The sequence below is a fragment of the Melozone crissalis genome, unplaced genomic scaffold, assembly GCF_028551555.1.
Source record: "Melozone crissalis strain CALT ecotype California unplaced genomic scaffold, PUWL_Pcris_2 ptg000023l_1, whole genome shotgun sequence".
NCBI classification, from domain to species: domain Eukaryota; kingdom Metazoa; phylum Chordata; class Aves; order Passeriformes; family Passerellidae; genus Melozone; species Melozone crissalis.
The window spans coordinates 30,088,125-30,192,919 of NW_026535801.1; the positions used below are offsets into that span (position 1 = coordinate 30,088,125).

General features: G+C 44.9%; 5 protein-coding genes across 8 annotated transcripts; 2 read left to right on the forward strand and 3 right to left on the reverse strand.

The window, feature by feature from the left end:
• Positions 1-251: 251 nt before the first annotated feature.
• Positions 252-5,123, reverse strand: NIFK (nucleolar protein interacting with the FHA domain of MKI67). The gene is given in 7 exon segments (XM_054278136.1): positions 252-660; positions 663-807; positions 2,019-2,099; positions 2,764-2,975; positions 3,992-4,100; positions 4,768-4,893; positions 4,975-5,123. Coding segments are annotated over 7 exon segments (870 nt in total). The 5' UTR covers positions 5,119-5,123; the 3' UTR covers positions 252-607.
• Positions 5,124-5,462: 339 nt separating this feature from the next.
• TSN (translin) lies at positions 5,463-12,258 on the forward strand. Its single transcript, XM_054277894.1, has 6 exons — positions 5,463-5,555; positions 5,658-5,751; positions 8,611-8,707; positions 9,514-9,629; positions 10,289-10,368; positions 10,714-12,258. The coding sequence occupies exons 1-6, from the start codon at positions 5,490-5,492 to the stop codon at positions 10,948-10,950; spliced, it is 690 nt and encodes a 229-aa protein (XP_054133869.1). The 5' UTR covers positions 5,463-5,489; the 3' UTR covers positions 10,951-12,258.
• Positions 12,259-19,133: 6,875 nt separating this feature from the next.
• LOC128938218 (rho guanine nucleotide exchange factor 17-like) lies at positions 19,134-64,117 on the reverse strand. Of its 4 annotated transcripts, none has more exons than XM_054278355.1 (7): positions 64,099-64,117; positions 33,903-34,021; positions 24,711-24,885; positions 23,789-23,993; positions 22,733-23,355; positions 21,696-21,841; positions 19,134-20,875 (listed from the first exon to the last, which is right to left on the reverse strand). In XM_054278355.1, the coding sequence occupies exons 2-7, from the start codon at positions 34,004-34,006 to the stop codon at positions 20,080-20,082; spliced, it is 2,049 nt and encodes a 682-aa protein (XP_054134330.1). In that variant the 5' UTR covers positions 34,007-34,021; positions 64,099-64,117; the 3' UTR covers positions 19,134-20,079. The 4 variants fall into 4 exon arrangements, with proteins under 4 accessions (XP_054134330.1, XP_054134328.1, XP_054134329.1 ...); XM_054278353.1 differs by lacking the exons at positions 33,903-34,021; positions 64,099-64,117 and adding exons at positions 30,518-32,253; positions 63,611-63,699; XM_054278354.1 differs by lacking the exon at positions 64,099-64,117 and adding an exon at positions 63,611-63,699.
• Positions 64,118-67,985: 3,868 nt separating this feature from the next.
• IQCB1 (IQ motif containing B1) lies at positions 67,986-86,761 on the reverse strand. The gene is made up of 14 exons (XM_054277974.1): positions 86,685-86,761; positions 86,309-86,537; positions 85,321-85,483; positions 83,523-83,652; positions 80,866-80,959; positions 79,704-79,803; positions 79,152-79,324; positions 76,554-76,666; positions 75,401-75,510; positions 71,315-71,457; positions 70,738-70,886; positions 70,157-70,285; positions 69,622-69,778; positions 67,986-68,542 (listed from the first exon to the last, which is right to left on the reverse strand). Exons 2-14 carry the CDS (start codon positions 86,400-86,402, stop codon positions 68,313-68,315), a joined length of 1,785 nt encoding a protein of 594 aa, XP_054133949.1. The 5' UTR covers positions 86,403-86,537; positions 86,685-86,761; the 3' UTR covers positions 67,986-68,312.
• A 393-nt stretch (positions 86,762-87,154) lies between these two features.
• EAF2 (ELL associated factor 2) lies at positions 87,155-99,906 on the forward strand. Its single transcript, XM_054277875.1, has 6 exons — positions 87,155-87,316; positions 89,590-89,684; positions 90,364-90,500; positions 91,270-91,415; positions 94,419-94,685; positions 99,071-99,906. The coding sequence occupies exons 1-6, from the start codon at positions 87,214-87,216 to the stop codon at positions 99,115-99,117; spliced, it is 795 nt and encodes a 264-aa protein (XP_054133850.1). The 5' UTR covers positions 87,155-87,213; the 3' UTR covers positions 99,118-99,906.
• Positions 99,907-104,795: the final 4,889 nt, after the last annotated feature.

The window sequence follows — 104,795 nt, forward strand, 5'->3', positions numbered from 1 at the left end:
CTGCCTTTGCACTCCTGGTTATTACAATATTTCAATGTGCTTATCACCCCCTGGAACAGAAGACACTCTTGGTTTCATGCAAGCTGTGAAACTAAAATGCAGTGATGAAGGACAACAGAACTGCCAGTAGAACTCAGACTGCTCTGATTATTGGTGCATCTTGTCGAGAGCCTCCATCGGTGCAAATATGTGAGAACTTTCACAAAACACATTCAGTTAAACAGAAGAACCATTACCAAGAGCAAAGAAAGTTGAAAAATGGTAATTTCTTTAATAACCTGTCATTAATTATAAATTTAAGACACAGTTGTTTGCATAAGCAAACTCTGAATGGACAGCCTCACATTTTCTTTCCAAACAGTGAGCTCTAGACACAAGTTATAAAATTAACTGAAGATTGTGGACTATTGTAGCTGTGTCACAGCACGGGCACTTGTGAGCACAAAGTCAAGGATATCTTCCTATGTCCCTTGATGGCTAAACCACAGGGACAGGATTTGTGAACAGAGTCCTTGCCTAGGAAAGCCTGAAACAGTCTAGGATGGACCAAGTCAGGGCAGCAGACCCAGCAGAAGCTCCACCTCAAAAGTTTTTGAGAAAAATATGGCTACAGGCATAACAATTTTAAGTCTGTTTCTGTTTCTTCAGGCTTGGCCTTTGCCTTGGCTGCTTCTTTGGTCCCTGCACAGCGTTCTTACCGCTGGCAGAGGGAAGCCTGAGTGTTACTTCATCGTCCTCTGTGTCATCATCCATCCGAGCAGCTTTCCGGCGCTCGAGCACTGCTGGAGTACACACTGGAGTAGGATCCTGAAGAGATCAGAAAAACAGGATTCACAGCAAAGCCATCTGCCAGAAAAAGCTGCCCCTGTGGTACCACAAGACACCTCAGTTCAGCTCTTCTTGAAAAAATTGCTTACATTTTATAACTAGCTACTTTTGTAGACATTATTTCTTTGGACAGAAGCGTCACCTTCAAAGAAGTGTATGTGAAAGGCAAATGGAAATTAATTCACATTTTTTAACGTGTTGTTATGCACATTTGCTTTCTAAACCTTGTATTTCCTGACTCAAAGCACCATGAAAGTCAAGTGGAACATAATAAGGGCAACGAGGTGGGGGATGAGGGAGTGAGACTGGCGTACAGAAATGCCTCATTCCATTTTACAACAGAGCTGAAACATCCCAGCTTTGTTACCTCAGTAAGCCCTCAGAACTCAGTTGACAGAATGTATAAGTTATCCTGTCTGCCTCACAACCAGCCATGCCCCAATTATCACAAGTAAACCCCAAATAAATCCCCCAATTATCACAAGTAAACCCAGCAATAATAAAAATTCCCAAACACTCAACACCGCAACTCACAACAATGATGGAACAGAAGAGGAATATTCATGTCTTAGACTTTTTAGACTGCCAATATCCCAAATCTCAGTCCTGATGACCTGAACTTCCTTTTCATCCTACTGCTACTTTTACCTGGTATTAAACACCAAATTCTGTGCCTGGAGAGCACGGGGTAGGAGGGACAATACAGATGGAAATGGGGACAGACAGTTGTGGATTGTATCAACAATTCAACTCCCTTTCTAGCAAAACAGGATGGCACTGAAACATGGTCCAACAGAAGGACTCCATCAAGGAGACCATGTCATCCCACGGTAAAGCACAGGTGCAGGGGTGTACAGGTGCCCCAGCACCCTGCAGTACCAAGGGAGTGCTGGACAGCAGAGGCAGACAGCACTGAGGGACAGGCACTGCTGGTTACAGCGTGCTGAGCAGAAGCCTCTGCTACTGAATACTCTCACAGGAGAAGGAACCACGAGGATTCTATCACCCTCCCCAGTTCAAGAGTGTAAATACATCTCAAAGGAGCTACTTCCGGCACAAACATCTCTCAGGCAAACAATGTTAAGGCTTTTGTGTGTTGAAATCAGCATTAAGGTGCCAGCTGAAGACTTCAAACACCTGCCCCCATGTGAATGGTGGTACTGGACACCACCAGGACTGGTCTGTCTTACCTGGCTGCTCAAAGAAATGTTCAGATTTGCTTTCTTGGATGTTTTAACTTTTTTCCTCTTTTTGGAAAGCGCCTGTGCAGCCTAGGAAGAAAGACAGATCAGGTGGATCACTACACACTTGTGTGAAGATGCAGTCACTGAACACTTCATAGATTTGTTTCGTAACTACAAAGTCTTTGTTACAGCAAATAGGTTTAAAGAAACAAACTGAATGACACAGAGGTGATCTGGTTTGAACAGAAACACCAAAAGCAACACAAGAAAATGTGCTACTCTGCATTTATAGAACATTCCATGTTAAACAGCATTAACTGCTCACAACTCAAGTACCTGACCCAAGCACTCTGCAGAGGAACATGCACAGGCTGTGGACAGAAGTTCTGGTCTTGGGACCTGCCTCCAAACCCCCACTCTGCCAAAGCCCCTCTGCTCTTTGGTCATCTGCACTCCAGTATTAAACCACAGAATATGCAACTGTTTGTACCAACAGAACAAAAGGAACATCTGCCCTTTGCTGTTACCTACTATTTCTCTACAAGTAAACACGCAGGCACATGGAGTGCAGCCCAGCAACAGCACCACACCGAATTCCTGGGGCTTCCATACAATTCCTAACACAGGTGAGCCTCCCTGGGGCTCCAGCTCTTTTGCCAGTCCCACACAAAACACATTATTTCCATGCATTCAGCACAACTCTAGACACACATCTTGCTTAAAACACTCACTGAAACAATGCCAAACTTACAAATCCTGGGAAGTCATAGTCCAGCCCCTTCTCAGCCAGCTTCTTCCGTAAGAGCCTCTCCTTCCTCAGCAGGCGCTGCGTCATCCTGGCCTTCTCCAGCAGGGAGCGCACGCGGTTGTAGCGCCGCACGGCCGGCTGCGAGGGCTGCCGAAACATCCTGTCACAGCCTTGGAACAGGCTCTCGTGGACCTTCTCGGGAGGCACGAACTGACCTGCAGCAAGCACAGCACAGGGGTTACAGCACGGCTCCCCTTCCTGCCAAGGGCACTCACACAGCACAGCTCACAGCCACAACACTGTGCTGCCCAGCGAGTCAGGAACAAAGAAACCAACACTGCACCCTCAGCCGGCCAGGGAAATGGGGGGGTGGGTGTGTAGGGGCATAGAATACAAGAAAACAGTGTGAAAAATATTACTTTCTACCCTAAAGATAGTGTAGAAAGTAATCTTACCCCTAAGGAGTTGCAGCTGGGCCAATTATCAAAGATTAGGAGCAGGCCTGACTTTACCAGGCCACAGCTGTAAGCAATGAGAAGAAGATGCTATAAAAGAGTGGGGTGGCTGGGTGAGAGGGGAGCTGCAGTCAGTGGCTGCTTTGTGAAGGAGAAAGAGGCAGTGCTCTGAGGAGCTGCCCATAAGAAACACCAAGAAGGTATGGAACTTTTGTGATAGGAGACAGCAATGTGGAACTCTTGCAATGACAACGTGGGTGGATGGATAAAACACTTTAACAGTTTCATCCAGAAAGATCAGGCAAAATTGTTTTACAGCAACACATCAACTGATAATCCTTTACAAAGAAAGTGTTACTGCTACCATGACTGAGAAACTCAGTGATTTCATCAATCTTTTACTCAAAGCCTCTTTTTGTCCATCCTCACAGACAACTGCAGCAGCTGCAAATGCCAAGGATTGTCCATGTGAAAGGAATTATCTCTACAGCAAACTCAACTTTGTCCTGAGATTTCGTGTTACACAGTCACTAGGAGCAACATCAGCCCAGAGGAAAAACCAGCACTAGTGACCAAAAGCCTGCTGAGCATGTTCTTTACACATGATTAAAAATTTTACACATGATGAAAAGCTCAGCCCCACAGAAAATACTTCTGGGACAAAGCTTCATTAAAAAACCCCTAAAATTCTATGCACAGTTGAAAAAGATAAATGAAATGAAATAACCACAAGTTTCCTTTGCATGCTAGAGAACTTAAACTCAGCTTATACTTACACTTCAGCAGTCTCTCAGAGAACAGGTAGTTGTTCATTGTGTCTGCAACAATCTTGGCCACATCATCAGACTCAAACTCCATAAATGCATAGCCTTTGCTGGCTCCAGTCTGTGAGTGACAAGGGAGAAACATCAAACAGTGCTTTGGTACCTGAAGGCCTCTATTAAAATTATTTTATTCTTCTAAAGTCATAGCCCATTCTCAGCTAATAACAGCTAAATTCACAAAGGTCACTGAAACTGTGAGAAATGCAATTTAGTCCTGAAAGACAGATTTAGTCCTAAATTGGTATCATGTTATTTGTAAAATATATATTTGCACACAAAAACTGCTCACAGGTACCTACTTGCCAAAAAAACCCCAAAGCTGCCCTGCGTTGCTGCTGTTCCACTGTTCCATGCTTATACAGTAATCTTAAAATGTGACACCAAACCCAGAAATGAGAAAATATTAGCTTTATCCAACACGGCAAGTAAGTTAATATAGAATCGTGGCACTTCAGTTGTACCCTGAACTGGTGCACTCTGGCACTTCCCACTGGAGTGAATTTACTCACGGAAAAAAGGACAAGAGCCGTGCCCCAGCCGCCGCCTGGCAGTCGGGGACAGTCCCGGGCCCTGCCGCTCCCACGAGGGGCTCCCGAGAGCCTCAGGGCGCAGCGGCCCCTGCGCGTTCCGAGGGCCCTCGCTGGGCACGGGGGAGCCCCGGCGGTCACGGAGCCGGCCCGGCCTGGGGCGCTCGGCCCCATCACGGCCCCGCACAGTCCGCTCCTCACCTTCTTGCTCCGGGAGAGCCGCAGCCGCGTCACCGTGCCGAACTGCCCGAAGTACTCGCGGAGCTGCGGCTCGCAGAGACCCCGCGGGAGATGCCCCACGAACACCACGCCGGGCGTCAGCTCCTCCTGCGGGCACAGAGACCGCGTCAGCCCGGGCCGGGACTCGCCAGGCCCTCGCCCCCGCCCCCGCCGGGCCGCCCCGCTCACCTTGGTCGTCCGCTTGGTGCGGGCGCGCTGCACCTTCTGCTGGAACTGGCGCTGCAGCCGCGGCTCCAGCGCCAGGAGCGGCGCCGCCCTCACGGCCGCGGCCGACGCGGGCACCTCCGCCGCCATGGCCTCCCCCGCCGCCATGCTGCCTCCGCGCGGCCGCCGGAAGTGCGTCACTGCCCTCGCGCCGGCGCCGCGCGGCCAGACGCCGTCTCCTGGCAACGGGGCGGACGGGCCCTCGCGCGGCCACACCGGGCCCGGCCCCGCCGCACCGGGAGGGCGGCCTGGGACACGGACACCGCCGGGGCGGCAAACTCCCGCCCTGGGAGCGGCCAGCTGCATCCCCGGGGCGAGCAGCACTCTCTGGGTACCCTCCCAGCCGCCCCCAAGTCCATTGCTGGCTGCTCCGGCCGCTCAGGCGGTGCTCCGGGCAGCCCGGCGCGGCGCTGCAGGCGGGGCGGAGCAGGCGCGCGCCGGCGGCGCGGAAGGCCCCGTGGGCGGGAAGCGGCGGCACCATGTCGGTGAGCGAGATGTTCGCGGCGCTGCAGGGAGCGCTCGGCCAGGACCAGGACATCCGAGAGGTGCCGGGGCGGGCGGGACGGGAACGGGACCGGGGCGGTGCCGGGGCGGTGCCGGGGCCGTGCCGGGGCCGTGGCTCGGCTGACGGCGCGCTGTGCCCGCAGGAGATCCGGAAGGTGGTGCAGGCGCTGGAGCAGACGGCGCGGGAGATCCTGACGCTGCTGCAGGGCGTGCACCAGGGGCCCGGCTTCCAGCACAGTGAGTCCCGCGGAGAACAGCTGGGGGCGGGAGCACGCAGGTGCCCTGCCCCGGGGCCCCTTCTCCAGGCTCCAGTCTCTCCCGGGGCCTTCAGCGTGGGTTTCCCGGAGGCATCTGGGGAGAGGAGAGCGCAGCTGGGAGGTTTCAAGCCGGACAAGCAGTAAAGCTGCCGTTCAGCGTTATGGACACCGTTCTGTCCCTTTCTCCCTCCCTAGCGTGGTGCTTTTCTGTCTTGGTATAGAGCAGTGTGTTCTTTTCCAGGTGTTCACGTCCTGGGCCGCTGAGTTGGCTCTTAGGTCTCCCTGTAAGTGATTGGTGCAGAAATTGTGTTATCATGTCTTGTTGGGCCTTTGATCAGTCTCATCTCTTCGCCCCACGCCCCAAAAAGCTGTGTTCCTGAGCGCTGAGGGGGTATTCAGGATGGGCTGGGATGAGGGGAACACACTTCAATCTTGTTTGTACAAACACATTCTCTCTGTATGTATAAAATCCGCTTAATGCGGCAAAATGTAAAAAGAATTTGCAAGGGCTGAAACAGCAGGACCTGCCCTTGATGTCTGCTTGAGTGACAGCAGGAATTGTTCTGCTGCTTTGGAGGTTTGGGCTGTCATCAACCTGGTTCCAGGTTTCTCAGGTGTTGGACAGAATGTTTCTGGGCCAGCCCATTTCCTCCAGGCCACGAGAGCAGCTCTGCAGGCCCAGGTGTCAGATCTGCTCTTTCTGCCCCTTCCTTTCTCAGTTTACTGGTGACACTACTGGAATAAACTCAAATATGTCCCTTAAGAGCTGGATTTTTGCCAGTCAATTAATATCTTGTAAGAAGAAGTAACCATTCTGACTTTGCTCTTGAGAGGAATTTGTGCAGGCCATGCTGTGAAGGGAAACAGGAGCAGCCTCCCCGGGTGCTGAGTTACTCCCTTGCAGAGCTGATGGATTGTTTTCAGCCTGATGAGGCTCCCCAGCACACTGGGGCTGGGCTGGAGGCCTGGCCTTCCTCTGGCCTCAGAGAGGGTCTGTGCTCAGCAATGAGCAGCACCTGAGCTTTGCGCTGTGCAGGCAAGTACAAGTTCCATCTGCTGGGAAACCTGGCAGTGCTGGAAATCAGAACTGCTGAGTGGTTATTTGCACAGACTCAGTTCTCTAAGCTGGGAACATCCATGGTCATTGTGTGGGGAACAACTTCAGGTATGTAGTTGTAGAGGCCCATCTTCAACTCAGTGTATTTTCACTTGATTTTTCATTCCTGGAGAGAGCTGGTCCTGGAACTTGAGGAGTCTGAGAAGAGATTTGGAATAATTAAAGAAAAAAAAGGACAAAACCAACGAAAAAATGGAAAACAAACAAACAAAAAAAAAATCAAACCAAAAAACCACAAACAAATAAACAATCAGGCAAAAACCCCAAAGCCTCATCTTATAATTTTTGCAAAAATAATGCCTTATAGGTCAAGAGTTAACTTGTGATAGCAGACCTGTGAATTTGTCATCAAATTCAGCTCTGCTAGTAAAACCTTGGGATAGTTGGGAGTTTGATGGAGGACAGCTTCCTGTACCAGCCAGTGGCTTTTAAAATGTCATCTCCCAGAGGCGTTCTTGGTGCTTGTCCCAGCTGGAGCTGGAGAGCTGCTGGGAGGGCTGGGCAGGGCAGCGTGTGCTGCATCTGCTGTGGCCTGGTGGCAGGCAGGGTGACAGGCAGGGCCACCACAGCCCCAGAGACAACTCTGTCCTTGCTCTTGAGGCTGCAGAACATCACAGGTGGCACCTGTGCAAGGGTAGTTTGAATCTGGGGTTGTGTGTTTGTGTCACTGGGCATTGTCTGAGCCTTTACAGTAAGGATTATTTCTCTTTGTCACAGGTGCCTCTGCAAAACCCAAACCTGAATGTGTTCCTTACTCTGTTCCTCCAGCCACACAATGCTCACCTGACAGAGCTGTAGCTCTCAGTGAGCTTCACACAGCTCTTTCATCCTGACTGCCACATGGAGCACTCCCACATGCTGCTTCCTGAAGCTTTCCTTTTTTGCATGTCATTCTCCTCTCTTTTATTTTTTAAACAGAAACTATGTGTTATTAACAGAAGTTTTATAATCACACTTGAGTGACTCCTCGTGGGTGTTGTTTGCTAAAAACCAGCACAGCTTTCAGATGTAGCTTTTGTGAATAGTCCTGGCCTCTGCACATGGAGATGCAGGAGGGCTGCCAGGTTGATTTTGTGCTGTGTGAGGGCTGCAGGGACGCTGTGGCCGCCGGCACTGCAGGCACATCGGGGCTGTAACTCTGTCAGCGAACGGGAGGTGGCAGTGGCTGCTGCAGGAACAGGAGATCATTCCTCTGCAGAGCTGCAACCCAGGCTCTGCAAATACATCGTAAAAAGCAGGAAATACAGTTTCCTGAAGGGATGTTGCACCTCATGTAGCCAAATTCTGATGGATTAGAAAAAAAAATAGGATAAGATTTTAATACAGAGAAAGCAAAGTTTCTTTTCCTTTGACTGTGAGAGTTGCCTGGCAGCAGTGCTTGGTGTGTGCTTCCTTTGGAGCCAGCTGCTGTGTGCAGTGCTGTTCCATGGCTTGGGATCTGGCTGTTGCTGGGACATCTTGGCTCAAGTTCCAAACCAAGGCCCAGAGCAGATCAGACTGCCTGGAATTCCAGAGTCTTTCTGCTTTACCTCTGTGGCTCATGGTGCCACCAGGAATACTTCTCAGGTTGATTCCAAGTGTCAGTAGCCTATCTTGAGCAAGAAAGAAGTGTAAATAGCACTGTTCACACTGGGAAACTCTGTTTACAAACCTCTGCTGCCTGTCAAATACCCATTTCCTGAGTGTATTCATTCCCCAAATGCTGTGCTGTTTCTTTTTCAGTTCCAAAGAAGTGTCAGAAGGCTCGTGAGCACTTTGGTACAGTGAGGACACAGATGGAGTCCCTGAAGACCAAGTTTCCTGCTGATCAGTATTACAGGTGTGCAGGATCACACACAGCCAGACACAGATATGTATGGGAATTGCTTGGCATTGCAATAATTGCTTCCAATTACTGCTTTGGAATAATGATGTAAAGGTTGATGGGCTGAGTGCTTCTTTCTCTTTGAAAAGTAAATCATGGTAGACAAGTGTGAGGTTTTTATCAGCATAGATAAAAAACGCTTTTGCTCTAACACTTTAACTTTTCACCAAAAATACTCAGTATTGAACTATTTTTTCTAGAAATTTTCTTTAAAAAGCAAAAGGGGAGCTTAAGAAGTTGGAGCTGCCCTTGTATCTGGGAGCAGGGCATTTGCTGCTCCATTAATTTCAGTTAAGTTGTTCAGTTTGGGGCGTTCCTGGAAGCAGAGCTCTAAATCTGTCATGAAATGGCTGTTTGGTTCTGCAGACACTAAATGAAGTTGTCACCTTTGTGTTCTGTTGCTGCCAGAAGGGGACAGTGCCTGGCAAGAACATTTCAAAGAACAAGAATCTTGTCAGTTCAGATCTGCTGAGGGAAAGCTCTGGCTGTCTGTGGGCAACACAGCCTGGAAAAGTGTGGGAGCTGAGGAGGTGTGTGAGAGGGGTGAGCAAATGTCAGTGTCTGGTGTGGTAACCTGGGTGAGGAGTTCTGGAGTACCAAGGAGATGTCTTTTAGCTGGTGTCATTGTGATAAACCAAAAATACTGCAAAGTGCACGTGTTAAGGCAGAAAACACAACACACACAGAATGTGTGCGTGTTGCCTAACGCTCCAGTAATAAACATTCATTATTTATACCTGGCCCTGGTGTTTCTCCTGCAGGTTTCATGAGCACTGGAGGTTTGTGCTGCAGCGGCTGGTGTTCCTGGCAGCATTTGTAGTCTACTTGGAGTCAGAAACATTAGTGACCCGAGAAGCTGTTGCAGAAATACTTGGGAGTAAGTTAATGTTATAGGAAGAAAACAATAACAAAAAGCTTGTGGCCTTAGACATTGTAGTTTTCAGAGGTACAGGGAAATAGCAGAACTTAATTTCTTCCTGAGAAACCAGTTCCAGAGTTTATCTGGTATTTGATTTCATTATATAAACAACAAATTCTCAGAAGTTGACGGAAATTGGCAAACCTAATGTTAACTGAAGTACTTAGTCATTAATAAGTTCTTCATCAATGAAGGTCATTCATTCAAAGTGTGTAAATGCACCAAAAGCATAAAACATAAGCATAAGATGAGAGCTTGTTTCTCTAACTTCTTGCTATTGGTATTTAAAAAGTGTGTAAAACAGACTAAATTCTTTGCCATAAAAGAATTGTATCTTCACAGAGCAAAAGATTTGGAAAAAATAAGGAAAATACATCCTGTATTTTGATGTAAATCCAGTTACTCTGTTCGATGTACAGTTGAGGATGTACAAGATGCTGAATCAAGAACAGAGTGGCTCTAATTACATCACATACAGGAAAAGGCTGACTTTTATTTTGTAATAGTATTTCATAAATTTGATATTTCAAATTAGCACCAGTAAACAAATGCAATTTAAGGTGGCTGGGTTTGCTCATGCTCAGCACCACCTCATCACTGCTCTGTTTTTGTCTCAGTTGAAGCTGATCGAGAACGGGGCTTTCACCTGGACATTGAAGATTATCTTTCTGGTGTATTAACTCTGGCCAGTGAGCTGGTAAGAAAGATATGCATGCATGTGTTTGGTTTGAAACTGACCTTGAAAACAGAAGTAATGTGTTTTTTAGCTTTATCAAGTTGTTCCTGGCAGTTATGATACACAATACCTTGATCTGAACTTGTTCAGAGGCAAGATGCTTCTCTGCATGGTCCTCAGTGATACTTCTAAGATTTAAACTTCAATTTTGATTTGACTGAAAATCCAGAACTATGCTCAACAAAAAGGTAGATCTAAGTACAAATAATCTGACTGCCAGGACCACAAGTGCTTCGTTTGGTACAGTGACTGGTGGGGACTGTGATGTGATGTGGGTGCTGTGCTCTCTGCTGTCTCCTCTGGCAGGCCAGGCTGGCAGTGAACAGTGTCACAGCTGGGGACTATTCTCGCCCTCTGCGCATCTCGACCTTTATCAACGAGCTGGATTCTGGCTTCCGCCTCCTCAACCTGAAGAACGACTCCCTGAGGAAGCGCTACGATGGCCTGAAATACGATGTCAAGAAAATCGAGGAGGTGGTTTATGACTTGTCCATCAGAGGACTCAACAAGGAGGCGACAGTTGGTGCAGGCGGGGAGAAGTGAAGGATGCTCCTGGCACAGCATCATCGATTACCTCAGATGGTTGCCAATTTAGGAAGTACCTAGAGAAACCTTCCTACAGTAGTTTAGAAGAACTGCAGCTCAAAGCTGCTCTCTATTTTCTTACAAAAGGTGTAGTACAGGTGTTAGATGTTTTGTAAAATCATGTCTAGATTAGGACAGGAGACTGTTTCCAGTGGAATTCCTCTGTCAAACACACGGTGCTGTTCTCTGCACAGCAGCAATAGTAGTCAGTAACTCCCATTAGTTCTGTAGTGTTGCTTCCCTGCTGTCAGGGAAGTGCTGTGGCTCTCTGCTCACACACCCTCAGAGGTGTGTGCACAGCACTGAGCTCAGTGCAGACATGTGGGATCTTTAAAGAAACACAGTGTGTAAATAATGACTTTTTTTTAAAGACACTTTTTTTTTCTTTTTGTTTCTTAAATTTTCACCTATGTAAGTTGAACAAATTTGCATAACTGTTTATGAACCAGATCTCTTTTTTTAACGGTTTCTCATAATGTACACCCTGTAATTGAGAAATTAGTGAAAATACTCCTGAGAATTCCTCTATTGGAACTGGTGTCTTGCACCCCAGTGTCTCTGTCTCTCTCTCTCTCTCTGTCTCGTATTTTTTTCTTTCCACCATCATTTCAGTTACCAGGGAGAGCAAGGTTTTCTTAGGTACCTGCTTTCTCTGTCTGGTATTTGTTTTAGTGGCATGAGTTAATGCAGAGTTTAAAATTATGATTTGCCTTGAGAACTCTGTAACCAATTTTTATGTTTTTTTAGCTTCCAAGTTTTCTGAATAGAGAAGTGTAAACTGACAAACCGCAGGTGGTGTCTGAGTTGTAACAACCTGTCCAGGCCACAACTGTACCTGTATCCTGGGATTAAAAACCAAAAAACACCACAAAACTATAGTTTGTGTAGTAAAATGTTTGTATCTCCAGAAATGAGGAGGTTACTGCTTTCAGGTAAGTGTGTAAGATGTTTGCAAACACCAACAGCCTCTTTCATGCGTGTAAACGGACAGACTCATGCCTCCCCATGTGTTTGTTCTCTTGTCCTAAATGACTTTGAGTTTTGCCATTCTCCTACTTCTGGTGATGCAGGAGGGTGAAGGAGAACAGCTGACTTAGGAGGAGGAGGAATACTTCAGAGGATGAATGGGAACGGTCAAGTTTATGCAGAGTTTGTTTGCGTTTCAGTTTCTTAGTGAAGATTTACCACTGAGTTAGGGGGTTTTGTTTTTTGGAAGAAAATGGTTTCTTGGTTATTTTGGCCAATAAAAGCTGTTCTTTGATTATGGCCACTTGGTACCTCTGCCTGTTGTCTGATCATCTGCTGTTACTTGCTGCCCTTGCTGGGAACCTGTTCTGGAATACCAGCATTTCAGTTCATCCTTCAGCTGTCCTTGGGCAATAATGGAGTTCCTCCCCTTGGTGTAGTTGTTCAGTGGCACACTTCTAAACGCTGCCAAGTGCAAGGTCAAGCTGCAAACAGATTTCATAGCTTTTTTTAATTTATTTTTTTTAACTTCGGGCAATTTCACCAAGTAAAACAAGAGAGCTATGCAGCTTGTCCTTACTGAGCCAAGAAGTGGCAAGACTATTTTAAGTGCATCTCATAATCTTTCATGTTTGTCCTCATCCTTTGTATCTTATGTCACTTTAACACGGGGAGATGGCACTATTCCCCTTTCACAGCTGAAGAAAATGAGGGTGTAACTTCCTGAGCCCTGTGGCAATGTAACAGCTTTCACAGTATTTGTTCTTGCCCTGTGCCAGTGTTTGCTCATTTCCTGACTTAATGCTGTGGCAGTGAGAGGAAGGAAGGAGCTTAAGCCAGTTTTACTGCCCAAACCAGAGATGGGGGGTGAACCAACACCCTAAGGCTGTGCAGACACAGCTGTGCACTTCAAGGTCACACAGGAAATTTGTGGGAGCAGGAGGCTAGAGGAGGGTTACCTGAGCATCAGTTTGGTGTGCCTTAGCTTAGAGGACTCCTGGCTTGTGGGACTGGAATGTGAGGCCATGTGGCAGGGCAGCTGCTGGTTAAGGCTTTGCACTGACTTGCATCCCAGGTGCTCCAGTTGCCTCTGGTCGTGCAGCAGGTCTGCTTCCTGACAGGGGATGCTGTGTGCCTGACACAGCTGTTCACTAGATCCCACATCTGCCAGCTCTTGCTGCTGGGTTCTGAGAGCTGCTGGAGATGCAGCAGTGCTGTGCCACACATACAGGTGCCATGGGAGGGACAACTGGAAGAGCAAGGTAATTACTTGGGGCTTACAGAGGTGCAAGGTCCTTCTGTCTAAGGCTCTGTGAAGAGCAAGTGCCCAAGAAAGAAACACTCAGTGATGTCTTCTTGGAGGGTGTTTAGCAAACATCTCCTTTTTTCCCGTTTTTAAGTCTTGGGGAGAGCCTGGCATCACCCTCTGGAAAAGCACTGTTTGCAAGAGCCAGGCTGCACAGCTCATTCCCAGCATGGGTCTGAAGAAGGGAGAAGAAAACGACTCCCTAGGCAGCAGCAGGGGAAGATGGGGATGCTTTTGTAGCTTCCTCTGCACTGCAGTAGCCTGTAGGACCTTGTGACCTTAAAAGGAATCTGCACATTTCTCTGATCCTAAATGGCAAGTTGTGTTCCTGTCCCAGAGCTGGGAGTAGAGGGAAGAAGGGAAAACCCAGAAGGACTTGAGTAGGGAAGGGGGAGCAGAGAATGGCCACGGACTGCAGAAGCTTGATGGCTCATGGTGAATCAGATGCACTTGAACACTGAACCAGTGACTCCTGTTGGTGCTGAATGGACGGTGCAGAGTGTGCTGGCAGCTGGGAGGGGAGTGAGTCAGTGCAGGAGCACTGGAGAGGCTGACTCAACACCCAGCACGGCTGTTCACCGAGCCACTTCAGCCTCGAGTGTGTCCCTGGGAGTGCTCTCTTGGATCGTCTTTGTATTCGCTAACTTGTTTGTTTGGATTTTTCACATCTTGATGTCATTTCTGTGGGATTGCTTTATTTCAGTAAAAAGGGTACTTAAATAGTTGATTAATGACTCTTTATTTATAGCCCTGCCTGTTGAAGCCCAGCAGATCAATGAAAGTGCTGACCTGAAACAGTTTGGGAAGCAGGGGTGAGCAGGATGCACAATAGACCTTGGGGCTGGCTCTTGAACTGGGCTCTGCCTGCTGGAATTGATTAAGTGCAGCCAGCCCAGCCACCACTTTAAACTGGTGCTTGTCAGAGGTCACCTTATCACCTCCAGGCTGCCCCTTCCTGGTGCCAGCAAACCAGGTGTCTGTGCAGTGAGCTGGATCAAGGAACTGATTTAGCTGAAGCAATCTTTATTTTTCAGCAGTGTTTGCTCCTGACCTGGTGCATCACACAGTTCCCCTCCATGCTGTGCCAGTGTGCTGGAAGGAGGCTTCTTCCTCTCCCTGCAGTGCCAGCTTTCAGTATTCTCTGAGCTGTAACACTGTGTGGTAAATTGTTAGATTTTTCTTAACTGCTTCTCGTTTTGAGAGGATTGCTAAGGATTTTCTCTCTGAACTAATAATTTGCCTTCATTTCACTGCAAAGTGAATGAGCTGCAGAGCTTCACCCAGGTTTTTCAGCCAGCAAGCTCATTACACACCAAGGCAATTAAGGGGAGCAGAAAGTGAGCATGGATGATGCTGGGGGTTTGTGTGTGGATCCTGACCTGTCATCTGCAGTCCATCTTCTCTTGTTCAAGTACTGTCACAGGATGCAGCTCTACTAAGGAGATCTGCACTGGATGTAGGGTACAGCTCTACAAAAGAGTCTAGGGGTTGTTCAGAGTCTCCTCTCTGCTGAATTCATGGAGTGCTGTGAATTGAGTGTTTGGATTTCAAAAGGAAGACTCCTATCTGTTTTGTATCTCCTGTCTGTGTGTTGTGGGTCAGGCATGAATTAGGTAAGATGGATATGTCCTTGCAGGTTTCACTGCCTGTTTATTGTCACTTCAAACTGGCACTTCTGGTTTGCATTGGTTGGTCAGCACTGGAGGCTTGCCCTGCCCAAGGAGAACATGGCTGTTTGAAAACCAGCCCTTTCTTGAAAGGAGGAATACACTCCTTGTCTGAGTGCTTGTTCACCTGCACATTCACACTGTGGGTGTACAAACACCTAACCTGGGGAAAATGTAGGACCTTGAGCTCTGCAAGGTGCTCTGCTCCCCTGGAAGTCCTCCCAGGGATGTGGCTCTGGCACTGCAAGGGAAGTTCCTGTCCTAGGAGGGAAGGGTTCAAGCCACCTGGGCCTCCACTGCAAACAAATGCTTTGCCTGATTCCATGCAGAGGACCTTCCCTGAGAGGGCTGTGAGCAGGCTGGGTCTTCTCAGTTGCAGCTGAGAAGATCTGAGGGATGCAAAGGCTGCACTGGTGGAGATCATACTGGGGCAGGATTTGAGCTGGAAATTATTATCATGTTAATCCTTGCTAATGGATCTAGAGCCTAATGCCATCTTCTCTTCCAATCATCTTCTAATGCCATCAACTCTATCCAGCTGTGTAACTGCTCCCAGTCAACCTGGGCAGAGACCAGTGCTGGAGGATGCTCTGCCTGTGTTCTGATTGCCCCAAAGTGTTCCATCTCTGCTGAAGAACAGGAACTCTGTTCCTATCACTCAACCTTTCCCTCATGTTGTAGAAAGGTTTCCCTCAGGGGACCACCTTCAACTTCCCAGGGGAGGTGTATTCTTTTCTAATGACTGCCCTTAGGGCTTGCCTGGAGTATTTAGACTGTACAGTGTTACTGTCAAAACTTCCTTTTTTCTTCTTTGCTTGTACCTATGTCTGGTCAGATTACTCCTCTGCAGCAGCATGTGAGAAATACAGCAGTTCCTTCATCTGCCTGATCAGTAAGACATTTTGCTCCTTCATACTCCACTGTAGTGACAGGTCACTCTATGACAGTGAGAGCTTTGAATATTTATCTGATCTCTGGGAGGAGTTTCCTCTCTTGCTTTCAGTTCCAGGTTTTCCAGTTTCAAGTCAGAGAATGTCAGCCTAGTTCCAGCTAAATCTTACCCAATTCCCCAGCACCCACATAAGAGGAGACATCACAAAATGGGAGTTACTACAGCTGCCTCATCCATGAGCCCTGAAGATCTCTGACATGGTGCTAGAAGATTTAAACTTTTATCCCTTTGAACATGTCAGGGACAAGCAAGACAGTGCAAGATTCACCAAAATCTCCTGTTGGGAGAAAAAAAAATATTTCTGGGACTTCTGTTGCATTATAAATTCACATGCAGCAAGTCAGGAGATCCGAGATGATCTCAGAGCTTTTTTTCAGGATTTGGTGTATGCTGAGGTCAATCTCAGTATCCAATGACAACTGCTTGCTGCCAGACCAAAGCTGGTCTCAGATGTATCTCACATCCCTCTCAGATGTGTTCTTGATCAAACAGTGAGACCCACACTGAGCACCCCTTCCCCCTCTGCACTTCCTTTAATGACAACCAGGAAAGTGTGAGGACACCTAAAGGAGAGGATCTCTATTCACTAAAGCAGAGGTGTCTGGTCTCTGAAGTATTTGCTCTTCATCTCCACATGTCTTCTTCAGGCTTTCCCACCCAGCCTCGTGACTCATAAAGGAGCTTTTCTTTCTTTCCTTGGGACCTGAGCTCACAGAGGACTCTCAGTCCAGTGTTTTGTCATCTTCTGTGTCTGCCTTCAGAACTCAAAACTGCACGGACTCCAAAAATAAAGACTGGCTTTTGTTGTTTTCCTGGTAAATGACCAGTAAGGCTTATACAAAATGATTTCTAAAGGTCATGTATGAGTTCTGGTAAATCAAGGGAGTAACCAACTTTTTCTTTTTCCCCCTGACAAGGGGTACTTCCAGAAAGGTCTGCTTGTACTTCTTGTGTAAGTTTGGTGGGCAGGAGTCTTGAAAAGTAATCTTAGTATTGTCAGTCATGACAATGAAAGGCATAAAAATATTACAGAGACCTAGGAGGACGGCCAGCTTGGAACAAATAATTGCTTTCTTGGCTTGCAGACAACCCCTGTTCCAAGTACCCGGGGTTATAATAGCATTTTGTCAGTTTGATAATCAGAAATGGAAAAATACAGCACAACTAATCTCCAAGGCTGCCAAGTAAGATGTGTACATGTGATACTGAAAGACCTGGAACTTCCCAGGAGAGGGATCATCTAGTTCAGAAGGTGCCTGAGGATTATGGAAATCTACTGCCTTGTCAGTGTACTGACACTCTTGCCCTTCCTGTGCTGCCTCACCCCACACCCCAGGCACTCACAGGGCCACAGGGATTGTTCCCTGCTCATGTCCCCTTTCAACACCTGCCATTTACAGGCAGGTCAGCAGCTGCACACACCAGGTACATAAAAGTAGCCTGTGTTGGAAGCACAACCTCTGTCCAGTCTGACAGGTTCAGCAATCCCACTGCTGCTTCCCAAAGCTGTCCCAGATCAAAGGGCTTGTGCTCACTGTTCCTTGGCCACAGCTCTTTAGAACAGGGCTACAGCACCACGTACACGTCCTGCTCATAACTCAATACCCGGTGATTATTCATGGACCTTCTTCTGGGGAGAGTTTGATTCAGAGGAAATAGGCCATGATTACAGGAGCCTGGCAGGCAGGTGCTTCCTGTGATACCTAGAAAAACCTTGAATCTGACAAATTGAACAATCAGCCAAACATAAGATTGATGCTAAATATCAGACCCTTTATGTACTTATTGTTCTCTAACCTTTTTGAACAGCCAGGCTGGCTGAAGGTATCTTGATTTAAAGATATGACTGCACAAACAGTCCACTAGTGGTTTCGAGCATGAATTGAGGTGGAGAAAATCACTGTGCTGGAAAGTAATTGAAAACTTTCCAGCAAGCAAAGCTTTGTGGCTGTGAAAGCCACTCACTGTTTGGATAAACTGGGCTGTTACTGTACTTATGCCTTCTCTTGTCACAGGTGCCCAGAGAAATGAAGAGAAAGTGGCTGTGCCATTGTGGTCTTGGGAGAGAAGACAAAGGTGCTACAAGCTGTTGCTTTTTGCATGTGAGGTGAATGGGGCTTGAAGGCTCATAAATGAGATCTGTCACAACAGCATAAGAGAAATCTTCCTCCAGCAGCTGCTCTGCTCAGGCATCTGTCTCTGTGAAAAACAAACGGCAAACTAAAAGCAATGCCTTGTGCTCTTCACTGGCTGCTCAGTGCATATTTTGGGGAAACAGTTTATTGTCTGGTGATTAGAAAGAGCTGGAGGGAATTTCAGCTCACTGAGGGAGCCAGGCTACTGCCCTGACAATCACTTTGACAGCTATTGCTCGCTACAGAGCTTGGCTGTGTGCAGCCCTGCTCATGTCTTGGGTACCCTCCAGATGATGCAAATATTCCCATTTCCTCAAGGACAAGACGAAGCACTAAAGTGCTGGACGGTGCAGAATGAGAGAAAATACAGCCAGTAGGCACACACCAGTGGTGTCTGCTGCAGTGCCCAGAGCAGTGCAACAAGCCCTGGCAGCTGTGGCCAGAGGACAAAGCACTGGGCACAGTCTGAGGCTTGCTCAGATGCTGGGTCAGTGGTGACTTTACAAGACCAGGGATACCTTTGTGAAGATGTCTTCTGTCTGCCTTCAGTGGTGATCTTTGATACTGGTTGATCTCTGGAGAAATACATAAATGTGCTTGTGTGAATCCTCCTGTGAAATAAATGCCTGTAACAAAAATGTTTTGTTGATAGTGAATAATACTGACTGGCTTTGTCTTTACCCTGTGGGCCTAAAAGAGCATTTACAGGCTGTCCTCCCAGATCCATGGACCAAAATCTAGGCTCCTTTAGTTTAGCCTCCAGGCTGAAATCTGGCCTTTGCTGTGTAAGTCACAGCGTGACATTTTGCAAAGCAGCGGTCAGTGTTAATGTCAGGCTGAAAAGGTTAAACCCTGTTTGCTTTTTTACCATTGTTCAGCTTCGAGCCATTTCCCTGCTGAGCAACTGAGAGAGGCTGGACCTTATGGGGCAGTTATTTGTGGCCTCAGTTTTGGCTCCAGAGCAAAAGGGTTTGTGCCAATCTGTTGTTGTCTAGTGAGAATTTGAGTAGCAGGTTTGTACCATTCACCCAGTTTCATTTGGAGTAGCCCTGAGTTCTGTTCAGGGGATCCACAGAGCAGATGCAGGCACATTGCTCATCTGAATGCCACCCATATGAAGTGAAACACATACTCTGTAATAGAAATATTTAAAAATATCCACCTAAAGTAATTGAAACATAATTATTAAAACATTTTATGTTACTCTACAGTACAATGTAAATTGTTCCTTTCAATTAAATTTTGAAATACACTAGATTACATAATTTAAATAATTGCAAACTCTTAAATTCACTATCAGTAGTAGCAGAGCTGTATTTACATATACTTCTGAGATATATCAGATGCAGCATTATGTTCCAGTCCCTAAGTCAGTAAAATAACAGACTCTCACTGGGAGTGTGCTGCTTTTCCACAGGTTCTACACATATGTGGGGTTTATGTGTTTGCTCTTTTTTTTTCCTCTTTTTTTTTTTTTTGGCTGTGTGCATGCAGCTGAATCTGAACAAATTGATACCTACTTGATTTGGATTAAAGATGAAAGGCCTTTCTTTTTAAACAAGTTTTTTGACTGAATATACAGAGGTGAATAATGAAACACAGACACAGTCCTTAGGAGTAGTGGTGGAAAACAATTTTTTCCAGCTTTCATCCTCTGTTGCATAATACTGCACCTAATTTTGCTGAATACCTGGACTTTACCTAATGCTGATGAAATAAAGTCAGTAGTGGAAACCTCTCTCATTGTCAAGACTGGCTTTCAACACGATCCATGCAATGGCAAGCATCATACATCATTCTCCTGCAGTGCAACATTAACAAGTTAAATTATTATCCTTCAGTGATCTCCTCGAGTGGAGCCCATCTCTGTATGTACATGAGCCACAAACTATTGTGAGTCCAGAGGGTGGAGCTCAGCACCAGGCTGTGGCGTTTGCTTCCAGTGCCAGTCAGAGTCTTTGGGGACCAGGCTCCTCCCTGTGTTGTCCATGGAGCACGTTCAGGCCACTGGGGCTCTCGATGGTCTTTGCATGCGGCACTGCCAAGCCAAGCCTGCAGGACTCAGGGCCTGGTGTGAGGAGTGCTGATCATGATGTTGGGCAGCGCGTTCCGCCGCTTCTTCCAGGAGCCCAGCTCCCTGGAGTAGCGCCGGATCTGCCTGAACCAGTGATGAGTCCGTGCCCGGTCGCTGTCCCGGAACACAAACGCCTCCCGCCTGATCTCAATGAGTTCGAAGGTGTCGTCACAGTCGGGATCAGTGGAGACGATGCAATTACTCAGTCTCAAGGGCTCCCTGAGCAAATGGAACTTCCCGTTATTTTTGTCCCTGATGAGAACCAGCACTGCATCCTTCACAGGCCCTGGCTCAGCCGATTCTAGGCTGGACTCGGACACACGCTTCATGTTCACCAGGAGGAGGACCTGCATGTTCTGGAACTTCAGGGTCTTGCTGCCTTTCTTCACCCACTGGCCGTCGGGGGGCTGGGCCAGCTGCAGAGACCCCTCCATCACAAACCGCGTTTCCTCCCGCAGCCACCCGACAGTTTTGAGGGCGGTTTCTCTCATCTCGATGTTGATGACTTCCCTCTTCTTCTTGCTGTCCTGGCGAAAGGATCGGAGGGTCCACGTGTTCCCCTCCTGCTTGGTTTTCATGTTGATGTGCTCCAGGTGGGACTCGATGCGGCTCTTGGCCTCCCGCAGGCTGCCGTGGTCCGGGTGGTACTCAGTGGTGGCCTTGATGATTCTGCTGAGCAGCAGGGGGTACTTGGTGACCCTCTGCAAAGGGGCCATCAGGAAGGACCTCAGGTTCATCCGCCGCAGCGCTGTGTTGTCATTCTGGGAGACGTTGAGGAATATTCTGCAGGGATTTAAGAAGACAGGATGAAATGGTGGTTGTTCTGCCAGCAGATGCTGCAATCCTAAATGCAAATGAACAGCATGGTGCTGACAGCTGCTGGGCACTGCAGCCCCCCCATTTTTAGCAGCCTTCTGAATTCTGTTGTATTAAAGACTAACAACCATTTCTGCAGCTGTACTCAGTTGCAGAATCCCGATGAGGTGCCTGGGACACTTTCACATAACATTCTAACAGTCTTCTATTAAATAATAAAATAGCAAGGGTGTGATCTTTCTCTGGTACCTACTGACGTAAACATGAGGCAGATACATCAGTTTATATCAGATTGCATTAACTTGTAATGCCTTTCATCATTAGATTACAAAACATATTAAACAAGAATTTGGCTGAGCTGTGGAAAGAGAAATTACTTGCCTGACATTGCCCAATAGACCATAGGAATGGGAACCAAATTCCAGTCATGTGTGCCACAAAGTGGCCTTCTGCAGTGGAAATCCAACCTGGGCTCCAGCACAGGGACTGAGAGCTGATCTCAGCTGAGTATTATTTGGTGACAGTTCAGTGCAGTGGTCACTGGGCGGATACTGCTAGCACAAAACACAGAGTATAGCTGGGGACCAACTGGTTGATATCAGTGGAGATACCCAGGATTGAATATTTTTTGAGAATAAATGACTGTCCTCACCCTAAGAGGGAGCAGCGATAACTGAAGAACGCTAGCATCAAACTTTGATCTAGATGGGCTGGCAAAGGCTTCACCCTCAGCCTGCTGCCTTTCTGTCCCCAAAGCCTGCATGAATATGCCCATCCCCCTTCTCACCTGAGCAACTCCTTCTCCTTCTCCAGAGCATTGAGCATATTCACAGAGGAGGACTGCTGAAGACAGTACGTCTGAAAGGCTGGCAGCATGTTCACAAACTCCAGGAATATTTCTCCGATGCACACGGTCATCAGGTCATCGTCCCCCTGCAAGCACGCAACAGGGCCCTGCTCAGTTAGCTCAGGAGAGGCAGAGCCAAGGCCCTGCCTTCAGTCCCATCAGCATGAACTGCTGCAGGATCTGCTGAGTGCCAGACCAAAGGTGGAGCTGGGCTCACCCTTCCCAGTGGAAAGGCAGTTCCTGCAGGTCTGGGGGGAGTCAGTGCCTGGGGAGGGGAAAGAAAGCTGGTCTAACTGCTTGCTTTTCCACATGCAAAGAGCTGTCTGCTCTCCTCCTGTGGTCTCAGTCTGCTCATCGGAGCAAGGGCTTGAAGGCCAGAGTGAGCTTCTTAGTCAAGAGGGTGTATTGTGCCCATGCTGGTGGGGCAGGAAAGCTCCTTATGCAAGGCAGGGTGCATCACAGAAGCGGCCATACACAGCTGTAGAGCAGGGAGCAGCCTGCACTGCCTGGCCCCACAGACAGTCTAGAGCCAAGCTGCAGCAAACTGCAAGCCAAGGCAAACACAGCTAAGCCAGCATGAAGCCAGCCAGCTCAGGGATGCAAGAGCACAGCCTGAGAGACAGAGCAAACTGAGCTCTGTGCCCCCATTGTCACATTCTTACCAGCATCGAGCCCAACTGGCCTAAAACTAACTTTGATAATGGACCATTAATACTTGTTAATGGGATAAATGAGCAAGACTGCTGATGTCAGTGGCATTACCACAGCACAGTGAGTCCAACACCTGCGACCTGGCACAGAGCTCCTGAAATCTGCAGGAATAGCCGAGAGAGTAAGGAACTAGATAACTGACAGCTGACCATAACCCAGGAGTCCTACCTCCTGTTCCTCTGCACCAGCTATGCTGCCCCCCTAATACAAAACCTATTCCAATCTGCCCAGTCCAGCCCCTTTAGAGGGCAGAGGCAGCATCATACCTGATCAAAGGCCTGATCAATCTCTTCTTGAAGTATCTCCAGGAAGTTCTCATTGAGGTCAATGAGCTCCTGGATGTTGCTGAAGATGCCTTGGAGCTGCTCCTGGCTGAGCAGGCCAGCTGCCTGCATGGGGAGGTAGAACTCCTCTTTGATGATGCGCAGGTCCTCTCCATAGCTGGCCTCCGTGTTGACAAACTCCAGCACGGACTCCTTGCGCTCCGTCCTGCGCTTGCGGCACTTCTCGCAGAGGTCAGCGCGCCTCTGGTTGCAGTTCTGGACATCTGTCTCCACCGGGAGGTCCCTTTCTCCACAGTCGGTGCAGGGACGGTGGGCTTCCCAGGCCTGCAGGGAGCTCAGCGTTTCAGAGGCCCTGTTCCTCCACTTCCTGGCTGGCATCTGGCCAATGCCACTATCTGCCCTCTCCACATCCGCTGACTTGGTCCGGGTGGCCGCAGTGGGATCCAGGTCATCCCGGGCATCGTTCACGCCGACAATCCCGCTGTCCGTGCTCAGGCTGCTGACGTTGCTCCAGTGACGTCTGGAGCGGAGGGAGCCCCGTGGGGTGCGTCGGGTCTCATCAAAGCTGCCACCATGGCCAAGGTTGGCCTTTGCTACCACTGGACCTGAGAACAGACACAAATCGTTACAGGCACTGCCAGCTGCACAGAGCTCACCCAAGGAACTCGAGGAACTCGTGCTGGCACAGCCATGAATGGCAGGAACCCTGAGGGCAAAGGCTGCTTCTGGGGAAGCAGGGCTGTGAGCTGCCTCCCCTGTTTTGCTGCTGAGACTGGTGGGACTCAGAAGTAAACAGCTCCCAGGTGAAGTCTGGGATTTCTCAACTCTGCACTGCCCATACCTGTGAACTCATTTGGGATGCCTCTTCCCCTGCCATCTACCAGCCAGGGACATAGCAAAGCAGATCCTGATTTCCTGCACACCTGGGTACAACCAGGATGCTTCCCTCCCCTTCTTTTACAGAGTTATTCCACATTCACAGCAGCACAGCAGGGCGCAGCCTCTGGCCCCGAAGCCCCCAGTGTGCAGTGTGAGTACCACAGTCCCGCTCCTGCCGGCGCTTCTGCGCGTGCTGCCGCGCTGCAGCCGCGATCTTCAGCTCCAGCTGCTTCCTCTTCACCGAGTCTGTCGGCATCGGGTCACTGAAGTGCGGCCGCAGCCGGCACTCCCGCTGGGCCTTGGCACCATCCGTGCTCTCGTGGACAATGTCGGAGCTGGATCGGCGACAGGCAGGACTGGGGCTCTGCAAGAAAGGCAGGAAAGGCTTTGGAGCAAGGCTGAGCTCAAAGCAGCACCTCGTGTTGCAGACACTGGACTCCAGTTGCCAAAGGAGGGAAAAGGAAACTCATCCGTAATGGGATGGCAAATGTAGCTCTGCTACCTGATGATTAAGAAATCTGTCCCCCTGAGTCCCTCTGTCTTGCTCAGCCGTAACAAGTAAGGACCCCTCTCCCTTTGCTGTCGTATAGCTCTGAGTACAGCAGCTCCGAGGCGGTTGGATCACGGCTGTCAAATAACCATGGAAAAGTCAACAGCACAGCCCTGGCTATGGGTGTGTGCTCAGGGACCTGAGCTCGCTCACAGCTGCTCTGTGAAGGTTTCAGCACTGCAGAGTCAGGAAGTTCAGCCTCTGTGCCCCATCTGCACCAGCAGCTTGCCCAAGGGGGCACTAGGATGGAATCTGTCTGAACCCCCAGACACACTGGAAGCCATGAAGGGGTTATTGCTGAACTCCCTGCATGAAATGCAGTGACACAGGCAGAGGCAAAAAACTCACTCCTGTTTTACTGAGTGTAATAAAAAAGCTTCTAATGCTTCTAACAGCATTTAATCACTCATGGGAGTCGTCCAGATTGCCATCTCCCAGCCAGCTCAGTTCCTACACTGAAAGGGTCCTTCAGAGCTTCTAACAAGGAAAAGTCCTGAACACATGCATGAGAGGGGAATTCCTCTCTCTTACATTCCCTGCAGGTGGAGTGTCACTGGATGTCTCATTGCTTGGCTTGTCCTCCCAGGTCTCTGTTGCCATGGACATCGCTGTGGGCTGCTGGCTGTCCTCCAGAGGTGGGAGATCAGCTTCCCTCAGATCACACTGCCCCTTGGAGGGGGATTTGGCAGCAGTCTCGGCATTGCAGCTGCAAGGGAAGAAGACTCCATTGAATATCACGGATGAAGTTCTCCTGCTGTTCCTGACACAGATGGGACTGAGCAGAGAGCCCAGGTTCAAACAATGATCTGCAACAGTTCAGGAAAAGTGCAGGCAGGGTTCATGACTGGTCAGCACAGACAGCTGTGCTTGTGTTTCAGGGGCTCTAAGACTGCTCAGTTAAGAACTGCAGACTGGATAACTGCACTCATGCCAACATCAGCCTGGGTTATCATGTCTCGGCTGTTCACAGGGCATTTTTGTGTCCATAAAACATGAGGTGCTCCACAGGGACCAGAAACACTCCTTTCTAAGTAGGCCACATCCATATTTGCTGCTATTTAAGGAGATGCTGCCAACACAGAAACCATATTGCTCATCTGGAAGAAAATCACCTGCTATAAACCATAATACTTTGAAGGGATTAGAGGATTAAAAGAGTATTCCCTCTGTTTTTCATCTCACATGATCCTAAGCCCACTGAAGTCACTGGAAAGATACTATCTGTTTTCAGTGAACTCATGATCAGGCCTTTTGGAGAGCTTGAGACCTGAAAAGCCTGGCAGTGTCTGTGGCTCTCACTTGGCAGCTCTGGGATGCCCTCACTCACAGCTGCCCAGGGCTAACAAGGGCCAGGCCTGGCTGGTACAGGCAGCCTGTCCAACCCCACGTCCCCCCTCTGTAGACAGCATCGCTCTCCAGACAGACTCAGTCTGGTGCAAAGTCACTGATTTGACAGAGCAGTTGACAGGCTGTTGTTTGTGATACTATTTGTGATATATTTTTTTAACAGGTTTTCTAAGACAGCTTATTTCCATGCATAATGAAGCCTGTTGGGAAGAATTTTTTTTTTTTTTTGGTTTACTTAATTTTTATGGACTTGGATTCCTTTAAAAAGGAAGGTTGTGAGGACTGAATATGGATGCTTGTATATACAGGAAGCCAGTGTCTGGAACATATTTCAGGTTCTGCATGTATTTTATGCTTAACAATAATCTCCTATGAGAAAAATCTGCTTCTTCTTAAAGGCTTCACTTGTGAACTTATGCTGGTAGGTCACACTGCTAATGTGCAATTCCAACAGTGTCAACTACAAGCAAACACATGAGACAGATGGGCATTCTCCTTGCAGTGAATGACACTTGGCTCCAATAACAAACCATCAGCCAATACTAAAATGACTGAAGAGGGAACAAATCTCCCAAAACACAAACTGGCTCTGTTGTCAGGCCAGAAAAGTTGGTTTGCATCTCTCCAGCTGATGCTTTTTCATCTTTCTCCATTTATGTTTCCAGGTCCCTGCTGACACAACCAGTTAAAAAGAGTTTAGCTATGGCTACGTGACGATGGCAGCAGTGCCAACAGCAGGCTCCTGGCATTTGCTTTTTTGCTGTCCCTCTCCAGGTCTCTACTCCCCAGCCTGCAGAAAGGGAATACCAACACCTCTGCTGGCACAGAGCAGTCTGTGGCACCTACAAGGCAGCAGTAAGAGCAGCACAGGCTCACAGCAAGGCTGCAGCCCCCCGTGGTACTGGTCTGGCTTGAGAGGCTCCTGTCTCCTTTCTCCCTCCTGCCCCCAACCACGCTTGGGGTACCACTCCTTAAGTGTGTGTAACTGTGTGTGTGGCCATGATCTACAATCAGTCTTGAAATTATATGGGTTTAAAACCTCTCCCTCAAGTATTCTCAGACATAATTTCATCTGTGTTTCACTGAGTTGTGTAAAGTATGAACAGGTCAGCTGGGCAAACCCATGGGAGGGTGGGCACAAGTTAAGAAGCAAAAAACTCTTGAAGAGGATGTGCCACTGCTGAAAACCACCCTTTCCAAAAGCTGCTCGTGCTCCAACAGCTCCTGGTTAAATAACACAGAAAAGGGACCATGCTGGGGCACAGAGAGGCAATGGGATGCACCCAAGGTTAGTAGCAGAGCTCATAATTGGAATATCATCTTCTTGATCACACCAGCTCCCACTGTACAGAACATACTGTCATGAGAGATGCTGAGCTTTCATTTGTCATTTTCACAGTGCTTCAAGATCATCCACTTAAATATGGGAAGCACTCCAGAGTATTGCTGCTCCTCTAAGTGAAGCTGACAGCAGCTCTCTGCTGATAGGGTCTACAGACCAGATGCCACCACTTATTGCAGTTTCCATAGCCCAAAAGGGATATTTAAAAAAAATCTCCAGACATGATCTTCAGTGGGAATAAGAGCCAATATTACCCAGAGAGCTGAGCTAAGGAAACATGACTGAAGATTGAGAAATTCAACCCACCCATGGCTGATCAGCTGGAGGTAAGAAAGGCAGATATGCAGAGCCCACACTGTGTGAAAGGAGGTTTCTTCATCCCTGGTTTGACTGCCCTACTTCTTGTCATGATAAGATCCCTCCTGCTTGATGAACTGGCCATGTGGTCTTGGGGCAAGTGCTGCTCCACACACCACCAGATCAGTGTGTGATCAGAGGGATGTGGGCAAAACAGGGAGGATAGATAGAAGCAGTTTTGTGGAACAACATCCTAGGGCTGTTCCTTCAACATTTGCGTCTGGCTTAGGAGGAAGAGGGAACATTGCCAAGAAAACAGGATATTGCCCCTTTCTCTAGTCCCCTCCTCCTGGCAGAGAGCTGTGCGGCCAACAGGTTCACACCATCACCTGCTCAAGCAAGTCAAGTCCCTCTGGCCTCACAGAGGGGTGTAGAAGGCGGGACTACAGCATTCCTTCTGTTGGACTAAATCACTTATTGGGACAGGAGTTTGTGCCTGGGGTTGGTGTCAGTTTTTCCTGTTCTCCCCAAGAAAGGTGATGCACTTGGGCCAACATAGAGAGGACCAGTTATTTTTGAATGTGTTTTTAAACCTCTGGCCATCAACTCTGAATTTCATGGAAGTGGAGGTACTGGGGATGGCATACAACTGGAAATGCACCTGCTTTCCTTCACTGTCTCTATGGGCCTCTTCATGGTTTTATCATTGTCCATGCCAGCAGTTCTCAGCCCTTTCCAAACGTTCCTGACTCTTTCTGACTAATGGAAACATTTTTGTGCATGCCTTCCCTGCTGTCAGCTGCCTTCGTGAGCTGGTGTCAGTCCTCTGCTAGGGAAGCTGGTATTGTACCCACTGTCCTGTTGTCACCCCACATACAGCCCATCACTCTTTTCAGGAAGCCTTTTCTTAGTCATGTCCTTGGCTAAATAGTGCAGCCTTCTGTTGTTACCATGTCCCTCATTTCATAGACACAAACCTGAGGTATTTGCATGTCATTATCCCAAAAAATTCCCCACTTAAGCAATTTCAGAAAGTGGACTGTGTACTGAAAAGCTTACAGGATTTCCACCTAGAGAGCAACACCCCTTCCCAGCCAGGACTACAACCTAAGTTAAGGGTATCCAGTGACCCATGAGGGTCTAAAGCCACCATCATTATGAGATTGACAATCCTCACTGGCAAAATATTAAGTCAACTGACTGAATCTAAAGTAATTAACAATTAATTACTATGGAGACCGCTAACTTACAGACAAAACTGCTTTGTAAAACTGACACACAGAAGCACTAGAAAGAGAAGACAGTTTTAGCTATTTTACTCTGTGATGCTCCATCACAACATCTCTATCAGAGACATGCTGAGCTGGTATCTGTGGAAACAGGACCAAATCAGCAAATTAGCTTTCAGCTAATTTCATTTGAGACTTAGAAAGAATATGGTCTGGATGGCAGTGATCATAATTAAGCACCCAAGATGCAGACAAAAATCTCCCATCTCTGCAGTGAAAATCAGCTGAAGTAGTGAATATTCACGGTCATTATGGTTCAGGTGAAAATGATAGAAAACTGATACATTTCAAAACAAAGGAAATCAGAGTTTCCCAATAACCCAATAATTGTTAGTGCTTTGGCAATAACAATTACCAGTATTTGTTATTACCCTGAAAAAAATAAGGCCAGGGTGGTTCCTTCACATATAAAACTACCTCTCTAATACTGGAACCATTGTCATTCACACTTTTAGATCAACTGTCATTTTGGTGTTAATAAAAATTGCTTCACAGATTTTAACAAATCCAACTGGGGAGACTGAACCCATTCACAGAAACAGAAACCACTGTGGATATTAAATGCACAGAAACCACACATAAAGGCCCTGGGCAGGAAGTGTTTGGAGGCTGGGAGAGTAGTGGGAAGGAAGATCATTTGCACTCCTCATTTCCTGTACTTTGCTCTGCATGCAGCTTGGGCTCCAGATACCAGTGCAATCATTGATCTGCAAAGAGACAGCTGTTCTTACACCCTTACTGCTTGTGCCATTCTGCGTATTTCATTTCACATTCATGACAAAAATAGCCTAATCTATTAAAATGGCTGCATCCCATAACTCTCATCTATCTCTTTATTGGGTTTTCATACTGTAGAAGAAAAGCACTAAGGCTGGGCTGGACAGCTGAGAGCAGCACTGAGGGCTCTGACACCATCTACTTCCCTTTGGATGAAAGTTGCAGAATTATTTCTGCTGTCACTCTGGCTTCAGCCCCACTTAAGTTCTTTCAGATGACTCTCACTCCTGTGCAGAAGTCACTATCATCTCCCCCAAAACCAGAGTGCAGTCTCAGACCAGCCAATCCAGAAATAAAAGGACAGCATCCAAGGTTGATGCCCTGGCATTTCACACACCCATCTGTGGATTGCAGAAGCAGCCAGGAACCAAGTCTAATGCAATTCTTGGCAAATCCAACCATGAAAGCCAAATGCATGGAAACAAACCACTCCACCAACACTTACTCCTGCTTTTCCCATCAGCCTCATCTCATGATAAGACAGTGATAACTGCTCCAAATTCATAGCTTCTAGAACTTGGCTGATTCCTACTGTGCCACCCTGCATAGAAAGGGATTCCCATTTCTTAGGCAGGAGGGGGTAACAGGACTGCAGTGTTTAAAACCAGGACAGAGAACGCAGTTGTGAACATCTTACCCACTGAATGGGGAAAACCCTGGATGGAGAAGGAGGAAGGCTCTACAGAAGTATCTTCTCTGGCTACACAGAGATGGCAAAAGGACAGTATTTACAAGTACTTTCACTCACTGCCTGTGCAGGTCTCCAAGCAGGGGTTAAAGCCATCTTACCCTTGTGTGCCTGCTCACTAGATTCAAGCAGCAAGTGAAAGCACTTGCTGCTGCATGTCACACTATCTAAATTCATGTCCTGCAGTGGTGGGACAGACTCTACATCTTTATTCAAAGGAATCATATCAGTACTTTGTCTTCTTTGGTTGTCTTCTACTTTCAACAGATGCTAAAAAAAAAAGACATTCTGAAAATTCAGAAATAAAATGGGTGGGGAAACTGGGTGTCAGAACTACTAATGGCTGTTGTCTTTACAGGATTAAGGTGCACAAAAAGGCAAAGTCTAGATGAAAATGCTTTTTGATGTTTAATCCCCCACAAGGTGGAATTTAAGCTGAACAGCTTTAAAGACACGTCCAGGTGGCTATCAGAGACTCCAAGATGAAAGGCTCTGCCAACAGCACATTTATGCTACAGGAATTAAATACACCTATCAGGAAAAAGACCAGATCATTAACAAGGGGACTGCTTTCAGGTGACCCCATGGAGCATGTTACCTTTTCTTAATAAGTTCCAAGGCCGAACCTATGAATTCATCCTTCATTTTTTGTAGCTTAGCTCCATAGCTGGATAAGTCTGTGGCTTCTAACAGCAGCGATGAACAGCAAGAGGACTGGGCTTCAGAAGCCAGTGACTGCCCTGCCACATGGGGAACATCATTTAATTGTCTTGTGTCTCCTTTCTGCTGCTCAGCACTGAAGATCTCCTGCCCAGCACTGTGTATTACTCCTCCCTGTAGAGGTGATCGTGGAATAGGACTGGAGCAAATAGGGACTGGTGATGTATCTGGGATGGAGGTCTGGAAGGTTCTGTCCTTCACCTCAGGACTGCTCATCTTGAAACCATCCCACGTGGCTGGGTTTTGGGAAAAGCCAGCAGAGGTCTGGTTTTCATGAAATACATCATCATCTTCCTCTGCAGTGACAGCAGGTTCATTCACAGCTTTGGTCACTAAAGTTTCTGGACAGACATTCTTACTTTTTTCCTCCTCCTGTGTCTGGTTTGCAGGCAGACCCTTTTTCAAGCAATCTGCTGGCCCACTGCTGCTATCAGATGAATTTCCCTCCTTACTTCTCATTTGCTTGAACTCCTCAAAGGTGGGTATGTAGAGCCTCCCTTTGCAGCTGCCTTTCTTGCTCTGTCCCAACAAGACTTTGCCATCTGTTTCCCCACTGCACTGCTCTACAGTCTCTGCTGTTCTGGATTTGCTCATCTCATGGCTTTCCCCAGCATGCTGAAGGGGCAAATTCGGGGAGCTATTCTGCCTTCGGAGCTGAAGCCTCCTCTGAGCTTCCTGCTTGATGTCTTCTGGGCTGATGATCCTGTGTGCCAAGCACAGTCCCTGTCCTGCTGTGAGGCTGTGCCTGAGAGCAGTGTGCTCCACCAGAACCGTGCAGCACTTCACAGCACAGCCGTTCCTGCGCTGCTGGCACACCTGGCACCCAAAGCACTCCTGGGCCAGCAGCTCAGGCAGGGCCACCTGTGGGCGCAGTGGCTTGCAGGGCTCTGCCACCTTACTGCTGTGCAGCCTCAGCTTCTCCTTCAGCTCCTTTCTGGCATCCCCGTGCAGGGCTCTTTCCTGTGCGGAAGGGAAGAGCCACTGAGGCACTTTGGCAAAGGGAGGGAGGAGCACATCCTGTGCGGATCGAGATGTCTGTTTAGCACGGAGAGAAAGGCTCCTCAGAGAGTCTGCTGCACTCTGTACTGGGGCCACATCCACACAGCCTTCTGTCCACTGACTGGTGCCTCTGTAGTGGAAGATGATCTCGTTATCCAGGCTCCGGCAGTGAGAATACAGCCCACAGTCAGCAACTGCTGCCCAGTGCAGGTTTTCCACACTCCGATACATCCGGTTTTCCACAGGACTGGCCAAACGTGCCTTGCCTGTGTGGCAGGCAAGAGTGTGGAAGTCCCCAGAAAAAATATGAGTGTCTAGGTTCTTTAGTGGATGCATGCTGCTAACTGAAAAATCCTTTAAGCCATGTTGTGCACAGAGCTGATTGTTTTGGCAGCTCGAGATCACCCGGCAGTGTTCCTGTCTCTCATCAACACTGATGTATGTCATAGCAAATGCACATGGAGGCTCTAGGACAGTGGCGTCTAGGGGGACAGGAGGGAGCTGGGATGTCCTTAGATGCCAGTCAATGTCCACAGCCCTCAGACAGCAAAGTGTGCTGCTGGGCACTCACATAAGAGAGCTCTCACATGGGTGGAGTCGCCATGCGCAGAAGACCTGTGAATGGAAGGAAAGATGAGTTACTGAAGCAGCCGGGTGCTGGCTCGCAGGATGCAGCAGTGGGTCTGCTTCCAGGCTACGCAGAATCCAACACCACAGCTTGGGCAGGAGCAGAGGGGAATAACTGGGTGATGAGCCATGGGGCTTGGGGCAGGGAAGCTTCTTCTCCAGCCAAGCCAACAGTGGCCTTTCACTACCTGTCTGAATTTGGAGACGTTTATCCTACCTACCCTCAGCAACTTTCTCACAATAACACTGCTCAGCTCTAGAGACAAACACTCAGAAGTGCTTGCTGCAGGCTCAGCTTACTCACACAGCAGCACTACGGAGACTGCAGGTTTACAAGAGATATTGAGGTTCCTTCCCTAAAATGGGGCTCAGACAAGAGTGTATGAGTTAAAGGGGATGCTGGGGCCGGGAAAGAATGACATAACTGTGGTCTCCTCGAAGACTCAAGTAGCAAGGAGGAAGAAGAAGGCTGACAGGTGGTGGTTTTGTGCCTGACAGTCACATTACAGCCCCTTATTCTTCTGATTCACCCTTCACAAGGAAGATACATATGGTTTATTGACGGCGTATGGAAGCCAAGCATTGCCAAGGCCTTTCCAGTGCAGAGTCAAAGGTATCTTACAGACTTTCACAAACTCACCCTCCTGACTCCTTAGCCACAGGCTCAAATGACCATCCTCCCACGACAGCTCAGTGGAGGCCTCCAAAGAGAAAGCTGTGCTTTTCAAGGCACCTCCTATGAGCTGTGCTCAGCACTGTAAGGCCCATGGAATCTAAGTGACTAAATCACATGTTCAGAGTGGAGAATTAAATTCCTAAACTCCAGTTTGGGCCAGCAGGTGAAGGCTGAGTGGGTAAGTCCTTGCTGGAAGTGGACAGAGCCTCCTTACACTGAATGGAGAGACTCTGGATTTCTTTTAGGGATTTAGGCCTCATGGACTTTTCCAGCAGTCACGCAAGACATCAGTGTCTGCTACAGTCTAGTCCACTTCCTTCCTTGGCAATCAGAGGCAAAGAGAATGAGTGAGTGCTATATGTAAAGGAGAGTAAGATTGGGCAGGGAATGTGGGGTTAGCCTGAGATTTGTAAGGGCAAGATAGAGCTGAGATGGTGGGGCATGAGTCTTTAATAATAGGCCAGGCAAGAACCAACCACGTTGAACACACAGGAAGAGGTCTTGGCAAAGCAAGACAGAACCAGTTATAGCCCAGACTGTTCTGTAGTGCAGCTGGATTCCCCACGTGTGGCCAACTATTCAGGCAGCACAGCCACCTTGATCAGGAGGGCAATGAAGAGGTTTGTTACTCCCTGAAGGCACCACAGGCACCTAGCCATATGATACACTAACAGACATCTATCTGAGGGGAACTCTGAGGTACTGTATTGCCTGGAAGATAATCTTGCTAACAAGCCATGAAGTTGATTCATCCCTTGCCTAAAGTGGCTCAAATTAGCATATTTTCCCTGCATTAATGAAATTATGTCTAATCTCATCCCAGAGAGGGAAGGCAGAACTGCTCCTGTAGTTCACCACTGAATGAAGAACATAATTTACATCCTTCATAACTGCTAAAAATAAAAATTAAAACTAGCTCTCAAAGTGTGCTGTTCCCCAAAACATCACAGGCACTTCTCACCCGGTCTTCTCATGGTGGGGCTGGAGCTCCCCCTTCTTCACGGCTCTGGAGGAGCCCACAGGTGACAGCAGAGAAACGTGAGGATCAGGACTTTCTGTGCTCATAGGTTATAACATAATCTGTCAAGAAAGAAAGAATGACATGATGTGAAAGCCAGTCATTGAGCAGAGAGCATGGCTCCTGGCAGTGCCAGAGGGCTCCTGTGAGGAAGTGCTGTTAATAAAGGATGCCATGCCCTGTCAGGTTGGTCTGTGATCAGGTCACAGCCACAGGACTAAAAGCCATCACATGCTTTTGGCACTATGCTTTCAGAACAAGAAGAAAGAGAAAATAAAGAATAAAGCTGCCCTTGGCCAAGGCAGGGAGCTACACAGAGTGAGGCCTGAAGAGAAAGCAAGGCCCGTGTGAGGCAGGATCCTGGGCTGGACACCGGCTCAGCAGGCTCTGCATGTGTGCATGTGACAGCAAGGGGGCCAGAGGAGAAAGGGCACAGGCAGGGGCAGAAGCAGTCAGGAGAGGAGCAAGGAAGCAGAGGCACAGAAAAAACAGGATGGGGTCTGTCTGTGGGTGCTCCATTTACCCAGAGATGGGCAGCATTGGGAAGACAATTTATTTTTGCCCTCATGAATTTCTTCAGGTGGAAGCTCACTGTCTGGGCTCATAGAGCTGACCCCTCTGTGGGCTGCAGGTCAGCTACAGAGACACCAGGCATGGGAGGTCAGGGCCCACTCTGTCCCTGCCTGCTCAAGTGCACAGCACAGGCCATGCAGGGGGGTTTATACCCCTCCATTTCTCAGGGGAATGCCTCAAACCCTCCAGCAGGTGAGGGCACCCCTCTGCACTGCTGAACAGCACAGGCCAATTCCCCAGCAGACATGGAAGGCAGCAGGGACCTGCTGCTGCTTTGTCAGGGCAGGATTTTCCAGAAAATGTGCATGAGATGGCAAAAGTCACTTTCAGGGAAGGAGCAACTGGAAGAAACCTCCTGTGGGCACAGTGGGGCAGGCAGAGTGAGGGACAGAGAGTGGGAGCCAGAGGAAGGTTTGCAGAGCAGAAGAGCCAGAGAAGGCAGAGAACAGACAGAGCTGGCTGTGAGACAGCAGGGGACAGAGACTTTCCAGAGGCGGCTGCACAAAGTTTGCTGACATGTAGACAAGAACCAAAATTTACTGGATTAGGTGCAGAAAGACGGGAATTTTGTTCCCAAATAATTAATTTTAATATTTGTCACCCATCAGGGGTGAATTTTCTTTCTCTGAACAGTGATTTTTTGGTTTAAACACCTCTGACACAGGAAGTCCCTCTGATACTTCCAGGAGAGCTCAGAGCAAAGATGCACATGGATGTAGCTCACAGGTGGACAGGAAAGGGGGTCTGGTGCCCTGTCTGGAGTGAGAGGGAGTCTCAGAAATCAGTGAGTTCTGTTCCCCCAGACACCTGCAGGGCAGCTGTGGAGATCTAACAGCCTGCTCAGGCAGCAGCACCTTTGCTCCCTGCCACTCCACTCATGGAAGGACCATCTCTTTCCAGCTGAACTCCTGTGATCTTGCCTGTTCCTCCATGTCACTGCCCTGAGGGCTGTGCACAGCATGTCAGGCAGCTGAGCTTAATTTCACTGAGCACCCAAGGCAGCTGCTGCCCGAGTCATGACCTGGACAGGGGACTGCTGAGGCACAACCTCCTTCCCCCACTCCTCAGGGATGCTTGGAGCAGGAGAAAAACAGTGGTCTCTCTAAAACACCAGGTAATTTGTCCCTGGCTTGTAACCAGGAAACACTGAGTGCTTCTCCCTCCTTCCCCTGTTCTTGTGCTCCATGGCACACAGCAACTGCATCATAGTTTCAGCTCAGATGCCTGCATTTGCCAGGTCATTGACCCCCCATGATATAAAACATGTGCCTACACACTCAGCTCCCAAGTACCGTGGCCACAAGCCTGTTGTAGGCAGTCTGCTGAAGGAGAACACAAGATGAAGACAGAAAAAAAATCCAAAACAAGTTTTGGTTCTGGTTGATAAGCTAGAGATGACCTCTGAGCACATACTTGCAGGCCCATGGCACATACAGAGTATTTAGCTGCAGTCTTATATGGCCACCAACAAAGAAACATTGGGAGCCACAGCAATTTCAAAGTTTCTCCTCCCACCACCTAGAGCTGTAAGTACATGCTATAGCTACAACAGGTGATTCCAGGCATTAACAAACGTCAATGAAGTGTGAGGCAATGGAGGAAAGGAAGAAAGTGCAGATTTCTTACATGGTGACCCAACTCTGGGTCCTAATTTACCCTCTCCTAAAGGTACAGCAGCCCTAATGTATCCTCTGCTCTCCTCCAGTTAGACCAAGCACTGAGTTGCCCATCCTTTGTCACTCTCCAGTGTGTGTGAGCACTATGGATTGAGTTCCTTTGTTTACCCCCTGGGTACTTCCAGGCAGTCCTGTCCACACTTACCCAAAGCTCAGGCTTTATTCTAGACCAGCAATCCTCCAGGCCAATGGTCACTTATTCCCAGCCAAAGAGCAGAGTTTAGTGTTGGCTGCTGCTGCAGCACATCATTGCTCCTCAATCACACTGTCTGTGAAACATTTTCCTGTTCCCTGGCTCAAGGACTGAAAAGTTTCTAGTGGTTATGAGCCTCATGCCTTAAGTGAGCATAAGACTAAGGGCAATGTGTGCTCAGCTTATTTTCTACCATGTGATTCTGTTTAATCAACTTCTTCACTACTCTGATAAGTGCCTGCTTGGAGACTTGCCATTAACCTTAATTTTCCTGTAAAATCCCCCCCAAGAACTTATTTGTCAAGGATTAAAGCTTGAAGGATAAATTATTTCTTCCCAAACACATCAGAACTGTTCTGCCTGGCTGACCTTCCCAGCAAAGCACGAGACAAAGTGTCAGGAGGATGAAGCAGGCACGCACAGGGTAAGTAGCTCATTGCTGATGAAAAACACTGTGGAGAATACCAGATATGTCAAGGACTCCAGGAATATCAGGACAAGGGATCACACAGCCTCACAAGGCCTCAGGAAGAGGCCACCAAATCTGGCAGGGATGAGGAGGTTCACTGGTGCTGCTTTGCAGAGTTCACTGCAGCAAGACTTACTCTATAGACTTCTCAGACATGGACATTTGTTCCATGAAATGGTGGATCTGCCAGATCTGTCTGGCATCTCCTGATTGATCAGAGACATCAAGTGAGTCTGGTACATTTTCCACTTTCCACATTTACAACATTTCAGTCACAAGCAAATGAGCTTCTGAGTCATGGCCATCACACCAAACTCCTGCTTCCAAGGCAGGGGAATAGCTGCAGATCCTTACTCCATCTTGAAATAAGAGATTACACTAACCTTCAGGTTTTATTCTAATGTCTCTGCATTAGGTTTTGCAAATTGCAGCGCTGAACAGAGGTTGGTTTATTCTGGACTACAATCTCCCTTTTATTTCAGAGATCCAGCCAGCTAAAGGGATGTGAACAGCACATTTCAAAGAGCTGGCTAAAGGATTTTAGCAAGCTATTTTACTGCTGTGAGCTTTGTGCTATCTGATACGGCAAACCTCATGGTCACAGCATGATCTGTTTACTGACACGTCATGCACATCACTTCAGCTGCCTAGCAGAGCACCAGCAGTCTCAAGGGAAAGAATGCCAGATGTTTTATTTTTTTAATATTAAAGGTTAACAAGAAAAAGAAAGGTGCTTTGGCTGTATTTGCTTTCTTAGCTGTTCTGTTCTGCAGTGCTGTGCTACAGAAATTGGTTGATGAAGATAGGGTGACTGTAGTTAAATTTTCTGGGTTTTTTTTTTTTGTCTGCTGTAGAAGCTGAAACAGGAACACAGCTTATATAGTGTCTATTAATTGCAGCAGGAGAGGTACAGCCACAGTACAATTTCCTGGGTTTCTTTCTCCTTCCTAGGGTACACATAACTTTCCCTGAGTTTACAGTATTATCAATGCTTTCATTGTCCTGAGCATGGCATAAATCAGGATTGCTAACAAGAGGAACAACTGCCAGACTGATTTCAAAACCAGGTAATAATGAGAAAACAACAACCTTTACAGTCTGCTCACTGATTTATAGTCCCTCTCACCTTAAGCATAAGCAATAACCACAAAGTCTCAGAGACACCCTGGCATGGGGAACCCCTGAAGACAGAGTACAGCCCAAGGTCAAGAGGGTGCTGAGAGCACAGGCAATGGCATTAAATTCTGCTGTGTTATGAGCTGCTTGCTTCACCATGTGATACTGTCTAGCCATTTGCCTCCTTCCACATCTCTTTTCCTAATCCTTTTATGGATTTTTTTCCTGCTTCTCCAAGTCTTCCTCCATCCCACTGCATTCAACACAACACAACAACTTGTTGTTAACAACTTGTCCAGAGAAACTGGTGCTGGCCACAGTGAGGGCTGGCTGGTCAGAGCAGCCCAAAGGGCACACGTGTGCCAGGCAAACGTGTCACAGGAGAATCTGGCCACAGTATCTGTTGATCACCATAGGAACATCCTGCTATGGATCAGCTCAGTTCCAACAGGGAGAGTGTAGGAATCACCATAACTTCATGTGAGTTTCTGTTTGGGCCAGATTGGCTCCAAAACAGTCTCAAGGCAGTGCAAAAGCTACTCCCAAAATTTTATCAACTCACTTAAGTATTCTTGGCTCCTTTTCTGTAGGATTTTTAAGCTGTTTGGGAACTATTTTTATTGACATAAAAGGTTTTACCTGAGAAGCCCTACTGCTCCACACACCTGTGCACTTGGCAGCAGTGCCTTTGATGAATTTTTCTGGCCGCTCCCTTAGTCTGAGCAGCTTTTCCTTCTTGATACTCATCATGGTTTTCCCCTTGTTCCTCTTTCAAAAAGGCTATAATGAGATGATGCTTCCAGCCTACCTCCAATGGCAGGCATTCCAGCACACTGATTTCAGGTAGAATACTTGCAAGGTGACTTGTGTTCCCTCTTGATTCCCTGCTTTGGGAAAGGACACCTTCTTTTGTCTCAGCAATGCACCACTCAATCTCTTGGATAACATTGCTCCAACAGTCCTGCTGATGATGCAGCAGAGGGATTGGAGCTTCAGAGGACTGACATTCATCTTGCAGCAAAGGAAGGCTGAGTAGGTTGATTCTGTAGCAAACGCTCCAGGAGACATCAGTGTGACACCCCCATCAAGTGTCCCAGCTGGAGCTGCTTGTCATCACCAGCTGTGAAGCATCCCAAGAGATGGCAGCATCCACCATCTGCCAGGCTTTCAGTGACTCAACACCCCGGCTGACCACACAGCTCCTTTGGATGACTCCCTCTCAGGATAAGCAAGTTCCATTTGCAATGAAGTCCTCTCGTGGGAAGATCACCCACAGCACCTCTGAACCTGCAGGGTACATCTGACTGACAGATGCTGCCCTTGTCTGTAACACTGTGAGCCACTCTGCTCCCCTCTTGCACTGGAGAGGGAGCCCACAGGGTTATAACCTGCAGAGACAATGCTCACCTTGAGTTAGCTGATGTTCAGCACCCAGGTGGTTTCCCCTGACCTGTGCAGACACCATGATCAAGCATTCCCAGGCCTTTGGGTCAGGCAGAGCAGATCTTGCCCACCACCCCCCTTGGTCTTGGCACACACATCACTCACTACTGGCCTTACGAGGAACAGACATGATCTGAGCACAGGCTCTGACCTTGCTCCATACCCGGCAAAGACACTGGCAGTTCTCAGAGGCAAACCTGAGCCAGGAAAACCTACCCATCCCCCTGTGAGATCTGGGAATTACAGAGCCATATGTCAGCTCACTTTACAAGCTGGCACCTCCACTTCTCCTTCAAATTCCCACTCTGCACAGGTGTAACATCAGCACCAACTGCAGAAAATGCTTCCAATATGGATACAAGTGAATTTGTTATTTCTTGGGAAGTGGGGAGAAGAAAATGTTAAGGCTGTGACTTGAAGCTCAGTCCCAGCACAGGGTCCAACATCAGTTGTGAGTTCCCAGTGCCAGCTCCAGACCATTCTCCTCTGGCTCCCTGCCTGAGGCGTGCCCCAGCCCAGCCCTGATATGCTCAGTCAGTGACTCAGATGCCTTTGTGAGGCAGCCCAGTGCTGCCAGCCCAGTGCTCTGCCTCCAGCTGTGGTCAGCAGCACATCCTTTTGGAAAGAGCCACACAGATGGAGCACGTCTGCAGCTGAAAAATGATGAGGTGGGGAACTACACTTCACATCATCTAAAACTGTCTTGATCCTCTCTGCATGTGTTTGAGGAAGGCAGAAGGGACAGTGCAAAAAAAACAGCACAATGGGTCAGCTGAGAACTGACAGGGAGAAGTAAAACAAGCCAGTAGCAGGAAAGGGCTGGCTGCTCCCTTCCACTTGCAGCATGTGAGGAGGATCAACAGAGCCTTCACCTAAGCTGAATGTTGTCATCTCCTGTGCACTGAAAACTGGCATTTCAACTCACCATTTTCATTCACTTTCTGGCAAGAAGTAAAAAGCCAAGTTACATTACTGGGAAAAATAAAATCAAGTCCTTTTTTAATATTGTCATTTAACTAATGATTTAATCTCATGATTTGCAGGGCCTGAGTAATGATGCTGGATTTCTTTCAGGGTGGAAATACCCCTGGCTGAACTAGCAATACAAGACCATCATGGCACACAGAAACAGCACTTACCATGCCCTATTACATTGCTTCCACCAGTCCAAGGACAACACAAAACCAGTCCTATGCAATTGGCTCCCTCAGGGTAGCTGAAGGTATTCCTCCTTCCTTGTTCTACAATTATCCCAAGAGTCTCAGCGTAATCCTTAAAATGAATAGGGCACAGGAAAGAAATCACACCCTAATTCTAAGAATAAGCTGTACATTCAAAGTTCCTACTCCCTTCCTTGTACAAGGAAATGTTTTTTGCAGCACAGCCACAAATGTTAAACATTGAATGCACCAGTGCCTTACTGCATCAGTCTTTCCAACCAGACAATATGAATCTTGGCTCCCATCTCACTAGTGGGGAAAGAAGCCCCACAATTTAATTCTGTTGATCCCAGTTTGTTAACTTTGCACTGGAAGCCACTCCAGCAGTCCCCAAAGCTTTGGGTAGGTGGATGGGCAGAGCTCTTCCATGCCAGCACATGTGAGATCAGAAAGAGATCTCAGGGGAGGAAGGGGGTGTTGAGGATGGTGAGGGACATGTATGATCTCATCCTACACCCTGCTTGGTTACATCCCAAAGCTGTCAGGCACTGTGTCATACTGCTGGCAGGCAGGTTTGCCATGAGGAATGTGGATGACAGCAGTGCCAGTAATCCTGGCCGGGCCTGGATGGCCACGGGCAGTAACACTTCCAGCTCCTTGGCTCTGGAGGCACTCGGCAGTGCCTCTACAGAACACCAGGCAGGACTGTGCCCTCCACCTGTCTCAGCTGGGAGACGGATCCTCAGAAGGCCCAGCACTGCATGTTGCCCACTATGAGGCAGTGGGAGTCCTGACAGGGAGCTGGTGCAGCTGGCCAGGCCCTACCTCTGCATCAGTCCCAAGGAACATCACAAGCTCTTCCTTACCTACCAAAAAGAATTTATTTTCTTCTTTTTCACAGATTTTCAACTCCTCCCACGGGCCTCCCTAAACAACTCCCTCCCTTTCAGATGCTGATGCTTTTCAGCTGATTAAACTGTGGACCAGACCATGAGCTGGGTGTAAATCAGTATTGCTTGTCAATGCTAATTTACACCTGCTGAGAATGTCCCTTCCTTCACCATTTAGCAGAATTATATGACATGTCTTTTATCTCCTCTCACAGTTTAGCCTGCCATTCCCCTTTCCTGGCCCCCAAGCCTCCCGCTTTGCTCTGAACTCCCTGGAGGTTTACAGGATAAGTTGCTTATTTGCAATGTAAAGCGTCTCTCAGAACCACAGCCCCGTGCAAACAAACCCAAGAGAGGCACATTTATCCCTACTTGTGCAACAAATCCAGCCCCATCTTTTCCTGGCAGCAGTTCCCTAAGCACACACTGCACAGAACTTGCTAAGGGAAGAAATATGTCCCTTATTGCCATTCCACAATGCAGGATTTCTCTGGGGAGATGCAGAGGATGGAGAATGAAAGGATTGATTCCACAGAGACCCTGAGCTCTTTCCTTTCTCATTGATGCTGATGGTGATGGCTTACCACCCAGATCAGCACCCTGTAGATGCTGACTGTCAATAGGCAGGATACCATTAATGACTTCTCGTTGCTATGGTGATATTGATGGATACTCTGTGGTGTTGGTGGGAATCCTGTGAAAGCTAGCACAAAATAAAAAAAAGTGGGTCAACAAAAATGTGAGTTTGCCTACAAATGGGCAGTTATGTGACATAATTGATGAATTCAGTGGCACTTCACACCTCTTGCCTCCTCCTGCCTCCTACAAGAACAGCACAGTGTTCCCCAGAGTCAGTGCAAACCCTCCTGCTCGCAGCAGGGCTCTGGTGCAGAGGTGCAGTGCTGCAAGTGGATTTCATTACTAGGCATTACTTTTGCAGCTTCACCCTGGCAATTCATTTCACATACAGAATAAAAATCATGGCTCCAGTGAAATCACTTGGACCTGTGCCAGAGGGCACAGAGCCAGGATTTCCCCCAGCTCTCAGGATGCCTTATCACAAGTGACAATTTCATTCAGCTGCCTGGATAGCCACTGGGAACACCCTGCCTCTCCAGAGCTGTTTCAAGCGTGGAAAAGCCACTGTTGCAGATTTTTGCTCTATTTTGCTGAGGCTCAGTGCTGTGCTCTCTTTGAAGATGGTGCCATGGGCTCTTTCTTGGCTTCCTGCTTTGCAATGTGCAGTTTAGAGCAACCTTTCATCTTTCATCCCAACCACTGGAAATGACAGGCTGGGCTCCAGTCACAATCGTGTCTTTTCACTTTGCACAAGTGTTCTTGGGATTTGGGGCACAGGAGCCATCTTGCTAAAATAACACTTCTCTCTGACCTTGCTTTCTCTGGGAAAATCACTCCTCATTCATGCTTGTCACTTCTTCATTAATGAAAGAAAGAAATCACACCCTAATTCTTCATTAATGAAGAAGTGATAAAGCTCCAGTGGAACTCCTTATTTCTCTACAGATGCTATTTATCTAAGCCCATCAAGGAGTGCACAAACTGCAAGATGCCTTGTTTTGGGGGAGATTTTAGTATGATTAGCAAATTTTAGACTATGCTGTTTGTCTTAGCAAAGACTCTTATCTTTTCTGCTTTATGTCTAGGAGTACATACAAATTTACTAAAGAACCTTTTATTCCTAACAGTAGTACCACTTCAGGCATGTATCACTCCATCACCTGACAGGCATTCTTAATCCAGAAAGTTTTTATTCATTTGGTTCTGTTATTACAGAAGAATTATATCCACAGGGGAGCATTATCTCTAGCAATACCATTACATGGATAGTTTTGCCAGCACTGCCCCAGGGCAGATCAGATTCAATGGATGTGTCAGTATGTTCAGATCCTTTGCCTCCATATGAACTCAGGAACTGGAATCAAAATTACCCTGCCCCTCTCCTTTGCATTTTTTGATATTCCTAGTTCTAATGGCCTAGAGAGTCTGACAGCACTTTACATCAGGAACAGATCCCAAGAGGAAAATTCAGTTCCTTTCTCTACATTACATGTAGCTGATCATCAAATTTACCAGGCAAGGTTCCTGAGCACACAGAGGCTGGACCAGCACTGACAGAGGGTCTCTCTTGTATATAGCAACCCTTTGATCAGACTGACAGCATCATTTATTTACTTTTGTTTCATATTCTTCAATGCTCCAGTAAGTTATTTTTCCCAGTTGATTATCAAAGGCTAAAGCTGCCCTTTCAAGTTGGATTTGCACCTCTTCCCTTCCCCTCCATTTCAATTAGCTATGGAAATTACTTGGATTTTCTTTTTCTATCTCCTCTTGTCTGCCTGGCTATACAAGAGGCTTTAGGAACAGTGATGGCTGGAGAAAACCCCAGCTGATGTGTTCCCTGTAGGAAATGTTGTGACTTGCAATTAGCACATCTAAGTGCTCTGTTTGACCTACTGCTGGCAGGGTGGAGAGCACAGACCCAGCTGCAGTGTCCTGCCCTTTCCCCAGCTAAGAGCAAGGGGATGGAGGGCTGTGAGTGCTGTGGATGGAAGAAAGAGTATCACCACAAACCAGCAGGGACAGACAAGGACAGGAACTGGTTTACTACACTGGAAGACAGAAGGTGATAGGAACGTAAAAGCTTCTTGAAATGGGATCTCTGCCTCTGGGGAGTTGCTGTTCTGCTGCGTTTGCAGCTATTACTTTTCTGCAAGCAGTTCTGTGACTGCAGAGAAACAACAGCAGTGAACTGCCCAGAGCAGCGTAGGGCTGAGCAGAAATGGCATTTGGACTGGCTGGAGCTCTGGGTTCCTCCACATGGAGGTGCAGGGATAAATGGCTTTAGGCACAAATCCCAGCATGCTGCGAGGAGCACATGTTCCACAGGGCAGCTTTCCAAGTGTCATTTGCCCTAAACAGCTGGTCACCAAAGGTTTCTGAGATCACAATATCAAGACTTAAAACCACATCAGATATGTTCAGGATAGGAGAATCACTCTAGGCTGTATTTGACACCAGCTGGGCATTAACACCCAGGTGACCCCACAGGAACAGCATTTGGAGAGATCAGACTGGAGGCAGTACAGATCCATGGGATTTCTCACCACACACATCTCCCCTAGACACATCATGTCATGGTTTACTGGAGATGTTTTAAAGTCATCATTAAGAAACAAATTTTAAGACTGATTAATACCAACACATATACTCCTGGGATGTTCCTAACCACATCTGTATATTCTAACTTATCAATATTGCCATGGGACTCTTCCTTTTTGGTTTGCCAGACCCTACACTATAGTGAAAGGTGATGGAAGAGGGGCAGAACATGCCCCTCGTTTAAAGCCAGCTGTAAGAAAATGTTTTTATTTGCTCAGATTTATTAGACACTTTGTGCAAGCTACATCTTCATGCAGTGCAGGTTTGCAACTGTAACATGGTGAAGAAAAGAATAAATGCAGCAATTTTGCAGCTCTTCCTAAGAGAGTGAGGGAGAAGGATAGTGAATCAGATTCCTTCTCCATGTGCTGCTGGTGTTAAATATTTGCTACATCATACAGACCACATGACATTAAGTGTGATGAAGACCTACCCTGGAACCAGAATCACAAGACACTCCATGTCACTTCTCATGCCAGTAACTTGCTGCAGGGTCTGAAGCTGGCAGTTCCCAACCAGCTCTGGGTTCTCACAGCCTGAGTTAGGTACCATTACTTCCATGCCATTTTGCAAAATATTCCAAGAGCCTAATGAAGGTCACTACATTCTTGTTAACCTTTATTTTTTTCACAACTGGGAAAAAATATGACATAGATGATAGTAGCTGATGAGAGTTCTTGCATGCACATTTATTTTACCAAAGTAGTGCTAAAAACTAAACCAAGAGCATCAAGGCAGAGTTGCAGGCAACCAGCCAGGTTTTTTTTAATAACACAGCACCCAGTGTTTGCAGCCTTTGTGGTTGTCACAAAATACACACACCTACCCAAAGCTGCATAGCAAGGAAGAAAAACCACACTATTGATACAACTTCACAATACCAATCAAAAGAAAGGAAACATTGTTCATGCAGACATCTAATCTCTCATGGGAAACAGGTAGGAATCCCTTGTAAACACCTTTTTTAAGGAGTACTCTGAGAAGATACAGTGGAGATGCTGCAGCCAACATTGTGGTAAGAGTCTCATGCAACACAGCATCTCAGAAAAGAATTTAATCCCAACCTCTTGAGTACTGTCCATCAACAATTCCTGCATGTATCTATAACACCTCAGAAAGTTTAATCACCACTTAAGAAATGGAAGACTAAATGAGCCATGTGACATTTCCCACCCCAGACCCTGTAGGTCAGCATTATTTAAGACAACTGGGAGCTTGAAAAGCTAAACATTAGGGTTGGCAGATGAACAGATGGATGGATTGCTGCCAACATAATCCATCTTCCCACTTGCCTCCATAGGACTGGGTGACATCCAAAGCTAACTATTTCCCTATGCAAAGAGAAATGCACATGGTGCAATGAGTAGGCTTTAAAAAGGACACATCAGCTGGCAGGACCAGTGGCAAATGCTTTGTGGTTGCTGTTTAATGTGGAGGTGAGGCTGTAAAAAAGAGGCATCAGGCTGTGACAGAAGAGGGGACTGTAGTGACCAGAGTGGATTAGCTGTAAGACAACATCTGAGCAAGCTCCTAAAATCTGTCAGGATGCTGTCATTTTTTCTTTGTGCATAAGAGGTCTAAATCTAATTAACCTTTTAATCAGAGCAGATAAAATTGTGGTATTATCATCAAAGGGGATGCCTTATCTACAGCTTCATGAAAATTTCCATCTCTGCTCAACTTGGATTTTTTTTTTTTTGCTTGAGGCTCTATGAGTAAATTCCCCAAACACTGAAAAATAAAAAAGAGTAGAGTAGGAGATGGTTTAACACAGCCAGTTACTATGCAGATACCAGCTCATCTGATGCCAGATGGGTCTCAGTTCAGAACTTTCAGATCCAGCTCAAACACCTGTTCCTGAGCACAGGGGAAGTTCCTGCTCCCTGGCTGGGGCAGGACAGCAGGAGCTGTGACACACTGTGCCAGAATGAATTGTGCCACCCTCCCTGATTGAGGACACTGAAGCTCACAAACTCCCACACACCCAGGACTTTCTGGTTTTCTGCAAGGATTCAAACAAAAGTAAAACAATCTCCTACATCTACTAGCTATAGCAGGCTGTTCTGTCAGCTACTAAACTACAACATAATTTTTCCTAAATTGATGCAAATAACTCTGTATTTGCATCATTTTTATAATTCTAAATTGATGCAAATAACTTTGTACCTACAGGACCCCAAAGAATAAAGGTTGCTGTCTCTGACTGATCTACAGTATAACCCAGATCAGACTGTTGTGGGATTTTTCTTACAATGGCTGAAGTCTTCAAGATTTTCTACATCTGCTGCCAAACATTAGCACTGTTGACAAAGTCAGCCAGCACAAGCAGGTGCAGAAAAAACCCAATCAAGATCTGAACCTGGGACTCCAGATAATGAAGCTTCCTGAGTAACATACTGGTGCATCTGCTTCACTGAACTTGCCTGTGTAATCTGAACCAAAAACCTCACTCATTTCCATTTACTACTGCCCATATGTCACCTCTAAATATACTTGCATACTAGCATTTATGCAACGTTCAGTACAAAATCCATATGGCCCCTTTCAGCAAGCAGCAACAAGGATACTTGCAAATGGAGTCTGGAGATGGAGCTTCTAAAGATTTCTTTCTAAGCCCCATACAACATTTGCTGTAGATAGACAAAGGTGGAAGAGTTGTTACAAACTGCTCCAGATGGACCACGTTTTCTTTCTTGCATGAAGCTAAAATGGATTTCTTTTCTATGAAATGTCTCCTAGTGATTCCTCTGGAACAGATTTTGGGTAGCAGGGCAGATGCAAGCTTAGGCTGAGGAGTGTTGTACAGCTGCCACTAATGACTTTGACCAGTCTCATCTGGCACCTTCACCCTTGCTCCTGCCCCCCATTGGCCTGGGAGCTGCATTTAAGCCCTTGCCCTGGCCCTTGAGTGGCTTGTGCTGTGTGTGCTTATTCTGACCTGCTTGGCTTTACTGCTTTGGTGACATCAGAGCTGCACTGGAACTACAGGTTTCTCTGAGGCCTTTTGGATGAAAAAATATTCAATCATGGGACCCACTCCACCTTTCCTGTTTATGTGCAGTGGGACTGTGCCCCTTTTCCAAGGTTCCTGTCTCAACCTGCCCTGTTGTCTGGCTTCCACCTCACCTTCCCTCCTGGAAGGAAGATGTCCATCCTTACTTGCTTCCTGACAAGGAGTTTTCCAAGCCCTTGAAATTGGTGAGTATAATCCACAGTTAAATAGAAGAAACAAATGTTCCCATGGAATGAGTGAGCAGAAAATCAAGAGTTTTTGAAGTTCCCCTGCAGCGACCACTGCTGGGTGACCTTCCAGGATGTAGGACCAAAGCAATTCAAGCCTGTCCCACTTGGCCTTCTGACTCTCAAAGAGAGCCTCTGAATGTTAACAACTTGCTGTAACAGATAAAGGGTAAATATAGGTTGGCTGTCACTGTCTGAATTGTAGGAATAAAATGTGGCAGCCAATGAACTTCTCCTACTTAAACCATCAAGTCTCTAAAATTTCCCATGCACTGAAAGAAAAAGGTTCCATGTCTCTAAGAGACTACAGTCAGAGCAGTAAGTCAGGGGCCTTGTGCTGCTGTTGCTCTTAGTCTTTTAGATGATGGGTTCTTAACTCCACAAATTGTTGTATCCCTCGTGGACACATGCTGTGTTAGACTTAATCTTGACAGATAGCAAGGAATTGATTACAGAAATAAAACATAACTGGTTGCTTAGTTACCAATGATCACCACACAGTTACATTTGCTGTGTGCAAACAGAGCCCTGTGCAACCCAATTACCCCTCATTACAACTCTAAAATGTCAGCTTCAGAGAGCTGAAAACAACTGAGCCAGGTAATGAAGGGAAATTTTACTAGAAAAATACAAATGATAATTGGGAACTTTATTTCACCCCCTAAATGTTCAAATAGGCACAATCCTGTGGCTAAGGAAAGTAAATATATTGGTTTGAAAAAAATAGGATTCTTGTTTATTGGAAAAGTGAAAACTAGATTGTTATGCATGTAAACACTGGGAAAGTAGAAAGTAGTAAATAAAAATTACCATCTAAGAATTGCACAAAACTGATTGGGGGAAAAAGACATGGGGAGAATTAAAGAGCTTCAGGATTAATGATGGTATAAAGGAGCTGAAATACTTTGGGCCCAAAAAACACCATGGTGTAACTCCATAAATGAAGTGAGGGGTGTGGTGATTAGGGGTAATGGCTTAGGCATGGGAAATAGCCCTATGGCTTTGTGAGGCAGACTTGAAGAGCCAGCAGGTGCAATGGCTGCAGGATCTGCAAACATCCTTCCCACTTCTTGAAACACAGATATATGGCTATTGCTATTTAATACACTGTGAGGAACCACCCTCATACTTCTCACAATTAGGTGCTATTCTTCTATGGTCCATCCCCAAAGAGCAAATCAATAAATCTCTCATAACTGTGACCTTCCTTCAGCAAGGTCTGTCTTTCATCCATCAATCAAACAGAGCTTTGGTGCCAGCTCTGTGGATAAACTGCTTTGCTTGGATGCCTCACCAGAAGCACATTCATGAGAGGATGCACCACAGAGATGCTGCAGGTTAGATAATCATGGACTAATCCATGCACTGAATTTATCACCAGGACTGTAAACAATTCATTCTTGTTTGCGTCCAGCCTCTCTCCTCCTCAGCAGTTCATCTTCTCTCTCCTAAAAGACATGATAATAAAAGCACCTATGGAGATTTCTGCCTTCCTTGCAAGTGCTGTAAAGTGCAGCTATCTGACTGTCCTCATGACAATGTAAGTTCTCTGAATACAGAGCTGGATGCAGCCATAGTAGAAATGGGTTTGGGCTGAATGCTCTGCTCCTCTTCAGTAAAGCCTGCATGTCTTGTGTACAGGAGGGACAAGGACCATAAGTGCCAAATTCTCTACAAGACCTGGGCTGGAGAAATACCCTACCCTGGCTGACCTGTAGTTTACAGAGGAGAAGTAATAGACCCATTTCTTCTTTTCTCACCTCTTTATGCAGTGTAGCACAATGTAATAAAAAAATTCTACAGGGGACAAAGAGCACCTTTTTGCCTTTGACTACATTATGAAATTGGTTCCTCTGCAGTCAGGAGAGAAGCAAAAAACAGAATGAGCAATATTGAGGTTGGTAATGAACAGAGAGAAGTTTGTTCCTGTCTATTCAAGAGATGTACAGAAAGTGCTACAAGCACTTCAGTGTCAGGAAGCATTTGCTGTTGTTGAGTTTGAGCAGGAGCTCAGGGAAAGACACTTCACAACAGCCACCAGCTCAGCTCAGTGTTGGCTGTGGAACTATTGCTCTGTGAAGAAGTTGATCAGCAGCCTGGATGGCATGTCTGCATTGCAGGAGAGGTGCTGCTTTGTGTTTATATAAATAGTTGTGTGGGGAAATGTGTGCATGTGTTACATTGATGGCTGATCCACAGAGGTGCTTCCTAAATGGGATTGTTTCACAAACATCACAGTGTGCCTGTCCTGGAGAAACATTAGAGATGTAGGAACAATGCCATGACAGTGAGTCTGTGTGAAAGATGGGAAGTGCCCCTCAGCTGCTGTGGTGTCCAGGCCATCTGCCTGAAGGGTGACACGGCTCTGGGGGTCAGCATGTAGCAGCTGAGTCTGTTTCTGTAGAAGCAAAGCCACCCTCCCTGTGCACAGACAGAGCTTTGTGATCTCCCAAGAGATGGGGAGTTCTACTGTCTCTTCTGCTCCCTGTAGATCTACCCCAAGTTAGCACTGTCTGGTGCTAATCCCTTGGTTATTACCAAGGCCCTCAGGTATGTAAACCTGGACCAAATGAAAAAGGCCTCAAGAATAATGGGCTTACCTCATCATATCCCAGCTGGCAGCACTGCTGAGGACATGGTGGAAAACTTGATTTATTAAAATTGATGAAGGAACTGGCTAGTCTTGAATAATTCATTACATATCAGCTGCTGCTGAGGTAATAGGAGCTCAGCAAGATCCTCTTTAGCACTGCACAGTGCCTAAAATCTTTAAATAAGATGAAGTCAAAGATTGGCTAGTTAAAGATTGAAGGGCTTTCTGCATGTGAAGTGAGAGGCCCTGGCTGCTGGTGCTGAGGTCATCCAGCTGCGAAAATCACCCACGTCTCTCAAATGGAAGCCAGCCTGCTAATGTCACTGACATTTGCCAGGGCATGAAACATTCTGCCTCAGCGACCAACTTCTGCAGAATATAATAGCTCCATTTTCCTCAATTCTTACTAGAATCAGGTTTAGTTTTCAATATTCACCACAAGCTAGGGATGTCTGAGGGTGTTGGCTTGCTTTTCTGATCATTATGCTTGAAAATAAATCAGCCTGGTGCACTAAGAAGTAGGCACTACTATTTGAGTACACAGCTCTTGAGGTGCAATCTCTGCTGCTGCTCAGGGCTTTTGTCAGCACCAGCAGAATCAAATCACCCACAGCCCGGGCAGTGGCTGGACTGGGTTTTGGAAGCATGTCAGAAGCCCTGGAACAGAATCCTGCTAACCTAATCTGGTCTCACTGGACGAACCAAGAGCTCTTTTTAACTCCACTGATGTCAATGGTAAAACCTTTGATAAACATGTAAAGCAGCAGCAAAATAAGGCACTGTAATAAGATGGCTGATACTCCTCTTCCTGTATGTCCTCCTGCAGAGGTCAGAGGAATTGCAGTTAATAAACAAAGAGGAAAAACCAATTGATGGACATATTCCTGCTTCCCAGCTGCTGGTATGGGCTCTCCACTATCTACAGTTCTAGACCCTCTCTGAAGTTCATCACTTTCTCTCTTTCCAGTTGGTGATGATGGAAGCTGGCCTCACAGCCAGTACTATTCTCAGCTCCAGCTCTGGTTTTCAAAGCATTGCCTTCCTTTGTCCCCAGCCAGGCACCTAGGAATTTGTGAGGTGCTGATGGTAAAGTGCCTATAGATCATTAGGACAGCTGAACACAAGACAGCCTTTGACTTAAGATCCTAATGAATACAGAGATTGTGATGCCTTGTTGATTTCCTCATGCCAGATTTTACCTCCAGATGCCATTCCTGCTTCAGCCAGAGCAGATGATTTTAGCCAGAGTCTGAAGTATGTTGGTAAAGGTACTCTGATGTACCACTGGCATCATGAGGCATTTGACATAGCACCAGAAGACTGTCAGTTTCCTCTCCTCTCCAAAAATACTGCTGCATCAATCACTTGTGAAAGTGTTTTAAAAATTAAAGCCAACTCACCCTTGCCTTGAAATGCAGGCAGCACTTTCTCTTCCTGCTGTCTGTTAACAGCCTTTCTGCAGGAGGTCACACAACACTGATTTACACTCCTGAGCTTTTTGTGGACATAGGTTAAGACATTTGGAGAAGCCACAAACTGAAGTTGTGACTTCTCACCCTGAAGTGTGTGAATGAAGCTAATTGTGTAACTCTCACAGCTGCAGAGTGGGAGATGCTGAGAACAAACTGTAACTTGGTAACACATGAGACTGGTATCTGCTTTTCATCTCCTGAGACAAGACACTCCAACTCCTGCGTTTCAGCTCCACTACCTGTAAGAGGCCAAAATAAAACTACCTTCCAGCATCTGCAAGAACTCTCCTGGCAGTCTCTGAGAACCAAGGAAAGTCAGGTAAGGTTTCCTAAAACTGAAATGTAATTACTTGAAATAAACTTAATTCTGAGACCTGTGCTCAGGTGTAAGAGCTCCATGCCACTGTCTGAGCACAAGCTGGCATGGCCCAGGGACATGTGCCCTGAGAGACACTCTGTCTTCCCCTCTGAAGTAGCAGGGACAGGACTATGGTATCAGAACAGTCCATGACCCACACATGTCTCTCTTTACCCACCACCAGCATAACTCTGTGTGTGTTCTGTCTTTGCAGCTGCTTTTGATCTTTCATTGTTTTTTTCTTCTCCTTTTCCTTCTTTCTTGCCTTTTTTTTTTCCTTTTTAATAATCATCTGCTCTCTCCTGGAAAGGGCTCCTGACTAGGCACAATTGCCTTGGGAGCTGGTTTAGGAGGCACAGTGCCCTCTAACCAGCCAGACAACAGCAGTTGCTATGTGGCTTCCTTTGCTTTACTCCTGCAGGAGACCAGCTGGAATTTATAGCATTTTCTCTAAGCAAGGCATCATCCCTGAGGTACACTCAGGTGAGAGTACTTCAGGGAATTCCCACTGGGAGCTGAGAGTAAAGGATTTTAGTATTAAAAAACCCAAACCAACAACAAAAACTACAAAATCACAAATCCTGGAGGAAATGCCATTTCCTTTCAAGCGATTCTGTGAGATAGGGACTGCAAGAGAAGTAGGGAAGCAAGAGTTTTACCAGTTCCAACACAATCCCATTCTTTTCAGGAAGATATTCAAAGTCCATTTCAATGCAAACCCTTCTGAGGAAGGGTGGAAGCTGAAGCCTGTTTAAACATACACCTGATTTTAGCTGGGATAGAGTTCATTTCCCAGCCTAAACACTGAAAAAAAAAGTTAAGAGAAGGGCACAAAGCAACCTACTTCTTATTCCAGGCAGAAAAGAAGGCAAATCAAGAACAGGAAAACTTAGATGTTTTTCCTAAAGTTTGCTTGTTCTTTTGAGGGTTTTTTTTTAACCTAAGAGATATAAAATAGATGAAATTGAGTTGGCTAGAATTTTGGGGACACTGGAGTGGCTGGGTTCACAAAAGAGTTCGTAAATTGCCCAAAGAGATACATTTCTTTCTCTGGGATACAAGTGAGGGAGTAAAAGGGCCTTTCTCCCAATTCTGTCCTTGGTGCTGGTGTGTTGAAGGCACACTCAGTGCCACTGATGGCCCAGCTAAGTGAGAAACCTGGCTTTGTCTATACAGTAAAAAGAAAAAGAAATCTTAAATTCTCTTCTATTTTCTCTAAGGATATGGTGGAACTAAGCCAAAACCCTGCATTTGTACTGCTCTGCCTAAGGCAGCATAAGAACCTTCTCTGGTGAATCACCAGGCCCCAAAGCTTTTACTCCTCCTAAATGAATGCCAAGTATCCTGGGGAAGTGCTGCCAGGTACAAGGACACAGTGACACTGCTGGGCTAAAGCATGATGGGTGTCCATGGCTGAGGGTCTGCAGGATTCTGCCCCAAACTCCCTAGCATGATGTTTGGGATCTAATCCTCTGTATCTGACTTTTCACTGTGCCCCAATTCACCTCAGTAGGTAGGTGCACAGACTCTCTTTGGAGATCAAGAAAAACTGAAGATTGCTGCCACCGTGCTTCTATGGACAAAGTACACACAGAAAAGTCTGGAAATGCATCTTCTGCAAGATGGAGATAAAGGGTGCAAGGGCAAACTCACTGAGATAAATTTGAGGCTTCTTTTGACATGCACTAGGTTAAGACCAGACTCAACTTTTTGATGTTAATTGCCTGGCTGCTTTAACTGGATATAGGCTTCTAAGTCCTGGAGTCAGCTGTGAGACACAACCAACTGATATTTACCTCCTCACTGTTATATCTTGCCCAGGGCTGCAGGGTCAGTGGACGTGTTCCTGTGCATTAGAGTTGTCCACAGAACTGGTGGATTATTTTGCAAGAGAAGCAAGTAACATTTCACATCTGAAGGTACTGTTCAGACTTTAATTTCAGGCAAAGCTACTCTGGCCTAGGTTCAGTTTCTGTTCCAAGGAATGACTCCAAGGCACTGATAACCATCATCAGTGACCAGACAATAATCACTGACCTGTCCAATGGCCTCTGATTGGTGATGTCACCCTCAGGCAATGCAGTCAGTGTCCCTCTGGACTCCCTGAGGGGCACAGAGGTCTCATGCTCTAAGGACACACAGAGTTAGAATACCACAAAGGAGTGGTTTGAGCATGGCTGTGGATAAGGAAACTTTTTAAGATAAGCCTTGGAACCCCAGGATTCCTGCTGCAGTTTGTGCCAATGGGCTGGCATGTGGAAGGATGCAGGACTGCTGAGTCCAGCTTCTTTCTTTTTGAATCTCTCCTATCCAAGATGATGTAGGATAGGAAGACCACGGGGGACAGAAGACACCCCTACTGTTCCAAGCACTGCCCTGCCCTGTGAGCTGACTCAGTGAGGTGGAGCACCAGATCTGCAGCCAGGCCCAGAAAACCAGCAGCAGCTGGGAGCAGCAGGTTGTGTGGTGCAGAGATAGCAGGTGGCTCCTGGCCAGGGCTGGTCATGCACTTCCACCAGTGCACTGGCACACCCAGCCTGGCTCCACTGAGCCAGGGGGTCACTGAGCCTGTGGAACAAATTCCTGCTAGTGGGACTGCAGATCATCTTGTAGTCATCCCTGTTACAAGCAGCAAGACACTGTCTCAGCCTCCTGATCTCAACCTCTGTTAGGGTTTTGTATTAAGAGAACACGGACTCAATTTCTCATCTCCATTAAAACTTCAGTGATGTAAGAGTACAGGAAAAAAGACATTAAATACTCTGCATCAAGGAGTGCTGGGTCTTTTTCCAAACAAAGTGGAGGAGGATCCCTCAGTAGGGTGACGTCCCACACAAGCAGCTTTGATGACCACTCATCTGTCCTCACAGTCAGTACATCAAACAGAAAAGCAGCTGGGAGACCCAGACTATTGCATACAGAGAAGCAATACCACAGGCTAGTGTTTACCCTCATTTGCATGGATGTAAACAACCTGCTCGGAAGCAAGCAAGGATACTTGATTTTTGCTACTGCCAGTGTGAGGAGAACACTACAGGAAAAGCTACAGTGAAATCAGCCCACCCCTCTTCAAGCCATTTACTGCAACACGAGGCAGAATGAATCAATAATATGTATCGAGCTGGGAAAGTTAATCTGCATCCAGAGCATCATAACAAATTAAAAGGAAATAAAATCAGTACAATTCCACTGGCTCTCATTACTATCACAGTGGAGAGTAATTAAAATCTATGGGGCGAATTCAACACTGTAGGAACGTTCCTGAAGCCAAAGGCACTGTACAAGGGCATTGCTTTTTCCAGATGCTATATACTTCCAACAGCAGCAGGAATGGCAAAATGGGCAGAGTGGATAGGGTAGAGTAAGAGCCCAACCTCTTCAGGAGCCAGGCATTCTGCTGCTTGCTCTTCCTCATGTGGAGTCATGCTGCACAGCTGCTGCTTTGGTGCTTGATGTGCTGACTTTCAAAAGCTCCAGGCATTTGTGTGTGGGGCTCCCAGTCAAGGACTTCCCAAGCGAACACACAACTTCCATTCATCAGCTCTGGCTGTCATCTCATCCTGCCTGTTCCCTGCTCCCCTGTGTTATCCTGCTGCCTTTGCACTCCTCTCTCCTCCCCACTGCTAAGCACAGCCACCCATGCTACACAGTCTCTTAGGTGCTAAAGAAATGCCTTTTTCTGCCACAGAGCACCTTCTGCTATCCTGTTGCCTGATAAGACTCTCAACCCATCTTTCTGTGCTTTCCTACAAACTCCTTATCCTTTGACCCCCACACATCCCTGGTGAAGAAGCTGAAGGAAGAGTATCACCTTCCCCAAAGCCACAGCCACTTGCACTCCCATTAAAGCTCTGCTCCAGTCCTGTGTCAATTATGAGCTGGAGCTGTGCTATAAGGCAGGAATTCAACCTGAAGCAGCATTCACTGCCCAAACTTTGATACCTTGACTCTGTGAGGCCCTGCTGCCCCACAGCCCCAGCACTGCTGTGACTGAGAGGAGCACCTGATTCTCACTGAGTGGAAGGAGATGGGTGAAGCACAGGCAGCACATTCCTCATCACTGCACACAGTGTTGTGTCCAACTACCCAGCACTGCAGCCTGAAGCAGCGAGGCAGCTGCCACACTGGCACCCAGAGGCAACTGATGGTGACAGCCAGTGGCACGGCACATGCAAAGTTTGGTTCAGCTGGAAACTGTCATGAAAAGAGAGAGGGACTGGATGGAACAAATCAATCTGGGGAAGTCCTATAGATGGTGTGTAGCAAAAGATTTCAGCTCAGTGTGCTTGTCCAGCTTTCACCTTTATGAACCTCTTATGTCCTGTCACTCCACCCTGTGTGTGGCTTCCACCTACGGAAGCTATGCCAATGTCAGCAGGATGATGCAGCTACCAAATACCATGTGTGGCAAACACCAGTCTGCACACATACAGTGCTGCTGAGGGCACTTCCACATGGACATGCTCACCATATAATAATTATGGTAATCTACAGAGATAATCCAAAGTGGATCGTTAATGCTGTCTTACAAATTGGTGTACTATGGTTCTGCAGGTGGAACCATGGACTAAGAGTTGTATTTCCAGATATACCATGATCTTATTCCCTGTCCGGAAAAGTGGAGGTCTCACTTGACCTGGCCTTACCCCAGTATGCCTTTCAGAAGTTCAACCACTTTATTACCACATATCCACATCTGTAACCATGCTCACATTCACCAATGAACAGCACAAAAGCCTCATTCTTAAAAGTCTTCAGCACCTTAAAAGTCACAGCCATATTATCACAGAATGTGCTTCAGCTTTTCACCAAAACCAGGTGCTCACATCTTTCAAAACAATCCAGCAAGGAAAGCAAACAGAAATCTGTCCCTTAATAAGCACGTATCTAGTGACCAACCTCCCTCATTTTTCTAATTTCCATCTGAAAATAGCAGACCTTCTCTCCAGATATAAATCTCATCTGTCTTTCCTATTACAACAACTTTGATCTGATTTGGTATGATACTTGTACACTCTTCAAAGGGATTGCTCTTTAAGGTAGTGTTAGCTTGAGGTACAACTGGAGTTTTGATATGAATGTTACTTCACTCAAAAGGGACTGTGCTCTGATGGTCTTTATAGGAGATACAGGTAGAAGAATGGCTTTTAGGCAAAGAGGAAATGAAGTTTCTGAGTCTCATCCCTCTCATCCCTCTGTACAAGCCAGGGGGAGTAGGGATCTTCTTCCTATGGAAGTCAAAAGCCATCCTAAATGAAAAAAAATATCTAAGGCATGCACTAATGTATGCTGCACTGTTGTAAGCATGAACAGGATTGCTGTGTGCTTGTGGGCTATGCCAGTGCCTGCAGCTGCCTCTGGCCGGGTTAGGTCTGTTTTATGGATTTACTTCATGCTACTCTGTAATGAAGAATAGCCTGAGGAGTGTGCTGAGAGCCAGAATAAAAAGTGTTGCAGAGTTATTGCTCCACTGTCTGCATGTGACCAGAAATATCACAGCACTGTGTAGATAAGCAATGACTGTCTCCCTTGGGAACATGGCTCTGTGGTACCCAGGTAAGAACAGAACCCAGAATAAAGGGCAGAAGATCCTCACTGAGAGACAGGACTGGCTGTTGAGTTGGCAGACCTGGTTCTCAGAGCCAGGAATGAGACATCGACTCTTCCTGTTGGAAGGTGCTCCAAAACTCCAGTGGCAGATCAAACAAGCAAGCTGTGCACCTCAGTATTAAAAAGCTGATCAGCTCAGAGGCTCCTAATCAAAAGGAGTCTATGGCCTACCCATTCCTCTTTCAAAAATAAATTTTCTTTTTCTTTCTTTTTCTCTCCTGTGACTTTGGTTGATGCTTGTTTTCAGTGATACTGAGCTTTTAGGGAAGCTGAAGTACTGTGTTGTGAGGTCTCCCCACTGCAGGTATGGCTTCTGCAATCATAAAGCAGCAATTTCCAAAGCTGTATCTAGCCCATAAGTAGGAGGAGAAGTGCCACTCTGGGGCTTACTGACAGGTTATCTTGTGTTGTGGAAACCTGAGCCCTGACTGTCCACAGAGAACAGAGCTGTTGCAGCAGCTGTGGTAAAAAGGGGGCACATCAGTGCAAAACAGTTAAGCACCGCAAACCAGGGCTCCTGAGGGAGTGCTCTCATCTGCTTGTAACTGAGATGTCTCAGTTCAGGCCTGAGGGGCTTTTTTCAGGTTAAACTACCACAGCACAGATTAGCAGTGAAACTCTATTGATCCTTTATGAGAAACAGTTGCCTCCCAGGTTCTTACAAGGCACTTTCTTGGAAAGGCTCTTTCAACACAGATCTCCCCTTGGAAGGGGCTGCTTCTGTCTACTCCTAGGAGCAGGCTGGAAGGATCAGCCACACCACCCCAAACAAAAACAGTGTTTCAGCACAGAGCTGATTGATATCTCCAGGCATTGATACCCTTTTGATCAAGGGGGCTCAGCTTCAATCCAGTACCAGCCATGGGTAGTGCTAATTCCACTCCAGCCAAACTCTGACCCACTGCTCTGTCTCTAGGCCTCTCTGCAAGGTGTGTTTATTGAGACGTAATGATCCTTAAGATAAGCAAGGACTTGAGTAGAGGGAATGGTAGGGAAGTTGTCCTTTCAACAAGCTGGGAAGCCAGCAAACAAATCTGACACAACAGCTCCAACAGGCTGTGATACTAGAAATTAATGTGTATCATTTCGGTGCTAGGTCTGAATGGAGCTGTCTCTGCTCAGTGTCTGAGGGTCTTTAATTCCCTTTTTCCTCGGGGAAGAACCTTGCATGAAAAGTTCAGCTGTGTGTACTCTGAGTCTTGTGAATCACTTGATTGTGGTCAAAGCCACTGTCATCTTTCAGTTGCTAACTGGCTTCCTAAACATGCCTACAGAAACAGCAGGATTGCTGTGTGGTAAACAAATTACTTTTGACAGGAGACTGCCAGCACTGCTCCCAGACGCCAGGGAAGCCACAAGATGGGCTGCAGTGTCTGACTGGAGCAGCTCTAGCATTGCATCCACACTAGAGCAGTGTCAGGCTGCTTCTCTTCTGCAAGCACTGACAAAGAACCGAGCCTGCAAACTCCCACCACCATCTGCTGAGGCTTCATATCCCAAAGGAAAAATGGATTTTTGCTTACACGTTTCTTTAAGCATTTCAACAGCAGAAAAGGCAAGGGCGTAGACACTCTCTCTAGCTAAAAACAAAAAGCCATGTTTTTTCTTTGTAGGAAAAAATTTACTGCTGCTCCTTGACTTCCCATCTAGGACAGGGTTTATTTCAAAAGCTTTAGAACATTTAGTCCCTTTCTGGAGAGAAATCCTTAGGACAGGTACCACTGAGTTCCCAAACAAGTTATTTCTAGAATGTGAAAATAAACAAAGGTTCCAAAAGGGCTGCAAAGGGCCCTGAGGTGTTACATGGCAAAGAATATCAGCAGACAGCGGAGATTTTTTTTTCCCCTTGTGCTTCACCTTGAAGCAGCTGTTAGCAAAGCCAGAAAACTCCTCTGCCCCTTGGTGTATTTAATACAGCCTTGGCAAAGGGACTGCAGTCAGCTCATGAATATGGGAATTGCCTAATTCTCCAGCTATTCTTATTACCTCAGCCTGAGGATCCCAGCTTTTCATAACTAATTCCTGAAATCACAGACTTTCCACTGTCCTTTCTGTCCTTGAGCAGCAAACCCCTCCTCCTCATGTAACAGATGCTGGTGCCTGCTGTGGTGCCACCCGTTTTCCCAGGGCCCTTCCCGAGCAGGGACGGCGCTGTGGACAAGGTTACTGACCCCCGCACAGTTCCCAGGGATACTCACCCTTTGTTGCTGTAACTTACAGGAGCATGTCTGGGAAATAACAAATGCTGCACAGCCCTGTGCAGTGGCTCGGGCTGGCTGAACATTCTGAAGCCTGGGCAGGGGCTGGCAGCTGTAATGCAATCTGTCTCTGGCAGCAGAGATCTCTCACCCTGTTCCTACAAGCCGGCTCCCTCCACATCCCACCTTGTCTGTGACTCCCACAAAGACTCAGGATTTGCAGTGCCTCCCACCTTGTCACTTCACTTTGCCCTTATTGTCATATACATCCTCAGCCCACCTTCCCTCTCTGTGCCCATGTACCTGTTTTCTACCTCTTTGTTATTTTTCCTTATCTCACCGATCCTGACAGCCCTGTCCATCCTCCCAAGACTGAGAGCTAAAGCTGTTCCTGTGCTGGAAGGTGACAACGGCTGCCAGGAACCAGCTGCGAGGGCCACTGCAAACTGAAAAGCAGATGGAAGCTGAGACTGGGCTAATTATGAAGCAGGGACTGCAAAACTTGTGGAGATGTTGGCCAGAGGTGCCCAGTTTATTCCCAGAGACAAACGGGTACATCCCTTGAATGCTGGCAGGTGACCTGGGAGCAGAAAACTCATCAAGCTGTGGACAGCTTCCCAATCCTGGCTGTGGAGCACGGCATGTGATGCCTCCTCACCTCACTAACACCCACGACTGCTGCTGCCAAGCTGCTCTGGACAAGGAGAATGTGCTCACTGCAGTGGCAGCTGAGGAAATCTCCAGGCTGGTTCCAAGGGCTACACTCCTGCAGGGCACAGGCAGGTTAGATCTTTTGCTGTAGGCCAAGAAACAGCTACAGCAGCACAGGTTATACTGCAACAGGATCTTGGCAAGGTGGAAAAAAAACCTGTTAAGATCTTCCTGTTTCTTTTATGATAGAGGATCTTTTTTTCCCCCAAGAGCTTGCCAAAAGGGTAACTTCATCAATGGAAAATAAAAACTGGGTTATGTCCTCTAGTAGTTTATTTCTTAGTTCCAAACTGGCCCATTCAAAAGCTGCAGAAGAAATCACCTCTGAAGTCCATGGTTTTGTAATCAGAACCTCCCTTTCAATTAGTCATGTTATAGGGCTGTAAACACAATAATTCCATCAATACTATGGAACAGTCATGTTGCATCTGTATTAACAAAAATGTGTGCTGATATGCCATAGGGCTAATCTGATATGACAGTAATTGGCTGATGCCCAGCCATGGAGGCCCTGGAGCTATGCTTGCTGTCTCTCCTCTAAAAGAACTGTCCTCTGAAACACTGGAAGGGAAACCAACTGTGATGCTGTATCTTGCCTGCCATCAATCAGCAATGCTTCTTACACCTGCATCACTGAGGTGTTTGAGGTTGGATGGTAACTGTTTAGTTGGGGAAGCTGTATTTGAAGTGCAACTTGATCTCCTACGAACTTAAATATTAAGAAATCAGGATTTCCAGACTATCTTGTTAGACTAAATCAGACTCAGCAAGCTCGCAATGGATAATAAACTCAGAAAATCCATAAAAGCATTCCTTTCCCTTTTCTCCATGACTACTGGGAGCTGTGCATCATCACCTAGTCTGCAGCAGGCTTTTCTTACACAGATGAAGCTTAAGGAGCTTAAAACTTTATAAGTGCTTTGGGGCTACCGTTGTTATCTTGTACGGTGCTCTACAGACAGAGGCAAGCCTTAAATCTGAGACTGCAGCTGGGATTCTCTGGTTAAAGGCCTTAAAGGAGATCAATGTAAGCAATGCCTACGGATGTGAACCAGATCTCAGACAGTCCATCTCCTGTCTGGGCCATGCAAGCAAGTGGACAAACTCAAAAACCAGGCTAGGATCAGGAGTCTTTGCAGTTGCAGGCACAATATGAATCACTTATTTTGCTTTTGGCAATATACCCTTCAAAGAGCCTTACTGAGGAGAGACCCTGTCTCTTTTTGAGGGATTTTACCAAGGAAACCACAGCAGACACCCAGGCTTTCTGTATCTGGCTCATCAGCTCTGTGTAAGCTTTGCTGTCTGGATGCATAATGCCTTGCCTAACGCATCCTTGTTCACAACAGAGCTCTTGGGTTCTACCTCAGCACAAATCAAACAAGAGAGACTTGTTTTACTCAGAAACCATTATTCTCAACAGTATGGCACTAAAGGTGCATCACTTTTGGCAATATGCAAGAGCAGTATCTCAAAATCCCAGAGAGTACATGGCTGACAGCGCCCAAATCATCTCATGGAGCAGCCAGTGAAATTAGGAGAAACATTTTTAAAGTAAGGTGGGAAACAGCACCCTAAATAGGGAATTTTGAATCTATGCTTAGGTTCTGGATTTGACTTAAATCTTTCTAGGACTCTTATCTGCTCCTTCATCTGTAAAATGAGATCAATAAAACCTCCCCAGATTTGCAGCAGTGCTCCCAGTCTTAATTGATGTCTGTGAAGCATTTTGAGAACCATGAGCGAAAGAAACCACTACCAAGCCCTCAGGCCTTACTATAATACCAACAAACAAGCAGAGTTGTTTACAATGCTTTTCAGTGCCACAATTACTAGGAAATGAGGAAAGGCTAAAGTGTAGATGCACCCACGCTGCCTTGCTGCAGTGTAAATGGTAGGAGCAAATTTTAGAGATTTTCCTCCAGGGAATTCTGTTTTCAATAATGCAGTAAAACTTCTACCTCTCTGGATCCAAACAGATGCTCCTGCTAACACCTCAGGTATCAAAACCTATTATGAATTTGGGAGAATGCGTCTTAGAGCTGAAATCACATGGAAATTAATTAAGAAATTACTCACTGGGACTTCGCAGATTTAAAGAGCCAGGTGCTGCCCAGCCACCCCTTCCCTACGATTGAGCTCAGCCCAGTACCGCACCAGCATACGATCTCCCACCTTGCACAGGACCAAAAGCCCCCAGGCACCTCCAAGGCTCTTTCCAGTCGCCTTTAAAGCTCTGTGTCCCTGCGGGTGCAGTTTCAGGAGCCGAGAGCAGCGGCCGAGCTCGCCCGGAGCAGCTCCCGGGCAGAGCAGAGCGCTCCGTGCCGTGCCGCGCCAGCGGAGCCCCCGGTGCCGGGGCGAGCAGCGAGCGAGCGCGGGGTGCGGGCACATGCGGGCCCCGGCAGCGGGCAGGTGTCAGCCGGGGCAGGTGTGCAAGGGCTTGGGAAGCGCGTGTATCCCCCGCTCCCGTCCCCGACCTGGACGCCGAGCTGCCGGTGGGACCCGAGGGGCCCCGCCGGACTGGGGAACGAGACCAGCGCACAGATAAATCACCGAGAGCTGCACGAGCGGTCCCGCAGCCCTCCCCGCCACGCAGCCATTTGCCTTTGTTGCAGCCCCGCGCCCGCAAGGTGCGACGGGGCCGGGGCCGGGGCCGAAGAAGGAGCTCGCTCCCCGGTCGCTCTCCCCCCACATCAGGGCGGTGGGGACACGTTCTGCGGGACTGGCTGCCGAGAGGGACCCGCCCGCCCGCCGCCCGCACCTGCCTACCTGCGGAGCCCGCCCGGGACGCGTCGCCCGCCGCCTTTGTTGTGCATGCCCGCCCGGCAGCGCCGAGCCGCGGGTCGGCTCCGGCCCGGCCCCTCGGCGCCCGCCGCTCGCAGGCCCGGCTTAGCCCGTCACCACGGCAACGGCGGGCGCGGCTCGGGCGAGGTACCGGCCCCAGCGCCCCGCCCCGACAGGGCCGAGGGGACAGAGCGGGCGGGCCTGAGGGGACGGAGCGCGGGCACCCCGGAGAGCCCCGCCCCGAGCGGGGCTGAGGGGAGAGCGCGGGGCGTCCCCCGGGGCCGGGAGCGGGCGGTGCTGAGGAGACGGGGCAGGGCAGGGGGTCCCCGCGGGCTGCGAGCCGACGGCCCTGCAGCCTCGGCTTTAGGGCTCGTCTATCGGCGCCCGCCCTTCTCCCCAGCCCTGCGCCCCTCCTTCCCCACAGTGCCGGGCAGGTCCGAGCGCGGCTTAGATTAGCCTCGGCTTCCTCTTACGGTGCTTGGGATCCCTCATTCTCCATATCCGGTAGCTGTTCTTTAGACCGGCCACCTCGGGAGTCCCTATCTCCGGTCACAGATCGCACGTTCTTTTGTCCTACAGCGAGCACGGCTCTGGTGACTCTCCTGACTATCTTCCTGCATCAGCCGCCACAGGCTCTACACGTGACGGGCAGTCTCTCTGGAAAGAGGGGAGCTGCTATGAGAATAAAGCCAAGGCAGTGGGAACGCCTCCGTTTAGCCCTGCTCTGGGCGAGGAATTAATTGTATCCTGCATTTACAACTATTTTAATTGATCATTCATTTTAGGCATAACCATGACAGCTTGAACCTCTCCCCTTTCAGTCAGTAAGGACTTGGCAAGTTAATAGTTATGTTGATTGTTTCTAGGATTAAGTACCGCAGTTCATTGGCTCTGTCATGTAATGCTAGACTGAGCTGGGTCTTGTTACTGGACTTATACACGTGTGCCTGTGTTCATCTCATTCTGAACAGGCAGGCTCTGGACTGGTGAGACATGTTAAAAGGAGGGTCCCTGATCAGAATTGCTCACATTCATGAGTTTTGTTAAGTGATCCAGACTAAGTAAAGGTATTGTTTGTTTGAAGACAATTAGAAAAAAACCCTAAATTCTGCAGAGAAAAGTTGATTGTGGAGAGAAATAAATAGCATAGCAACCCTGAACTCTTTCTATGTGTTCCACACCTGATTATACATTTTTTTTCTTTCTAAAGTCTGTCAAACTCCTATTTAACCTTAGTAGAAAGGGATTTCAGTGGCACTGGGCTCACAGCATCCTCCACTGAAGGCTCTTCAATTACAAATAAAACATATGAAACCTCTTCAGTAAGCCTCATGTGTCAGAGGAAAAGACAGAGACAGAATGTGCTCAAGGTTACAGAGATGTTCTCTGGCAAAACTGGGAAAAACTGCCAGACCTGTGGTGTCCTGTCTTTGGTCTTCATCTGCCAGACTTTTCCATTCTGTCCCAAGAAGGCACCTGGGGTAAAGCCAGCCCTGCCTTCAGGGAGAGCAGGGGAGAGGGGATAGGAGGCAGCTGTCCTTTAGTTCCCCTTGGTCAGTCTGGGCCCATATATTGCTCATGTCAGTAAACAATCTCCTTCTTAAGGGTTTTTCACTGGACACAAGGACGCTTGGAGATGACCTGGTGTTATTGAGCTGTAAAGAAGGATGATAAGGAGAACTTGGAAATCTATTGTGAGGGTCTTTGCAGCTCCCCCTGCAATGAGCTGCCTCCTTTTCCGTTGCATGCTAATTTATAAATTGACCAGATTCCGCTACTCAGAGAAAGCTTTTGTCTCTCCTTGTACTCGATATATGTGATACTCTGCAGTGGAGAGCAGATGTTTGTACCAGATTCTGCTCCCATGGAAATGGGCAGTAGAAGACAGAGGCAAGGGGTGAAATAGCATCAGGGTTATCTCTTGTCCTCCGCTCAGAGCTCCTGTTACAGCCAGTCTGAAAGGCCAGAAGACGCCCTTGGATTTAGCAGCTCAGTCTCGAGTGTATGCCTGTGTCTCTGCAGGAGATGGACATCCTGTTGTTTGCAGACTCCAGTTACAGCTAAAGCTAAAAAAAAAAGCATCTGTCTGCATAGACAGGAATTTTCCTCAATTGCAGGAGCTAGCAGAGGACACTACTTTGTCTCTGTCTCTGAAAGGGCTGAGTAACGTTTTGTTTGTTTGTTTTGTTCTTTTTGCTGCCTTCCTCCAGCTCCATGACTTTGGTGGCGCCTTTGGCAGAAGAACAATTGCCTTTGCTCCCATTTTATCCATATCCACCAGAGGATTTTGTTTTCCAGATTGTTTGCTGTTGCTGAAGCCATAGCAATAATGCTCCTGTATAGCTTTACTTAAGGAGGGAAGAAACAAAACCACATGACAAATTGGTCCAATTTATCACAGCAACAGAAACCTGCAATTCAGCTCAATCGCCCCCACAGGCCAGCTTAGACAGCATCAATATTTAATGACCTGAGCACCACTGCCCTCACAGGTTGAGCTCCACCTCTGCCCTTGCCTTGTCACAGGTACCCCACAGGAATGTCACCCCACCAGTGTGGAGAGCACCCCCAGAATTCCTCTGCATGAGCAGGGTCTGTCTTCAGCCTGCCAAGTCAAGCCTGCTTGCTACCCAAAGGGACACAGTCCAGACCTGCTGGGTACGACTAAACTCCCTTTTTCCTGCCTGCCTGAAAAACCCATGCTGTAGGTTAATGCCCAAGTAACATCTCCAGGCTTTCTGGGCACACCTGTGGGCTGTGGCAAACAGGAAAGCAGGAGTAGGACTGGACCATCACAGCTCATGGCCTCTCCCACAGTCTTTTTTTGGGTAATTGTTTAAACCAGACAGAACTGTTCACTTGGCCGCAAGCTGGAGGAGGCTTCTGTTCAGCTGTCAATATCTGTTCCCATTATTAAGACAAGAGTATTTTATTCCAGAAGGAGCTGCAATGAAATAAAATGCCAGTAACATGTCCAGCATGTGGTGCAGAAAGATTTGAAAAGAGAAGGAGTCAAACTACACCAAATCCCTCCCTCTGTGAGCCAAGCAGAGCATCAGAGGAAGTTGGAAATCTCTTTTATTGGGCCCAGGCTCTGAACTGGCCACAGTAATTGGTACCCAAGAACATCTCCCTGCTCCATCCCAGCATGTGGCCCCTTTCTGGCTTGCTCTGCCTGGGACAGTAACAGAAACAAGTGACAAGTGATACAGCTATATACAGCCATTAGGCGTGTTCCCCCACGGCTCTCTTGTCTCAGTTTCCCTGGTCTGTAAAATGGATGTGACTGCAATCTCCTGGTGACAAGCACAAAGTAAAACAAAGCACTTTTTTGGGGCAGAGGAACTTGTGCTGCTGGACCAACAACTTGAATTCCTCCAGCAAAACAGCATCTTCCAGTAGATTTTCTGTTCACTTGAAAACCCCCATGATTTAGCAAATGGCATATTCCAAAGGAGGAGTTTATTATCCACTCCTCTAGCAGCAAGTGCAGAGGCCATTACAATAAATGGCATTTGGGGAAGATGGCTCTCTAATTCACTTGGTTTTTAACACTGACCATGGGGGCTCAGCTCTGTATGTGAGATACATTCTGCAAAGCCCTTTTGTGACCATCTCCCTGCACCAAGGACCTGTTAGAATAAGGGTGATTAGGAATAAATGTAAGAGCAGAGGTTTGTGCATCAAAATAGTTTGGGCCAGAGGCTGCATGGCCAAGGGGACGATGATGTGCACAGAGGACTCAGGCATTTAGAAGGGAAAAGCTGGCTTGCTGCAGCTCATCCAGAGATGCTGGGCCATTTCCAGTGCCAGAGCTTGGCTGTTGAGGGGTATCTTCCATCCATTGGAGCACTTGGTGACTGCACCCAGACCCTCTGCTCTTGTAGTTATAGGTGTCTTGTTATGGGCATGGCTCAAAACTAATACAGCAGAACTGTGCACCTCAACAGACACCTGCAAGTGCCCCTGAAAATACTTAATGGATTGTTCCATCAATTAACTGTCCAAGAAAGGAATTGTGAGCCAACTCAGTGCATTCCAAATCACAGTTCTGTGAAAAAAGGTTAACACAGAGCACAGCTCTTCCTCCTGGCAGCCATCCAGTTATTAATTTCCATGTATCAGCTGTATCTCAATGGGCTTGGTCTTCCGCCCACTGTTTCTATTTATTTGTTTTCCATTCATCTCCACTAAAATTAAAACTCAAAGCCTTCCAGAGAGAATGGAAAACAAACATGCTGAACCAATACTGCTGCCCACATACAACCAACAGAAACCCCTGCACTTTTTCCTCCTTTGCAGTGAGGCAAGATCTAATTTTTAAGACTCTGGCCTTTCACCTGAAAAATAGCACAGGTAGCTATGGCATTAGCACAGTCTCAAATTCTTGTTTCAGACACATCAGTAACTGAAAAGCCAAGGGTTATGAACTTATTTTTAAAGTGATACAAATTACAAAATACCTTCATTTAAAATTACAGTATTTAAATCCTATTTGCAACAGCACAATCAATAGGATCCAACTCTTGATGTACAGGAAGGGATTCTTATTAAGTAAAATGCACTAAAATAAGGCTTTGGTCTTTTTCAGTCTTTTTCAAATGTTTTCCTTCCTTAAAAACATACACAAGTGAGTGCATAGTGCAGATATGAGTCTGGTTGAATATGAAATTCTTCTGCTTGTTACCTAAAAGGATTCCCTTCCTCCAATAAAGAGAGTTTCCAGTTCTGTGTTTATAGCATCATCAGGAATTACATCATCCTCCATAAACTCATCTCCAAGCTTCTTCCACCATGGCCGACAAGTGTATTTTAGCATAGTGTTGTGGGCTTGTCTTGCCTTGGAAGCTACAGGGATTGATCGACTCATAAAGGCACCAATATCTTTTTCTGTGGTCTCTGCTAAACCTGGAGCACCTGCAAGAACAGGAAGAAGAGTTTTCTGTATTTTGTTTGTGGTTTTATAAGTATTAGAAAAACAAAACAAAAAAAAAAGGAACACAACCCTCCCACTTCCCACTGTCCTAAGCCACTCCTTTCCTTGTGCTGGAATTGCAATTTTATGACTACATGATAAATCATAAATCTGATTGGAGTGGCAATCCAAATAAAGGCTAATCTGACAAAAGAAATACATAATGGGGTAGAAAAAAGAAAGGGGAAACATGGACTACTTCTTTCAGGTGCAGTGGTGGTATCCACCAAAATGACTTCTTGTGGAAGCATAACCTCAGAGGACATCCTGGTCACTACTGTGGATCGGTGCTCCTGGTGCAGGGTGACATCAGCTTGGTGTTTCCACTGCTCTGGTGCAGCAGCCTTGTGGTTTCCCTGCTTGGGGGACCCAGTGTAAGTGTGTTGCTGATTTGCCTGCTCAGGGAGTGATGAGCTGCAGTGACACAGCACGTGACAGAATAATGGAATTCAGTAACTTGCTGAATTCTGCCCAGCTTGAGTGCTCTCTGGTGGCTGCAGTTTGCTACTCTTGCTTTTTCATGCAGCCACTTGTCTAGAATTAAGATAGCACAGTAGTGAATTCTGTTTCACTTAAAGCCAGGTCGAGAAAATGAAAACATGGAAATTGCAGCTCAAAGATTTCCCTTTTCATGTGGAAGGGGTGAGAGTGTTTTATCCAGCAGCTTAGTCACAACATGAGAAAACAAACCAAAGGAAAACAAATGTGGGTGAATAGGTTGGGTGAGACCCCCTTTTTAAGAAATTCTAATGCCTGTTAGAGGGCTATTGCTTTTCTTGTGAACATATCAGACAGACTTCCAGCAGAAGAATAAGATGCTCCTTGAAAAATAGATGTTTATCCTTACCCTACAGCAGCACTTGGATAATCTCTAACAAACCCTGGATCTCAAGATAAGGCATATGGCAAAGAAAGATATTTCAGTTTTGAAATGAGGTTTTACCACTGCTCACTCTAATTTTCCCTGTAAATTGGTTTAATCCAGATGGCAATCAAAGCCATGAGCAGAGCAGTCACATACTCATTAGCAGCTCCACATCGGTGTTGACCTGAGCCAGCAGAGCCTCTCTCCTCTGTGCTGCTCTCTGCTCCAGCCTGTTCCTCAGCAGGAACTGTGCCAGCTTTGCCTGAGCCTGCACATGCAATTCTTTACTCCTTTCTTCTGACATTTGGGAAGCCTGGAGGAAAATAAGTTTGTTACCATTAGGAGCTGCTTATTTTAAAACTTCTGGGGGTAGAATAATGCCTAAACAAGGAATGCAAATGCTGTTCCTAATTGTTAACTTTGTAATTTTGCTTCCTCTGCAACTCTCTTCAAAATTATCCATCATCATGTATATAAATTTTCCAATTACCGTTTGCTTTGACACTTTTTATTAGATTAATGGTTAAAATCCCCAATATCCTAGTGCCTTGCTGCCAAACAAGCAGGGTTAATACATACATACCTCAAATGGATTATCTTGATCATAATTTATGAAGATGAATATATTTCATCCCTACAGTATTTTACGTTGCATCATTAATGCAAATTATGAAATGACTAAGAAACAGACCGGATGCAATTTGATGTAGTCATCCACCTTCTGCTGCAAAGCTACTCTCTGCTCATCAGTCAGTCCCCTGGGTTCTTTCCAAGGAGAGAGAGGTCTCCTCCTCCTTTGTTTCTCCAAGAATTTACAAGCCTTTGTAAGGAACATACGAGAATATAACAATCACAGAGAGGAAATTTGTCTTCCCGTTTTGTTTATAAACAATCAGTGAAAGTGTTTCAGTACTGCATCTGTTAAAGCCTAAATGCAGCCATGATGTTGAAAAGACAACATACAAGGTCAGCATGAACACTAAATAGTAACAACACTCATAATAAGTTAGTGACTCATCTGTAGTATGGTGACATTCCAATCCTGGGTCTCAAAGAAGCAGCTTCTATATTTTTGTTGCAAGACTGTATTAGGCTTTGTAGCCTATACAAGCTTTAACTCTTTAAAGCAACTTGTGTCTCTAGACTATCACCCCCAAGTAATTTTTTAATAAATTATGGCTACATTGACAGTAAGAAAATAAACAGTTTTATGAGGCTTCACAACAATCCACTCAGTCCTATCTACTGTTAGACCAAAGTATAAACACTTACTGCTCTTTGAATGATGACAGCTGCCTTATACTCCTTAAGAGATTGTTTCTGCTGATGAAAAATTCTTCTTGCTCTATACCCTCGCCAGAATTTCTGGATAGTTAATGCTGATTTCTCCTCCATTTCCTGCATGTATTTATTCACCTGACCTACAAAGGTAACAAAAATCCACAGTTAGAAGACTGCGGGTTATGTTCTCTTAACAATTTACATTGTTAACCCTCAAGCTAGAGAGCACCAAAAAAACTTGGGTGCTCTCAGTTAAAAGTCCCTCTTTCCCCAGGGTGTCCCGGCTCTGGGTCAGATCTTGCAGATCACAGCTGCAATGGAGCTTTGTAACACAAGAAAACTGTCTCTCCCTTTCTCCTGCACCATTTTGAAGGCACCAGATCTTGATCAGTAGTTACTGAGCCCTGGGGGAATTAGCACATTCTCTTTCAGATAATTGGGTCAGGAGAAGAGACAGTAAGACTACAGTGCAAATAGACATGCAAGATTGGGAAATAGATTTGGGGAAATTGTTCCTAAGGACACCCAGACACTTTAATCTTCTGCTATAGTTTAATATAAATCATACTGGCATGGACAACTTCCAGTAAGGCCAGCTGTCGTTCATGGAAGAGTCTCATGGCCCTCTGTCTCTGAAGTTGCATTTGCAGTTTTAGAGCTTCATCTTCCTTCTGTTTTGTTAAATGCTGCAGCTCCTGTTCCCGTTTAGCTCTGCAATACACAAATACATTAACAATTACCTAGAGTTGTCAATTTCTTTAAGGTATCTCTCCTTTTCTTTGTGTTAAGTGGTCCAGCATTGAGAAAGAAAATCCACAAAACTATCTGCTATGCCAGCTGTTGGCTGCAGAATGACACCAAGCAATGAGAAGTCTTCTGCAGACTAACAAATTACCACACTATCTATAGCCACAAAAAACTCTGAACCACTCTACAAAATCAAAGTGTAAATCTTTACTTAGGATAAAGTTCTAAGGATTCTGAAGGACATTCCCCAATCTGAAGGGAATTATGCTTCATGTGGGACATTTACAGCCAGAATGAAGTGGAACAACAATTTTGATTCCATCATCTGCTGAAGAGGTAAAGCAACATTAGCCATCTGCTCCAGTGCCCACCTTTTCCAGTCCATCCATAAGCATGCATGGCATCTGCTTCCCACAATACACACAATTATTTTTGTACTGAGTGTGAAAGGAGATCAGAATGTTGGCTGCCAAGCCTCACTTCTTAATTTTTAAGGGTTTTTTTTTTCTCCAGGAAATACAGACAGACACATTTGGTCCATCAACTTTATTAGAGAACACTAGGAAAGAATGTTCTTGCAAATTCTTCCTGATCTTTTCTAGATTTGATGTTAGGGTATTGCCCTGCTGAGCACTGGAAAACCTGCAGCACAAGTTTCACAGATGAGACAGTTGAAAACTCTGCAACTGGCCCTGGAGTGTTTAATCTACTAACAACAGGTACATCAATGAAATACACAGCAACATATCAATATAGAGACTAACATAAAATACTTAATATACTGATGTTTTGATACTAATAATTACTGAGACCACTTGGCCATGGTCTCAGTGAAGTATGAAGAGGTGTGAGCTAAAGCTCTCCCTCCCTTCACTACCCCTTCTCATCCCAATGGACCCAACCTAGCAGCTTAAGTCTGAGAATGTACAACTTTACCCCACAACAAGGTAAAAACGGGATTTCTGTTCCTACTGCAGCAAAATCACTTCCCCACTCAGGACCTGAGTCCCTCACTGGGCCCACAGCCCAGAGATCTGCTCTCCTCTAGCACTTTTCTGGGGACAATGAAAGAGGTGCTTTAAGCACTAGGAAAGAAAACAAACCAATGGACAAAGCAGAAGTATAAGGGATGCCAGAGGAGGAAAATGTCCACAGACTAGACCTAATGTCCAGGTAATTCTGCTATTGCTGCATGGCACATACCTTTAGACTCACAGTACTAATGAGCTATTTGTGTTTCTCATCACTAGAATAAATTGAGCTATAATTTTTCCACCAACCATATCTTCTCTTTAGTCTCTAAAACTGGGAGAGATTGAGATGGAAACTGTTGTGTGAAAGAGATGCTCTGGATTTAAAGATCTGACCTCAACAGATAAAAAAGCCTCCACCACAATCTGACAGACCATAATCCTTTTACAACTGTAATGCAGACTTGAGATGTGCCCACACACCGACCTACAGAGACAGATCATGATACATGTGATTATATCAGAATGGTTTCAAGGAAACTAAAGGTTTTCAGCCCACACATTTCTACAAATTAAGGCTGTAATTTTTTACATTTTTAATTTTAGGTAATTAATATTTTAATCCAAATATTATATTTCTAAGACAAATGAAGTCACAGGATCAAACAAGACTTTTGTTCACATTTTCTTGATTAAACTTTTAATATTTTGCCCATCAATTTTTATCAGCTTCACTAGGCTGAAAACTACAAAAATGTTTCATGAACTTCTCAGATGCACATCTGTGAAACCAAGAGTGTCTGTCAAGTATTTAAATGATTCTTTAGTACTGATTCTTTCCTATGTAGTCTGCAAAACACATTTGTCCTCTGTTTCTCCTAATGATAAGATATAGTTGCTTGCACACGACCACACTGTGACAGGGAACTGCCTCTGAACTAAAGTAAAACATACACAGAGTAAGATCCAAGCTTCCTTATGCAGTTCATTGCACAGAGCAGCCTCCCTCTGGTCATCTCTTTAGAAATGTAAAATGGTTTCATTTTTGATGCATTATTAATAAAAATTATTGCCATTTAAAATGTCCTACAATTAGCTATGTAATAGTGAACTAGCTTCAAGGAAAGACCACAGGCTTTAACATTCACTGAGGAGATATTTCTGAAATCACAGTTTCAAAAGTTTATAACTTGCAGAGCTTTCTGCAGCTGCAGGTGAGCAAAGTTTGGAGTTTCAATCTCAGCACTATTTAACCACACTTGTTCTAAAGTAAATCTGTGAACATAACCAGGACCTGACTGCTAAAAATTAAAAAGTACTCCTAAAAGCTCTTCTACAGTCATGTTTACAGTATTCCAAACACTATTTTTCAGTGTAATGTTTTGAGGTAGACAGAAGAAAACCAACACTGGCACTGTACAGTTCTGTATTTGCTCAGTACACTGGGACTGAGTGAGCCATGAACACACACAGCTGTAAGGACATTAATAAGTTTCCATTCCTCTCAATATTAAACACTTTCAAAAGTCCATTTAAATGACTTGAGAGCTACCTAAAAGGCACAGACTAATGCTTACAATATTGAAAATATGACACAAGGGAGTCAAGCAGCTTGGTGATGGCTGATAGTCTCACCATCCTTTCCCTGCTGCTTTTCCATGTTACATCTTAGCCCATCATCCAAAATTTCTGGGCTATAAGTTTAGCTTGCAGGCTTGCAAAGTGCCTTATGAGGGAAGGAATACAGGCTTCAAGTGCATGGTGGAGTAAAAGGGAGTGACAAGGATGTCTGACTCCATCACAAAACTGCAGTGACCAGAGGCCCTCAACAGACACACTGCTTGCCCCTGCAAATCTTTCAGAATTTAAAAACTACACCTTAGATAGTCCAATATCCTCTTAAAGCCAGTCTAGACAATAAAGCATAGTTGTTTGCTTTGTATTACTTTGGTCACAATGCAATGTGATTGGACAGTGATTTATAAGATCTACTTTTGCACAATAATGATCAATGTGCAAAAAAAGTTTGAAAAAACTTGCTGTGGAGTCTACAGTTGATTTTAATCCCTTAACCCATGTTAAATTCAAACTAAATTTCCCAAAACAGTTAGCCTAACACATGCTAACATTACTGCTGCAGTGTTATTCAAGTGAGACAAGCATTATTTACATAGCTTCCTTCTTCTCTGCTGCTCCAAGGCAGAGGATACTGTTTCTAGGTCACTGAAGTAACTCTGCTTCTGAGAGCCAAAGATTTAAAAATTAATGAAGAACAAGGTCTTGCAAGCACTACACTGGCACTATGGGCCTTGGTTTCTGCAGCACTCTGGCATGTGCAAGCTCCATGGTAGCTCCAAGGTAATTTACAGAACAATTGTGTGTCAAGTTAACTGTTAACCAGTTATCTGTCCTACCACCAGTACATCATCTTCCAGTGCTGTTTGGTGCAATGGAGGGATAGAGACCATCCAAACAGAGACAATTAGGGCCATGGAGTGTAGGATGTATAAGGACAGGCAAGGTGTGTTTAGCCTAAAGGAAGGCAAATCTGTCTCTCACTACCTAAAGAAGTGTTAGAGAGCAGACACAGCCAGACTCATGGGGGTGCTCAGAAAAAGGACAAGAGGCAGTGATAAAGAGTGCAACAAGGAAATTCCCACTGCCTGTAATGGAAGAATTCTTCACAAGGCAAATCGTCCAGCACAAGGAAAGGGATCAAGTGAGATGGTTGGATCTCCATCCTTGGAGACCTCTAAAACTGGACATGGCCCTAAGCATCCAGATCCCATTTTGAGGCAGGCCTACTTCAAACAGGACACTGAATTAGATGATCTGAATTCTTCCTCTTCCTTTGTGACTTGAGAAAACCCAGCCCAACTCAGACCTTTGTACTAGATCCTGTTCTTTACTGCTTTTCACAAAGTCATACTGTTTACCTGAAGCTTCTCTGTAAAGTGACCACTGCTTGGGGCAGCTTTTTCAGCCTTTTCCTTGTCTGAAATCCCCGCCACACTGCCTGGATTGCACAGGCTGCTTCATGCTGCTTCTGAAATTAATAAAACAGTTGGTAGAATATTGTCTATGCATATAAAAACACTTTATTACTGCTTGCATAATTGAACAATCTCAACATTTGGGCAAACCCCATCAGTTTTCAAATGCATGAAATTGGAGAATTTAAGGTCTTATGAGACAGTTATTACCATGAACTCCATACTTGCCCCAAAAGCAGATAATCTGACCTGTATTGATGCTCTCTGTGATAAACAAATGAATCTACAGCACAAATATATATATATGAAAAATTCGTATTTAAAACACCTGAAGCACTTGATATTCTTGATATTTCGAATAGCGATTCAATCAAAATACCTGCACTAGAGAGGACAGAAAGACAACTTTGGAGAAAGAGCAGTAGGAAAAATGTTACATTTGCAGTATGATCAGAAGTCACTGAAATGCAAACATGAAAAAATCTATTCTATTCTTAAATGGATTTTAGAAAAAAACACAAACAAACTGAATCACAAAACACCCTGCTCTGTTGAAGATGAAAGCAGGTCTCTGCAAACATAACATTTTCATTGATGTATTGTCTCTGAGAAACCTGCATGTAAATTTTTTTTAAGATGCTCCTGAAACACACATTTTCTCTTTCATTGGGAACACAGTCCAGGTGGTTTTTCTGTATTTGACTTAGTTCTATGTAAATGCTGCCGAGAATTCAGAGATCTAAATTTGTAACACTGATGTGAGAAAGCCAGATGCAGTTATTTTAATCTGATAGTTAGCAAAAAATTATTTTTCCCCTATGATTTTATTGAAATCTGCACAGAAAGCCAATCTCTTGAGTCACAGTCCCATATTTTAATGACTGAGCAATTTCTTGATGTTTTAAAAAACAGCAATAAAATAATTTCAAAAAGGCAATTAAAAAAATAATTAACATAGTCAAATAATAACACAGGTTTGAAAAGTTTCTACAAAGTGATATAGTAAATCCCTTCTAAACATACAGAAATCACATGTAAATAGGATTTCACATCTAAATAGGATTTTACATCTGAAAGTCACATTAAACTTAATCACCTGCATTTCTCCTTTTCCACTGGATTGTTCCAAATACAACAGGTCCAAGAGTTGATTGACCTCCCTGTCAAATCCTTTGCCAGTCCACTGTTTACTTAAAAGCCCTTTTAATCCTAAGAGAAAGAGAAGATGCTAATTCGGTAACGTGAATTTACCCTTTCAGGCTCTCAAAGTAACAAACTGTGAATCAACAAATTAAATCTGATTCTATGTGCAAAGAAGTGAGAGAGTTGAAGACCATCAGCCATCTTTGAGTGTCAATGCATAATCTTATCAAAGAATGCCTGGTGCTCCAACTATTACAAAGAAGTATTATCCAGTAATTTTCTATGTCCGAGTCAGTATTGTGTTTATATCACTGACAGTCAAATTACCAATGTACTTTCAGTGTCTTATCAGTAAGTCATTGTAAGATGCTAAAAAGAATTCAAAGCACTACACAAGTGCTGGGTGTTGCTAACACTCTTTTCTTATTTCTCATAGTAAAATTTATTTATTTCCAGCTGGAATTGTTTGATGTCTGCACAGCGTCATTTAACTGTGAGTGCCTGTGCATCCAATCCATGAGGCAAGAGAGCTTTCTGAGTTTGCAGTAGCTAAAAAGCACCCTTGTGCTCCTCCCACAACACACACACAGACACACACCCTATGCAAGTAGACATGTGCTAAAATGTTTGTATCAGACAAATTCCAGAGCCTAAGGGCTCTGCAGGGAGTTGGAGGGAAGAGGAAGGAGGTCAGGAAGTATGTGCATGTTTGCCTCCTGAAGAACTGCAGATTCAAGTAACTTTTCCATCTTCAAATTATTGTCCATAAACCTATTCATACACTGGGAACTCCAACACAACACTCACATGTACTTACAGATCTGGAGCACACAGAAATGGCACCTCTGTGGCACCATGTGCACCATTGTAGAAAAACAATGACAGGTAAACACTTCAGGAGAGACAGGCAGAACTCCAGAGCCAGGCTACCCAAGAGAGCTCCCTCACACAAGTGCTGTGGGTCTCACACAACCACTTACCAGTCTCTGTGCAGACTACACAGCCATATGCTCCTTCTGGCTACTGGCAGGGAGCACCTCCAGAGTGCCTTACAGATGTGTCAGCCCATGCAGGACAAAAGGCCAGGCCCTCCAGGAAACCTGACACAGGGGCTGTGCTGGTCCTGGAGGTGCCCTCAGCTCCAGCAGGCTTTGCCACCTTCACTGGCAAAGCTCACACCAAAGCACCTCACACTGCCACTGTGAAGCCAAGGGGCTTCAGTGAGATGGACAGATGGTGGAAATGCTGTAATGCTTTCTCTGTTGCTTTTATTCCTCAAAGTCTGTAAAGGACTCCAAAGCCCAAATTAAAACTAACAGAAGGATTCTAACTTAAAAAAAAAATAGAGAAAAACCACAATTTTTTTTCTTTTCTTAGTGGAAAGAGGAAACATGTACAGTTCTAAATTACTGTGGCATACTGTGATTCTAGAGCAAAATAAAGCATCCTTTGATGGAGACCTACAGGACTTCAAACAAGCCAGCATTCTACAGCTGGGATGATCAGACCATCAAGGCAGCTTCCCAAGAATCCACAATGTGATAGCAGCCTTAGGCACAGTATACTTAATTCCACAATACAAGGAATCCCTCCTCTCAGTTCTGTAGGCAAAAGGGTAGCAAAGCTGTTCATCTGGTCCAGAAATTTATGTAGCTGTTACTCTATAATAAGTAGTCAGCACAAGTGAAAAAAATGGAAATTGGACATTTTGCCTTGCATTTCTTCTTTTTACTGTCTTTGTCCTCTAAGGACTGAGGCTGCTCACAAGTAGTTTTGACCCACAATAACATCCAGAATAAAAAAGACATGGCACATATTATGCCTATTCCTTAGTCTCCATGGGCATGATAGAGTACAAAGGGGTTTTCTGGAGCTTCCTATTATGCTAGAGACAGAAACATTAAATGGGACACCTCATTAAGGAATGAATAACATAGAACAAATTATAAACATACTCAGCCTTATCATATGAAGGCATCAAGACAAAATGATAAATTAATCTCCTGAATTCTTGGAAAGAGCTCATTCCAATTACTTGGATATCAAAAGACAGCCAGCTCCTGGATAGCTAAACAGCCCCCATCAGATGGGCAGACCTGCAACAGCCAGGGTCAGCAGGTCACTAAGTAAAACTTTCATGCTGTGGATTAGTGAGCCTTAGCACTGTGGCAGATGTGACACAGGGCCTCTGACTGTGGCAGTGCAGGCACCCTGCCAGTGCATCCCTCAATAACCAACCTGCACAGGGAAACAGAAAGAAGCAAAAGCCCATAAAATTGGAAATCACAATCAACAACTTTAAAAGACAAGTTGCCACATGCAGAGTGCTCAGTACACAGAAGAAAATAAATCTAGGGAACAGAAAGAGGTGCAGTACCTTAAACTGCAATGAAATTGAACAGAAGGGGAAAAAACCCACAAAGCAACGTGGCATTGCAGTTTCCATCTGTACTGGTGAGTTAGTGAACCACAATGGGAAATTTTTGTCATTTTATTTTCACAGGGAATGCAAGAGGAGGCTCAGTGATCAGTCCCATGCATGTTTACAAACCTTTGTAGCGAGCTGTGAGTAACTGCACAAGCTGCTTGCAAGATTTTGCCACTAATAACAGCAGTTTTGTGGCAGCACTTCCTACAGCAGGATTGGTGGTAGAGGACAGCTTATAAACAAGTTCATCCAAGACAGAGTGAAGGGTCTCTTCTTCAACTTGAAGCAAGACAGAACTTAAAAAAGAATAAAGAAAAAAAAAAGGGGAATAGGACAGAAGTGTTAATTGAAAAACATGAGCTTTTTAACAGTGACTTATTTAGCTATGTCAGGCTATAAACAGCAAGCTAAGATGCCCAGTGAGCTGGACCAGGAACATGATCCAGACAGTACTACTGTTTCAATCAACCAATTAGCACTCCCTCAATTTAAGAAGATTAAAATCCCAGCTTTTTAATGTTTTTAATTTCTACTACAAAGACTAGGGGGAAAAAAAAACCCTAAACAGTAAAACACAACAATGCTTGCAAACGAAAAGATTTTATTTTACCAAGCAGTAATGAGCTACCTTTTATATTTATTATTAAGAAAAATAATGATATGAAAACAACCAACCTATTGATCCTCAAAATATTGTGTAACACAGACATCATTACAATTGTTGTTTCAACATCATCTGTTATTAACAACTGCAGGAAGCGATCATTTTGTAGTACTGCAAAGAAAACCAAAACCAAGCAAACAAGAAATCATGAAATCAGAACAGACTTGAAAATACCATAAACCAAATAAACTTCATCATAAGTCATAGCAAGTAAATCCAGACACTGTTTCTGGAGCAAACTCCCTCATTTATAATTCTTGCACTAAAACTTACTGAGATAACCAAACTACTTCAACCTCCAAAAAACATGGTGAATCCTGTTTTTTCTGCCTTTGGACATCCCTCAGGCATTGATGTTGCAAGGGAATGAAGGCTTTAAACCCCTTTATGCTACAACAGAACCCTTTTCTTACAACAACCATGGAATTAACACTGGGGTAACAAAATCAAAAAAAGTTAAGGACCTCAAAGCTCAAAGTTTGTTACCCCAGATTATTTAATGCAAGTCCACTGATGTCATTAAAGCACCATCTTTTTTATCCCAGTGTATCACTGGCTATGTATTCAGTAATTTCTCTGACCATTTGTGTTTTTAGTTATATATCTTATGATCCTTTTGGTTTTTGTCCAATACTAGAAACAAAACCAAATTCTGCTTTTCAGAATCAGTGCAATTAACATCAGTTTAAATGAAAGCTTATTTTGGTCAGAAATATATAGTGAAGTTTGTTCGATATTTGTAAAATTTCTTGTCATGTAAAAAACTTCAGAAATCTGTCTCCAAATCTATCTACTTATCAGGGCTAGCAATGTACTCTGGTCAAATTTCTGCATATTTTAATCACATACAGGAAAAGATCAATTGTCTCTTATTGGGAAAGAAAAACCCTAACAAGCTGATTTTTAAAAGGTATAGACTTACAAAGAGAAATTACAGGATGACACTTTTAAATGTTTATCTCTGAAAGACTGGAAGGGGAACTCTTGAGTATTTCCCTTTAGTGGATATTTACCATTTCAGATATTGCTGTTGAGCTGACTACTTAAAAAGACTGATTTAACACCTACTCAAGTTTAGAAGACTAGGTGGAGATTAGCTTAAGAATGAATTTTGAAACTTGTAGTTGCCAAAAATAAATGTTCAGGTGTTCTGTGGGTTGACATTTCCCTTACCACGTGCTGCTAGTTGGATATGCCCGCCGAACAGCCAGCAGATGGCATCAGTTACTATTTGGAACCAGTGTAAAAAGTCTTGTTTTTCTTTATCCTAAACAAGAGAGAAGTAGGTAAAAACATGTGTATTTATCTTCATTAAGGGCTTCATCTTGATGTCATGGAAAGGTTTGAATGCCTCAGGAAATTGGCGACCAAACTTCCACCAAATTTCCAAATGAAGTTGGTGAAACTGTAGGAACTAGTTAAAAAAAAACAAAACACCCTAACTTGTGAAACATTTGAGGTCAGAAATCAGTGAAGAAGATCTGAAGATACTAAAAAAATAAATGCATGCATTTGGGAAAAACAATTACAACAATGAGAGAGAAATCTTGTTTACGCCTTAAAACTATTTGATAGCAGTGGAGGGATAAGACAATGATATAGCTCAGCAAATATGCATCACAGATTTAATGCACTAAGTGGGAAATATATTACTTTAAAGAAGAGGGGGGAAATAAAAAAGGTAAGAAGTGGCCAAGGACACAGTCAAAATGAAAAAGATTCCTGATAACTGGTATGGTGAAGCTTCAGAAGCACCTCCTAGCTGGAGGTGTGGGAGCAAACACCAAACCACTATAAAGCTGAAATTTGATCCGTTTGCCAAACAGACTACATCATGTGCTTGCCTGTGATAGCACTGGACTGGAAAAAAACATAGAATCAATCATAGAATGGTAGGAAAGGACCTAAAGTCCATCTTGTTCCAGCCCCACTGCCATAGGCTGGGACACTTAACAGTGGACCAGATTTCTCAGAGCTTCACTGAGCCTGGCCTCGAATGCTTCCACAGATGGAGCATCCACAGCTTCTCCAGGCAGCCTGTCCCAGCATTTTACCACCCTGACAGCACAGAATTTCTTCCCAATACCTAATTTAAACCTCCCTCTTCCAGTGTCAAGCTCCCTCCTTCAGTGTCACCCCTTATCCTGTCACCACCTGCCCTTGTAAAAAGTCCCTCTCCATCTTTCTTATAGCCCCTTTAGGTACTGGGAGGTGACATAAGTTTTTCTCAGAGACTTCTCCTCTCCATGCTGAACAACCTCATCTCTCAGCCTTTCTTCACTGCAGAGGTGCTCCAGTGCTCCCCTCTGACCAGCAGGAATTCAGGTTTTAACATGTGAATGTACATACAGATGCACATTCCAGTCTGTATTCCAAGTGTGAGCCACAGACTACTGGAAATCTGGAATCTTGGTGTGTGGAACAGCAAAAGGGTTTTTGACAGTACTTCACTGCTGACAAATGTTGCCACAAAGCACATGGTCAGACACCCTACATTAATTCAGCCTCCACAAAGGAAACCCTGGGAAGCCCAGTCCTAGATCCCAGCTGGAGCCCCAGCTCTCAGTCAAGGTTTAACTTTGTATTTGGTCCAGACTGACAAGGAGAAATACAAAATAACAATAATATGTTAAGCTGTAATATTATCTGTTCTGTGTTTTGGCAAAATGTCAGTTTCTGAAAGCCATTTCACTACTTCCCTTGACTTCAAAAACTTGTACAAAAAGCAAAAAAGAGTAGAATAAATTTTAAATCTCTACTGGTAGAGTGGGATTTCCAAAATTCCACTGAGCAAGCATCAAGTCTGGGTGCCCAGTCACCTCTGAGACCATGAAGTTTAAAAGCCAAAGTACTAATTACAATGTAGACTGCATTTGCATTCAAAAGAAATCTTTGCCCACAAGCATGACTCAAGTAGCATGTAGGCTGAGACATAATAAGAAAGCATGGGGGAAATTACATATTGTGGATAAGAGTCTCCTGGGATGTCATTTAGGAAGCTTCCTTGTCAAGCACAAAATGCACTTCTCAAGTGCTGCACTAACAGAAACTATGTCATTGCACTGATGCTTTCTGGGAATTGATTGTCTGTGGTGTCTATCACAATACTTTGCAGGAAAACTTTGGCTAAGTGCAAGAAGCCAGTGAGCCAAGAAATGAGATATTGTGGAGAAGTGGGGATATTAAAAGAAACTGTCAGAATCCATGAAGATGGTAATTTAAATTACTCGTGAGTTTTTGTTTGTTGGGGGTAGTTCTTCTGATTCTAGAACTCAGAATACACCAGAAGCATGAGGGAACCTCGCTGAGCAAAACCCTTCTTCATTGCAAAAAAGCATGAAAATGTGCAAAAGTGTTTAAATCTATAAATTCATGAAGTCTGCCTTTGGCATTCTCCATTTGCAAGTTCAGAAAGAGTGAGCATTCTTGGAATATTTTTGCCAATTATGCAGCAGAAACTGAATGACAAAACAAACTTCAACAAATCTGATTTAAAATCTTAGGACTCCCTAAACCATTTTTTGTAAAGCTAAATAAAATGAGTGAGAACTAAGTCATTATGAAGGCTGAACTAATGATATGCAAAGTTAAGACACTACCATGACTGCTGTCTTTTGTAGGGCTTTGTATAGTGGTTTTGCACAAGTCATGGAGAAAATGCTGCACAGTTACAGATTTCACCTTCAGTGCTCAGAGGCATAAGAAAAACTACTGCAATTTCTAGAAAATAAGTTCTCCTAATACCATGCCCCTAGAATAATATCCTACTTATCCAAAATGCAGAAAGTTTGCAGGCATTCTCTGCTTTTTTAATCATGAAATGTAAATACCTTGATTGCTCGGATAAATCGTGCTTGCAAGCGTTTTCCCAAAACCAGCAGGCTGTCTATAACTGAAGGAAGAAACTTCCTGTAAAACTCCTCAGGATCTTCTTTCACCTCTAGGCCTACACAACAATGACTGAAATGGAGTAAAACAAAAACAAAACAAAAAAGAAAAAAGGGAAAAAAAGTCAACCTGAATAGTCAAAGGCCTGTTTGAACAGCTTTGAATGAATGTCACGTCATCAGAGAAATGCTTCAGTGGCATGGGACAATTCCCCCTGAACAACAGCTCACTGCTGTGACTGGCTCCAAGGTGGCTGTCTCCAAGGAAGAGCAGCCACTGGCAGGTTGGAGACCATATTGCTACTTATTGTGGCATTTCTCAGTTAAAAACAAATATATCCAACACACTTTCTCCTTTAGCGTCATTGAATCTGTTCAGGCTTGTTCTATATACTAGGGAAGGGCTCTGATGGTCATAAGAAGAGAAAAAAAAAGGCAAAATGGAAAGGTAGAAAAAAAAAACTGATAAAGGAAGCCCCATGATGAAGGGGGTGCACATTTGTCAGTAAAAATATGTATAAAAAACATACCACAAAACCTTCAGTGAGCCTGTCTACAACTTTTCTCAAACTGAGGAAGGCATGTGGGCTAGAAATCAGTTCCTCAGATCTCAGCTCTCCTATTTTACTCACCACAACACGTCAGTTGTTTCTGGAAGACTTTTTACAAGAAACTGCATGTTTTACAACTGATAAGTTGTTTCAATTCTGCACTCAGCACTGATACCAGTGCAACAAAAGAGTCTTCCTGACTTTTTATGAATTTTGCTTTCTGATATCTTATCTAGGCTATATTAACTTTTTGGGAATGCACACACATAAAGCTGTCTACCAAAGCCCTTGGAAAACAAATTCTAGGCATGAGGCTGAGAATCATTTAGCTACAAAAGGACATTTTTAGAGCCAAAATAAATTTCAGTATTCTCTGCAACTGAAACAGCTTTTAGGGGATGATTTAAGCATCACACTACTCTGGTGATAACTCTTGCATCCCTTACTGAAATTCCTTGCATTAAAAATTCATACTGCAGATATGGCATAAATAAGAGATGGTCACATAATTACTTCATGCCTTAGAATTTTACTCCTTAGTTAAGCCAAAACTAAACTTGAGGAAAATTTTACATGTATTATTTTTCCTGACATTTAAAATTGAGATTGGATCACTGGGGGTTTGAGTTTGAAGTTTTCTTATTTACAATGCCATTCTCACAATATTACTACAGCAGGTTATCTAGTCTGTATGAACTGTGTCATCTATTATATTTAAAAATGTAAGTAGATACTTCAAATTGGTATATGAAATAAATATTTAAATACAGTCAAGCCAAGTAGTGAGTCAATCAGGTTGAAGATCTTTGCAAGATGAAATCTGAGCAAACAAAATAACAATTTTTAAATAGCTACAATTCAAAATGATATAATCACTGGGTAAAAACTGCTGCACTAGTGAGTACTGTCCACAAAAAAAGGTAAAGCCAACACAAACCCTGTTCCCACCATATAGTTCCCCCAGCTCAATGAAACACAATGCAAATGAATAAAACAGGACCAATTAGGCTATGCCTGACCCCTCTGCTCTTGACTGCTTCCCTGCACTTTAACCCTGGCCTTTCCTGAACAACAAGCCTTGTTCTGGATGGGAGCCAATGTATTACAGCTTGAAAAGAGAAAGAGCAAGATGAAAGGACAGAAAGAAAACTGGAAGCCCTCTTCTTAGCCTTTTTTTTTTTTTTTTTTACCTCAGTATCTCTGCTAGCTGGGCAGCAGTAGCCCAGGCTCCATGCAGCTGAGAGTGGTCTTGCTTAAGGACCAGCAGGCAGTACTGAGTAAGACCATAGTCATATATATCTTGCTTAATTTTATTTGATTCTTCACATCCTAAGGAAGGACTGCTTAAAATTCCTGTGGGAATAAAGTGGGAGAGAGACAAAGAAAAACATAAGATTCTGATGTGCAGGGGTTTTTCCATTTTTCTAAAATATATACTCTAAGAAGAGTATATGTACACAGAGCCAGGATCCAGGATTAAAGTAATTGTAAAAGTGTCAACAACACCATTAAATATTTTGTCAGCAATTTCTGCTGCTACAGCTATAACTCATTTGTAAAATTATATGACAATTGGGAAGGGATAGCTAAACTTAGGTTTCCATTTTCTCTCTACATATTTAGTAGCAAAACATACATTACCTGGGATATGAACCATTTGTATGAATTTCCTAGGCTAGAAAAAACCACAACCACTGGGAAACATATAGCTTCCCTATAATTACATCTCAATTTAGAACAGGACCTGACTTGTTTCAACCATTCCTATGAGCAGTGGCTGTATAGCAGAAGGAAATACAGGGAAGTCACACAGGAGTTCATGATCTTGTTTCTGTGTTAAGATTTAAAAACTGAATATGGACAACCACCCTGGCTCTCTGCCCAAAGAGCACTGGGAGAAATGATTTGACCAAGTGTAAGATCCTTGCCTGTATCAGCAGGGAAAGGGCCCACATTATCAGCGTGACAGCTGAAAAGCAGAAAAAAATTCTGTCCATTTGCTCCTCAGCTCCTCCTCCTTATTTTTGCCAAGTCAGACGCCACTCTCAGGAAAAGCTGCCGTATCAACCTTCCTTACAGAGTTTCAGAAAAACTTTCTGTATTTAAGGAGGTAGACGGAAGAATGACTGGTCATAGTTCACCAGCTCATAATTTTATTTTAGGAACGGCACTAATTACCCTTTAACTTCAGCAGCAGCAGGGGGATGTCCTGTTCTTTGCTCTCAGTGATCTGAGCAGCCAAGGCCACGACCTGGGGGTCCGTGCCTGCCATAGGGAGCAGCCAGGAGCGCACACCACCATCGATTCCAGCCTCTTTCCTTTTTATGTTAAGGCGCGGGGTCCTCACGCCACTACTTCATCCCAGCTCCTGCAGCACAGCTGGAAGCCTCGGGCTGCAGGACTCCCCCTGAGAAAGGAAACAAACATGGAGGAAGCCCCACTCGCGCCCCCTCCCGAGGCCGCGGGCCGCCGGACCGGCTCTGCCGGCAGGGCGCACCTCCGGCCGGGCAGCCTGAGCGCGGCCCCACGGGGCGGGCAGCAGGAGCGGCCTCACTTCACCCAGGGCCGGGGAAAGGGCAGAGGGAGCGGTGCCCTCTCCCAGCGGCGCCGCTGTCCCCGGGAGCGGCGGCGCCGGTGCCGCGGGGCCCCTCGGGGCGCTCTCAGGGGACACGCACGCACCCCCGGCCCCGCTCACCGCCGCGCGGGGGCTTCCCCACCGCGGGGGAGGGAGGGGGAATTGGAACGCCGAGCCCGCCGTCTCCAACGCGACGGCTCCCCCACGCCCCCCTCCCCTCGCAGCTGTGTGGTCGCGGCCTCTCTCCGCCAACCAGCGCTCTCCCCTGCGGGAGGAGGGTACATTTGCATATCCGCATGCGGGCTGGCGCCTCCGCCATCCCATTGGCGGAAATCTACATGGGGATGCGCCCGCTGACCAATCCGACTCGGGGAAGGCGGGGCTCTGCCCCTCACAGCCTATCGGAGCCCGCGTGGGCGGGACCCGCCGGCCCGGGCGGCGTGAGGGATGCTCGGTGCGGGCGGCGGCGGCGGCCCTAGGGCCCGCCATGGTGTGAGGCGCTGCCGCGATGAACGGAGCGGTCCCGTCGCTCTACGACCCCAAGGCGCGCGTGCTAAAGCTGGGGGAGAGCTTCGAGAAGCAGCCGCGCTGCGCCTTCCACACCGTCCGCTGTGAGTGCTGGGGTTGGGGCGGCTCTCGGGGGCTGCGGGGGTCGGGGAGGGGTTCGGCGGCTCCCGGTGCCCGCAGTCCCCTGGAGGGCGGGGGCGGCTGCGGCCGCTCTCGGCGGCTGCCTCTGTCCCGGGGTTCTGGCGCTGAGTGCCGTGGGGTGCTGCTCCGGGATTTCGAGAGCCGTGCAGTTTCGGTCGGTGCTGGGAGCACGTACGGCCATTGTATCCTAGAGCTGCCCCTCGCTGTCCGCTGGGCACTAACTTCGCTTTTTATGCCTTTTCCATAGCGTCTCCCTGCGGTTCTGCTGGAAACAGAGCTAACCTGAACCTGTGGCTCTGTCTTTGCTTGCGCTCAGTTTTTAGAAGTTCCGTGTAATTCAGCAACCAAAGGTTAAAGGCAGGCGGTGTTAATCACGGAGCCAGTACGCCCTCCCTGAGTACATAATTACTATCTAGAGAGGTGTGTGCTCAAAGATTCTGAGGGTAGCTAGGAAACAAATGCTCCCAGGATTATAGTCCTTGGCAATTTAGGACTGCAGCTCCTGGTTTTGTTGTCTGGTTATTTATAGAATGATATCCCCAAGATTCAGAGAACATATGCTCTCTGGAGAGTGTCCGGTGTGCAGGATGGGTAATGTGCTCTCTGTGAGCAAAGGGAATGGCACTTAGATTGTCTCCAAGTGAAGAAGCGGAGGAGAGGGGGGAGAAAAAAAAGCTATAAATGAATTTAGACAAATGCTGCAGTTTGATATTTACCCTAATTTTAAAGAGGACTAACAACCCCGCCTGGTACCTCCTACCCTTAGAGTTTCATGCTGACTCTTCTAATGTGATGATTTATTCTGAAATCTGTTTTGAAATCTCTCTTCCTTTCCAACAAATGAGACATAGAAACTGGCACGTTCATCAGTTCTATCAAATGCACATGCAGAAGAAATACCCTCCAACACCTGACTTTTTTTAACAGTTGAGTAAAAGGGACAATAGCTGTTGGTTAGAAGTTAAGATTGGAAGTATCAATATCTTCATTTTCTCAATTATTAACAGCCCAGGGGCCATATATAAAAGCAAATATTCTCTGATTTGATGAGAAACTTTGGAACTGTTGTATTCTTATTCCTGTAGGAGGACATTCAGGGGTTTGCCCAAGCCAGGTTAGCAGGGGCTGTCACCTGTGTCTGAGCTGCGAGCCTCCTCCTGCGCGCTCGGCCCTGCCCAGCAGCTCCCGCAGCCTGGCTTTCCTGCCGGGTTGGTGTGCTGGCTGCAGCCGTGCTTCCAGCTGCGGTCTGTGCGCCTGGCCCGTGGCTGCAGGCCGAGCTGGGGAACTGGAAGCTCCCCAGCTGCAGGAATGCCGCCGTCAGTGACCAGCAGCGTGTGAGATGGGGCTGGCAGCGAGGGAGGAGCGTGTGCCGGCCCCTGGGTCCCCTCCGGCATCCCGGGGGGCCAGACCGGCTCTGCCGTACCTGAGCCGCGGGCTCAGCCCCACGTGTGTTATCACAGGCCTTCAAGAACCTCTTGATGCTATCCTGTCTCCCTCAATCGGCACAGGCAGAGTTTTGGCTGTAGCCTTTCCAATTTATTCGTGGTGGAAATAATACTTTGTGACAGAGCTGCCGTGCTGATGCCTGAACATATGCTCATTTGCAATGTCTCAGAGTTTTGAAAAGGACCAGAAATCAATACCCTCTTTTGCTCAAAACTTATTTTAACTAGTCCTTTAGATACTGAAAAAAACCCCCCCCAAAATGTAAATCAATGTTAAATTGGGAAGGAATTTCACTTTCAACAGAAAGAATTGTACTGAAACACCAGGTTTTTGTCAGGTTCTGATGTGCTTGTTACAGTAAAGTTAGAAACAGAAAGAGAAATGCATATTGGGGGTTGGTATTGCTCTTTGCATTTTCTGTAACTTGTCTACATCTCCCATGTTTGGGATCAGCATTTTCAGGAACTATTTATTGGTTCTTCTGAAAATAATTACATGAGAATGTACTTTTTGAAATACAACATGACTTGTTTGGCTTTCTTATCCATTAAAGCCTAAAGGTGTTTTTCTAATTTTAACTGAAAGATTTAAACACTTATAATGGATCCTGAGAAGGCAGCTTGACTTTGAATTCTATTGACTTATGCAATGATCTGCTCAGGGGAATGCTAGATGATACACTAGCAAAAAAAGGCTTTTACTTAATAGCCTGCAACTGCAATTAAGTGGTGCCTGCATTTATAAGATTCCTGAAAAGCCTGTAAATAATCTAGTTTGTTTTTATATTTAGATGACTTTAAGCCTGCATCTATTGATATGTCCTGTGAAGGAGACCTTGAAGTTGGCAAAGGTGAACAGGTGACAATAACACTGCCAAATATTGAGGTGAGTTGATGTGGCTGAAGAGTGGCAGGCTTAAAAGAATTATTTATTTTGTTGTCCTAAGTATATACCCTGGCTATGGAAGGGTATAAAGTTTTAGTGCTGTTTCAGAGCTGCCTGAGTGATTTTTAGAGTAGAAAAAGAATTGCTCTAAGACTGTAAGATTACAAAAGACTCAAAGGTTAAACAGCTGCACTGTAACTTTAAGTGTATTTGCTGCACTGGAAATATGCTGTAGGATGACCCAGAAGTGTTGCGTACACAGAAAAGCTTCATGTGTATGTTGGCAGTGCAAGCTTCCCCTTGGTATTTATTGCTCTAGTGCAGCTCTAAAGCAGGAAAGACTGGAAAGGGAAAATTTACTGCCTGCCATGCTTTACTGCTCTGCTGATATGGGAACTGAAACCTTTTTTGGTGAGATGAGTCCTAGAGAGAAATAAGGAAATATTGGGAAATAAGCATTTAATCAGTTTCAAACTAAGCTAAGTGAGTAAAACCCCATTGCAGTCAAACAGCAGCTGCTTTTGGACATGGCAACTGTGACTCTAATTTGAATAAACCAGTAACATTTTTAACATGGCTAGAAATGATCACTTGTAGTGAACTTGTCACCACAGAAGGATTGCTGTTTCTAAGAAAAACGACTACAGGAGTAACACTTACTGGACTTCTGATTTAATAGGGCTCAACTCCACCAGTGACTGTGTTCAAGGGCTCAAAGAAGCCTTACCTAAAAGAATGTATCTTAATTATCAACCATGACACTGGAGAATGTCGCCTAGAGAAACTTAGTAGCAACATCACTGTGAAAAAAACCAGGTGGGTGATTTACAGGAGAAACAACTGTGCTTTACTCATTTTGAAAATCAATGTTAATGAGTCTAAATTGAGATATATAACTACATATCACTATCTTTAGGAAAACATAATTTTAGAAAGTACTTGGTCTTGCTCAAAGGAGTGAAAAACCTGCTTTCTCAGCAAACTGACTTCACATTTTTTGAGTTGTGACTGCAGAAGAAATTGCTATGTATTTTTTATTAACCAAAACATGTTATCTTATTGAAAGAAATAGTAACTATTTTCTGATGTTTTTAGAGGGAGGGGAAAAAAGATCTATTTAGCTAGTAGCTTGCCTACTGTCTTCTGGCTTGTAAATGAGGAAATTAAAAAAAAGAAAATTTTGTGACAGGTCTCAGTAATTGTAATGGCTTGTTTTTCTCATACCAAGGTTTTAAATATTTTTTTTTTTTTGCTGCTGAGTCCATATAAGTAACTTCCAGCAGAATTATTATTAAGTGATCCTGGGTAGCAAGGTATAAAAATAAATCAACTGCCAAAATATTCTAAAGTTAATAGCACTGTATAAAAATAATTTTAAACGCATATACAATATTAATAGTATAACACTAATGTATTATGTATATTAGTATAATAACTTACCAGTATGATAACTTATCTAAGAATCAAATTATTCTATTTAGAAAGGCACGAGAAATAATTCCATGGTACCATATCCCCTGTGTTCTTGCCTTTTTCCTTGCCTCTTGCCTTCTAGTAATTTAAAATCTTTCCCTGTTACACACAGAGCTGAAGGAAGTAGTAAAGTCCAGTCTCGCATTGAGCAGCAACAGCAGCAAATGCGAAATGCAACAAAGGTTCCAAACAACATTAAAAGCTCTCCATCAAAGGAAAAAACATTTCCATCTTCTCCTATGGATGATATTGAACGGGGTAAGCTCCACTGGCACACAAGTTTCAGAAATTATGCTGTTAACAATTAGTTTTTAAGAGGTTTTTGCACGTGTAGGTTGTTTTTGTTTTGTTTTGTGCTATTTGAGCTTCACGCTAGAAGCTGATTAAGTGAGCAACTTCACTCTGATATGGAAATGACCACTCTGGCTCAAGTGTGTAAAAAAGCAATATTTGTAGCTTGCTACAGTAAAAAACCAGCTGAACCATTAGGCTTAATAATGGTTTAATAATGGCTGCTGTCTCCCTGGCTCTGTCTTCCACAGGTACTTTAATCAAGTATATGCTTGGTTGTATTGTCATACTGGAACTAAGTCACTTCCATTTTGACATTGCTCCTTTTTCTTTCTGTGCACTCAGCAAATATGTTACAGTACTTCACAACTCAACCTACACTTTAAATTACCAGACAGAGCCTTGTGGAAGATGAGGTTCCAATGAAAAAGACAGCTAAAAACTTGCATAAATCAACCCTTGAGCAGTGCTATGTACTGTTTCCTTGAGAGACTCTGGTTTGGTGTGACACTCATATTTCACTTAATAGGAGGCCTTATTTCCTTTGGGAGGACAAGGAAGATGGCAGGTGGTAATTACTTGCTACAGAAATGCTGACAGGTGGCAGTTTCATTGACTGGAACTGACATCTGCTTTCTAAGTTGTTCTGAATTCCTTTAAACAGATTTTTTTTTTTTTAGATGTATCATTATGAAGATGGTTTTTGTTTCCATTTTGGTTTTAAGCTCTGACCAGCAATCTATATTGCAGAACAGTACTATAATTCATCTCAGGTTCCAAAGAGGAAGGAAATAAAATTATTCCTTTTCTAGGTGGTCTGTTCTTTTGGGGGAAGTGGTGGTATCAAGTACTGAAAGTCTCCAAAGTGACTGGCAATGTACCAAACTCTTGTGTAGTGCCAGTCCACTTTTGAGTACTATTTAAAATGCTGAAAAAATTAAAAGGATGGTAGAGATAGTATAAAGTCATCTAGTCCATCCTTCTGTCCTAAAGTCAGATTTCTGATGTAACTTTTAACCTGTTCTTAGAACCTTCCAATGACAGATCCTTGTACTTGCTGGCAAGCCATTCCAGGGCTTTGCTCTCCTTACTGTTTGGGTTCTCCTGTAAAGACAGTCTGACAGCAAGCCTATTACTACTTTCATATTTATCATGCAAGTACAGAGCAGATTACTGTGCTGCTTCTGAGCAGTCCTTCACAGACTCAAACTGCTGTGTCTTTCCCATTCTTTATGCAAAATTACACCAGTTGGTTCAATCTTTCCTTGGAGGTTTCCTTTCTAAATCCCTGATTTGTTGTCAATTTCCTTCAGCTTTCTTGCAATGAGTCCAAAAACTTCCTTAAGTATAGTCCCTAAACACATCTACAGAAGTTGTAGCAGTGCTGATGTGAGGAAGAAGGCTGCCTTACAGGCACTATTCATCTTTATACACAAAGAACAAATAGTATCATGTCTGTAGTATCATAAGACCAAACAGTATCGAGTCATTTCCGCACAGCATGGAGGGGCAGAACAGTGTAGGGATCCACTGTAACTCTCAGACTCTTCAGAGGTGTTGCCTGCTAATCATTCTTCATCCCATGGTTGTGTAACTGACTATTCCTGCTTAAGTACACTACCTGGAACTTGTTACTAACTTTGTTTTCTGGGGTGGAGGAGCAGCTCATTCTGCCATTATCCTCTAGTATATGTACTGCTCTTCCTTCACTGGATAAAATCACTTAATTTAAATTCTGTCTGATTAAATTACATCAAAATTCAAGGTGGAGATCTTATTTCTTAGCTTTTGGTATTGGCCAGTCACTTAAAATTTTTCTTATATTAGACATTGCTTAGGAGGAAGTGGAATTGAATACTTAGGACTCGAGTGGTGTCCTTCAGTTAGGTGTCTTACGGCTCCAGATGTGTGGAGGATCATGTTCTCTCATGCATGTCCTTAGTAAAAGAAAGATGCTTATATGCTTCCAATTTTTATTTTTTTCTGCTCCCCTTCTTTTTTTCCTTATGCTTGAATAGTTCAGTCTTTCATTTTCTTTCTTTTCTTTCCTAGCACTGGAAATTAATTTGTTCCTGCAGCCATAGCTGCACTCTTAGGTGCCATTTTTCCTGAACACCATTTTCTTTTAGACTGGCCTTTGATAAAGATGGCCTTTCCTTTAGAGTGGCCTTTGATAACTTAGAGTCTGTTTCATGGAAGTTTGTGTTGAAGATCAATAATTTTATTCCTCCTCCCTTCTTCTCTTAAGCTTTGCACTGTCTTGCATCTTGGTGACTTTCACCTTCAACCTGTTCTGTATTGGGTAAATTTGAAGAGAGATGAGCTACTCTCCTACTTGCTTTATTGTGTCTGCTATATCAAAGCTGTTCCTGAAGTATTCTAAGAGCTTGTAAGACCATCTTAACAAATGTCTAGTGTAAGACTCGTGGCTCTTTTGGATGTTCTTCATGCTTAACTTGATTTTGAGCAAAATGTCACATGGCCTAAACAAATGTATTGATTGCAATGCTGAATTGCTGGCAGGCATTTTGGGTGCAACTGCAGACATCTTGCTGTGACTGATCTGTGGATTGTAACTGCAGTTTGTAGTCAGTGAAAGCCATATTTGGGGTGCTAAGGAAAACACAGAACATTCTGCTAGTTGCAGAAATTAAAGGCTATGTGGGCTGCATTACCCCATGGAATGTGGGTTTAAGCATTTGTGTTCACAGTCACCCTTGTTCTAAAACTTGGCTTGAAAAGGAGAAAGTGCTCAAGCTATGAGGATAGAAAACCACATGACAGGCTGGATACCACTTGTGCCCTTTTCTTTGTTCTGGAGATCTTTGGTGGGTTTGGTCTGGGTTTTTTTTAAGTTGCTGTAGTGTGTGCTTGATGTCTGTTGATTTTTTTTTTTCCCCTTTTTTCCCCTCCTCCTTATATTTCAATTATGATGAATGTAAACTGAGAAACAAATCCTATTGTTTACAGAGCTAAAAGCAGAAGCCAGTATCATGGACCAGCTGAGTAGCTCTGACAGTTCATCTGACTCTAAAAGTTCTTCATCCTCTTCATCAAGTAGTGAAAATAGTTCTAGTGATTCTGAAGATGAGGAAATGAAGCCCTCTCTTCCGATGTCGATGCCATATTTGCAGCCTCAGCCCACGGTGTCTGCCATGCCACAACAGGCTGTTCCTGACAAAGATGCCAGTCATAACAGATCCCAAGAGAGCAGTGGTCATATGATGAATACACTACGTAAGTACAAAGGCTGTTCTTTTCTTAGTGCACAATTCCAGACATGGAGATTCTGAAAGGAAACCATATTGTTTTTAAGTATGTCTCTGTTATAATTAAAACTGTGGGAAGTGATGCTAGGGTTTGATTGTTCAGCAGCAGGCTGAATTAGACACTGGGCTAGAAGGTTCGTGGTTCTCAGAGATACTAAATTAAAGCTGAAGCAGTTGAAAATATTTCCTAAACTGTTCTGACTTCCTCCCAGTTCTATACATTGGGACTGGAGAACAGTAATTTTGTATTGAAAATTCTTGAACTAACAGGGCACTCCCTGAACATATGCTTTTCATTTCTTGGATAGAACTATGGGAAGGATACTATGGTTGCAATACTCTGAGTATACAGAAAAGATGGTGTATTCTTAGCTAAAAGATGGTGTATTCTTAGCTGTGTCAGTTGCAATTATTCATGGCAGTGTTCCACTGGCCAACATGGCAAAACTGTCCTTTGCATTTAAGGAAGGAGGTGATTTGCTTTCAGGAGATATTATCTTATTCCACACATTCAGGCAACTAAAAATGTAATTTGAAGAGTAGCTGTGATGTTCAATAGGGGTTGCTGCACAGTCTAGAATTGCATGCTCAATGTATTCAAAAAAAGGAAAGTTTGGAAAACTCTCACATAAAAAATAAAATCCCATTAGGTAGAAAAACTTAAGTTCACTGCCTAAATAACAGGAGTACTCAGACACAGAAGTGAGTATTCAGCTATGATAACTCTTCCAGAATGGTTACATTTTTAATTAGCTGCTTAGCTGCCAGACCTTGGTTTGAAGAGATTTCCATCAACCCTGCTTTGCAGCCTAAGATCATTATGGTTTATCATTTATTTGTAAACTTGTTATACTGAAATTTTAGACTCTGGCAGATCTACTTTTATTTCAGCTTTTAGTGGATAACATGAATGGCAGTTCTTTTTCTTTTTTCTCTTTTTTAACTAGTATTTAAATACTTAAATAACCTGCATTGATATTTCATTATGTACTGCATGAACAGATAAGATCAGAGTGAAAAGTCCTGTGACTTTGTGTGCAGAGAACGAAATGCTGCTTTCATTTTACTGTCACTGCAGAGAACAAAGTCTTGATGTTTACAATTTGTGTAACATTAGAGTGCCACTTATTTCAACCCTTACTGACAAATGCGATTTCCTGTTCTCCACACTTTAATAAAACTGTTATGAAAATTTGATTAAGCTTTATCTCCAGTGACAGAATCTCAGGTGGGAAAGCTTCCAGTGAGAAATACAAGTACAGGTGACCAAGTCCACCAGTTCTAGCATAGGGAGAAAATGCTGCTTAAACCATGACAACATCATGAGTGCTTCAGGTGAAGTTGGTGGCTTGATATTGCTTGAGAATCATGTTGACAGGTAGAACCTTAGACCTCTGAGCTCTTGAGATTATTGCCATTTACTTCTATTACAGTTACAGATATATTACTGCTTAAAACAATTCCGTCCCCAACTTCCAGTGCAGTTAACATTCACAAGACCCCTCCACTAGTTAAAAATCAAACCAACTACTTCCAAAATTGCTCTTCTCCAGCTCTGTTGCTGAGGGAATTTGGCAGGAGAGTGAAACCTGGAGAATCTAAACACATAGCACATTGTTCTACTTTGAATGGCAAGAGTTCTCAGTCAGATTTTGTACAGTCATTTTCTTCCATCTCAAATAAGGTTTTGCAAAAATAAAATACTGAATCAACAAATGTCAGCACAAGCTGCTTGCTTGTCTAATCTTGCTTTGAGGTGTGTGCTTATGTCTGTGACTAGTTTTGTGCACCTCTGTAGAATCAGGGCAATACCAGGTAATTAGTGAAGTTTTTCTTTGACTTTCTTCATTCAGGGAGAAGGTTGGGGGAAGCTTAGACAACAGAGTTTTATCTTACATGTAGAAATTAAACAGCTGTAAATTCTAAATTTTGTAGAATTTGGAAAATGGAGGAGGTGGTGTCTGGAACATGGCAACTAAATACTTCTGTCAGATACATATCTACCTCTTCAGGAATCTGGGCCTCAAGATTGCCCCTCACTCCCAAAATACTGCTTCTTCCCCTTTCTACCTTGAGAAGCTGATTGTATAGGCTCACAACTTGCCTTATAACAAAGTCTGCAAATGGTGACACTAATGAATCTGTTCTTCATGAATATTTGCTCATATGTTGCTTTATGTCTTTTTGTTTAAACAAGGGTTATGTTAAACAAAGTAACTTTCCAAAGAAAACCCAGCATAGATGGGCTGTTCTGTGGCCTTGTGTTAGGTACTTAGTATTCAGCACAACTTCACTTCTTTTGATGCTTGGTACAAACATAGCTGTTTTACTTTGACAAATAATAATTTTCCCTTGTATTAGTTTGGTTTGGGTGTGACACTAAGATTTGTGAGACAGTGATCACTCCTATGAGTTTCCCTGTCCCCTATAACTAGCAAGAACTCAGTTGAATATATTATATTCACCAATTTAAAAACATAGATTGCACTGCAAATTACATTTCCTATTTCCCCAGTTAATATTGCTAATAAGCAACTGGCACCATGAAAAGAATTCAGCAGTTTTCCCTCACTTCATTGCTGCCTCATAAGTACAATAGTCTAGATGTTTCTTCAGGGTCCTCATTAAATGAGCTTTCTGTCTTGGCACCAAATCCATCTGAAAGCCACCAGCTCTAGATTGTGCTGTTTTGCCCTCTCTCTGAAGGTGTTTTTTTGAGATAGGATTGCAAAAATGAGGCAGAAAGCTTAGCCTGAAGTAAATCCTAACATATTAATTCTGACTCTGGAACTTGGAGTTCTTGCCTTTCCCATCTGCTGGTTTTCACAAGCATTGGTATTTTTGGCTGGTGTTACAGGGTTTGTGTAATTTCTATTAACTGTGTTGAAATAACTTTTGAAGGCTGCAGAAACACCATTTGGAAGGTTATCTTCTTGTTCACACTCCCTGTCCTCCCATAAAGTAGCTAGTGCATAACAGGGCTGGGATTTCTAAGAATTCACTGTAATTCGCCTTTGAGTGATAAAAACAGGAGTTAAATTTACCAATACCATTCTCTGTCTTGAAAGATCTTTTAGGGTATTATATTGTTCTGAATAATTATTGACAAATAACTTGATTTTGTCTTTTCTAAAGTGCTTTTTAAATTTATCTTAAAATAATATGGCTGTGAATTTTTTCTTTATATAGAGGATTGGAAAGAAAAAAATTGTCTTTAAAGATTTTTGGAAACAACCATCTTCACTGTTCTTTTCTTATATAAAGTGTTGTTGTTGTTGCAGAGAAGCATGTACCACTTTCTAAGCTTTATTGATGACACAGTGGAAAACAAAGGAAGGCTAAATGCAGCCATGTTAAAGGCTCCAGTGTTCTGGCAGAAATGATAGGCCTGACAGTAAAAGATCCAATCTGAGTCTTGTGGGGTTTTCATGTGAGAATAGTGTGTTCACTCAGTTTTCTCAGTTTCAGTGATTTTTCTTTTGTTTTTAGGCCATTTCTGCATAGATGATTTTTTTTTTCTTTTGTAATGGTTGTTTGGCAAGGGAGCTGTGGGTAAAAACATACCAGTTGGAACAGACTCCTAAAAACGTGTGGGAAGTTGCTAGATATGATGTAGATTGTGTAGAGCATGCTGCTGTATTTTTTGTTAGCTATCTGTCATCCTGGGAAGATTCCCTTCCTCACATCCCCTGAGCTTATGGACATCCACAGCAAGCACAGGGTAGCCTTTTTATTTCCTCATTTTGAAATATATAGAGACAGCCACCAAATTAAAGTGCTTTGTAAAATTTCTTTTGATGTTTTGTTTGCTCACTTGTTCCAAAACCAGTTTGAAATAGTAGGTCACTGATACATCTTTAAGTGGTATGTCAAAGAGCTGCTCTTCTTGATTGAGACACCACTTTGTTTTCAAGCACAGCTGAGTAGCATTCAAATGTGTTTCCAAAAAAACCCAACAACTTGTTTTTCATAAAACTGCATTCGCCAGCAGTTTTTCCACTTGTGAAGCATGAAAATGTGGGTGGCAGAGATAGCTAGGTGTTGTCTTTTGTGATCTGGTGATGTTAAATAAATGCCCTTGTGCAAATATGCTAATGGCTTCCTTGCCAAGATTTTAAAATTGTAGAAAAATGATCTCTCTAAGGTTCTGTCACTGTGAGTTTGGTTCTACGTCCACTTATTCTTTTATCATAAAATAGTTTGGGTTAAAAGAGACTTGAAAAATCATCTAGTCCAGCCCCCCTTACCTGTTTGCTATTAGCTTTTGTAAGCCATAATTGGGAAAGGGAGTATCATGAAAGAAGAAAATTATCTCCTTGAAAATGACTAATATGTTGACTCTTTTTCTTCTAGGAAATGACTTGCAGCTGAGTGAATCTGGAAGCGATAGTGATGACTGAACAACTTTTTGGCCTTAAATGTATCACCTTTTTTTGCTAAATATGTCTTAGCATCTGTTTTGCACTAAGATTAGATTACCAGAGACTGGAATGAATGTCCTCAATTTTGATAATAGACATCCTAATTTTCTACTGACACATCATGTCTATAATACAGCAGCATTGATATCCTGTCAGTGCTATGGTTATGTGTTTATCTTTCAAATTACTGTATTTACAGTAAAATTGTGTATGATCTGATTTTGATTATTTTTGCCTCAGCCACCTGTTTTACTTGAAACTGATTTGTAACAGCTAGTTACTTTATATAAATAGCTATGAAATAGAGAAATTTCTGATATTTATGGAGGCAAGTTTCCTTCCTATCATTTAAATGCTGATCTCACAACTTTGACTTGGAGGGGGAGAAAGGGAGAACAACTAAATGAGGTCTGCTGTGTCAGCTACACTTTTTGTTCAGTTCACAGTTCATACCTTTTAGGAAACTGCTGAATAATGTGGTCCACTGGTGCAGTTACAGTTTACAATTGTTCAACACATTGCTGAATTCTTAATTTCATTATATAATGGGACTTTATATTTCTGAGCCTCAAGATTCCTGAGGGAACTTGTCTGTTTTCTGCCTGTTTTATGTAACTTGAATAGGGCAGTCTTTTTACAACCTTTTTATATCTAAATTTAGGTAACTGCAGAGACAGCAATGAATTTCCTTCATTTAATTCTGTAACAGAAATCAGAAAATTTCTTTGTAGAAGTATAAAAGTAATTTAATAAAGCAAATGTTTATCATTTTCATGCATCAGATTCTGTTTCTGCTGGGTAAGAATTCAATTTTCTACCTGAAGTAGTCATGCCAGTGAAGGAGTCAAGCAAAGAAATAAAGCAGTGAAATAGTAGCTAATAAGGACTCTCCATCCTGTCTACAAGACTGAAATGTTTGTTGCTTTTGTTACACTGAGGTGACCCTTAGTAAGAGCTTGCCAAAAGTTTATGGTGATGCAACTGAATGTTTATTACAGATTACATCCAGTAATACCATATTAGACAAGAAAAGGTCTTTTTCCACATTTGAAATGATACTTCAAGACCTGAAGAACTGAGGACCAGACTCCAAATTTCATCCTGTAATTTACCACTTAAGAGTTTTGTAACAGTAGCAAATGTCTGTAGGGTAAGTTCTGACAAGATAAGTCTGTTCAGTCTTGCACAGAAGTCTCCTTTGCTGGATTGCAGTGGTTGGATCACAGCTCTGTGTCTAAACTGTGAGGACTGAATCCCATATGTCAGCCTGAATGCGCAGACATGGAAAAAACTGCACACTCAGTAAGTGTATACAATAGATGGTACTAGAGGAGCTTATTCTCTGAACTCTGCTCTACCAGCCCAGTGAAATATGGGAAATTAAATGAAATATGAAATATGGGAAAATGCAAAATGAAGTATGGGAAATGCTGCTTTCTGATGCTTCCAGACCTTGTGCTCTGCACCAGGTCACAGCTCGTTAATCTTCTGGCTTCCTAAAGCCGGGATCGTAAGAAGCAAAATGTTCTTGTGTTCATACTCAAAGGAAAAAACTCAAGTTTATAGCCATGGGTGAGCAGGTGTTATTAAAGGGCTAATGCACAACCTTGAGCAAGGATGCTGTGTAATAACCCCTGTAAGACAGTGGGAACTCTTGAGGGAAAGAGGATTGAGGTCTCTCATCGATCCTAGCTGTCAGTGTGGGAACTCTAGCAGAGTACCTGGCTCTTGGCACACACTGCTGATAAAGTTGGGCAGTGTGAGGAGCTGAGATGTTGCACCTTAGCACCAAGGAGCAGCCCTGTGTGCTAATTAAAAGAGTCTATGATAATGCAGTGTCCTGAGCTGTCTTCTCTTTGCCTTCCTTCTGTCCCCAGTGGTTCACCTGCATTGAAGTCTTCCCTTAGGATGATGCTAAATTCTAATTCCAGCCAGAATGCTGCTGCTTTTCCTGAATAACAGGGCATTCAGGGTGTACAGAGTGAGCAGATGTGTGGAAGCACTGACCAGGCCACAATCTATATCATGTAGAGCACATGTATTAATGGATTATAATCACTCCTTCAGTGATAAAACTGTTGAGTGCAGTCTGTATGTAACTGGGCTCACATGTATACATGTGCTTAAATATAGCTCAGGGAGCAAAGCAGATTTCCAGGTTCCTGGGTCTCAGGACTCTAACTAAGCCTGTGCTATCTTTAGGATTTGATCTTTGGGTTGAAAGCTTTCTAGGAAGGGAAGAATGTTATTGAAGCTTTTGTACAGTATGTAGTACAGAGTGGTTAGTGGCCACTCAGGCATTTTGTCAAATGCACAATTGTGATAATGCAGGAAAGCTTCCCTTTAAGTAATGGGACAGGAGATAAGATTCTGTAACAGTTCTTGGAGAAATAAGGGCAAAAAGATAACATGTAAATGCATTAAAGAATAAAGCTCTACATGCCATTTCCAGCCCAAATGTGTGTGATTGGCTTCCTCCTTATCCATGTACCAGTCAAACATCAGCAGGTGAGCTAAAGAGCTTGTGCAGCCTCTTCTCATGCCGGGGACTTGGCAAGGGTCTCATTTGTGACTTCCAGGGGGCATTTCCTCCCCTAAGGCTGGGGTCGTGTGTCCCAAGCAGTGCTGAACTTCCAGATCTCCTGCAGGTTGTTCCCAAATGGCATGAGTGAGAAGGGGACCCTTTTTTGACCCTGATTTGAAAATTCTATTCTCCCTTAAAGCCAGTTTTATTCATGTGATATCAATTTAACTAGAAAGTAATAAAATCAGTAACAGCTGTAAGTTCCATGACCACTGTTCCTACAACCTCTGAGTATGTCTTTCAAAATGACTTGAAATATATCTGGCTCCGTCTTATTTCTTTTAGTTATTTTGTCTTTACATCCAGAGATTTAAAGCACTAGTGTGTGTATCTCTAAGCAGCAGGTATATTTGAATAATATTTTGAGACAGTATATATTTTTCTGTGACTTTATAATGAAGCTAGTGTGTATGTTTTGGATTTGAAGAACAGCTACTTATCACTTACATTGATAAATCAAAAATACCTTCCCTATGCAGCTGAAAACTTGAGAATTTTTCAGTCTTCAATGCTACAGACCACTGCAGCCACAGTCCACCTGCCCCTTCTCTCTGCATGGTACCTGGTACAAGCACAGTTTGTCTGGTAACTACTTCAAGGTTGCAGCATTCACCCTCCATTAATTCCTGAAATAGGGAATTTCATTAATTCCTGAATAGGAAATTGTGTGTGTTTACCATTGTACCTACCTTGTCTGGCAGCTTCTAATATCTTAAGAACACTGTCCTCTTGTTTTTCATGAATCCTGCCCTGGGGCACGTGGACAGGCTGGGGCCATCTCTTCAGGGTAGCTCTGGCACCACTGTATTCCATGATAAACACTGGGATTGCCACGTACTTGGGGTTTTCTGAAGGCAGGGTATAATGATTTTTCAGATTAAAGAACTTTACTAAGTCACTCCTGCGCTAACAGACAGGGCACAGGTTTACCTTAAAAACAGAACCAGAGTCTTTTAAAGAATTATTTGTTGGGTCTTTCTTGACTGATTTCTGGGGAACTAAATATGAACAGATCATCTCAGATAATAGTTTGATTTGGTACTCAAGATGTTGATCCACCAAAATCGTGTAATTGTTGGCCAACACTTTTCATTTTCTTTAGAATTTCTACAGGAAGGTTTCTGAGCACAGCCAAGCAGATGGTTGAATCCTCCTTAAACAGAAGAAATGAGGATGCATAAACTGGACAGAAATGAAGAAGGTCAGAGGAAGAAAGAGAAGATAACTTGGGTCATGATGGTTGCTAGGCTGAATGCTTGCAGTATATGTGAATTCCTTCTCTCACCACTTTTTGTGGTCATTCAGCCAACCACATAAGGTGCTAAGGACAGTCTTGATATATATGGGTTTCAGACCAGCTTTTTGAAGACACAGAAAAAGAAGAATGAAGAAAAAGAGCTTTGAATATCGTTAAAATATATATTCCTGCTGCTTTGATTGATGATGGGGAAATGCAATAAGAAGGTGAAGATGTGCTGAAATGAGGAGAAAAAAAAGTGAGAAATGATAAAGTCTTTCACAATTTAGACCTCAAATATGATACAAGTAGTCATCCACATCTGGGGGGGATAGAAAGACTTCTGTGTCTCAGCTATTACTCTGCCCAGTTCAATGAAACTAGAGTAGCTGCTTTCCCTGGTTGTTAACTGGTTAGCAGTAGCATCCCAAGGCAGCAGCTCCTTACTTACCAGATATATGCATAGGAGTGGGCTGAAGTAATGGAAGTCCCTAAAGCATCTGTTACTGTGGGGTTTGTTTCCCCACTTGCAGATTCTCATGATGGAGAAAAGCTTCTGAAGGGCAGACTCAGAGGTCAAGGCTTGTGTTGGCATGGAGAACTACTCAGCTCCAAAACAGAAATCCCAACTTCTCATACAAGGTTTGTGTAAAACCAGTGCCACATCTGCTGGGAACAGCAAAGGCTTGGGCTCTAGTTGTTTCTGTGGTTTTCTGAATCCATAGAAGAAATGAGTATGTTCTCAGATTTTCCTTCTCTCTAAAGCAAATCCCTCTGCTGTGGTCAGGAAGGAATGGAGGTTAGAGGCAAAGATGAAGGAGCCTTTCATTCAACAGAGAAGGCTTTGTTGATGTACAACACATACCTGGTGAGTTAGCTGCTGAGACCTCTCCTGACTGGCTTTGAACAGGGGCCCTTGTTACAGAACCTGTTCTCCATCTCTCATCTCCCGTGTGCTGAGCAGCTTGGCTTGTTCTCGTCAGTGCTTACGCATGACAGAGGATTACTTGCTCCGTCTAAGAGATGAGGCCTTCATGCTGTTTAAGTTTAAAGAAGAGTGGAGTGTCTTAAAAAGTTAATTAAAGAAGACCCAACAGCAACCTAAACTCTTCTTTAATATCTTTAGTTTCACTTCCACATGCTGTGTATCTTGTTCTACCAGTTTCAGTGCTCTTGCAAAAGAGTTGCACAATGGCTTCCTTTTAGCAACCAGTAGAATTAAACTTGAGCTCTCCTAACTGAATGTACCTTTTCTAAGATGTGCTGAATTTCCAGTAAACTCTACAGAACCCCCTTTTTCCTTGTGTCTTTTCATTGCTACAGCTTTTGGAATAACTACTCATGAACATCCTCATATACAGCTCCCAGATAGACACGGGAGCAGGTTGCAGCATGAAAACACCAACTCATCCCTTATCCAATTACATTTTTTACACCTGACTCTCTGCACATTAGCAATTTATGAAAAGATTTAGGCTTTTACCAGAGTTTTGGTCCAAGTGTTTATTGTAGTAATAAAAAATCTACTACTGTGAAGTGTTCCTAAAAGCTAAGGCTGTTTTAAAGGCCAGTGTCTGATTGAGATTCCCCCTTCAAATCAAAACACATTCATGCCAGTTTGCTGCAATGAGGGCACAACAAACTATTTTGGAATTATCTGTCCTTCAGAGATTCTGCTGGAAATGTTTGTGTGCCTTATTATGGTACTCTCCCACCACAGTGTGGAATAACTTCTACTCCCATGCTGCATGATGACTCGGGTTTTTGGTTTTTTTTCTGGTTTCTTCATTGTATTTTTTCCCCCATGTGTGAAAGTTGACATTTAGCTAACGTTTT

Excerpts from the sequence above, each read along its gene's own strand:
- TSN (XM_054277894.1), top strand. The coding sequence starts at position 5,490 with ATGTCGGTGAGCGAGATGTTCGCGGCGCTGCAGGGAGCGCTCGGCCAG. Across the intron at positions 8,708-9,513 it reads CCTGCTGATCAGTATTACAG|GTTTCATGAGCACTGGAGGT; the intron begins GTGTGCAGGATC and ends TTTCTCCTGCAG. Across the intron at positions 9,630-10,288 it reads TGTTGCAGAAATACTTGGGA|TTGAAGCTGATCGAGAACGG; the intron begins GTAAGTTAATGT and ends TTTTTGTCTCAG.
- LOC128938218 (XM_054278353.1), bottom strand. The coding sequence starts at position 32,085 with ATGACATACATCAGTGTTGATGAGAGACAGGAACACTGCCGGGTGATC. Across the intron at positions 24,886-30,517 it reads TTGGAACTTATTAAGAAAAG|CTGCAATGCCGAGACTGCTG; the intron begins GTAACATGCTCC and ends CTTCCCTTGCAG. Across the intron at positions 23,994-24,710 it reads ACACTCCACCTGCAGGGAAT|AGCCCCAGTCCTGCCTGTCG; the intron begins GTAAGAGAGAGG and ends CCTTTCTTGCAG.
- IQCB1 (XM_054277974.1), bottom strand. The coding sequence starts at position 86,402 with ATGGCAGGCACGGACCCCCAGGTCGTGGCCTTGGCTGCTCAGATCACT. Across the intron at positions 85,484-86,308 it reads GCTGCTGCTGAAGTTAAAGG|GAATTTTAAGCAGTCCTTCC; the intron begins GTAATTAGTGCC and ends TTATTCCCACAG. Across the intron at positions 68,543-69,621 it reads CGATGTGGAGCTGCTAATGA|GTGCTCCAGGTTTAGCAGAG; the intron begins GTATGTGACTGC and ends CTGTTCTTGCAG.
- EAF2 (XM_054277875.1), top strand. The coding sequence starts at position 87,214 with ATGAACGGAGCGGTCCCGTCGCTCTACGACCCCAAGGCGCGCGTGCTA. Across the intron at positions 91,416-94,418 it reads TATGGATGATATTGAACGGG|AGCTAAAAGCAGAAGCCAGT; the intron begins GTAAGCTCCACT and ends TATTGTTTACAG. Across the intron at positions 94,686-99,070 it reads TCATATGATGAATACACTAC|GAAATGACTTGCAGCTGAGT; the intron begins GTAAGTACAAAG and ends TTTTTCTTCTAG.